General features: G+C 46.5%; 1 non-coding gene across 1 annotated transcript; it reads left to right on the top strand.

Annotated features, from left to right (window-relative positions):
- The first annotated feature begins 70,171 nt into the window (after positions 1 to 70,171).
- On the top strand, positions 70,172 to 70,243 carry Trnak-uuu (transfer RNA lysine (anticodon UUU)). Its single transcript has one exon. It is a non-coding gene; the product is annotated as a tRNA-Lys (tRNA).
- Positions 70,244 to 144,179: the final 73,936 nt, after the last annotated feature.

The raw sequence follows: 144,179 nt of genomic DNA, 5'->3' as shown, positions 1-144,179 counted from the left end.
CGTAAATTACCATAAATAAATAAAATTTCTAATTAATTGTGCTGTAAAATTAATTATCGCAATATTTTTCAGCATTGAAGTTTTAAGATACATAAAACATTTTTTTCTACTTGCAATATATTTTGTACCTTACAGAGAACAAATTTTGCAAGCAAATGCAGTATTGCTTTGCTCAGCATTTTCGGGTTGTCATTTCTGACAATCATGCCGAGTAAAACGACGTAGAAAATTTGGTGTTGATTCGAGTCTTAAGAAGTTTCTGTGTAGAAGTCACAAATTCATAAACAATCTATCTCATTGACGACGCTTGCCTGCCACTTTTGCAGAGGATTGTATGCGTAAGTGATTAAGCAATTCTCCTAGCCCTATTTAGGTCTCCCATACTCCAAAGAAATACAAGGCAAATTCCCGACTTTATCCTTGCGCATTTTCGCACACACACACCCGTACACACAGGCACTAACAAATATATATACAAATATATATATATATATATATATATATATAGATATATATGTAAACATATATATATTTTTATATACATGTAAAAATATATGTATATATATACCTATATATATATGTGTGTGTGTGTGTGTGTTTGTGTGTAAGCAGTTGAGACTTCTGTAGGAGCCTGAAGAAATATCTGAGGAAATGGTTGACTCACAAGGAAAAAAAAAACAAAAAGTGTTTTTGGGTTTATTGTTGAGGCAACCTTTTTCCCAAGTATATATATATATATATATATATATATATATATATATATATATATATATATATATATATATATATATATATATATATATATATGTATATATATATATATTGTGGGATACGCACCAGGATTTTTGGAGGATGTCTTTATTAGGTGAGCCGTGTCCTGCGTGACAGGAAGGGAGCGCCATAGTAAAGTCAAGGTAGGCGTTGATGATGATAGTCAACTGATGACGATGAAGCATTATTGCGGGTGGAAGACCAAGCGTGCGTTGTACAAGTACACTGGCGCATACCTCCCTGCTAGTACTTGACACATTGCGTTTGTGGGCAACTACCGGGAAATGGTCGAGATGCATATTGTTCTGGCGTTGTGGCCCGAACCACCGCCTACAGGATATATATATATATGTTTATGTGTATGTGTGTGTGCGCGCGTGTGTGTGTGTAGGGAATCAGAATGGGAAATCTGAGGCCCGTTGAATTAAGACAGAAATAAGGATTCACAGTCAGGAAAACCTCGGGAAGCAAAGGGGAGAATGTGGTATATCAGAGAAACCGTTGAAGAATTTTTTGAGACAGAAAGAAAGTGGTGAAAACATGCCCGCCCTTGTGGGATCCAAGTAAACAGTCGGATTCACTCCATTGACAGAAATAAACGTTTTCTCACCTAGCAGCAATGAGATTGCGTTCTTCAGATTGCAATACCTTCATATAGCTGCCACAATGATTTGAAAGACAGTTCTGTATAAGGGAGATATAGCACAACGAAAAGACGAAGGATGGAAAGAATTCATAAAAACAAAGCCCCAACTTGCCACTACGGGTTTATTGAACGAAGAACTAATTTATAACTACAAGATACAAAAAACAGGCAGTGTACGTCGTGCAAACCGAAAACAAAAACTTTCAGGGACGTTTACGTGGACGTCCACGGACCTTGTAGTTCTGGGCAGTGTAGCGGACAGCTTGGGTTATTCCCTATACCCTAAATATACTGAAGCATCTTAGTGAATATACTTTGGTTTTTGGTTTCAAATCTGTGTCCAGTCATGTAACGTAAATATAATGTATCCTGGTCTGCAGGAAGAGCATACCGTTTCTGTTTCATGATCTCCAACATAAGCATTTCAAGGTCCTCTTCACCCCGAGTGGTCGGAGGGGCGCGGGCTACCGCCACCTAGCAGAGGAAATAATCGGCTTAACTATATTACCCAGCAAAGTGAAGGCGAGCACAGCCCCGACGGTAGTGTGGTTCTCATCGTACGAGGCACTTAAACTGGAGGAATTGGGTTCGGATCCCACGTGGCGGGCGCAGTTTTTTGTCGCTTTCTGTTTACATTCCAAAAAGTATATCTGTTTCAAAAAGAGTAAACGACTTAACACATTTTTCGCATCGCTTTATAAGCTTTCTTGTCTGCCTACCCTTATTTCTGTCTCAATTCAACGAGGCCCTCATTTTCATTTCAGATTCGCTACCTGCATAGAGAGGGTATCTGTTCTGGCAGTCTTTCGGGTGCAGGCAGCCTAAAAGGATTCAAAGCAGTTCGATGGCTCCCGACATGTTGTAGACACTCGAGTCACGGCCCGGGGATTAAAAAGAAGGTCCTATTTACCACGAGCTGTAGGAGTGGTGCTGTGTACCACTCACTAGCAAGGAAAACAATCACGTGAACGATAATAAACAAGATAGTAGAGGGGAGCCGAGCCCCTCCGTTAGCGTAGTCGTCAAAGCACCATACGGGAAATCTAGAGGTCATGGGTGCAATCCCACCCACAGGGGCATGTTGTCTTCCACTTTCTTTCTATATTGTAAAAAAATATATCTGTTTCAAAAATGTAAATGATGTACGACATTTTCCTCTTTATTTTCTCCAGATTTCATGACTGCTTATCCTGGTATCTGTCTTCATTCAACGAGCCAGTCATTTCCACTTAAGATTCGCAACACGCATAGCAAGGGTCTCTGTTCGGGCAATCTTTCAACAACAGGCAACTTAACAACAGGAAACACCGGTCTATCGCTCCCGACATGTTGTGTAAAGACCCGAGTAAGGGCCCTGGGGTTAAAAAGAACGTTCCCCTGACCCTGAGTGGCTGGTGGAGCACTTTCTACTGGCTCGTAGCAGGGAAATCAATCATCCTACCATTATTATCTCCGAAAAGGCAGTGGAGCACAGCCCTGCCGGAAGTGTAGTCGTCAATCCAGGAGACGCGTGTTCTGGTTGGTGTGCGTTCGAATCCCGCCCGTAGGGCGTCTTTTTCTTCACTTTCTAGATGTATCTTTATTTTTTATATATAAATATATATATGTGTGTATATATATATTTATATATATAAAAATAAAATAAACCTCCCCTTTGCTTTCCGAGGTTTTCTTGACGGCCAACCCTTATTTTCTGTCTCTTTCTCTCTCTCTCTCTCTCTCTCTCTATATATATATATATACATATATTTGTTTGTTTGTGTGTATATATAGATATACATATATAAATATATCGGGAATAAGAAATGGGAAATGAAAGGGTTGGTTAATAAAGACAGAAAAAGGGTTGGCAGTCAAGAAAACCTGCGATAGCAAAGGAGGGAATGCGGTAGGTCATAGAAACAGATGAAGAATTTTTTGAGTGAGAAAGAATGTGGTGAAAACATGCCCGCTGGATGGTATCCGAACCAACGGCACTCAGAATATAGGTATGGTGCGATAACCACAATGATACTGGCGGGTCAGTTCCCCCACCAATTCCTTGGGTTTTTATGTTAAGTTTTTCCCGTGCACTTGGGGGTGGTAGCCAGCGCTATTTGGACTACACGGGATGAAGGGGACTACCTTTTTACTCCCGGGCCGTGCCTCGAGTGTCTACGACGTGTCGAGAGTGGTCGACCAGCGTTTAACCCTCTAAAATTACATTTGGCACCGAGACTGCAAGAACCGAGGCCCTCGCTATGCATGCGGTGCATCGGAAATGGGAAATGAGGGGCTCAGTGAATAAAGACCGAATAAGGGTTGGCAGTTAAAAAAGCCTAGGATAGCAAAGGGGGGAAAGCTGTATGTCATAAAAACAGATGAAGACTTTTTTTTGAGGCGAAAAGGAAGTGGTGAAAAAATGCCCGCCGAGTGGGATCCGAACCCACGACCTCCAGAATACCGGTCTGGTGCGATAACCACTACGCTACCGGCGGGGCTGTTTCCCAGCACTTTCTCGGGTAATTATGTTAAGGTATTTTTGTTTCCTTCACTTGGGGGTGGTAGCCAGCACCACTCCGACTACTCGGGGTGAAGAGGACCTTCTTTTTACCCCCGGGCCATGACTCGAGTGTCTACGACATGTCGAGAGTGGTCGACCAGCGTTGAACCCTCTTAAGCACCCTTTGGAACCAAGACTGCCAAAACAGAGGCCCTGGCTAAACATGTAGCGAAACAGAAAATGGGAAATGAGGGGCTCCGTGAAATAAGACAGAAAACAAGGGTTGGCAGTCGAGAAAACCTCGGAAAGCAAAGGGGAGGTTGTGGTGGGTCATAGAAACAGATGAAGAATATTTTCAGTCAGAAAGAAAGTGGTGAGAAAATGCCCGTCGGGTGGTATCCGAACCACCATACTGCAAAATACGCGGCTGGTGCGATGGTCGCACCAGACTGGTCACACCAGACTGCCAATCCTTACTCTGTCCTAATTCCCCGAGAAGCTCATTTTCCCATTTCTTATTCGCTACATGCATAGCGAGGGCCTCTGTTCTTGCCATCTTGGTGCCCAAGGCAGCTTAAGAGGGTTCAACGCTGGTGGACTACTCTCGTCATGTATGAGACAATTGAGTCACAACTCGGGGGTTGAAAAGAATGTCTCCTTCACACTGAGTTTTCCGAGCGGCACTGGCTACTACCCCAATGTGCAGTATAAAAAATACCTTAACATAAATACCCGAGAAAGTTGTCGGGAAACAGCCCCACCGGTAGCATTGTGGTGATCGCACCAGACCGGTATTCTTGACATTGTGGGTTCGGATCCCACCGGGCGAGCATTTTTTCACCACTTTCTGACTCAAAAAATTCTTAACCTGTTTCTATGACCTACCGTATACCCCCCTTTGCTTTCCGAGGTATTTTGAGTGTCAATCCTTATTCTGTCCGAATTCACCTAGCCCATCATTTGACATATAAGATTTGCTATTTATTGATCATGTATACTTAAATATATATATATATATATATATATATGTATATATATATATATATATATATATATATATATATATATATATATATATAACACAGAAATAAGGGTTGGCAGTCGAGAAAACCTCGGAAAGCAAAGGGGAGGATGTGGTAGATCATTGAAACAGATTAAGAATTTGGAAAGAAAGAAAGAAAGTGAAGAAAAAATGCCCGCCAGGTGGGATCCGAACCCACGACCTCCAGAATACCGGTCTGGTGCGATAACCACTACGCTACCGGCGGGGCGATTTTCCCATTCACTTTCTGGGGTATTTATGTTAGGTATGTTTGTTTCCTGTGCTTGGGGGTGGTAGCAGCGCCATTCGGACTAATCGGGGTGAAGGGGACCTTCTTTTTAACCCCCGGGTCGTGACTCGAGTGTCTACGACATGTCCAGAGTGGTCGACCAGCTTTGAACCCTCTTAAGCTCCCTTTGGCAACAAGACTGCCAGAACAGAGGCCCTCGCTATGCATGTAGCGAATCAGAATAGGAAATGAGGGGCTCGTTGAAAATAACACAGAAATAAGGGTTGGCAGTCGAGAAAACCTCGGAAAGCAAAGGGGAGGATGTGGTAGATCATTGAAACAGATTAAGAATTTGGAAAGAAAGAAAGAAAGTGAAGAAAAAATGCCCGCCAGGTGGGATCCGAACCCACGACCTCCAGAATACCGGTCTGGTGCGATAACCACTACGCTACCGGCGGGGCGATTTTCCCATTCACTTTCTGGGGTATTTATGTTAGGTATGTTTGTTTCCTGTGCTTGGGGGTGGTAGCCAGCGCCATTCGGACTAATCGGGGTGAAGGGGACCTTCTTTTTAACCCCCGGGTCGTGACTCGAGTGTCTACGACATGTCCAGAGTGGTCGACCAGCTTTGAACCCTCTTAAGCTCCCTTTGGCAACAAGACTGCCAGAACAGAGGCCCTCGCTATGCATGTAGCGAATCAGAATAGGAAATGAGGGGCTCGTTGAAAATAACACAGAAATAAGGGTTGGCAGTCGAGAAAACCTCGGAAAGCAAAGGGGAGGATGTGGTAGATCATTGAAACAGATTAAGAATTTGGAAAGAAAGAAAGAAAGTGAAGAAAAAATGCCCGCCAGGTGGGATCCGAACCCACGACCTCCAGAATACCGGTCTGGTGCGATAACCACTACGCTACCGGCGGGGCGATTTTCCCATTCACTTTCTGGGGTATTTATGTTAGGTATGTTTGTTTCCTGTGCTTGGGGGTGGTAGCCAGCGCCATTCGGACTAATCGGGGTGAAGGGGACCTTCTTTTTAACCCCCGGGTCGTGACTCGAGTGTCTACGACATGTCCAGAGTGGTCGACCAGCTTTGAACCCTCTTAAGCTCCCTTTGGCAACAAGACTGCCAGAACAGAGGCCCTCGCTATGCATGTAGCGAATCAGAATAGGAAATGAGGGGCTCGTTGAAAATAACACAGAAATAAGGGTTGGCAGTCGAGAAAACCTCGGAAAGCAAAGGGGAGGATGTGGTAGATCATTGAAACAGATTAAGAATTTGGAAAGAAAGAAAGAAAGTGAAGAAAAAATGCCCGCCAGGTGGGATCCGAACCCACGACCTCCAGAATACCGGTCTGGTGCGATAACCACTACGCTACCGGCGGGGCGATTTTCCCATTCACTTTCTGGGGTATTTATGTTAGGTATGTTTGTTTCCTGTGCTTGGGGGTGGTAGCCAGCGCCATTCGGACTAATCGGGGTGAAGGGGACCTTCTTTTTAACCCCCGGGTCGTGACTCGAGTGTCTACGACATGTCCAGAGTGGTCGACCAGCTTTGAACCCTCTTAAGCTCCCTTTGGCAACAAGACTGCCAGAACAGAGGCCCTCGCTATGCATGTAGCGAATCAGAATAGGAAATGAGGGGCTCGTTGAAAATAACACAGAAATAAGGGTTGGCAGTCGAGAAAACCTCGGAAAGCAAAGGGGAGGATGTGGTAGATCATTGAAACAGATTAAGAATTTGGAAAGAAAGAAAGAAAGTGAAGAAAAAATGCCCGCCAGGTGGGATCCGAACCCACGACCTCCAGAATACCGGTCTGGTGCGATAACCACTACGCTACCGGCGGGGCGATTTTCCCATTCACTTTCTGGGGTATTTATGTTAGGTATGTTTGTTTCCTGTGCTTGGGGGTGGTAGCCAGCGCCATTCGGACTAATCGGGGTGAAGGGGACCTTCTTTTTAACCCCCGGGTCGTGACTCGAGTGTCTACGACATGTCCAGAGTGGTCGACCAGCTTTGAACCCTCTTAAGCTCCCTTTGGCAACAAGACTGCCAGAACAGAGGCCCTCGCTATGCATGTAGCGAATCAGAATAGGAAATGAGGGGCTCGTTGAAAATAACACAGAAATAAGGGTTGGCAGTCGAGAAAACCTCGGAAAGCAAAGGGGAGGATGTGGTAGATCATTGAAACAGATTAAGAATTTGGAAAGAAAGAAAGAAAGTGAAGAAAAAATGCCCGCCAGGTGGGATCCGAACCCACGACCTCCAGAATACCGGTCTGGTGCGATAACCACTACGCTACCGGCGGGGCGATTTTCCCATTCACTTTCTGGGGTATTTATGTTAGGTATGTTTGTTTCCTGTGCTTGGGGGTGGTAGCCAGCGCCATTCGGACTAATCGGGGTGAAGGGGACCTTCTTTTTAACCCCCGGGTCGTGACTCGAGTGTCTACGACATGTCCAGAGTGGTCGACCAGCTTTGAACCCTCTTAAGCTCCCTTTGGCAACAAGACTGCCAGAACAGAGGCCCTCGCTATGCATGTAGCGAATCAGAATAGGAAATGAGGGGCTCGTTGAAAATAACACAGAAATAAGGGTTGGCAGTCGAGAAAACCTCGGAAAGCAAAGGGGAGGATGTGGTAGATCATTGAAACAGATTAAGAATTTGGAAAGAAAGAAAGAAAGTGAAGAAAAAATGCCCGCCAGGTGGGATCCGAACCCACGACCTCCAGAATACCGGTCTGGTGCGATAACCACTACGCTACCGGCGGGGCGATTTTCCCATTCACTTTCTGGGGTATTTATGTTAGGTATGTTTGTTTCCTGTGCTTGGGGGTGGTAGCCAGCGCCATTCGGACTAATCGGGGTGAAGGGGACCTTCTTTTTAACCCCCGGGTCGTGACTCGAGTGTCTACGACATGTCCAGAGTGGTCGACCAGCTTTGAACCCTCTTAAGCTCCCTTTGGCAACAAGACTGCCAGAACAGAGGCCCTCGCTATGCATGTAGCGAATCAGAATAGGAAATGAGGGGCTCGTTGAAAATAACACAGAAATAAGGGTTGGCAGTCGAGAAAACCTCGGAAAGCAAAGGGGAGGATGTGGTAGATCATTGAAACAGATTAAGAATTTGGAAAGAAAGAAAGAAAGTGAAGAAAAAATGCCCGCCAGGTGGGATCCGAACCCACGACCTCCAGAATACCGGTCTGGTGCGATAACCACTACGCTACCGGCGGGGCGATTTTCCCATTCACTTTCTGGGGTATTTATGTTAGGTATGTTTGTTTCCTGTGCTTGGGGGTGGTAGCCAGCGCCATTCGGACTAATCGGGGTGAAGGGGACCTTCTTTTTAACCCCCGGGTCGTGACTCGAGTGTCTACGACATGTCCAGAGTGGTCGACCAGCTTTGAACCCTCTTAAGCTCCCTTTGGCAACAAGACTGCCAGAACAGAGGCCCTCGCTATGCATGTAGCGAATCAGAATAGGAAATGAGGGGCTCGTTGAAAATAACACAGAAATAAGGGTTGGCAGTCGAGAAAACCTCGGAAAGCAAAGGGGAGGATGTGGTAGATCATTGAAACAGATTAAGAATTTGGAAAGAAAGAAAGAAAGTGAAGAAAAAATGCCCGCCAGGTGGGATCCGAACCCACGACCTCCAGAATACCGGTCTGGTGCGATAACCACTACGCTACCGGCGGGGCGATTTTCCCATTCACTTTCTGGGGTATTTATGTTAGGTATGTTTGTTTCCTGTGCTTGGGGGTGGTAGCCAGCGCCATTCGGACTAATCGGGGTGAAGGGGACCTTCTTTTTAACCCCCGGGTCGTGACTCGAGTGTCTACGACATGTCCAGAGTGGTCGACCAGCTTTGAACCCTCTTAAGCTCCCTTTGGCAACAAGACTGCCAGAACAGAGGCCCTCGCTATGCATGTAGCGAATCAGAATAGGAAATGAGGGGCTCGTTGAAAATAACACAGAAATAAGGGTTGGCAGTCGAGAAAACCTCGGAAAGCAAAGGGGAGGATGTGGTAGATCATTGAAACAGATTAAGAATTTGGAAAGAAAGAAAGAAAGTGAAGAAAAAATGCCCGCCAGGTGGGATCCGAACCCACGACCTCCAGAATACCGGTCTGGTGCGATAACCACTACGCTACCGGCGGGGCGATTTTCCCATTCACTTTCTGGGGTATTTATGTTAGGTATGTTTGTTTCCTGTGCTTGGGGGTGGTAGCCAGCGCCATTCGGACTAATCGGGGTGAAGGGGACCTTCTTTTTAACCCCCGGGTCGTGACTCGAGTGTCTACGACATGTCCAGAGTGGTCGACCAGCTTTGAACCCTCTTAAGCTCCCTTTGGCAACAAGACTGCCAGAACAGAGGCCCTCGCTATGCATGTAGCGAATCAGAATAGGAAATGAGGGGCTCGTTGAAAATAACACAGAAATAAGGGTTGGCAGTCGAGAAAACCTCGGAAAGCAAAGGGGAGGATGTGGTAGATCATTGAAACAGATTAAGAATTTGGAAAGAAAGAAAGAAAGTGAAGAAAAAATGCCCGCCAGGTGGGATCCGAACCCACGACCTCCAGAATACCGGACTGGTGCGATAACCACTACGCTACCGGCGGGGCGATTTTCCCATTCACTTTCTGGGGTATTTATGTTAGGTATGTTTGTTTCCTGTGCTTGGGGGTGGTAGCCAGCGCCATTCGGACTAATCGGGGTGAAGGGGACCTTCTTTTTAACCCCCGGGTCGTGACTCGAGTGTCTACGACATGTCCAGAGTGGTCGACCAGCTTTGAACCCTCTTAAGCTCCCTTTGGCAACAAGACTGCCAGAACAGAGGCCCTCGCTATGCATGTAGCGAATCAGAATAGGAAATGAGGGGCTCGTTGAAAATAACACAGAAATAAGGGTTGGCAGTCGAGAAAACCTCGGAAAGCAAAGGGGAGGATGTGGTAGATCATTGAAACAGATTAAGAATTTGGAAAGAAAGAAAGAAAGTGAAGAAAAAATGCCCGCCAGGTGGGATCCGAACCCACGACCTCCAGAATACCGGTCTGGTGCGATAACCACTACGCTACCGGCGGGGCGATTTTCCCATTCACTTTCTGGGGTATTTATGTTAGGTATGTTTGTTTCCTGTGCTTGGGGGTGGTAGCCAGCGCCATTCGGACTAATCGGGGTGAAGGGGACCTTCTTTTTAACCCCCGGGTCGTGACTCGAGTGTCTACGACATGTCCAGAGTGGTCGACCAGCTTTGAACCCTCTTAAGCTCCCTTTGGCAACAAGACTGCCAGAACAGAGGCCCTCGCTATGCATGTAGCGAATCAGAATAGGAAATGAGGGGCTCGTTGAAAATAACACAGAAATAAGGGTTGGCAGTCGAGAAAACCTCGGAAAGCAAAGGGGAGGATGTGGTAGATCATTGAAACAGATTAAGAATTTGGAAAGAAAGAAAGAAAGTGAAGAAAAAATGCCCGCCAGGTGGGATCCGAACCCACGACCTCCAGAATACCGGTCTGGTGCGATAACCACTACGCTACCGGCGGGGCGATTTTCCCATTCACTTTCTGGGGTATTTATGTTAGGTATGTTTGTTTCCTGTGCTTGGGGGTGGTAGCCAGCGCCATTCGGACTAATCGGGGTGAAGGGGACCTTCTTTTTAACCCCCGGGTCGTGACTCGAGTGTCTACGACATGTCCAGAGTGGTCGACCAGCTTTGAACCCTCTTAAGCTCCCTTTGGCAACAAGACTGCCAGAACAGAGGCCCTCGCTATGCATGTAGCGAATCAGAATAGGAAATGAGGGGCTCGTTGAAAATAACACAGAAATAAGGGTTGGCAGTCGAGAAAACCTCGGAAAGCAAAGGGGAGGATGTGGTAGATCATTGAAACAGATTAAGAATTTGGAAAGAAAGAAAGAAAGTGAAGAAAAAATGCCCGCCAGGTGGGATCCGAACCCACGACCTCCAGAATACCGGTCTGGTGCGATAACCACTACGCTACCGGCGGGGCGATTTTCCCATTCACTTTCTGGGGTATTTATGTTAGGTATGTTTGTTTCCTGTGCTTGGGGGTGGTAGCCAGCGCCATTCGGACTAATCGGGGTGAAGGGGACCTTCTTTTTAACCCCCGGGTCGTGACTCGAGTGTCTACGACATGTCCAGAGTGGTCGACCAGCTTTGAACCCTCTTAAGCTCCCTTTGGCAACAAGACTGCCAGAACAGAGGCCCTCGCTATGCATGTAGCGAATCAGAATAGGAAATGAGGGGCTCGTTGAAAATAACACAGAAATAAGGGTTGGCAGTCGAGAAAACCTCGGAAAGCAAAGGGGAGGATGTGGTAGATCATTGAAACAGATTAAGAATTTGGAAAGAAAGAAAGAAAGTGAAGAAAAAATGCCCGCCAGGTGGGATCCGAACCCACGACCTCCATTCTGGAGGTCGTGGGTTCGGATCCCACCTGGCGGGCATTTTTTCTTCACTTTCTTTCTTTCTTTCCAAATTCTTAATCTGTTTCAATGATCTACCACATCCTCCCCTTTGCTTTCCGAGGTTTTCTCGACTGCCAACCCTTATTTCTGTGTTATTTTCAACGAGCCCCTCATTTCCTATTCTGATTCGCTACATGCATAGCGAGGGCCTCTGTTCTGGCAGTCTTGTTGCCAAAGGGAGCTTAAGAGGGTTCAAAGCTGGTCGACCACTCTGGACATGTCGTAGACACTCGAGTCACGACCCGGGGGTTAAAAAGAAGGTCCCCTTCACCCCGATTAGTCCGAATGGCGCTGGCTACCACCCCCAAGCACAGGAAACAAACATACCTAACATAAATACCCCAGAAAGTGAATGGGAAAATCGCCCCGCCGGTAGCGTAGTGGTTATCGCACCAGACCGGTATTCTGGAGGTCGTGGGTTCGGATCCCACCTGGCGGGCATTTTTTCTTCACTTTCTTTCTTTCTTTCCAAATTCTTAATCTGTTTCAATGATCTACCACATCCTCCCCTTTGCTTTCCGAGGTTTTCTCGACTGCCAACCCTTATTTCTGTGTTATTTTCAACGAGCCCCTCATTTCCTATTCTGATTCGCTACATGCATAGCGAGGGCCTCTGTTCTGGCAGTCTTGTTGCCAAAGGGAGCTTAAGAGGGTTCAAAGCTGGTCGACCACTCTGGACATGTCGTAGACACTCGAGTCACGACCCGGGGGTTAAAAAGAAGGTCCCCTTCACCCCGATTAGTCCGAATGGCGCTGGCTACCACCCCCAAGCACAGGAAACAAACATACCTAACATAAATACCCCAGAAAGTGAATGGGAAAATCGCCCCGCCGGTAGCGTAGTGGTTATCGCACCAGACCGGTATTCTGGAGGTCGTGGGTTCGGATCCCACCTGGCGGGCATTTTTTCTTCACTTTCTTTCTTTCTTTCCAAATTCTTAATCTGTTTCAATGATCTACCACATCCTCCCCTTTGCTTTCCGAGGTTTTCTCGACTGCCAACCCTTATTTCTGTGTTATTTTCAACGAGCCCCTCATTTCCTATTCTGATTCGCTACATGCATAGCGAGGGCCTCTGTTCTGGCAGTCTTGTTGCCAAAGGGAGCTTAAGAGGGTTCAAAGCTGGTCGACCACTCTGGACATGTCGTAGACACTCGAGTCACGACCCGGGGGTTAAAAAGAAGGTCCCCTTCACCCCGATTAGTCCGAATGGCGCTGGCTACCACCCCCAAGCACAGGAAACAAACATACCTAACATAAATACCCCAGAAAGTGAATGGGAAAATCGCCCCGCCGGTAGCGTAGTGGTTATCGCACCAGACCGGTATTCTGGAGGTCGTGGGTTCGGATCCCACCTGGCGGGCATTTTTTCTTCACTTTCTTTCTTTCTTTCCAAATTCTTAATCTGTTTCAATGATCTACCACATCCTCCCCTTTGCTTTCCGAGGTTTTCTCGACTGCCAACCCTTATTTCTGTGTTATTTTCAACGAGCCCCTCATTTCCTATTCTGATTCGCTACATATATATATATATATATATATATATACATATCTACACATATATATATAAATCTAGAGAAAGATAAACTCACAAAGCGCGCAGAAGTAGTATAAGTAAAGATTCGGATACACAGCAAGAACAATAACAAACAATGTTTACTTACGTAGCGGCAACCGGACTTGCCTTCATCAGAGTAAAGTTACATGATTTTGCTGTCGCAAACATTTTGAACACATTTCTTATATAGGTTTGCATACAACTGTGAGAAGCAGGGGAAAATGTTTCGGAAAAGGAGAGTGGACATACAGTCAGGCGACGCCTATGTTACAACATCAACAAACAAACAAACAAACAAACAAAAAAGGGGGGGGGGAGCGAGAGAGAGAAAAAGGAGTCGTGTTAACAATGCAGCGTGCCAGGTTGCACCATGACGGGTCAACATATGCCGCGCGGGCTGCAAGTTCAGACAATGGGGGAAACTAGACAAACGCGGCTTGAAAAGAAAGGGAAGAGTATACAGTAAGGTATTCAGTGGCTGGGGAGACTGGTTCGGGGGGAAGCGAAGATGGATGTGCCCCCCGCGGATGTAGAGAATAGATAGGGGGCACAAAAGAGCATTTCACAGAAGCTAGCAATTGAACAGGAAATAGGTAAGGTCACAAAAGGTTAAACATGAATAGATCACAAAGAGTTAAACATTCTTAATTGGTGGTGGGAATCAGGCCTCCTTCCCCAGGACAAATGGCATTGTTGAGCCGCATTATGCTAATAAATCTGCTGTATTAGGAGAGTTTCTGCGAATTCTGATGGCAAACTCGACGGTAGGAATAATGAACATAGTTATAAAAATTATGAAGCCGCTAATTTTAATCGAGGGATAAGCACGTTAGTTTTCCGTAACTTTCATTAATTCCAAGTGTGGCTGACCCAAACTTATAAATGAGATAAGATTCCCGAACCTCGCGGTCGTGGTGCGTTTTGAAGGCGGATTATAAAATCGTTGCTTTAAGATGTTCAAATGCATGCCCGGGACTGTTCACATGTCTTAACAGGGGCAAATAGGGGCAGCTTTTTGCATGAGAGCGGTGATTATTGAACCGTATTCGGAAGGGCGTTTCAGTTTGGCCGATATATTGTTGCCTACAAACAGTGCACTCTAGAAGATATACGACATTAGCGGAGTCACAGTTAAAGTTAGCTTTTATATTTACGTAGTAGTCTGAAGCCGTGCTGGTTGCGCGCTGTGTAGTGGTCATGTGTGGGCATACTTTACATCGGGGTTTATTGCAGGGTATACAGCCAGTAGTTGCCGGTCGGTTGATACGAGAGTAAGTAAGAAAGTCACCTAAATTCTTATTACGCCGGTAGACAACGCGTGGTGGTTCGGGGAATATGCTTTTTAAGCGGTCACTTTGCATTAGAATATTGTGATGTTTTTTTAGCACGGTTGACACTCTTGGAGCGGAGGATGAGTGGGTAAAAACTAAGTTAGTTTGCGGGTTCCCGTTCAGGGCTTTTTTCTTATAGATTTCGTTACGGTCTAATTGGTTGGCTCGCACAATAGCCTCGTCGATAACTTTTTCCGGGTATTATTTATTCAGGAGGGCGGTCTTGAGTTCTCGACAGTTTGAGTCACAGTCGGCTTGGTTTGAGCAAATTCTCCTAAATCGGTGGGCTTGGCTGTAAGATATTGCTGTCTTGCAGCGTCTGACATGGCTACTTCGGAAGTGCAAATACTGCCGCGTGTCTGTCGGTTTTCTATACAGAGTAGTGTGAAGCCGACCTTGGAAGGTAGTAACGGTGACGTCCAGAAAGTTTACACTGTGTTCCGAATAGGAATGAGCAAGGGAAATACTAGGATGGGCTATGTTAAATGCCTCAATGAAGGTGAGGAGCTCCGCCTCACCGTGTTGACAGATCATGAATATGTCATCAATATACCTTTTATAGTACATTGGCTTTAAATTTTGGGTGTCAAGAAAATTTGATTCGAGGTGAGCCATATAGATATTAGCGTAGTTAGGTCCGATTCGATTTCCCATTGACGTTCCGCTGACTTGCACGTAATGAACTCCGTCGAACTCAAAATTGTTAAGTTCAAGAATAAGCCTAAGGAATGTTTGGAGAGCAGAAGAATCGATAGGTTTGTCGCACGATGACTGCTCATACGCAAGGGATACAGCGGCGATGCCATGTTCATGGGGGATGTTAGTATACAGTGACGCAACATCTAGGGTGACTAGAAGGCAGTTATCAGGAATTTAAATTTTTGCGAAGTCTGAGAGAAAGTCATTGATATCCTTAACGAAGGAGGGAAAACTGGGCGGAATGTCGCAAATGAGATTATCCACATAGCGCGAGAGGTTTTCGGTAACAGTGCCAATGCCAGAAACAATGGGGCGCCCTGGGTTGTTCACCTTGTGAATCTTTGGGAGAAGATAGAATTTACCGGCTACTAGGCTTAACGGGATGAGGGAACGAGCCGTGGTTTCATTTATTGTTTTATTTTTAACAAGCTCAGCAACTTTATCTTTGACAATTTGCTTATAATCTTGAGTGGGATCATTGGGTAGGGCTTTATAGAACGTCGATACTGATAGTTGCTTATTGGGCTCGTTAACATAGTCGGTTTTGTCAAGGATTACGATTGCGCCTCCCTTGTCGGCAGGTTTATTAATTATGTCGGGACAGCTTGCGAGTTCCTCTAGGGCTTTCTTTTCGTTGGTAGTCATGTTGAGGTGGAAAGAAATTTGTGTTTGGTATGCTTTTTGCACATCGCGTTGGACAGCTTTGATGTACATGTCGAGGCAACTATCACGCTGTGTGGGAGGGGTCCAGTGCTTATATCTAGGTAGGGTTCTGAGGGCTTCTTCCGTCGATATATATATATATATATATATATATATATATATATATATATATATATCCTTAGCTGTGTAAAAAATTATACGCGAAGTACAACATTTTACACTTTGCTTTCCTTAGCTATCTTCCCTGCCTTGCCTTATTTCTGTCTTCAATCAACGAGCCCCCCATTTCCATTTCTCATTTACTACATGTATGGCGAAGGTCTCTGTTTTGGTAGTCTTGGGGCCACAGGTAGCCTAGAATGGTTTAAAACTGGTTTAACGCTCCCGACATGTGGCTGCTTGAGTCGTGGCCCGAAGTTTAAAAGAAGCTTGCCTCCACCAGGAATGGTCGATGGGGCCATGGCTAGCACCCCTTATCAGTGGAAACACTCACCTTATCATTACAATCCAAGAACGTGGACGTAAGCACAGCCCCACCGGTAGCGTAGCCGTGATCGCTACAGACACATATTCTGGAGGTCGTGGTTTCGTTAGCATCCGGGGGGCATATTTTTCTGCACTTTCTTTCTATATTCCAAAAACAATTGTTTGAGGAATAGTAAATGAACTGTTTCTGGGAAACAGCGAAAATAGCACCGACAAAAAGAACGGACAGGGCGAGCGCTTCTTGTCAGTTCCCTTCATTCACGTCTTTTTTCGTGCTATTTCCCAGAATGACGCCATATACCAACTTGTCCAGCTGACCACTCTGCTACATTAAATGACCTACAACATTTCGACTTTGCTTCCAATAGCTTTCTTGACTGCTGGGGTGACGCGTGGGCGACAGCCACGAAAGGCACCAAGGAAAGAGACGTGCGTTCAGGTTGAAGAGAGAAACAGAGAAAACCAAAAGAACATTTTTTTCCGACTGACGTCGCGTATACACCCTAGGGTTAGCCCCTTGTTGATAGAACTTCAGACATCAAAACCGCCACTGAAACCCCGGATAATACATTGTTCAAGTCATAGAAAGAAGAGAAGAAAACCAGCAAAGGTTATAATAGTCACATATACAAAACAAAGAACTGATGCAATTCACCAGAAAAGGTAGTAACATTAATATGCCCTAAACAAACAAGTAACACAATCTTTGAAGGGACCCAGAAAAGCCATTTATAGAATATGCAAAGGCGCGGAATTTCCGCAGAGCGCCAATATAGCGATGCAATGTCGTTGAAATTGTTGATCTACATAACGTATTAGCTGCGCCAGAAGCAAATAAATGCACCTCTCCCCCCTTGATGATCGATTTCTCCTTCCTCTCTTATTCTTTGAAAGCAGCTGAAAACACAGGGAATAGCCATATCATATCGCGACGCTCGACTCCCGTTTTGTGCTGACTAGATACCTTCGCCTAGGCACGCGTCAATCGCTACTGACCCGCCTTTGCACACTCTGAAATCGCACGTATCAATCAACTGCTCGATCCGGACCACAAACAGGGTCTCCTCGCAATGAGCGCATATATGTTGTTCGACCCGTACAGCCACATCCCGCCTATGAACGTCGACCTGGAGCTTAGTGGCAGCAGAGATTTGTCACCCGATCCAGGTAGCACACGTAGCCCTGGACACAGCAGGAAGCAGGAAGAGCAGCCGGAAGCCAATGGCAGTGACGCTGCCCCGGCTGATCTCACGGCGATTGAGCGAATCAGCGGGCGCCTGGCCGTTGCCTCATTAGCGATCGGCCCACTGGCGAGTCGCGCTCATCGGCTGAGAAAGGCTATCTTCAATAATTGTTTACAAATTATCCGTACAACGCTTGGGGCTCAGACTTGGCTCAGAAATTCGCCGTTATGTTTTCTTCCATCTGAATGTATTTATTTGCAACCTTCGCAAAGCTTTTCTGGGTTCGTTTACCGTGCTAATCTCAATAAATATGTCTCTTAGGCTACTCACACATCCCCACACAAAAGAGAAAGAACAGTTAGTGTTACAACCTTGCAAATGAAACAGGACACTAATGATCTTGTTCACACAGACCTCAATGTGGCACATGACACACAAAGTCTGGTGGGTCGTATACCCAGTGTAGGACCAAGAGTGATACAGGCTACATCTTTAAGGTCGGACCTAAGAAGTTTGACGCGCGATGTCCAGTTCACCCGTTACCAAGTCTAGTGCCGATGGGTAACCCGTTACATAATTGAGGGTGGACCTCACGGAATCCTACGGATACCCATTTCACACTTGCGACACTGCAATTGTCACTGGCGTCGTTTGTGGACAAAACTGTGGCCAAGAAGTGCAAGGAAGTGGGCGAGATTAGTTTACAAGAGTCGCACAAGGTGTTGTATAAGAGCGACATATTTATTGACACGCTGCCAATGAAGGGAAAGCAGCTCAAAGTTTTAGGGGCGAAGCTCCTCTTGCTCGGGCCCTGTTCCGACTGTGCACGGCACACTAATGATGATGGTGGCTAGATCCCCCTAGGGTTTGGTTAACCAAAGATTGTCGGAAGAGGGAAAACGTTCAATGCGTTCATTGCTACCCAACAAGGAGAAGAGAAAGAAGAAGAGGGTGTCGTTCGTCGCCTCCAAGCTCACGACTCTTGCTCGGGCCCTGCCCCATTCCTCTTTGCTGCCATACACGGCGGAATGATGATGATTGTGGCAGAATCCCCCTAGTGTTTTGCTAACCAAAGATTGGCCGAAGAGGTCAAAACGTTCAATGCGTTCGTTGCTACCCAACAAGGAAGAAAGGAAGAAGAGCTTGTCGTTGGTCGCCTGCGAGCTGAAGATACATACGGAGCGACACAAGACGCTCTGCCGAAGGCGACGGCAAAGGTGGGTAAAAGGTCACACACCGAATTTTCAAACTTACCCAAAGAGATTCTCATCGTCCAAATCAAGCCCTCCATAATCATCCCAAACTTCGACGTCGTCGCCGGGCTTGTCAACGAAGCGGTGGAAAGGGTTAAGCGTCGAGTCTTTATAAGATGTGCAGGCAGATGTTTGACGGTTATACAGATAAGCATTTTAGCTTCGCCCCTCTAATCATCATTCACTTCATGGACATGGCGGGCTTTTTTGGCTGCACTATCACCAGGGAGTCTTCCCCCTGTCACAAGACCATGAACAAGACAAGAAGAAAACATGATAAGAACAAATCATGAAAGAAGGTGTTTGTACATTCTTATAATGACTATTTTTGGGGGTCCTTTAAGACAGTTCAATTGCTAAGTGTTCACATGGAGGCTAACATGAGAAAGTGCTTCAACCGGAGGGTACATGTCCAAGGAAAAAAAGGAAAAAAAACTTCAACTTTCACTTCTCCTTCAAGGCACTTCCCCTTCACAGCAGTAACTTTATTGGCAGAGAAAGCACTACTTACGAACAGTCCGTCACATTCATTTTGGCTGCTTGGGGTGTTTCTTGAGTGGTGGCACAGCGTAATTCTGGAGGTGTGCAGGAGCTTTTAGAGTACGGTGCGGGTGGTTGAAGTTGATGCATTATGCTACAATTGTGACTTTTGGTGCTCTGCTTTTGCTTATATTGTGGATAATCGTAGTGATGGCGATCTTGGTGATGTGTTTGGTAAGTCGATATCGCAGTAGCAGGGAAATTGCGGCGCAGAATCCAACCCTTGTTGCTCCAATCTAGCTGAGTTACTTGTGCTGTTTTATTGTTTTGGAGATCTACTATATGAAAAATGATAGTGTTCCGTAAGGTCATGTGAAACTACTTTCATGTGGTCCTGGTTAATTTAGAAACGTCAAAATGGGTTTCCTCGTCCATTTCAAGGGTTTTATCACCAATGTTACAGCGAATGCACGATAGTGACGAGTATTTAGTCTCTATTTTCGATTTAACGTTTATTCTTACTTTGTCCTAGGTGGCAAGTCGACTATCATAGTCTCTCTTCATACGAGCATGTTGTAAACAAGCGTTTTGACGAAGCTCTCAATATTCCTAATAACGATTGGCTTCATCTTCATCGCCGTTGCGTCCGGCCTCTGACCAACGTGAGAGGCCGGGAACAAGGGCGATGAAGAGCGACGGTAGGGCGAAGGAGAGTGACGTCTAGCCAGGCGCGAGTCAGGAGGGAAGTTGGTAGCATCCTGAGGAGGAAAACGTTGGCGCGGAGGTGGGGAGTAGACGCGTTGACGAGGGGCGTAGCCGAAGTGCGTGTCGCGTTCGTATAGTGCGTAACCTCGGCGCTCGTCCAACTGTCGTCGCCGGCAAAAACGAGAAATTTGCCCTCGTATGCCGCAATAGTAGCACACTGGTCGTTCACTCGTTGGCCGGGTTGCTCGCCACGCAGGAAAGGAAGGTGGTGAAGGCACAGGTGCCGAAAAAGCGTACAAGTGGCCATGGTCAGTCGGGGGAGCGATTGGCTCTATAGGCAGGGTTGGTCTTGTAACAGCTTGAGAGTAGGACCGGGCATGTAGCGGAGCAGGACGACCTGGCTGCTCAACGGCGGTCATACATGCCAGCTCCTGCTTGATCAAGTCACGCAGGCCATGAGTGTGGGTGTGGGCGTTCTGGAGGCAGGTTCCGTCACGCTGCTGTAGCTCCTCACGGATGATAGTCCGAATCAAAGTACGGAGCTCTGAATCCGAAAAGGAGCCGGTAGGCAAACAATCTTGTTGAATGCGATTGGACTGCAGGCGGTCCAGGCGCCGACAGATCGTGCGTACGTCAGCAATCGTGGTCGGGTTCTGTACCGCCAGAGCATTAAAGGCAAAAGAGGAGATTCCCTTCATGACGTGATGTACTTTATCGGTTTCCGACATGTCCTTGTCAGCTCGTCGGCAAAGCGCGATGACATCTTCAATTTACGAACAGAATGTCTCGTACGGGTGCTGCACCCTGGCCGCGAGTTTCTTTTTGGCTGCAGCGGAACCAGTCGACGTGCCGAAGATCTTACGGAGCTCTTCTACAAAGGTGGTCCAATCAGGGATATCTGCCTCGTTGTTTAGAAACCAGGTCTTCGCCACTTCATGCAGGGAAACCGAGACATTCCTCCGCTTGAATGTATCGTCCCATCGGTTGAAAGCGCTTACCCGGTTGAATTGATCCAGCCAATCTTCAACATCTTCACCCCGGAGGCCCGAGAACGACGGAGGATTGCGCTGACAGCTGGTGATTATGATGGGAGGCTGGACCGGGGCCGCATCGTTGCTGCCCGATTGGCCGCTCTCGTGCTGCATGGAGCTGGTGGGCAGTAGCAACCGCCGACCTGATCGGAGCTCCAGTGGTGCGAACGCGAGAGGTAGACGGCGGGATCAAAAGCACCCTCCACCACTTGAGAGAGTCGACGGGAACGCTTGAGGTCCGCTTTATTTGCGAGCGCCGAGCACGGACACAAAGGGACAGCAACCGTTCCAGCAGCGGAGATGATGATCAACCGACGAGAAGGAAGATGAACTGAGGTGATCATGAACGCGCACAATGTCTAAACGACAACGAAGCATAAAAGGGATATTGGCCGCTTCCCGTTGCAAACCCTCTTCTTTGCCAATTTCACGCTCACAATATATATATATATATATATATATATATATATATATATATATATATGTTGCAAGGGGGCTTGAGACAAGGGAGGCGAGACAGAAGAGGAACAAGGCTCGGGGTTCGAGAAAGATCGAGAAGCGATCCAGGGCAACCAGCGGAGCGTGTACCCCGAGGTAGCCTGGTGGACCAGCGGCAGTCGACCGACACTGCGGGTACAGCGATCCTGAGAAGACCCTGCGCTCCAGCGGCAGTCACCGGGACTGCGGGGGCACTACCCCAAGCACTGCTCGTGTTCCCGCCGACCAGCTTCTTCGGGCAGACCCATGGTAACGTCGTCATGGCACCGTGACTGCGCTCGGACGCCGGGGCCACGCCGCGTCAACGACAACAACCGGCAGTGGTAGCCGCCTTATATAAGAGCTTCTACTCGCCCCCGCTCCAGCCGCCGTCAAAAACTGTGAGGCCCTTGTGCAATTTCGCGCGGTTTGGACTTGGACCCTTCTGGCAGCAACAGAGTGTTCACGTGCTACGCCGTACTTCGCGACAACTTTATTCATTTTTTATCCTTCCTTTTCTGCTTTTTATTTTTTTTATAAATATTCCCGTTGTGTTCAATACGGGCACCGGCCTCGTCACTTGTGAGCCGCTCCCACTAATGTCCTGAACCTGCCATACCAGCACAATACATATATATATATGCATATAGAAGTGTATATATATATACATATATATATATATATATATATATATATATATATATATATATATATATATATATATATATATATATATATATATATATATATATATATATATATACAGAAAGAAATGCCAGCAGTCTACAACGCCAAAGGTGGCATAGGGGATTGATTCGACTATTTTTTACCGTTAGTGACGTTACATATCTTTTTTTTATTATTATTAATTACGTGAGAAAGAAAGAGAGAAAAACACGCGCCCAGAGTGGGGACCGAACCCACGCCTTTCGATTAGATCTCGAATGCCTTACCAATTCGGCTATTTGGGCGACTGGGTTCTGCTTCACTTTTTGAAGTATTTATATTTACTCCAAGTGTATCTGACGCTTGAGGGTGGTAGCCAGCGCCACTCAGACTGCACGGGGAGAAGGGGACCTTCTTTTCAACCCCCGGGGCGTGACGCGAACGTCTACAGCCTGCATAAGCGGGTAACTGGCGGGAAACCCTCTTATGCTACCTTGGCATCAAGGCTGCCACAACCGAGGCCCACGCTAAGCTTTGGCAGGATAATATGGTTAGGAAATGAGGGGCTCGTTAGGAAATACAGAAAGAAATGCGGGCAGTCTACAACGCCAAAGAAGGCATAGGGGAATGGTTGGTCTATATTTTTTTTACCGTTAGTGAAATTATATTTTTTTCTTATTAATTGAAGCGAGAAAGAAAGAAAGATAGATAAACACGCGCCCAGAACACAGTCTCCCAGATAGCAGAATTGGTAAGGCATTCGAGATCTAATCGAAAGGCGTGGGTTCGGTCCCCACTCTGGGCGCGTGTATATATATATATATATATATATATATATATATATATATATATATATATATATATATATATATATATATATATATATATATATATATATATATATATATATATATATATTTAATTATGTATATATATATATATATATTATTGTCACGATGCCAACGCCGATACAGTTGTTTTCAAGGAAAACAAGTTCATTGGAGCGAACTTGTGCTCTCCTACGAACTCAAAGAACACACAGGCGGCGAAGCAGCAGTCAGCAAAGTGATGTACACAAGCGAGCGTCGGTGATCGGAATACCCTGGCGTCTGCTCTGCAGGCTTTTAGCTTACGGCGCGAGTGTTTATTGACCCGTCGATTTACCTATTGAACATTGTAGGTCAAAGGAGACTATTCGAGTCTAGTGACGTTAGTGCGAAACGCTGTCCTTATCAGAAGGAGATAACCCGTGCGACAAAAAATAAAGAATCGAACACGAGCTTCGTTCGGGACAGAGATAACCGACCCCGCCGTGGCCGGGCAGTAAAAACAAAACATAAATATACAATCCCATACATGCTTCGCGGCCGTATGTAAATATATAAAATACGGGCAGCAAAAAAAGTTTGAAGGTGGTAGAGAACACAAGAAAAGAAAACATCGAACAACGTGGAAAACACGATTGTATGCGACGTTTAAGCAAACCAAGTTGCCTTCGTTAGCGCAGCCCCCCACCTGTTTGGCACCCTTTATATAGGGGTAGGTCCCCAGTGGAGGGAAGAGGGGGAAGTGGAATTGATAAAGCCGATTGGTTTGGAGTATGTAGGGCGATATATTGAGTGGCAAAGAACGCTGTAAAGTTTGAGCGGCGTAGTCGGTAAGGGTGAAGTCCGCCGGTGGTGGATATTTATCTATATTTTAGGCGCAGCCTCTACGTGCACCCGCGGAGTGTGCTTTTAGGAAAGTGAGTGCCCGCCAAACATCGATTGTGGCGTTAGTGCGTCATGTGCCCGTGCGCGCGTGTGCGATGATCAGTGAACCGCAAACAACCCCTGTCGGCCGCATAAAACCGGGAACAAGCGCACAACCAACCAAGTGTCTTAAAATGGCGCTGACAACAGCCGCGGCAGGAATGTGCACCGGGAGACGCGTGATAGCAGCTGCGACCGCGAGTGGCGGCGAGCCACAACCTTTCCTCCAGGACAGGCAGGAGCAACCAGCGACCGCGGCGGACGTCCTGCGCCTGACGTCGCGACAAGTGACGGAACACGTCATCTTGAGTGTACAGCACCATGCTATAACTTTTTGGGCAAGCAGGGCTTACACTGCCAATGTTTCTTTACGCGCTTTGCGCGCTTGCTTGCTGTGCTCTTTTTTTGTAGTGCCTCCCCACTTTCTTTCTGTATGTTTTTACTTGGTATGTTTTCACCAACGCTTTACGCTTGAGGGGGTTTCTTTACTGTCGCCCAACGCGGTTTTTTTCTTTATTTCTTTTCTGTTATCGTCTTAGAACCTTGACTCGCCCAAGAATACACACTGGCGCCTGCATGTGGGAATGCTTGCAGAATGCTTTCCAAGTGTGTATGCTTTGTTCCGGTTGCTTACCTTTTTCACGCAGCAGTTACAGGTGTATTAAATGCACCATATCCGATCGTGCCCACTTTGCGTGCATCACTCAGCCAGCGGATAATGCTTCCATTCCATTCGTCTACCGCAAGCCAACGCTCTACCACAAAGGTTGCGTGGAAGGAGCAGATAAAGCTGCGCATAAAATTCTGACAGTAACTCACCACAAAATCTGCGCTTATGGACAAAGTGTCTCCGCTGATTGACCGTATGTGGCGACTTCGAAGCATTTTGTTTTTTTTGTGCCGGGTTGACAGTATTTTGCAGCTGAAACAATGTCAACGGATCAGAATGCTGTTCTTTCGTTAAGCGAAAATGCCTCCGTACTTTTCTCGGATAGTACTGCACAGAGGTATATAACTTGATGGCCAACTGATTGAATAGAAGGCCGAGTTGGGAAAGCAACTGTTGAAGCTTTGGGTTACCAAGCCTAACGTTGTGGCGTTATTGTGTGATAGGGCACCTGAAGGTAATCAATCCAGCTGTCATTGCATCGCGTCGCTGCAGTTAAACTTATCCGTGCCACCGTACACAGGTTACACCAACAAGAAGTCTGTTTTCGGCTTTATACCTTTTCGAACAACCAACAAGCCATGGTAATTTAAGATAGCGTGCTTATAAGCAACATCTTGCCAGTAGCTTTGTGGTCGGCCGCCAGCGTTTGGGGACGTAACCAAAAGACATTTGGGGACATGACGGACATCAAGGAATGCTTTAGGCTGAAGTATCTGCAACCTGCTAATAAGTACCGAATAAAAGACCAGCTTCGTGCGCGGACACAGGGAGAGGAGGAAAGCTTATGGGGATATGTGCGTTCTATTCAGGACCTGTGAAAACGAGCTGACCGGCAGCACCGGATGCGCAAAATATTTTCCGGGTCATCCGAGAATGCTCCCCGACGTTCCAGCCATACTTGCGGCCCGGAAGTTCTCCGCCTTTGACGTCCTTGCCTTGGAGGCCACTGCCATACAAGATTCGCTTATGGCCCCGGAATACTACCAACCGCCGCCGCCTAAAGAAGCAAAATGACCACTAAGCCCTGTGATGGTTTGACGGCTTCAGAAAGGTCACCTCACACGCTGGATGCTAACCCTGCAGAAGCATAACTACAAAGTGGAATACAACAAAGGCACCAGCAACAAAGTCGCAAACGCCTTGTTTTGTGTGCCCTACCAGCAACCCAGCAACCAGAACCACAGGTCTTCGTGGTTACAATGCCTGCAGAAGGCTGGGTAACCCTGTTAAGTCGCCAGAATATGCTTGAAGCACCGCAGGTTGAAGAACAGTGCCAGGGCATTCGGGAGTCGATTACGGCCGCAGACAACGACGATAATGTGGCGGCACGGGCTCCGGACTACGACTGCTACGTCGAAAGAGAGGACTGTTTGCTACTGCAGTACATTCCAAGCGCAGACACCAAAAATGTTGAGTATTCCTTCCGGGGATTCGTACCAAAGCGCCTAACGTGGTCTTCTTTGGAATATTACAATGACACTATCCTCGAAGGTCATGGTGACTGCCACAAAATGTACAAGAAGCCATGCCGCGTGCGCCACGTGGCGTTGCATGAGAAAGGAGGTAATGAAATACGCCCAGACATGCCCAGTTTGCCAGTCTGCAATTCCAAGAGGAGGTAAAGCACCTGGCCTCGTGAAGTCAGTCGAGAGCGACGTCCCTTGGCAGATTGCTGTGTGTAACGTGATGGGTCTATACCAAAGATCGGTGAAGGGCAATCGCCACATCCTTGTCGTCACCCATCATTTGTAAAAGTGGGTCGAACTCTACGCGTTGCGCAAACGAGATGCAAAGTTTATCTGGGATAAGTTGTTGGATACTTTGATCGGCTTTGGATTTCCGTAGCAACTCATAACAGACAATGCGACATACTTCACCACCAAGAACTTCGGGAACACTTGTTCGGCTCTTGGCGTTGTACATAAGGGACTACTCCATATCGGCCACACGCTAATGTTACGGAACGGGTCAAGACAAACTTGAAGTTGATGCTGCTTGCCTTCACTGAATGCCACATAGACTGGGAAGCTCTAGTCTAGGAAATGACGTTTGCAACTACGACTACGGTCAATCGCTCGACCGCCTTTACAGCGGCAGCCCTGCTGTTGTGCCACGACATGTGTTTTGCAGTTTAAAATTCATTCGGTTTGCAGGTCGAGGTTCCCCCTCACGCTTTTATTAAGTAAGCGGAGGAACTTCGCAGTAGCCTGAACGAGACCCCCCAGGTGGCCAGGCAACACCTGGACATTGCACGGCTGGAACACCGACGGCAGGTGAACAAGGGAAGGTGCCATGTTGAGTTTTCTGTGGGAGACCTGGTACTGTGCCGCTCACACTCATTGAGCTACGCAGCAAAAAGGTTAGCCGTTTCCCTGGCTTACCGATGGGAAGATCCTGGGGAGGGAACAAAGCGCCAATCTCGGGTGACTGATCATTGTGTTTTCTTTTGTTTATTTCCACTCCAAGGAGCAGTGGACTCGGAAATAAAGCTCCAGCAGACTTGACAATGTTCCCGAGCACAACAGATTACGGCAGCATGAATTTACAATAATGCAATCGCAATCCTTCCCGTGTTGCCAAAATAGAATGGTAGACAGAATTATAACAGCGTAGCAAATCATTTACACAATGTAAATAAACAGAACATATTGTATAACATATTAAACTGTGAAAATGTACACACTTATACATAAGCAAAGGACAAAAATGAGCACAACAGGGACAAGCGTGATGGCGGAAATACATGTAATGCAGCGCGTTTTCGAAGGCTAACGTTTAAAAAATGCAACAATTCAATTACACATGCTAGCAATACCAATTCAATAATTCCATTCGATCAGATGCAATATTAAAACCCAAAACAACCACACACAATGAAACAGCGTTCTCGAAAAGTAACAGAAAAAAGGTGAATACGTTTTGTTATGGCTTCAAGGTTAAGCAAAAAGTACTTACGTGTGATAGCGAGCATGAATAATTACCTATTCCAGTTAGGGCTAAGCTGTAAAAGCAAAGGGAGGGTATAACAGAACATTTGAATGCCGTAATTGGTTCTAGGCATCTTTATGTCGACTTTTTATTTTGGCGCAAGATATACCTGGGAGCATGCGGTTTCATCTCAGCTTGCTCACAGAGAAAACATAGGTTATTTTTTATTTCGAGCTTAAACGGCAATGCTAGTCGCAGTTGGTACATACAAATATCTTCGGTACGTTGGCAACGCGAGAGAGTTCTGCTTTTGGGCGATCCCAGGGTAAATTTTCCCTAAAGCATTTTTCTGTAAAATGTGCACTTTGTCGAGATTTGTGTTTGTAGCTGTCCCCCAGACGAGAATACAGTAATGCAATTGCGATATAAATATAAAATAAACCAAAGCAATTTGATACTTTTTGCAAAAACATCGCGGTGATGATACAAAGTGACAACAAAACGTGCAGCTTTAAAACACACTTGAACTACTTGTGTTTCCCTTTGTAATTTGTCAGTGATCCTCACAACTAGTGTTTTGAATGACGGTGTTATTTTAATATGCTCAGAGCCATATATTAAATTCATGGAAATAGAAAAGGTTTTCCCCTTAGGTCAAAAGAACATGGCTTTAGTTTCAAAAACATTTATTTGACACGCATTCTGGCTTGACGAATTTGCGAGTTCAGATAGCGTATTATTTGATTTGAGAGTGTTTGAGAATGTTTAGTGGTTTAAGGTTGCTGAGTATGAACGCAATAGCACCGGTGTTCCGTGAAACCAGAAGTGGGAGAAACTACCTAAGTAACTGGGGATGTTCGCTGGATTACTTTTAGAGATTATTGAAGGGCGGTACGAACTTTTTATATAATCATTTGGCACGCAGTGGCCTCGAAAGCAACCCTGCATCCCCAGGTTCAAATTAAACTTCTCGGTGACCTGCGTTATAGTGAGACTTGCGGTTGTCTTGGCAGGAATCGGTGTTGAAGCTGGCACGGTTCCGACAACCCCCTAGCTGAGAAACAGTTTGTTCGCAGTTGTTGGTTGTAGTATCTAGAGGCCTTCAGAAGGACGCTGCATTGGGAACGAAGGGGCGTTGCGGCTGTAGACGAGGAAAAAACAGAGAAAATCTAGTGGTCCATTACACGGCATATTTGCAACGGAAGTTTAACAGCCCAGTTCTTGTGCTCTGTGTTTATCCTCCTGAGACCCGTGACATGATGAAGTAAAAACAAGCAAATTTTTTTAATCATTTGAATTTACCACACCACGGAGATAATTTTGATGTTATTCTTTATTTTCAATGACGGTTCGTTGAGAAGTTATCAGACGAGGAATATACTGCAAGCTGGACTAAGTTGTCAAAAACCATGTAACGTGATGTCTTACACAGTGTGTGTGTGTGTGTGTGTGTGTGTGTGTGTGTGTGTGTGTGTGTGAGTGCGTGCGTGCTTCTGTATCGTAGAAATTATATCGGGAAGGCTACGATAAAGCTGTTCGATTTGTCATTTTGTCTGCGAATGATAGCTCGACAATGTTCATTATGGGAGTTCCAGCCACTTGAAGAGCTTGCTCAAGGACTGTTTACAGCAAGGTTCGGCCACGGTCACTTCAAAAATACGAGGTGGTCCATGCCCTAGAAGATGGCTCGCACGAAAAAAATCTAATACCTCACAAGCGCAGCATGTACGTTGAGGACCATTTTCTGCACCCCATGTTAGTTCATCGAGTGCGGTCAAAATTAAACAACGACCAGTCGAGGTTACTTTCGAAGGTGCATAGAGGTCGTTGCTGGGAATTTCACATAGTGCACGCGAAGAAGGGAGAGGGTGGATCATACTTGTAGGGCTCAGGTCGGGCGTTCCCAGTCCTGACAGTAAGGGCAGAATGCAACACATTTAGCAACGCTTGTGGAAAGGCTCGTAGGTCGTGTAGAAAGCAAGATAGCCAGATTTGCCGTATACGTGGGAAACTATCAAGATGTAGGTTTTAAGACAACAAGGTACTAAATTACCTCATCCGTCACCAGGCGCTAATTATGGTTGCGGTTAAAAGCTCTACCAATAAAGTAGAGTGGTTTACATGGTTGGCGAGCTGATCGAGGATTAGGTACGAACGATGAACCGCTGGGGAGGTGAAGTTTGCACCGGAAGTAGCGGTAGGCTCCCTCGAGCGAAAGCAGGTTTGCTGGTATATCTGGATCGGCGATATGCAAAGGTGGAACGGGCTGCTCGAGCAAAGTCATAGAAAGCGAATAGGTACCTCGAGACTCTCGCATTGGGCAGCGGGAAAGAACGTTGCCATCGTTGTGCTTTGTCCCCTGACTTGTACGTCACAGTGACGTCATACTGACGTATACGTAGTTCAAAGATCAAGGTGTCTCGATAGTTTTGTGAGAGAGAACAATCAACAAAGGATGGGATGGTATGTTACCATTGAGAAATGGCGGCCGTAAAATTAGGAGCAAAAGTTTGCACCGTCAGGAAATGGCTGGGCACTTTTTCTAAATTATGGTGCAGTTGTTGTCAGCGGGAGTCACACTGCGGCTTGCATAAGCAAAGACTCGCACCGACGATGAATCTGTATGCTGTAGGAGCAGCAAGACCATGTCAACTGGCATCGGTTTAAAAAATAGTGGCTGCCCGACCCCCTCTTGTACCAGAGCACAGGTCCCTAATATAGAGCTTGTTGCAGGATTCGGAAAGCTTTTTCGCAGTATTGAGTCGAGGGGTTTGAAGATCCGGATGTGACAACTTTGGAATGTGGTGAGCCTATTCCTATAATATTTTGGATGAAGTGATGGATACCAAAAACAAATCCCAGAAAACTTCAACATGGTTTCTAACAATGAGGACAGCAAGAACTAAAGAAATACATTGTTCTTCTTCGTATCTAGGTGTATTCGTTCCTTATTTACTATGTGGCCCAATATATTGATTGAGGTACGGCAAAGCGACATTTTCTTGTGACCAGCAATATGAAGACAGGTTAGTACTTTCGGCACAATTTGAAGGTATTCAGTAAAAGTCCACAAAAAATTATGACATAATTAAGGTGACATAAACAGGTCTTCCAATTTAGGCCACGAAGAAGCGTATCCTTTCTGCGCTCAATATTGGCGATAGCGTTGCAGGATCCGAACTGCATCACCTTGAGTGCGTAAAGACCACCTAATCTGGCGAATCCTGCATTTTATCGGCTTCGCTCAGGGAACCTGCCAATACCCTGAACTAATATCAAGACTCCAGCAGTATTTGGTGCTGTGTAAGGTATCAAGTGCTCTGTATATTGGGGTATAGAAAATACGACTTTTGAGTTTTTTTTGTAAGACGAGCTATATTCCTCACAGAAGCACACTGATTTGTGTTTCTTGCAGACCAGAACCATCAGCGATGACCAGAAGCGATTCCAGAGGCGAACATTTTCCCCCTCAAGCATGTCGCGCGCATTTTCTTGAAGGATTTTGCATTCAGCGGGTGAAACGCGCTAGAAACGGCGACAGACGATGTTGGAATCATATTTTTTAACAATGAGTCGCTAAGGGGTGTTCGTTCAAGAGTGATAGAATGGCTGACGAACAACCCTAGTGCTTATTAAGACGGGCAAAGAGTTAGCCTTAATTTTCCCCGTTCAGCTCAGTGCTGATGGTAGATGGAAGGCAAGAAGACATAATCCCTTGCACGCTGCAAAGTGAAATCACGCAAAACGGCGAAGCAATGCGCAAGGACTCCGATTTCATCACTCGGAATGAAAGCAACTTCAGTGTTTTTAGCAAGCCAAACAGACCCAGAGGCAATGTTTATTGCAGCGATAAGTGAGGGTCTCAGTGAAAAACGAATAAAACGGGTAGTTCCCGCTCGTAGTGGCTATACTGTCAAATGCAATAAAAACACCTTTTCTTGTAGGGAGACTCAGCAAAATCTTCGGAACCGACAATCCACGGTACTGCAGCATTTGATAGACACTTTTTCTGTTTCAAAGAGCGGAAGTGTAGACTGGCGGCTCAAAATTTCCACGGACAATGGTGATAAAAAGCCTCAGCTCAATGTGATATGCTAAACACACACGTGTCTGCACCGAAGACTGAATGTGATGCAGAAGCCAGACAATGGTAAGTTCTCTGTAGAGTAACGAGACAGCCGAATCACATCCGCATTTACTGCCACAAATAAATCCACGTGTAAGAAGTTCTCATCTTCCTTCTACGTGAACATAACAATGCACAAATAACTCAAACACTGGCGTTCGTATCAACAAGTGCATCAACACTCAAGCCCTTCACTTTCACTAATAATAGGATCTGTAGAAGTTCGGGAGAATACCTGTATTTTTGAACAAAGCCGTTTCCCCTGCAAAGCGTTCAGGCGGTAGTTAGTTTTGTAAATGGTGGTCGTTGGAAAAGGAAGCAGGACGAAGAGAATACCGCGTTCGGCAGACTGCCGAAGGCAACCGGTGTCATGCTGGAGAATCGCGTGTAGGAAGCTCAGGCGGCTCCCGAGGCTGGGATAGAGATGCAAGTTTTCATGAAAATTTGAGGTGCTTGAAAAAAACAGATGTTTTTCTAGTTTTTTTTCAGAAAATTACGAAAACTTGGAAAAAAAGACTTGTGCGCACACTGTTTTAAATACCCGACACATTTAATTATTAGCACTTTCAAGAATATAATTGTTTCATTACTGCACACAAAAATTCCAGCAGAGCTTTCAGTTTCAAAATCAATGGAGTGATTTCACGTCAATTCCTAAAGTTCCGATCAAAAAGTGCGAACAGTCGTCAATCCGTGTCTGATTCGGTTCCGCTTGCCACGTCGATTCTTTGCTGTGAAGCCGACGAAGCCTTGCGGACATTCAGGTTCGAGTGCACGTACACGAGCTTCTGCACGCGATCGCCTGAAAGCCGGTTGCGTAGCTTGGTGTGCACGTTTCCGAATTCCGACCAGTTCCTTTCGCAAGCCGCAGAAGACGGGGGAATTTGCAGTATTTGACCGGCGATGGGATTTAAGGGTTCATTAAAGCAAAGTCCTTCCCACCACGTGGATGGGTCTAGATGTTTCGCAGACTCCCAAACTCCTTCACTGGACCAAATTCCTTTGCAAGTCCGGTATTGTGCGACGTTAGATAAACTTTTCCCGACGTCTAGCGAGAGCTTCTTTGCATGTTGGGAAATCCAGTCAAACGTGACCACAATTTGCGCGTCAGCTAGGTTCTTGCCCCGATACCTTGGATCCAGGAGATTAGCAGCAATGTGAATGGGTCGCAAACAAAACTCTTCACGCCCCCTGAGCACACGCAATATGTGAGACTTTTCGTCTTCAGTGAAGGAGCTATTTTCTAGCCTCGCTGTGATGTCACTTTTGATGGAGTGAAAAACTTCGACGACGTCTGATAACAAGGCCTGGTCAGACTCAAGCTTTGTAATGTCTCAGGAGACTGGTGTCACCAAGTCTAGGCAGCTGCGAAGGTCTTTCCAAAACACTTCCTCATCCAATATGGCCTGGCGTATCGGCTTCGCCACACCGATATCTTCCACGATAACGGTCTCTTGCAGTGCTTCCTTGTTGTGAGCAGGCTTTGCAATGACAGGGTGACGCCGCCCCATCTTGTTTTGCTAGCCAATTTAAGTGTCGTAAAAGTTCCTTTGCCGTATTTTGGCTCCTGTTTTTGTAGGAGCGCCGCAGCAACTACGTGGGTGTGCTTCACATATTTGATTATTTTTCTTGACGTCTCATAAATTCCTTCTAGAACTTTTAGGCGCATGATATCATTGAGGAGCAGGTTCAGTCCGTGTGCTGCACATCCCATTGTTGCAATGTGTGGAAATTTTTCAACAACTTTCTGGCATGCTGCCTGCATGTTACTAGCATTGTCGGTGACTAGGGCAACTACCTTGTTGGGTTGCAGAGAATCAATGACGTTAGAGATCTCGCTGCTAATGTAGGCGGCACTGTGCCGGTTAGTGCCTGTGTCGACCGATTTGTAGAACACAGGCTTTGGTGTAGTGACTACAAAGTTCACTATAGACTCTCCCCGTATGTTGGTCCACCCATCTGTGAGCACGGTAAGGCAAGTCGCTTTCATCAGAGCATCCTGCACGTCAGTCTTTGCAAGCTCATACTCAGCGTCGAGCAGGCGACCGCTCAAAATGTAACGGCTCGGAGGATTGTATTAAGGCCGAAGCATCTTGAAAGCGGCAAGCCAGTGCTCGTTTTCCGCTAAAGAGAATGGTGTGTTCGTCGCATGCACAGCCCTAGCCAAAGCTTCGTCAATTTTTTGTTGCATTTCAGGTGTAATTATGTCAACAAAAGACGAGAGACTTGCTGATTTTACAACTAAGACACTTGCTGCTGAGATACCGGTGCTTTGGTACTCACTTGACGAGGCCGCCGATGAGATCCTTGGTTGCTTGTTTTCGGATGGAAAGCCGTACCGCTCCTTAACCTCTTGTGGGCACTTTTTGCACGACCACAGATGTTTCGTAAGGCGGGTAGCGTTGAGGAAACCATGGGATGCATCGCAGTACTTGCAGAAGGCTTGCTGCTTCTTCCCCGAGGTAGGCGAGTCGCACACGTTAAAATGTTTCCAAACGTGCGACCGCGGACGTACCATAGCGGAAACTGGGTTATATATTCTACGCTGAAGTACTCATGAATAGCTTGTTGGATTGACTGAAATATTGGCAGGGTAATTGAAAAAAGGTGCTCAAACGCCCATCCGTTCACTTCACTAGCGCAGCACTACTGTGCTGTATTGAATTTGGCGCAGGCGCGATATTGGGCGTTGCCGCCGCGCTAAGCACGCGCGCGCGCTATCTGATACGGCTGCCGTTGTATCGGCGCTAGCCGCTGACGCCGTGGTGCCCTAGCAGAGACTACGCAACTGAACCCGCAGTGGTTTAATGTTCGGTTGTTCGGAAACAGCAAGGCTTGCACCCCCGTTTCCTGGCCATCACTCACGCGAAATAAATGGAGCGGTAAGAAAGAAGCACAAAAATAGTTCAATTACTAAAAGTTAAACAAAAAACTTTCAAGCACGTCAGAAGGAGCTGCATAACAACACAATTCCGCGGAGGAGGGGGGGGGGGTACTGTGTTTTTTTCAATTTTACCTTAGGTGAAAAAAAACGAAAAAAACATGTTTTTTTCCTAATGCTTTTTTGTTTTTTTCAACTGCTCACATCTCTAGGCTGGGAAGAACAACAAGTAGTTTGGTCGTGCACGCTTCGAAGAGTGTCGCTCGAAAACCGGAGGCTATTGCCATCACCAGGAGCGTACCCTCAGCGCTGATCGTGTTGGCTCCAAGAGGAAAGTCGCGAAACGGGGCCCCGCACTTCACAGTAGCAGCGAACCTGACTGTCCCGAGTTAAAGGAATGCGGAGAAACGGGCTTGTGCCTATCACATCTGCATAGACGGAGCGGGAGCGACGGCTGTCAGAAGTTGTTGAGCAGTCAAATGGGGCCAGGGCTTTCTCAGGCAAGTCGTGTTTCGTAGCGGCCTCTACACAGCGACGTCGCCAAAGTGGCAGAAGGTGGCGAGTTTGGGGGTGAATTCGAAATCATAAACGCCCACTCTTCCTTTATTATATTCCGTAGCAGAGATGGGCTATTGGTGTAGCGGTCACGAGGTAGACAAGACGAGCTACCGTTGCCTAGCTCCTCACGAATAATTGTGCGTATCAGAGTAAGCTGTCCATATCCTTGACGAGATGAGCAATCGCTGGTTGCAGTCAACGACACCGCAACTCATCGAGCCATTGGCACGTGCCCAGCGCGTCGCTGACGCTTAATGGATTCTGGAGATCATGGGTGGTAAATGCAAAACCAGCAGTTTCCTTTAATATGTGTGGCATATTCTCGGCCTCTGGCGATTGTTGGTCTACCCCGAGGCAGAGAGCGAACGTTGTCGACGTGAGAAGAATAGTTTTGCATGCGATAATCCAGCTTTTCTTGGAGCCATCGGAATGGGCTGGAGGGGGAGGCTAAAATCTGGCGCTGACGCTCAGTAAAGGTTGTACCGTCTTTGACGGTTTCGTCGTTGTTGAGGCACCATATCTTGGGTATTTGATCCAGAGAAACTCCCAACATTTGCAGCTTGAAAGCATAACCTCCCCAGTTAAATTGTCTTCCATATTGTACCGCTCGTCTTATTCGTACTCGTCTTCGCCGCAAAGAAAAGAAAAGACGGGAAGGTTGCACTGGGGGCATGTGAGTATCCATGCCGGCGCTGTCGAAACACTAGGTTCCCATACACTTCTATGTTGCATCGGCGGCTGTCGTAGTGGGATACGTCACTCAGAAAAGAGCTTCAGGGTTGTAACTAGAGAGGACCGAGGACGGCACCACAGAGCATCTCCTGAACATGAGAGACGATCCCTGTTCCCTGTTCAAGGTATCAGTGTTCATCTCTGGCACACTGTATATGCAGATAGAGTTTGAGCTATAGAAAGAGGGGTGAATCTGGCTGGGGAGACGCTCATGAAAGGGAATCAGAGTGGGTCAACGGTCGAAATAAAGAAACACAATGGGGGAAGAAAAATGGAGATGTGGTTAGTAGCAACGCACTCCTGAAGGTTGAATAAGATTTTAGGAATGCAAAAAGTTCCCTGAAACGGAAATGGGGAAGAAAGAAGGAAAGGGCACCGAAGAACCTAAAAAGAGGCTTCTGCTAACGTCGGGGCAAACTGGGGCGTCGTGCGGGTGGCATTGCGAGATTACTGAACTGCAGGTCAAGTCGAAATCAAAGTAAACAACAATAGCCCGGCTAGTTTGAACAAGAATCCACAGTGGGCACTCCAGTGTCTGAAAAGAATCTAACGGGCATCCGCACGTCCGGTCTACGAGAAGGTCTCAGAAAGGTTTATATGCTTCCTATGTAAAGCAGATACTAAGACAAAAGGCCGAGAGGCGAGAGTGTGAATGCTGTGCGGGATAGTTTCAAAAGTAGAGGACAATCAGTTCTTTAAAATTAGCAGCTTTTTAGCTGGGTAGGTGGGGTTGTTGCGGCGCAAGACACCTAGCATTTGTGAGGCCCTTTTAGTCGGTTGTATTTATATAGCATAAGAATTGAAGGGTAGCTTTCGATGCACAATTTAGAGTAGGGTAAGAGGAATTGTAACTATTTATAAGGTCTGACTCTATTTTCTCTCTTCGAGACCCAAAGTATCAGTGTAAATATAGAGCATATTTTACTCCAAATTGTGGATGGGATTGTGGAAGTGTTGCGTGATTGCTATCGAGGCCCCATTATGAGAGTCTGCCCGTGGTAGCTTCATACGTATGGCTGACTTGTTATGGTCGTCTTCCCGGTGTCTATTCATGCGTAAGTTCACAGGCTGACAGGTTGTTTTATTTTTTTACGACCTATAACAGAACGAACATTTTAGCAAAAAAACAACGTTGGAGGAATTGCACGTTATACGTTAATTACCCTTGCTAGTATATTGGCTTTAAGTGCAATCATCAGTGTATCTTATCTGCAGATTTTTGCAAGATGCTTACAGGAAGCAAGAAAGTAGGACTAGGTGCTTGGAAACTTTACTTTTTGGCATGTGCTTAATTACCCCTAACGTCTTTTTTTGGCAGATTACACTTGGAGCTTCCGAGAGCGTATATTTAAATCGTTAATAACTGGCTATAATAACTAAGCATTTCCTATGAATGTTGTTTATCTTTAGAAGCGCGTTAGATTTTTTTTGTATCAGTACTGGTTGCCAGCCGCTTTTGTTTAAACGTGGTTGCATGATCACTTTGACTCTTTCTAGCTTGTATGCACGTTCGTAAGCCATATCATTGGGCTTACAGGTTTATTCATATTTCCCAAGGTGGAGTTGTTTTTTCACCTGTTTTTCGCGATATTACTAAAAATTCCCCTTAGTTTTGGGAGCCTGTCCAGTACTGATAGCTCGTTAGTAGGGTTGTAGGTGATGGCTAGATTAGACTAGGTACTACTCTCTGTCGACAGTTAGTTATAACGTGCGGTTTTAGGCATTCCGTTGTCAAAAACGATGGTGGTATCTAGGAAGTTCACTTGTTTATCCAAACAAACGCAAGATTATTTATTAATCCTTTTTGAAGAAGAATAAACAACCAACCACATAGTTATATTTTCTTTTCTTAGCATTATTTACTGCATACTCCTATTTCTGTCTTAATCAACCAGCCCATGATTCGCCATTCATATTCGCTATATCTATAGCGAGGGTCTCTGTTCAGGCAGTCTTGTTGCCATAGGTATATTTAAAAGTTTGAGCACTGGACGACAGCTCCTGACATGTCATACCCACTCGGATTACGGCCGGGCGGTTAAAACAATGGTCCTCTTCCACGCGAATACTTGGTGTAGCGCTGTCTGCCACTCCCAGGATTAGGAAACAGCTAACTGAAGAACTACATTCAGGTTGAGTGGACACTTTCGTTCCGGTAGCGGAATGGTCATAGCAACCGGTGCGTATTCTGCTGGTCGAAGGTTCGCATCTCACTTGCAGGCATGTTTCCCTTCAATTTCCTTTATACTGTAAAATTAGTATATGTCTTTTTAGGCGAATAAACAAACTACGAAATCTTCGTTTTCGTTTGGGTCACATTTGTACTGCGTACCTTTATTCGGTCACCGAGCACAGACCTGTCTCCACAGTCGAAGCGAAGGGTTCATTTGATAATTTACGGATCATAATAGCGATGTGTGCACGGATATGACTAACCGGGAAACACACCCCTTGGAGTTCACAGTTCAAGTGGTTATGGTGTTGATGCGTTCGGGCATAATATCCAACAATATATACCTATATATATATGTGTGTATATATGTACATATAAATATATATATAACAGATAAATAAGAGTTTGCAGTCAGGAAAACCTCGGAAAGCAAAGGGGTGGATGTGTTAGGTCATTGCAACAGATAAAAATTTAGAAAGACAGAAAGAATATGGAGAAAAAATGCCTGCCAGGTGGGATCCGAACCCACCACCTCCATTATACCGGCCCCGCCGGTAGCGTAGTGGTTATTGCACCAGACCGGTTATCGCACCAGACTGCGCGAGACCGGCGCTATCCTCGGAATTGGCTTTTTGATCGAGAGCGGCACAATAACTCATCTGCAGACGAAGGCGATAACTTTTTTATTTGGTCACTGGATGACGCTATAATCAAACCCCGAACACCGTGCAGCCGTAAAGATCGCCGATGAATATGTGACCCAGCACCCCCGTGCAAGCTTATTGATCACCATTTATTTATCAGATGCTGCTCCTGACGTCGACGCCATCGTAGAGAGTTACCGAAGTTTGCTTCTCGAGCGCGAACTCCGTCTCCGTCGCAATAGGCATTGCTCATTTTGTACAAAGCAAATATCATATTTTCGCCACTAATTTTACCGAGATGGACCAGCATATAAACAAGGCCTCTGCAATTGCGTTCCCCAAAGAAACGTACAAATCTAGTGAAGTGATCGCGCTCTTGACTTTCGATCCTCAAGCGAAGATGCCGTCATGCTTCCGCATCCCTTTGACGTCAACCCAGCACTACCAAAACGTAAAAAACAATTGGCTTTGCTGCATCGCTACAGGAGTGTTTTTCGTCTAACTCCAAATTACGTCAGACACCTCTAGCGAAGCACATAATTTTAACCGAAGATGGAGCCCGACCTGCCCAACCGCCATCGTAACGTGTCTCTTCAATAGAGCGCGAAGCCATCCGGATACAGTTGGAAGACATGTTGAGTGACGACTATATACAGCCATCGAAAAGTCCCTGGTGCTGCGGTGGTCACACGCATGATGAAAAAGCCGAGTGCGACGAGTGCGACCTCCTGAATACTGGTCTCCTGAAAAGACCACTACGCTAGCGGCGGAACTATTTTCACCACCTCTTTCAGGGGTATTTACGTCAGTAATAGGGTAGTTTTGTTTCCTGTGCTTGGGGGTGGCAGCCAACGGCACTCGGACTACTCGGGGTGAAGGTAACCTTCTTTTTAATCCCCTGGTGGTGACTCGAGTTTCTACGACGTGTCGAGAGTGGTAGACTAGCTTTTAACCCTCTTAAGCTCCCTATGGCACCAAGACTGCCAGAACAGAGGTCCTCGATATGCATGTAGCGAATCAGAATAGGAAATGAGGGGCTCGTTGAAATAAGAAAGAAATTATGGTTGGCAGTCATGAAAGCCTCAGAAAAAGCACCTCGACAACCTCGAAAACCTCCGAGCAAGGTTTTCTTGATTGCCAAGCACTATTTCTGTTTTTCTCAACGGCACCTTCATTTCCTATTCTGATTCGCTATATATATATATATATATATATATATATATATATATATATATATATATATATATATATATATATATATATATATAGATATATATATATATATATATATATGTGTGTGTGTGTGTGTTTGTAGGTTGTTATGTATGGAAATGGGTAGCGAATCAAAATGAAAAATAAGGGGCTCGTTGATGAATAGACATAGCAGGGATCGCAGTAATATATCCCTCATAAATCAAAGGGGACAGTGCGATAGGTCTGTGAAATAGATGTACAATTTTGAAAGACAGAAAAAAAAATGCAGAATAAATGTCACACGGCGTCGAAAACCACGACCTCCAAAATACACGTCTGGTGCTTTGAACACCACCCTACCAGGGGGGGTGTTTCCCTTACACTTTCTAAGGTATTTATGTTACGTTATTTTGGTGTCCTAATCTTGGTTGTGGTAGCCAGCCGCACTCGAATACTCAGGGACAAGAGTACCTTCTTTTTAAGCACCGGCCGGTGGCTGGGGGGTCCACATTTCGAGAGTGGAAAAAATTCAGCATATAAATGCCTTGGCTCTGGCCTGCAGCATCCTTATTTTTGTCGAGTAGATAACATTGGTTTTTATTTGGTTCCAGAATGATGTACAATTTTCATATTTGGCTGAAATTACATTTTGTTACTCATATTAGAATTTTTGTGAGGATACTTTGGTTTTCTTTATTTATTAACAACAACCGAAAACTATAGACGCAAAATACCTTGTAGAAAATTTCAGTTCATTATTTAGACGCGTACTTTGGCTGTGCCAGAAAATATTGCAGCAGGTATTGAATACATACTAAGCATATAATATATGGCTGTGTGCAGAACTGCAGCGCGAGACAAAAAACAAAGACGACAAATAGAGGAATAAAGAAATGGCGAATTGTTTGTCCTCTTGCTATCGCTTGTGTCTTCTCGAACGCGCTGTAGTTCAACATGAAGCACAACTCCCCAAATTTTAATTTTTTGTTACCATGAATTACAAATACTTGGGACACAACATACCCCCGTGTTTGAGAAGTCGTATTGAGTTGTAAAATCTTGGCAGATATCGAAAGAATGCAAGTGAGAGAGGGCCAGTGGTGCTGTTATTATGCAAAAAATAACAATGTCTGCTAAGCTTTCTTAATTTCTTGTTTTATTTCAATAGGATAACCAATCGGTGAGTAATCACACTCCTTACTGTGTGCTTGCGGGAGGGTAACCCACTTGTTGGCCTATGACAGATGGCTGAGCTTTAGCAATATCTGCCCCCGCTCCGCACAATGTCAAAGCAGAAGCCGATGTCGTTTCTCAGGCTTTTGTGAAAATAACACTTTCACCATGTAGCGCCTGTAGTGAACAGTTTTTTGTAGGTTCAAAATGCAGAAAATTTTAGTATGCGTCGGGAGCTCTTGTTTTTTATGCTGCTTTATCATTATATTTAGGTTTCGTAGAAATTCTGCAGCACTTACTTGTATTCCGAATAGTTTTTTTACAAATTCCTCTTTGATAGTTATGGTAACCTGTATATTTGGGTTTTGATACTGTACCGTCCTTCAAAAAACAACCAACTCCTGTAATACCAACAATAAACTGAGGGCCTTTCCAATTTATATTCAACTTTTTTCATGTTTTTGTTTTGCTTGTCCCGAATATTATCCTAAAACGTTAGACGTGCATTTTTGTGTTAGGCAGTTCTACGTTTCGTCCTGGTCACCTTAACTCTATATAATTTACATTCTTTTCCACGTTTTTCGATATTGCTATATCAAAGTTGTGATATTCTTGTCATCCCTTGTGTATTTTAAACTCTTATCACCACTCATGTAAATTCATTTTTATAACTTTGTTTAGGCGTATTTCTTAGCGCTTTGAGTCTTGACCTTCTGGCTTTATTTCTCATGTCTTTTTTCCTTTTTTGTAATGTCACACACTACTCTTTTTACATTACATATGTAATTTCCTATTTTCTACCTTCCCATGTAGGCATTCATGGCTATTAGGAATGACTAAATGAAAATAAATAAAAAATAAACAAATAAAAAACAGTCAAACAGCAGTTTCAGATGATGCCATCTAAAGGGTAATAAATTTGTTCTGTGGGCACAATTTTGTCGCAAATTGGGCTTGAAGCACGGCTGAATACAGCTGCTAACGCTAGTTGTTTAATTTGCGTTCTACTGGACATTTTCTGTGGTTGTTATAGAAGCGAACGAGTGAATGCGTTTTAACTCGCTCATTTTGGGCCTTCTGAAGTTCATCCCTCCTAGAAAATGCCTTAATGATTTATTATCAAATTACTGTTAAATAAACAGCTCCATAACTCACAACAAAATGGAAAACTTCAGATATTTGTGTGGTAGCATTAATTTCCCCTTCGAAGACAGAAAAAAAACAATCAACACTATTACGCCCCGGGAGTATGTGCCACGGCAAGTACTCTAGCCACTGGTAATGGTGCCTTTTCTTCATCTTGCAATGCTCTTTGGACCGCTTAGGACGCAGTTAAAAGAGATCGCAGCGGCATTTGTTTGCAGTCAAGCACCTTCCACTGCATGACGTGAAAGCTTTTTGTGCATTTCGGGTGCATGTGGCTCTGTGCCAGACTCTTCGAAAAAGGATGTTAACGTTATGTCTTTACGCAAAGGCCTGCCTGCTATATCATGAACACGCTTGCTAGAGTTTATTTCAAACTGTTTTAAGTAGTGGTGAAATACAATTAGCGCATTCGACTGAGGGCTATTTAACTGGCGTTCTAGGATCCCCAAATCATGCGGAAAGTGGAAACTTCTTAGAGGTAAAAAAATATTAGATATTAAGAACAAGCTTCTCGTTTTCACTTTCTTGTGTCAAATAAATGGCCATTTCAAGACTCGTGATAAACTGCCTGACCTTCAGTCTGTCAAAAATCCACTCGGTTCCTGTGTTTTTATGATGGCTTGTAACAAGAAGGGATTTGAAAAAATTTGAGAAAAATGGTCTCTTCCTCATTTGGAATCCTTAAACATGTAGACGTTGAAGACTTGCGTATGAAAAACAAGAAATGTGTAGCACGTACGAGATGAGGCGATACAGAAGAGTAACGCATCGTTCTCTATAGATTGGTGCAACGATTGTATATTGGTAAAGGGGGTCGGTAGATACGATTAATGCAGAGTTTGCACGAATCATATCTGCGGCAATTTCGTTTGTCTATTGCGGTGTTTTAAATCTGTCATGAAAGCATTATAAAAGATTTTTGACGGCACTCAGGGCGAAGGTCTTCGCACAGCCGTGATTTTGGCCAGGATGAATAATGGTGACCTTGGATTTTAGGGCAGCCATGGCTGTCAACGGGTTATTCTAACGCCCTTTGTGTGCGCCATAGCTCAATACTCTTTATCAGCACTGCAGTATTACTTATATTGGAGAGATACACTGGTTTATATTAGAGTGGCGTACATCAAACTGGATAATATACTATCTATTGGCTTAGGAATTTATTGGGCGAATTCAATTGGATCCTACGGAGTACGTAGAAAATTCTGAAATGTTCTCTTTCAGTTAACAGGCTGTGGACCAGGGAGATATTGGAACAACCAATAAATGGCGCAAACACAGTGTAAGTTTGGTTGTGAGCTGCCAGATCCTTCGCTGAAGCTTGTCCATTTAAAACATTTTTTTGGTGAAGGTTTACCATTATTAATTGGCTTGAAGAGTTGTTTTGTATGCATGAGCACAGAGTTTCGTAGGGGTCGTAGTGCTGCAAGTTCAGTTTACAAGTTGGCGAGTAGAGAGGACCTAACTCGGGATGTGCTAGACCGGAATTCTCCAGAAGAACGCAGCTGAAGAGAAGGCTGACTGTGAAGCGCACAGCATTCGTTTTATGTCTTGCAGGGCACACTCTTTTACTGTCTTTTGTAATAACTAGCCTGAAGTCAGTTATTCCTAAGGCTCAATCATAAATACCCATGTAGGTTGTAATATGTGACTGGCGTGCTTTATCGGCGCCGTCCAGCTCTGACCCACCCCTTTGTTGGCCCAAATGAGCCATGCCCAAGGCTGACCTGGAGGTGCTGATCGCCGATCTTCGAAGCGGGCGTCATCTGCGAGGCGCCACATTGGCGCCGCCTTCTTTACCAACGAGCGCTGCTGCGCCACTGGACATCGTGAGCCAGTCCGAAGAACCTGGTTTCTTCAGCGGAACCAAGGATGCCAACTTGGAACACTCGATCCCCCTCCACAAGAGAAGAATACTCACAATCGCTGGTATCCCACCCTCATGCTGCTGAAGCTCAAGTTCTACCTCAAAGATACAGCAATGACGTGATGTGACAGGAAGGAAGAGAAACTACTAGCTGCGATAGCTGCAATGCCGAGATGATTACCATTTTGGACCAGTCGACATGTCACCAGATCACAGCGAAAAAAGAGCTTGCGGTAGTACCTTAGGTATCAAATGACATTTACGTCAGCTACATTGTAGTCGTACATGTTCTTCGCCACAAGGTTGATGATCACATGGCTGAGCATGATCAACTCGGCAACAATTTGAAAGGCACAGCTGATGAGGCCCTTAACCTGCTAATCTACAAAAAACACTACCGAAAACAAACTTGTTTTGAGGGAGTGGAAGCGTTTCGAGAGGTCAAAAAGTCGGTGAATTACTTATTGGTTCAATCGCGTTGCGTATACCGCCGCCACTTCGTCGATTACACCTCCACGCCAACCACCCTTGGAGGCAACTGCGGAAACAGGGGTATTCATTGTACGCCGCATGTCACCGGTCCCCGTCCAAGACTCCGCAGTTGATGGCATTCTTCCGGCGATCTCGATGATAAAAGCGGTAGTGCACGACAAAATTCTGAACATACTACTGTAACCAGTCTTCCACCATTTTGATTGCACAAGTCTGCCAACCATTCTGGCACCCAGGCAATCATCAAGTTCCCTTCACCGTGGCTCCATGTACTCACAATGACCTCGTCGAATCGCTCGACGTTCAGCGCGTAGCATCGGCCCCTCATCTTGCAGGAACCAGGCGGAGTGGATGACGGCACACTGCAGGCCTATAGGCTTTAATTGTAGAAGTGTCAGCCATCTTCCGCTGTACTGTTGCAGTGGCTCGTTTCCTTCTGCTGAAAACCCGTAGAACGAGAATACCATTGATCATGGACCGAGTCGTTTTGCATACCCCTACCAGCAGCGCAATGCTAACTGCGCATCATCCACTCGGAGATTTGCCAGCTCGCCACCTCCTACGCGCCGAGAGCCTCGCTCTCTGCAGACTGGCCACTGTTCCTCGCCAAACAACTAAGGAGGTCCCGCAACCGAAAACTAGTGAATGCAGATAATGGAAGTGATGCTGCGTCAGCGACCTCTACGAAAAACACGCTTTTGATCAATTGATACTGGGCCGCATATCTCCAATATGAGTGCAAATTTCTGACGCCACCTAAGAGAGTACTTACGCGTGCTCCGTCATATGTAAGTGCTGACGGCGGTACGCCGGCCATGGCAAGCATGTGTGCATCTCGTGCAAGTATCGCCGGCCACAACACCAGTTATGTCCTCTTTCTTTTCGACAAATGCCCTCACGACATTATCCTTGACCGCTGATTTCTTTTCTGTACATGCCGTGCTCTCCGATGTTCCTCCAAATACGTTCGACTGCCGTGTCAAGCAGCGACCTACGTTCCTTTCACGAATTCAACTGCGATTACTCGTTGTGACTACTTTCCCACTCCCTTCGTAGACGCTCTGCTGATGCGCAGTGTTGCCCTCACAGGCACTGTTGTTAAGACCAAGCCCAACAGTGTCAGCTTGCCTGTCACACAATTTCGCTTTGACCCACAAGTCGTTCTCGAAGGAATTAAAATCGCCACGCTTACTCTTTCTCTGTCCCCGACATTTCTGCTTTAGCTTTGAATCATCTCACAATTCAATGCCCTGTTTTCTACTACCCCACATAAACATTCACCAATGATCATACCAATGCTATCACTCTTACAAGCAAGCCAACTGCGCTGTACCTGACAATTTGCCGACGTCTTTGCCATGGGTGGCAAATTTTTTGGACAAAGTTCGACAGTTACCCACCGAACCGACACATGTGCTGGACAGCCCATTTATCGGCCCCCGCACTGTGTCCCATACTGAACGAAACGTAAACCAAGTGCTCGCAAAGGATATTGTCGGGCCTCCCGTTAGTCCATGGACTCCACCAGTGATTCTGGTAAAGAAGAAAGATGGCACTTGGCGATTCTGTGTAAACTACCGGGACGTAAACTAAATAACTAAAAAGAGCGTTTACCTTCTTACTCGAATATATTGTCTCCGGATTCCGGGAAACTGAACCGAGAAATAACCGCCTTGGTCACCCCAGACCGCTCATGTAAGTTCTATTATGCCTTTCTCTCTATGCAAAGCGCTAGCTATAATTGAATGCATGGTGCAGTCTCTCTTATGGGGTTTGAAATGATGCACATTAATGTGGTACCCTAATGACATCATCATTTTTTATCCTTTGTTCGAGGCCCATCTCCACCACCTGTCAGAAATCATTGATGCTTTCCGTCAGGCGAACTTACAACTCAACTCTGCAAACATTAGATTCGCCAAACATAAACTAACCATCTTGGGGCGCATTGTAGACGGCAATGGTGTGCAGCCTGACCCAGACAAGATCAAGGTGTTAGGGCTATTCCGATGAATGGGTCATAGAATGAATTTCAAAATTTTGTGAGCCGGTCTTCCGATATTTGCAGTTTCATCGAATGCTTCATTGATATTTCCCGTCCTGTCACCGACCCTTCTACGAAATGTTTCGGTCTGTTCGCGGGGCAGTGAGAAAGCTAAAGCTTTCAAAACCTTCATATTTAATAATACAAATTCGCCCATTCGTGCTCACTTCGCTGTGTTCGCTCTCATGCAAGGGGACTGAGGCTAGTGGTTACGGCGTTGGAGCTATCTTGACACAGCGGCAACCAGCCTCGACCACGCTATTGCCTACCACGGCCGCCTTCCGCAACCAGCTCAACAAAAGTTTTGCTCAGCAAGCGGGACTGCCTTGCAGTTGCGTGGTCTTTGGGCAAATTTCGCCCATACATCCACGTCAACCATTTTCAGTCATGACAGATCAGCACGCACTATGCTGGCCGGCGTCTTTACAAAACCCTACTAGATATTTTGGCTGCTTGACTCTGCGGCTGCAGGAGTACGCCTATTCTGTAGTCTACAAGTCAGGTAACCAAGATAATGTCGCGAATATCTATACCTCTACCCAGTGGAGCATCCCGATCCTACAAGTTATGACGCACTTCGCACATCCGTAATGTTTATGTCCTAATTTCAACACCCTAATAATGAGCAGGCCCTTGATAGCTCATTAGCAAAAATCGTCGTCCACTTAACAGATTTTCGTTCCGTCCCTTCACTGTGGTTGTTCCAAATAAAGGATGATGTACTCTGTCGTGACACTCACCGCCCGGATTGTCCCGATTTGTTTCCTGTATTGCCTCAGGAGCTTCGTTCTTATGTCTTCCGGCACCTCCACGACCTTCCAACCGGTGGCCATCTAAGCGTGTCCCGTACTTACGACCCCGTGCGAGAGCGCTTCTTCTTTCTAGGGCTTTAGCACTCGATTCATCTTTATGTCGGCACACTTGAGTTGTGCTAACGCAGGAAAGTGCCAACCACGATACCCGCCGGTCCTCTTCAGCCGCTCAATAAACCCATTGAACCAGTCTTCCTCCTTTCGCTTAGATCTCCTCCGTCGCTGCCCCCGGCCTACAAAAGGCAATGAGAGAATTTCAAAAGCCACCGATTACGAACCACAATACGCAATCATGCGGGCAATTTCGCCAGGTGCTCTACTGTTGTCGCCGATTTTCTCCTGCACGACGTAAAGTTACACCACGGCGCTTCTCACCACCTCCTGGCCGATTGCGGACGGTCGGCCTTTCCACAGTAACCGACGATATTTTCCGCTCTTGGACAACCACTCACAAGGTGACTACCTCGTACCACCCTCAAAACAACGGTCTAGCAGAACGGCTTAACCGGCCTTTAAGAGATATGCTTACTGTGTGCGTTTCTTACGACTATAATGACTGGGAAGTTGCCTTGCCTTACGTAACGTTTGCCTACAGCTCGCGGCGAATTGAGTCTGCCACATACTCTCACTACTGCCTCTCCTTCGCCCGAGAGCCAACATCGCCGCTAAACACTTTACTTCAACAACCCATGCGACCTACCGCATGTGTACAATATACCATCGACCGCGGTGACATTATCAGCAACATAGCTGGCGTGAGGCTCGCTTCTTGCCAGCGCTGGCACTGCCTCCCCTACGTTTCACCTGTAAACCTCATGCTGGCCTGTTGTCTTACACGCCGCGGTTTGGTGTCCTGAAAAGCTTCCAGCCAGGTAGTGCGACCCCTATCGTGTCCTACGCCAAGTGACTGAGGTGAATTACGATATTACCCAGCTAGTTTCGCTGGATACATCCCCCTCGTCAACCAGATGTCTTCCACGTCCCGCATCTTGAGATATATCGCTCCCAACCTACAGCTTTACACTGACAAGCCCAGAGATGGCGGTCCTCCCGAATGGGGGCTCGGTTACGAGGCAATAAGTAAATATCCTGCAAAGAGGACGCTACATGTGAGGTGCTATACGGAAATCGACATAAAAAAGGAAGATAGAGAGAACGCGTGTGTTGAAACGCGTGTCATTCATTGTCTCACTTGCACAGTGCTCTCTTCCACCGTGTTTTGTTGTACTGACTAGCCTCTAAATAAGTGATGCATATACACCTGCGCAACTAGAACTGAACCTTGTATCAATATCTTAGTCAAATTGAAAAAAGAGAAATAGACTTTCGCTAAGCATCGAAAGAGACCATACTACAACCGCTGTTTTGCGGTATTTTTTAGGTCATAGGTCCTTTATTGTATCAAAATATAATAATCTTTTCGTTACGCATACATTGACAAAAATTCTAAACATGAGCTGAAATCGTTGTAGGAGACACAGAGTGGATACAAAGAGATCTGTCGAGAAAAAGAGGAAGGCTAAATTGGATGGAGTGATGATGTATATAAAGTCAATTATTGATGGCGGGCCCGAGTAGCGCAGGACAGAAATGGTTGGAACACATCCCTCCGTCATACAGTTGAGTTCAGTAGGCTCGTGATCATGATGAAAACACCCAGGTAGCCTGATATTTTGGAGCCATACACAGAGGCCACCTCATAGGCAGCGTGTAGCTTTGCGTATCAAGCGATCAAAATTTGTTGGGGAGTCAAGCCAGCGACGCTCCCTAAGTAAGCGCTATACTACCATTGACAGCAGAGCCAAACAAGCCAAATTCAGCTAAACAACCACTTTAACACATAATTGTGTTTTAAACAATATGACTGTGAAGAAAAGAGCAGTATATTCTTGGCATAATATTGAGCCAATGGCATAAAAATTTCCACGATACATTTCACACAGAATACAAAAGCCATAAAAGACAGAGGACAAGGCGTGGGCGGGACCAGTGCTAAATTTTAAGAAATGGTTCATTGCAGAACCAACCCATATAAGAAGAGAAGAGGAAGGAAAGGAAAACATCTAAACGATGGGCGAAAGAAGAAAAACACTGACGGGCCACCTACGACAAGAAATCAAAGCTCAAGGATCCTACGTGTTGCTCCTACGTGTTGCTTGCCACCTATGCTGTGCTTCAAGCTCGTGTGCTCGATGTGTCTTGTACGCATCTCACACAAGCTTCAAAATTTGTTGGATTCGGCAGACCAGTTTGCTACAATGGATTGTAAACCCGTAATTTAGATTTTTAAGAAAAGTGCCCATGCTAGTCTAACTGTCGTTTCTGGCAACGTAAAAGATTTGTTTTAGTCCTTGCCACATGAAGGTTTGCTTTTGAGTGTCAAGGCCACCATTGATGATTTCGGCGCCGTGAAATTTCAGAACACGAGTGGTGTGAGCACGAGTGGATTCATGGATCTATTGTCATTCTATCTTACATTACCGTTTGCTTTATTTGACAGTAGCATTTACCTGCAAAGACAGGCTGTTTGCATAGGGTCATGTATCTCACCTGCTTTAAGGGATTTGTTTTGAGCCCGTTGTGACCATGCCCTCTTTCAGCGGCTGGGTGATCTTAATGTGTTGAAAATTTTAAGATACATTGACGACTTTTAATTATTTCAGACACTTTAAGTTTTCTTCATCTTCCAGCAATCACTTGCATAACGATTCTTTATGTTTGATTGCTCTGTTCTGTCGCGTGTCTTGGTTGTTTTTATGCCGGTTTATGCCGATAACCTTCACGTTTGAATATCCCCAGCAGGACCACAAGAGCTTTTTAGATTTGTGACTGCTTTTTAAAGGTTATGACGTGCTATGATTGTACGAGCCAAGTACCAGAAAGCTGCCTCTGCGTATAGCTCGGCACCCTCTATGTTGGTCAAGAGTAATACTGCGCCGTCCATGTATAGAGCTCTCCGCAAGCCGTGCCAACACGCAGTGGATGAAGCCATGACATTCAAGTGGGGCGCTTTGAATCTGTGCGTTTTTAAAGGTAGGTTATTTTTTCGTCGGTACAGGCCTGTTTGCTTCTTTCCCCCACCGTTTTTACGTTTTAATTTCCTCCCTTCTCTCTTCAACCTAGCCAGACGTGTTGATATGAGCTGGTTCTGCAACAAAGTAATCCTTGAAAGTTGGCACTTGTCCTGTAAATGCCTAGCCCCCTGTTTTTTACTGCGCTTGTTTTCTTTGCGGCTATGAACCAAGACGCCCAATGCTTTTTACTTCAGAAGAAACATTGCATATTTCTGCAGTATACGCATACGCTCCTTGAAATGAATCGACTACGCAATTCTTGGGAGTAATTATTGATAACACCCGTTACTGCAGCGGAGGCTTTCTTGCGTATTCTACGAATTTACAACACAATCAGCAGTTAACCGATTTTGGTGTGAAGAAAAGGGACATTTAGATTTTTCCGGCGCTATATTTGGGGAAGTACTCTAAAATAAAAAAAAATTAGTCGAACAGTTTGTGCACGTTGTTAACATGAAATTTTCTGTCTGTTACTCTTCCAATAGCTTTTGTGATAAACCAGGCTTTTCGATAAGTCAAAGGTCCTTCAACGTTTTTATATTTATACGTAGAGCTTTTTATCGGTTCTGTGCGTATGTTGAAGAATGCGGAAAACGAAATAATTTACCCATTTTTTATAGGCCGCATTGAGGGTTGGCAACTCATAACCTGCGACAACTCCACCAAACAACCGTATGAGGTACATAAAACATTGAAACCACTTTTATATTCTGGAGATTGTCTAAATATATAATTACGTATGCACGAACAAGATTTGCAAAGGTTGTTACTTTAACTTCCTCCATGATCTCAAAATATTGGTAGGAGAATTCAGTACGAATAATTGCAGTAGGTTAGAAACAGTAAAATAATTCACAAATTCAACTTCATGAAACCTAATTGGAATTAATGCGTCTAGGGGCTACTTGGAATCCCTGCGATATTCCCCGGGAATATAGAAATAGGCAATGTCTTGCATATACCTTATCCAAAGACTCTTACCGCTCCCTCTGGTCCTTACCTAGTCAACTAATGTCTTTTTTGTCATTGCTTAGCGTCTAGCTTAATACTCGCCTGCATCCTTCCAACCTTTGCTTTTGGAATTCCATTTTATATATTTTATTTCTCTTATATCTCTTTTTTACTCTGCTTTGTCTCGTGCCCCGTACGTCACTCTAACTTTATCTTTTCGTTTTTGAGTTTCAGGACAGGCCTGTTCCAGGAATGTTGCCGTGGGTAACACGTATCATTTCAGTTGCCCGGTCATTGCGTTTTCTTTTGTGTGTGGTTTGTGTGGTTTCTCTCCCTGCTTTTTTCTCTTTTGTTCTCTTTACCTTGACCTAGTTATTTCCCACCTTCTCTATCCTCTCTTTTGACCTGAGGCTTGCAGATATTTGCTGATAAGGACCACAGTCCCACCACCTTCTTTGCTTTCGGCGGTCCTGAGAACCTTTTCGTGTGCTCCGCGGCGGGTCAACAAGCACCCTCTTCTCCTTTCTCTCAAACATTCACCGAATATCAAACATCGCCAAATTTCCCTGTGACCTACTTCGCGGCGTAAACTATACCACCTTCTTTGCCCCTGAATATCTCCCCCGACATACTCCCAAACAAATTCGCTTTCACAATTTCACTTCCTTCTTTCCTTCTCCCCTCTCACCTTGGGACCTAACCCTATAAAAAGCGTGCCCGCCAGGAGAGAGATTGCCCAATGAAAGCACGTGTCTTTGATGAAACGTTTGCAACCATCGTGCTTTTACCTTGTTCAAAGTTTTGTTTTCGTGTGTTCTCTACCATCTTGAAAAATTCAACTGCTCCATATATATATATATATATATATATATATATATATATATATATATATATATATATATATATATAAATATATATATATATATATATATATATATATATATATATATATATATATATATATATATATATATACATATATATATATATCAGAATAGGAAAATGAGGGGCTCGTCGTAATCCGACAGAAATAAGGGTTAGCAGTCAAGAAAAACTCGGAAAGCAAAGGGGAGGATGGGGTAGGTCATTTAAACAGATAACGAATTTGGAAAGAAAGTGAAGAAAAAATGCCACCAGCTGGGATCCGAACCCACGACCTCCAGCATACCCGTCTTGTGCGATAACCTCTACGCTATCGACGGGGCGATTTTCCCCTCCACTTTCAGGGGTATTTATGTCAATGTGATTTTTTTGTGTGCCAGGGGGTGGTACCCAACGCCACTTCGACTTCTCGGGGTGAAGGGGACCTTCTTTTCTCTCTCTCTCTTTATATTTATATATATTGTTATGAATCGGCCAACGCCACGTGTTTAGCTGTTACGATCGGCCAATGCCACGTCTTTTCCCGCATCGGCCGCCGCGTGTTTCCCGCATCAGCTTCCACGTGCGAAGCCACGACGTTCGCCACACCCTTCAAGCACCTGCGCGTCGGTGAGTCACGCCCCGACATACCCGGCTCAGACGCTTCGCTATCGGCACGATCAACCTTTAGATAGTGCGACCCCGGCACCTTTCAAGAACACTCTCTCCCCTCTCTCGGACGCCACGAGGGGCGAAGCCATGACTCGCGAACAATGGAAAGGTGTGTGTGTTTGTGATGTTCGTGGCGTGTCACTCTTGTGGCGTTTTTTGGGTACAAAAGAAGCAGCACAAACGCTGATATTCATTCCTGCCTGAGCAGCGAATCCATGCGGTCGCTCTGCTCGAGTCCTGTATTGTAACCTCGCCCGTCAGGGCATTGTATGTTTTTTTGGCTTCGGCTCACCTCTCGCTATGAAGTAAACAGTTACGTTATCCTACTGCTTTACGTTACGTTATCCTACTCGTTCCGTGCGTATTCTGTTCCTACTGCGAACGGACTGCGGAAGGCCATCCACCCCTTCAAGGACGCACCTGTTGAAATCTTCTGAACTGGCTTTGGAAGCCACTCGTCTGACAAGAGACAGGAGTTGCGGCTTGTCTAGCTCGGAACGAGTGGTGGACGCACTTAGGAAGGCAGAGTTGAAGCTGGTGACGTCGGAGAAGGAGGAAGGCTTCGCTGTATTGCCATCGCGAGAGTACAACCGCAGAACCCGAGAAGCGATAGAAAGTGTTTTCCGGAAGGACGAGGAAAGGCGGCCAGAGAAGATAAAGAAGACAGCGATCAGCCTGTGTGAAGATGTGGGGCTGGAAAAATTGGCAAAATCGATCAAGGGTTCAAGTGAGCTTAGCCTCGACGCGTTCTTTGCGGCAAAAACTCATAAGGTTGGCTACCCTTTTAGAGTTATCGTATCAGAAAAGCGGTCCTGGCAACACGAAATGGGCAAATTTTTGCAGAAGGGCATGTCCTTGATCCCCATAGAAGACCCCTTCATGGTAACAAAGGCACAGGCGGTGTCCGAATTTTTCGAACAACACGACGGGAAGGACCTGAGTGCCTTTTCAGTGGATATTAAGGATCTCTATTATTCCATGCCACAAGCTCTATTGCTCGAGGTGGTTAGGGATGGTATTGATGAGACCGGAGAAATCGGGTTCCAGAACACCTGCGGCATCAGTGCAACGGCCTTCGTCAGCATGCTGGAATTTTACTTACGGTCCACGATCGTGAAGTTTGAGGATGAGGTGTACATCCAAAAGGATGGGGTATGCATAGGATCATACCTCGCCCTGGCACTCAGCAACCTACTGCTAGCACGTTTCGACAAGAGACTAGCGGAGGCCCTGGAAGTCTCGGGTGTTGTGAAAGTGTTCCGCTTCGTGGACGATCTTTTCGTAGTGTTCGAGCGAGCAGGCGACATGGAAGCACAGGTGGAGAGGATCTTCCAGCTGTTGAATTCAGCACTACAGGTGTTCACCCTAACGAAGGAGCTACCTGAGGAGGGTCGCATTCGATTTCTGGACCTCAGTCTCATTTTTTCGGCAGACCACGTGTGTTGGAGGTACGAGCCACGATCCCGGAAGGGCATCCTCCCATTTTCGTCAGCACACTCTAAAATAGTAAAGCGAGGGATCGCGATGACGGCACTAAGCAGCGCTTTGGTTCGTTCCTGCCACCACCAAGCTTCAGCAAGCTTTGAAGCCCAGGTGAGCCGGCTGACTGCTTCGGGTTTCCCAAACGAATTTCTGGGGGCCGTTGCCGAAAGGTTGGTGGCCGAACTAAGGGGAAAAAGGACAAAAAAGACACGTGACCAGGAGAAGAAGAAAATAGCTGTCATTCCTTATGTGCACGGGGTTTCCCATAGGCTAAAACAGGTGGGAAACCGAGCTGATGTCAGGGTAGTTTTTTCGGCGAGGACCAAGTTGAACGGTATGTGCCGCCGAGTGAATAGTGACGAGCCAAGTGCCCAACCGTGCCGTAAGAAGCATGACAAGCGCTATCGGGAGTGCGACACCGCGGTGGTGTATGACATTCCACTTTCCTGCGGTCGCTCGTAGATTGGACAGACAGGAAGATGCGTAAACGACCGATTAAGAGAACACGCGAATACAGTCAAAAATCGCACAGGAAGCAACCTTGCCACCCACTGCGCATCTTGCAAAGATTGTTGGCCTTTTCTCGAAAGATGCGACCTCATCAAGAAGCACAAGGACCAAATCACGCGGGAAATCGTTGAATCATTCCAAATCGCCGAGAGAGGGGATAAGTGCGTCAGCAAGCCATCGGTCACCTTAACTGCGAAAGAGATGCTGTATTTGAAAGGATGAAGCAGTACCCAGAGAGGTGTGATTAGTTCGGGCGCGGGGAAAAAAATGCTTACGCTGTTTGCATATCTTGTGGTTGTTTTTTGTATCTCTGTTTGTATAGCGTATATATTTGCGTTTGCAATAAACATGCTCAGTTGTTGTCAGCGCTCGTGTGTGTGTTCTCCCTCGTCCTTCGTTTTTTCGCCCTGTTTTGCTTCAGTTCATAATGAACCAACTGGCCCCACTTCAGACATTAATTCAGTTCATTGCAGGCGTGCGGGGCTCTGCTCTAACATGTTTCGTCCTCAATCCTTCCTTTTGTGTTAGTGTACTAATTATTGCAATGTGCCGCGCCAGGCTATACACGTTTGCTATTTATCAAGATTTCATTCCCCCTGAGGTAGTGGCTCTGACAGGACCACTTCCACCGTCCCGAAGACTGGGGCTGAGCGTCTGCCGGGCCTTAAGGTCGGAAGCATGGAGGCAGATCCAGCTGTGCAAGGACAGTCTACGCCTTTTGTGCTATCAGAAAGGACCACCCGGCCGAGGCTATCGGAGGCTCCAGGCTGAGCTCAAGACTGGCGCTCAGGTCTCAGACTACATTTGGGCGAAGATGATGGCTTCCCTGCCGAGGACACGACGACTCCAGACGTCAGGTCAGACCGTTCACCTCGTTGGAAACCCTGAAGTTCCTAGTGAAGCCCTGAAGGTCTTGAAGTTGGGACCCAAGTTTTGCACTCAACCCGAGCTAGACAAGCCGCAACTCCTGTCTCTTGTCAGACGAGTGGCTTCCAAAGCCAGTTCAGAGGACTTCAACAGGTGCGTCCTTGAAGGGGTGGATGGCCTTCCGCAGTCCGTTCGCAGTAGGAACAGAATACGCACGGAACGAGTGGTGGACGCACTTAGGAAGGCAGAGTTGAAGCTGGTGACGTCGGACAAGGAGGGAGGCTTCGCTGTATTGCCATCGCGAGAGTACAACCGCAGAACCCGAGAAGCGATAGAAAGTAATTTCCGGAAGGACGAGGAAAGGCGGCCAGAGAAGATAAAGAAGACAGCGATCAGCCTGTGTGAAGATAGGGGGCTGGAAAAATTGGCAAAATCGATCAAGGGTTCAAGTGAGCTTAGCCTGGATGCGTTCTTTGCGGCAAAAACTCATAAGGTTGGCTGCACTTTTAGGTTTATCGTATCAGAAAAGCGGTCCTGGCAACACGAAATGGGCAAGTGTTTGCAGAAAGGCTTGTCCTTGATCCCCATAGAAGACCCCTTCATGGTAACAAAGGCACAGGCGGTGTCCGAATTTTTCGAACAACACGACGGGAAGGACCTGAGTGCCTTTTCAGTGGATATTAAGGATCTCTAATATTCCATGCCACAAGCGCTATTGCTCGAGGTGGTTAGGGATGGTATTGATGAGACCGGAGCAATCGGGTTCCAGAACTCCTGCGGCATCAGTGCAACTGCCTTTGTCAACATGCTGGAATTTTACTTACGGTCCACGATCGTGAAGTTTGGGGATGAGGTGTACATCCAAAAGGATGGGGTGTGCATAGGATCATGCCTCGCCCCGGCACTCAGCAACCTACTGCTAGCACGTTTCGACAAGAGACTAGCGGAGGCCCTGGAAGTCTCGGGTGTTGTGAAAGTGTTCCGCTTCGTGGACGATTTTTTCGTAGTGTTCGAGCGAGCAGGCGACATGGAAGCACAGGTGGAGAGGATCTTCCAGCTGTTGAATTCAGCACTACAGGTGTTCACCCTAACGAAGGAGCTACCTGAGGAGGGTCGCATTCGATTTCTGGACCTCAGTCTTATTTTTTCGGCAGACCACTTGTGTTGGAGGTACGAGCCACGATCCCGGAAGGGCATCCTCCCATTTTCATCAGCACACTCTAAAATAGTAAAGCGAGGGATCGCGATGACGGCGCTAAGGAGCGCTTTGGTTCGTTCCTGCCACCACCAAGCTTCCGCAAGCTTTGAAGCCCAGGTGAGCCGGCTGACTGCTTCGAGTTTCCCAAACGAATTTCTGGGGGCCGTTGCCGAAAGGTTGGTGGCCGAACTAAGGGGAAAAAGGACAAAAAAGACAAGTGACCAGGAGAAGAAAATAGCTGTCATTCCTTATGTGCACGGGGTTTCCCATAGGCTAAAACAGGTGGGAAACCGAGCTGATGTCAGGGTAGTTTTTTCGGCGTGGACCAGGATGAACGGTATGTGCCGCCGAGTGAATAGTGACGCACCAAGGCCCAACCGTGCCGTAAGAAGCATGCCAAGCGCTATCGGGAGTGCGACACCGCGGTGGTGTATGACATTCCACTTTCCTGCGGTCGCTCGTACATTGGACAGACAGGAAGATGCGTAAACGACCGATTAAGAGAACACGCGAATACAGTCAAAAATCGCACAGGAAGCAACCTTGCCACACACTGCGCATCTTGCAAAGATTGTTGGCCTTTTCTCGAAAGATGCGACCTCATCAAGAAGCACAAGGACCAAATCACGCGGGAAATCGTTGAAGCATTCCAAATCGCCGAGAGAGGGTATAAGTGCGTCAGCAAGCCATCGGTCACCTTAACTGCGAAAGAGATGCTGTATTTGAAAGGATGAAGCAGTACACAGAGAGGTGTGATTAGTTCGGGCGCGGGAAAAAAAATGGTTACGCTGTTTGCATATCTTGTGTTTTTTTTGTATCTCTGTTTGTATAGCGTATATATTTGCGTTTGCAATAAACATGCTGAGTTGTTGTCAGCGCTCGAGTGTGTTCTCCCTCGTCCTTCGTTTTTTCGCGCTGTTTTGCTTCAGTTCATAAGTAAACATTATTATTGTTCTTGCTGTGTATCCGGCTCTTTACTTGTACTATTTCTGCGCGCTTTGTGAGTTTATCTTTCTCTAGATTTATATATATAGAGAGAGAGCAGTTGAACTTTTGAAGATGGTAGAGGACACAAGAAAGAAAACTTTGAACAAGGTAAAAGTACGATTGTTGCCAACGTTTCAGCAAAGAGACTTGCTTTCGTAGGGCAATCTCTCGCCTGGCTGGCACGCTTTTTATAGGGGTAGGTCCCCAGGTGAGAGGGGAGAAGGAAAGAAGGAAGTTAAATTGAGAAAGCAGATTGGTTTGGGAGAATGTAGCTGGAGAAATTCAGGGACAAGAAGGTTGTATAGTTTAAGCTGCGAAGTAGGTCACAGGGAACTCAGCCGGTGGTTGATATTCGGGAAATTTTTGGAGAGAAAGGATGAGAGGGTGTTTGCTGACCCGCCGCGGGGCCTATGGAAAGGTTCTCAGAACTGCCAGAACCAGAGCAGGCGGTGAGAGTGGGGTCCTTATCAGACACTATCTGCAAGCCTCAGGCCAAAAGAAAAGATAGAGAAGGAGGAAATAAGTAGGTCAAGGAAAAAAGAAAGAAAAAAAAAACAGGGAGGGAAACCACACAAACCCACACACAAAAGAAAAAGCAATGACCTGGCAAGTGAAATGGCACGTGTCACCCACGGCAACATCCCTGGAACAGACCTGTCCTGAAACTCAAAAACGAAAAGTAACTGTTAGAATGACGTACAGGGCAAAGGACCACGCGGAGTAAAAAAAGGGAGAAAATAAATAAATAAAATGGAATTCGAAAACAAAAGTTGAATGGATGCGGGCGAGTATTAAGCTAGACGCTAAGGAATAAAAAAAACCAAATTAGGTGACCTGGTAAGGACCAGATAGAGCGGTAATAGTCCTTGGATAAGGTATATGCAAAACATTGCCTATTTCTGTATTCCCGGTGAATATCGCAAAGATCACAAGTTGCCTCTAGACGCATTAATTCCTTTAGGTTCCATGGAGTCGAATTAGTGAAATAAATAGTATTCTCGGTATTCCCTGTCACTATGGCACCTGAAGTTTGACTCAAGTATTAACCACTTAAGGTCATCAAAATTGTGGCTTGGTTGGTTGAAATGCTGAACTACAGCTATGGCGGATATGCTAAGAGTATCGGCCCGGTGACCATTAAGACGTAGGCTCATAGGTTGACTCGTTTCGCCTATATACTGTTTGTGGCACATCGAGCATTCTAACATATACACAACGTTGGATGAAGTGCACGTAAAACTTTAAATATTCTTGTTGACGTAATTACTGGTTGTTCTTTGTACAATGCAGTCGGTCTGCTGTTGCCTGCAAGTCTTGCATCTGAGGCGGGACCAGCTGGCTATGACTGATTGCTTTGAAGGCCCGGTTTTAGCATGCACTAAAATATCTTTTAGATTACTTTTTCTCCGGTAGGTAACCCTTGGGGCTTCCGGAAAATTTTTTTATGTCGGTCGTTACTGGCTAAAATGGGGTAGTATTTGCGCACTATATTGTTTATATTTCGGAGGGCGTTTGAAAATTCAGTAATTAAGGCAGAGCAGGCGGCCTAGGGCTTTCGTTTCCTCGCTGTTTGTTGAGAACGTCGTCCCTTTTGAGATTATATGCACGTTCGTACGCCTGATAAAGCGATCTTTTGGGGTGGTTCCTGTTAATAAGGGTGGACTTCAGTTCATCTAGGTGCTCTAAGTAGTCACTGTCATCACTGCATACTCTTCCAAGTCCGGTGGCTTGCCCTACAAAGATCCCTTGCTTGCAGTGTCTCAGGTAATGGCTTTTATAGTCTAGGTACTGCTGCCTGTCAGTTGGTTTTCTTCAAAGCCTTGTTTTAAGTTTACCGTTGTCCAAAATTACGGTAGTATCTAGGAAGTTCACTTCTATTTAGAATACTGGCAAGAGAATTTATTAGTCGAATGCCAAAAAATGAGATGAGATATAAACGTTTCTAGAGTTGCGCGACCGTGTTCCCAAATCATGAAGATGTCGTCTATGTAGCAGAGGTAAACCTGAGGTTTATGCGGAAACGAGCTTAATAGAGTGGTTACAAGTTGCCCCATGAAAATGTTGGCATAGCTCGGCGCGAATGGAGTACCCGTGCTGGTTCGAAAAGCTGGTAAAAAGTAAGAAGAGTCGAATTAAAATAGTTAAGAGTTAAAACTAGTTTTAACAAAGTTTTGTACACTTCTGGAGCATGTTGGTGTGGGTTCTCTGATACAGCTTTTGAAATAGCTTCAACTCCTTCCACAAAAAGGATGTTTGTATACAATGCGGCAACGTCAAGAGTAACGAGGAGGGTTCCACTGGGTAGGCGCCCACCCTTATTTATCTCTTCTATTATGCGGAGTAAGTGGGGGGTGTCCTGAACGGATGAAGGAAGAAGAGTCGGAATGTCAGATAGGTAATGATTCAGAAACAGAGATAATGCTTCTGTTGGAGTATTGTTAATCGAAACTATGGGTCTGCCAGGAACGTCGGAAGTGAACAATAATTCTGACGAAAGCAAGTCTGTGTGCTGAAACGTTGGCAACAATGGTGCTTTTACATTGTTCAAAGTTTTCTTTTCTTATATATATATAAATATATATATATATATAAATATATATATATATAAGTTAAACGGTTAGGCTAGTGAAGGTTAAATAGTAAAAAGGGGCGCAATAAAAAACATAACAAGTTTACTTAGAAAACATAACTTTACATCGACGTTTCGGACGGGGTCCGTTCTTTATCAAGAGTCCTTGATAAAGGACGGTCCCCGTCCGAAACGTCAATGTAAAGTTATGTTGTCTAAGTAAAATTGTTATGTTTTTTTGCCCCCCATATATATATATATGTATATAAATATCTGTATATATATATATATATATATATATATATATATATATATATATATATATATATATATATATATATATATAGATATATAGATAGATATATATATATATATATAGATATAGATATATAGATATATATATATTTATCTATATTTATATATATATAAAAGTGTATATATAATATATAAATATATATTGTAACGGTAAACCAATTCTGCAACATTGCTTGCAAAGTGGATTGGATCAGCTGTAGAGGATAAAGAGGATGCGGGAGCTGGGCAGGAGAAGAGTAACTAGAAGCTGGACCGCTGCTTGCGTCGTGCTCAACGGTGCCTAATCATCGACGCCTTAATGCTGCTACTAAGAAAGATGTCTTCCCGTTGCCCCAAATCGACGACGCCATTGATTGTCTTCTCTCGGCTTCCTATTTTTCCTCCGTTGACTTGAGATCAGGATATTGGCTAATTCCAATGGTCCCTAGTGATAACGAAAAAACTGCTTTCGTAACGACTTTCGGTTTGTTGAATTCAACGTAATGCCCTTTGGCCTTTGAAATGCTCCGGCCACGTTCGAGCGTTTAATGGACAGCGTTTTGCATGCCCTCAAGTGGGAAATCTGCGTGTGCTACCTCGACGATGTCGTAGTTTTTGGCCGAACGTTCCGTGAGCACAACAATCGGTTGGTTACTGTCTTGGACTGCTTGGGAGGCTGGTTTAGTCCTAAATTCGAAGAAGTGCCGATTCGGAGATCGCCAAACGCTTGTGCTGGGCCTCTTGGTCAATAAGGACGAAGTCAGACCAAACAGCCGCATTCTGTCAAAGAGCTACGAAGCTTTCTTAGCCTCTGCTCCTATTTTCTCCGGTTCATACATCAATTTTCATGCACAGCCTGTCCCTTGACATCATTACTGCAGAAAAATGTTCCATCCACGTGAACTTTTTAATGTGAAACCGCGTTTCGCCAGCTCAAGCTCCTTTTGACATCAGGGCCCATACTTCAACAATTTTACCCCTGGGCTCTAACAGAAAGAGAGAGAGAGAGAGAGAGAGAGAGAATTTTGTTTGACCTTTAGGCTAAGGCCTCCTCATTCCAGGGGGCCACTGGAATTCCTCGTTAGTTGGTCTTCCTGGGGTCTAGCCGGGAAGGCGGGGTGCCTATGGACTTTTGGACAAAGCTTGCCAACGATAGCTGCTGCTCTAGCGTGGCCGGTTAAGTCAGCCACTCCCTGCGGTTACTGCTTCTGTCTACCGTGGGGCATAGCCATAACATGTGCACTTGATTGATCAGTACGTGGCATTCATCACACTGTGGCGGGGAAGTGTTCATACAGCCTTTGTACATGTTTACTTTGTCGGGTGTGAGTGGCGTTTGCGTTTGCGTCAGCCTTATTGTGGTTTGCTGTTGCCTGGACAATTTTTTGTGCGGCTGAGTGAATTTGCGTTTGCTGTCTGCGTATTCTTTAATCTCCAGTTTTGCGGTGTCACAGGCTTTTGGGTTTGACCACAGTTTGCAAGTGCCCGGAGAAGCGCTTCGCGGGCGAGCGGGTTTGCTCTTTCGTTTCCTGCCAAGCCTGTGTGTCCCGGTACCCAGTGTACCCTTATTGTGCCTTTAAGGTGCTTAAGCTCTTCCGAAGCCGGTTTGGGAATGAAGCATTGTGTAAAAGGGTGCAGACTTTCTTGCAGTCAGTGTATATGTTGGTAAGAGTGTGCTGTGTCGCAGTGCAGGCCGCTGCCCAAGCTATTGCCTCGGCTTCTTCAACTGAATAGCCATAGCCTTGGTTTGTCCCTTCCTGGCCTGAAGTGCTCGTGAATGCAATGCCATAGCTATATCCTTGCACTGCCGCGTCGGTGTAAACATGGATCTGATGGGCGTCTTTGGTGGCTTTCTTTGCGTAAATTTTGACCCGGATGAGTCGTATTGCTGGGTTGCGTTCCTTGTCCATATTTCTCGGGATGGGTGCTGTCTGAATGAGGTTCGACAGTTCTGCTGGCAGTATAGCCAGTTCTCCGGTAGGGGTTCGCAAGGGGTTGTAGCCCACAGCGCGGAGAATGTCCTGGACTTGCGGGGATTGTCGCAGTCGATCCAGTTGGTTATGTCTGTGGACTGCCAATACTTCTTGGAGTCTAATGGTGGTGCCTGTGTCGAGTAGAAGCTTGGTACTGGCGCCCAAAGGTACGCCGAGGGCGATTTTCGTGGCCTTCCGCAAAACCGTCTTAAGTTTCTTCTATTCAGTCCTATTGAGATTGACGTACGGTATTTGATATCTTATTTTGGACGTGATGAGAGCATCTCTGAGACGAAGAAGGTCGTCTTCTATGAGTCCTCTGTTTTTGTTAGAGATTCTTCGCAACATGTGCAGAATCTGTTCTCCCTGTCTGATAATGTTATTCACCGCAATGTGTCCTCCTACCTCACCCTGTAGTGGCAGTCCTAGTACCTTGATGTGCTTTCCCGGGACGACGGTGTGCCCGTTCAATAGCAAGCGAAGTTCTGGAGGTTTCCATCGATGACTATGGACTGCCAGAAGCTCTGTTTTTTCCACGGAGCAGTTTAGTCCTATCCTTACGGCGGCAGCTTCTGTGGCGTCGAGAGCTTGTTGTAGCAGGTCTTGTATGTGTCCAGGACTACCTGTGTTGACCCATACGGTAACGTCGTCCGCGTACAGGGTGTGACGGATGTCTGGTAGATTCTAAGGCCCTGTGAACCTTCAGCATAGCCAGGGTAAATGAAGTCGCAGATAGCTCTTACAGAGGTTCATACCGACACCAGCGGTGTATGAATAGGGTCTATGCTAATTCAACGCCGTGGACCTAATGAACGAGTTATGGCCTACTCCAGTCGGGCACTGAGTAAGTCAGAACGGAACTACACAGTTACAGAATAGGAGTGTCTCGCTGTCGTCTTCGCCACGCAGAGATTCCGCTCCTACCTATATCGACACCCGTTTACAATCGTAACAGATCACCATTCGCTATGCTGGCTCGTCAAACTTCGGTATTCTTGCGGCCGCCTTGTACGCTGGGCCCTGCGTCTGCAAGAGTATACCATCACCGTGTCGTACAAGAGCGGCCGTAAGCATGCGGACGCGGACTGCCTTTCTCGCCTGCCACTGTAAACCACGAGCTGTAATGACGACATTTTCGACGACTGCATTGCTTCTTTATCACAACCATTGCCCGATCTTTTGAATTTCAAGATAGAACCGCGCCGGGACAAGAGTCTGCAGCGGTTCTTCAATTGCGCCCGTGCCGACAGGCGTGATACCCGCTTTTGCGTTCGCGACGGGCTACTATACAAAAAGAACTACTCTGCATTTGGTTCCAACCTTTTGCTTGTGGTACCGCAAAGCCTGCGCAACAGCCTTCTAAATTTCGTGCACGCCAATCTTATGTCTGGACATATGGGATTCACCCGTGCAGTTCACCGCGCCAAACAACAATTTACTGGCCAAATATGCACAAAACCACAGAAAAGCATGTTGGCACTTGTATGCAATGCCAGCGGCCCAAGCTACCCACTGCCGCTCCGACAGGAAGGCTTCACCCTCTGAGTCCACCCACTGCCCCTTTCCAAAAGGTCAGCATCGATTTACTCGGCCCATTTCCGCGCTCATCGAAGGGTAATCGTCGGATTATCGGGTGTGTCGACAACCTTTCAGTTACTCTGAGACCACCGCGCTACCATCTGCTACTGTTGCGGAAGTGTTTTTGTTCCTGCTCCGCAAAATACTTCTTCGTCATGGACATCCCCGCGTCATCATAAGTGACCGTGGCCGTCAGTTTACAGTGGATGTCGTTGAAGAGCTGCTTCGCGTCTTTCAAGTGGAGTTCCGGAGCTCTCCCTAATACCATCCTCAAACGAATGGCTTTACCGAGCGAACGAAGCGAACACTGTCCAATATGCTAGCAATGTGTTTAGTCTCCGACCAAAAAAACTGGGACGACAGCTTGACTTTTCTTACGTATGCCTACAACACCGCCAAACTTGAAACCACCGGATACAGACATTTCTTCCTTCTCTATGCACGCCAACCTCACTGCTGCCTGGACAGCATCTTCCCTTTTGCTCAACACGACGAGCTTTCAGTGGCTTAGACGCTTTCCCTTGCCGAAAAGGCCCGTAGGCTTGCGCACCTACGGACGTTAGCCTCCCAAGACCGCTGTAAACAGCGATATGACCATCGTCACGGGGACCTTTCTTACACACCAGGTGATCTAATCTTGCTGTGGACCACGCAGCGCTGACGCGGCCTCTGCGAGAAACTTCCCGCCATAACACTGGTCTCTTTGTTGTTGTGAAACGTGTTGGCACAGTTAATTACATGCTCTCAGGCCTAACCACCACTGGTCGACCGTTGAAGATGACCCAAGTTGTACATGTGGCGCGTCTTAAACGCTACAACTCCCGTATTGCACAGTGACTCGCCAGGAGGGCTTTGTCTGCGACCGGTTAAGTGTAACGGTAAACAAATTCTGCAACATTGGCTTGGCCATGTGGATTGGATCAGCTGAAGAAGAGAAAGAGGATGCGGGAGCTGGGCTCTCTGGAGAAGAGGAAGAAGCCAGACCGCTGCTCGCGTTATGCTCAACGGCGCTAGAGTTTTCCCTGCGTTCGGAGCCTGCGCTCTTGCCTTAATAAATCCCTCCCGGAGGTAACAATATACATATATATATATTAATATAATAGTGAAAGAAGTCGACTGACCCGTTTCCGTTTTTTGGTGCCAACAGTTTGGGAGTTAGAACTCCTTCTTCAGGGCTGTATTTGATTTTTCTCACATTGCGCCTTTATAAAAACTTTGTTTGTTGGCAATGGTCGAATCGAAACAGTCTCCTCATTTAAATATCTGGGTATATTTTTTACTTCCGATCTGAGCTGGAGCACTCACATTGATTACATCACTAACAAGGCCCTTAAAAAACTTGGATTTCTTAAACGCCACCTTTTTCAAGCGAACAGCAATACCAAACTGCATGCGTACATTTCATTAATAAGATCCACATTAGAATATGCTTCTGTTATCTGGCATCCACACCAAGCGTCTTTTATTAACTCCCTTGAAGCTGTGCAGAACAAAGCTGCAAGATTTATCCTGCGTTCCGCCGCTCTAACGCCCGTCCCCGCGTGCTGTACCGCGCAAATTTCGGCGGCACGAGCGGCCCTCTACGCCGCCGTAAAGAAACCTCCACAACTCCGGCTATTTAAATCGCACACCAACACTTTTTGTTTTATTCTGTTCAAGAAATAGTTCGAAAAGCACTGCAGTCAGAAAACCTTGCGTGTGTGGAAGATCTTAAAGCAGACGGGCATGTGAAGTGCCACCCCACATTTCTCACACTCCCACCTGCTCACGCTCTTTTTGCCCTGGGCTTTGCAGACGTGACATTGCCTTGATGGGTTTGACTTGATGGCATTCGGGAGTATTTTCCGAGGGAAGTGAGCCCCCTCACAGGCCTCTAGTCGCATTGGTGAGTCACCGACAGGAAATTTTCGCGTTCGGGGAGACGGAGGAGGACAAACTTTATTTATCCCATTCGTTGTGATTGCGGTCACTCTGGACCTGTGAGGAGTGTACTCAGCGAACTAAAATTTTCTCCCGTTTCTTTTGTTGCAAAGGTGTAGACAGTAATAAAAGCGCTAGTATTCCTTCCTAACGGAGGTCTCGTGGCGAACCCGCTGCCGTGGGGAGAGAAAAAAAAATACCCGAATATGAATATTCCGTAATTTATTCCGATACGCCTATTAGATGTTCTGCTTACCCCTCCCCCCATCCCATCCCTGCCCAAAGGAATTTCTTGGGATAGCCTTCTCGTGAAGAGCTGTTTTTTTTTCGGGGTGTGTTGACATGTATGCAACTAGCGTACTGTGCTACAACTGGAAGCCAAAAAGTTTCTCGGCGAAGCGGGTACGAGAGAAAATTTTAGTTCGCTGAGTACACTCCTCACAGGTCCAGAGTGACCGCAATCACAACGAATGGGATAAATAAAGTTTGTCCTCCTCCCCCTCCCCGAATGCGAAGGAGCGGCGAACGCGCACTTTCATACGGCCTGCGCACCCAACAAGGAAACGATACAGCAGATTCTTGACAGAGTGAGGGCACTTCGAACCAACCCTCTACCCTCCCAACTCGGAGAGAACTTCTGTGTCGTCCCCAGAGTCGCTTTCTTCTTCACTTTGAAACACCAGCTCGAGAATGTCGTCGCACGTAAGGCTTTTTTTCTTTCGCGACGCCATGCTTCAAGCGGCGAGCAACTCGAAAGAGAAACGGGAGCCAAAATACCCGCCAAATTTTTTTTCGACAACCAAGGTCGACTTTACTGGACAGCTATGTCCATCTGGCGTGAATAGGACAAAACAACCAGACAGAGTGCAGAGGGTAGCGCCTTCTACCGCGGTGTTTTAAAAGCAATGGTTTTTCTGGGGGCCGGCGAACCGCCGGCTTATCCCAGTTTGGCCTTCACGAACGCGGCCGGCGGATCGCCGGCTTTGGAAGCGAATGGGTTAATCTTCTGATGCAAGCGTATCTGCTTTGAAACGTTCTCTAGATCTGCCTAATCTCGATATCCGAAGGAAATTTTCGCGCTTGTCGTTTTTTCACTCCCTTTACTACTCTGAGTCATCTTTCAGGTCATCTAATATTTTGCCGGCTCATCACATTTCCCCCCGAACTGATCATGCGCACAAAGTACAGCCGATTTTCGCTAGAACCAAAAAATACCAGAACTCTCCCCTTGCTTTATCAATACAGGAACGGAATTTGCTCCCGGCAAGTCTTGTTCATCTGACAGAATCATCTTCCTTTCAAACCGCGTTGCATTTATTTATCACCCAATATAGTGACCAGTAAGCCTTACTCACTGTTTTGTTGAAAAAGTGTTTTAAAATGTGCGTTTGTTTGCAGTTGAAGTTGTCTATATAGTGTAATCCTGTAACGTGCACAGTTTGGAAATGTTTGATTTTATTGTATGTATGCTTTTCTATTTGACTATGGTCGATTTTGATCTTACGGGTTGCTCTTGCTAGCACCTCATACATAACCCTGTTGCAGTACTAACTTATTTGCGTTCATACATGCCCTGTTAAAAAAAAAGGACAAGAGGAAGAACGATTAATGATGGATGTACTCTGTATATCACGTCTCGTTCAACGGTGATAGAGTGTTGTGTTTGTTTTTAGCCCCTTCCTCCCCTATGTAATGGCCATCACGGGCCCTTAGGGTACTAAAATAAATAAATAAAAAAAAAAAAAAACTTCTGTAAGGGAGGGACACTTCCCTCATCCCTGCAGAAGAGGTCGCGGGTGAGGGTTGTTTCAAACAGTTTGGGCAAGGGAGGCATTCCGATTGGCTAGAAAGGTGGAAGGTGAGGGAAGGGGAAAGAGCACGGACGAAAAGGCAGCACGAAAACACGTAACAAGAGGCACAGAAGCAAATACAAGATCAAAAACAAGAGTGAGTCCTGTGCGCTCCGCAAATGGTGTAACAGTAGTCAGCGGGAATGGAAAAGTGTAAAACAAATGGGGGCAATGAAGGGAGACGGACATATAACGGCGGCACACGCATAGATCTTCGATTCGGTCAAACTGCAAGGCCGCATGCATGCAGGGCCCGCCCACTCGACACATGGTGCCGCGCCATACTAGGAATTTCCTGTCACATTTTCGCTTTTGTTTTACTGCTGGTTAAACCTACAGCAGCTCTCGTCTTGGCGCCGCTTCGACGAAACGGAGTGCTGCAGCAAAGCTTTGTTACGCAGCCAGCGATCCGTGGAACAAGTAACACTGGGATTTCGTTTCGTTTGCAGCGCATTATTGGGCCGTTTGTCTAAGAGTGGGGCGGCGTTCATAATTCAGGCCGCTGTGCGTCGGCGGGCCAGCTGGGCGCCCTCACAGCTGTTCAAGGTCAGTGATGAGACGGTGGCGGTTGCCGAACGTGCGGGGAAGAGGGGGGGGGGGGCGTTCTACCCGTTTGTTTTGCTTGACTTGGTCAATAAAGTGGGGTTTCCTTTTTTCCTTCTTGCTTTCTTTTTAAGTTGTATGCACGGTCCCAGTTCCGCGCTCACCCCCTCCATTGCCCGCAAGGTCCCGATATTTTCATCTAAGGCGCAGCTTTTTGTCGAACGAATGAGAGGCGGCCCGGGTCCTTATTGATGCCATGGGTGAATGCCTTGAATTTATGTATAAAATAGGAATCCCTCTGCTCGCATTCGAGGGAAGAGCGGAAGCCGGACTGCAAAAGAGTGATTCTGACCTTCTTTTCAACCCCGGGGCGTGACGTTCGCGTCACGCCCCGGGGGTTGAAAAGAAGGTCCCCTTCTCCCCGTGTAGTCTGAGTGGCGCTGGCTACCACCCTCAAGCGTCAGATACAGTTGTAGTAAATATAAATACCCCAGAAAGTGAAGGAGAACACAGTCGCCCAGATAGCCGAGTTGGTAAGGCATTCGAGATCTAATCGAAAGGCGCGGGTTCGGTCCCCACTCTGGGCGCGTGTTTTTCTTTCTTTCTTACGTAATTAATAAAAAAAAGAATGTAACGCCACTAACGGTAAAAAAAGAGTCTAACCATTCCCCTATGCCTTCTTTGGAGTTGTAGACTGCCGGCATTTCTTTCTGTATTTCCTAACGAGCCCCTCATTTCCAAACCATATTATCGTGCGAAAGCCTAGCGAGGGCCTCGGTTCTGGCAGCCTTGATGCCAAGGTAGTATGAGAGGGTTTCCTGCCAGTTACCCACTTATGATAGGCTGTAGACGTTCGCGTCAGGCCCCGGGGGTTGAAAAGAAGGTCCCCTTCTCCCCGTGTAGTCTGAGTGGCGCTGGCTACCACCCTCAAGCGTGAGATACAGTTGTAGTCAATATAAATACCCCAGAAAGTGAAGGAGAACACAGTCGCCCAGATAGCCGAATTGGTAAGGCATTCGAGATCTAATCGAAAGGCGTGGGTTCGGTCCCCACTCTGGGCGCGTGTTTTTCTTTCTTTCTTAAGTAATTAATAATAATAAAAAAATAATGTAACGCCACTAACGGTAAAAAAAGAGTCTAACCATTCCCCTATGCCTTCTTTGGCGTTGTACACTGCCGGCATTTCTTTCTGTATTTCCTAACGAGCCCCTCATTTCCAAACCATATTATCGTGCGAAAGCTCAGCGAAGGCCTCGGTTCTGGCAGCCTTGATGCCAAGGTAGCATGAGAGGGTTTCCTGCCAGTTACCCACTTATGACAGGCTGTAGACGTTCGCGTCACGCCCCGGGGGTTGAAAACAAGGTCCCCTTCTCCCCGTGTAGTCTGAGTGGCGCTGGCTACCACCCTCAAGCGTCAGATACAGTTGTAAATATAAATACCCCAGAAAGTGAAGGAGAACACAGTTGCCCAGATAGCCGAATTGGTAAGGCATTCGAGATTTAATCGAAAGGCGTGGGTTCGGTCCCCACTCTGGGCCCAGATGTGTCCTCGGTTGCATGCCCACCTGCAGCTCTAACCTCGCCTGCAGCAAAACAAACTGCTGTTCCCACTCCCAGAGAGACTCCTAATACCGGTCTTGCAAAATCTCCACATCGTGCATGCGTTAGAGAAGGTCGGTCAGAAAACTCCAATCACCAAGGTTTGGGCAAACTCAGCTCCTTAATTCTCTTTATGACGCAGACCATGCGTACATTCCTGGCCTCGTTTTCCTCACCAGAAACTGAAGCCCTCATCACCCTCATAGACTTTGCAGCTCGTTTCCTAACTCAGTGGCTGTAGGTGTTATGTCTCCAGCCAGTACTCCTACAATGCAACAAATTCGCAACGCAGCCACAATTTTTCAGTGGAATGCGGGTGGGCTGCAGTCTCGACTACCAGATTTCCGGAGATTTGTAAACAAGCACCGTTTCCCTGTGATCGCAATTTCGGAATCACGTCTATCTGAAGACGTACGCCTATCAGGATACACATTACTGCGTTCCAAAACTGGTGTGCCTTCAACAAGAGCACTTTTAGCTCTCAGAAATGACCTCACCATTGTACACCATGATTTGACGCCAAGTGCAGAAAACGAATACGTAGCAGCCACGGTGCAAATCGAAGGTCTGTCTTTCACCGTCATTGCCGCCTACATTCCACCTCGAAAGGCGTTAGATAGAGACCGTTTGGAGAGTATCCTTCGTGCTACGCCGCCTCCGCATATACTCACTGGCGATTTTAATGCGCATCATCCGTCATGGGGAAGCCGCAGAACAACAATTAAAGCGCAGCACTTGCTAGATATTGCTTATCAGCACAACATGACTGTACTTAATACCGGAGAACCAACTTTTTTCCGTAAAGGCGTTTCAAGCGCTCTTGACGTCACCCTCGTTTCCTCTACGCTGCTTTCCAGATTAAGCTGGTCTGTGGATATTGAATCCCACGGCAGCGACCACCTCCCTACTTACATAACACTGGACGGTGCTCCGGGCAGTTAGAGAAAACATGAGGTCCGATTCACAAACTGGGAGGTATTTACCACAGCAGTACAAGAGGGCCTGAGTTCAGTGTTATCCTACGACGACTTTGTAAGCACGATGGCTATTGCGCGCAAAACGAGCACGACGGCTTTTATATTACCCAAGTTATTTTCTGTCGCCGACGCAGAGTTTGAAAGGCTTCGTGCCATACGCCGGCGAGCAGAAAGAAGAGCACGTAAAACACTGGCACCTGAAGACATTCGAGAATCCAGACGAGTGCAGAAGCGCATTCAACGGCACGTGGGCAAATTGGCTAAACGTGAATGGACATCTTTCTGCTCAAAGTTGGACCCCAGGAAACCACTCACTAGAATATGGAGCCTCGTCAGAAGTATTCGCACACCACCGACATGTCTCCACCCATTTAACGCGGTTTCATTACGTACCAATTCCACATTCTTAGACGTCGCTGAGATGTTCTGTGCAAAAATTGCGGCCACATCAACGCCACCTCCGTCACTTCCATTTTCGGATAACGGACGCCTATCACATCACACGCCCCTTACGGATGCCCCGTTTACAATACCGGAACTCGTCAAGGCTTTATCTGCAGTTAACAAGTCCGCCTCCCCTGGTCCAGACGGCATAACTTATACTGCTCTGACCCATCTTGGAGAAGAGGGGAAGAGATTTCTCCTGGACATTTTCAACCAATCCTGGAGGACCGGTCGTCTGCAGCCCAGCTGGAAGACTGCTCGCATTGTGCCTATACTGAAGCCAGGAAAAGATCCCTCAGACATTCAATCGTATCGACCCATTGCGCTTTTGAGCTGCGTAGGTAAGCTGATGGAGAAAATGGTGCTGCTTCGGCTAGATTGGGATCTAAGTACTAGAAATATTTACCCGCCACAAATGTCCGGTTTCCGCAAAGGCAGGAGCAGTATCGACAATGTAATCGCCCTCTCTAATTGCGTCAAGCGCGAAAAAGCACTCCGTAACACCGTTATAGCGGTGTTTTTGGACATCAAGGCTGCGTATGACTCTGTCACGCATGACGCTATCCGCTTTCAAATGCACTCATTGGGTATTGGTGGTCGAATGTACGATTGGCTGTCCAATTACCTTACCGACAGAAGCATCTTCATGACCACCTCTGATGGCGACACATCGAAGCACACCGTAACTCGTGGTGTTCCACAAGGAGGAGTACTCAGCCCAGCGCTTTTTAATATTTCCCTCATCGGCATTGAAAAATGTTTGCCACCTCATATCGCGATTTCCTTATATGCCGATGATATTTGCATATGGTGCTCCGGCCGAAATAGGCGTGTGCTTCGTGCGAGGCTTCAGCGGGGAATAAATGCTATCTCAGAATTCCTCGCAGTGCGTGGACTCCAAATCTCGGAAACAAAATCAGCAGCCATCGCTTTTATGAAACGTGATGTCACACGGTACGAGCTCACGGCAATGGGGACACCAATACCTTATGTCACAAATCATAAATTTCTCGGCGTCACATTCGATAGATTGTTGACATGGACACCCCACATTCGTAGTTTGAAAGAAACGTTCTCGTCATTTTTCAACATCTTCAGAATGCTTTCCAGCAACAGGGGTGGCTGCACAGTTTACTCGCTTCTTCGTCTCTACGACGCTCTCTGCGAAGGGCTTTTACGCTACAGCCTTCCTGCGTTGTTTCCCCTCTCAGCTGGAAATCTCAAGGCTTTGGAAAGCATGCAGGCGCGCATACTCCGAGTGTGTATTGGCGTCCCAAAAACAACATCAACCCTGGGAACGTTCACTGAATGTAGACGATTGACGCCGGTAGCGCTGCGCAAACAGGAACTGCTTCGGGCATGTTTGCGTTTTGTCACAAGGCAATGTCACCATTCATTGGCTGAGACTTCTGCTTCAGATCTGCAAGACCTTTTACCGCAACATTACGAGTTCCCATCTCTGCCTTCGTACCCGCTGTGGTTGCTCCCACCCATAAGCATTCACACAGCTGTTCCAGGAGTGACGCGAAGAGCAAATGTTCCCGCTCCAGCTCTTAAGTTTTACACACTACAACTTCTAGACAGCAAATACATCGGCCATAAACATATATACACTGATGGCTCAGTGACAGAAGGATCTTCCACGATTGGTGTTTGGATACCTGCGTCGGGCACTACGATAACCAAAAAACTCAGTCACAGGACGTCATCAACAGTAACTGAGCTCGCCGCCATCCGTGCTGCTATTGAATATATCACCACGCAGTCACCCAGCCAATGGGCTATCTTTACGGATTCCCGCGCGGCCCTTCAATGCCTCCAATCTTTCCCTTCTGACCAGCTAGTCGGGGACATTCGGTTTCTACATCACCAAGCCGTGAATGCTTGCCATTTCGACGAACTACAGTGGATACCGGCACATTGCGGGGTATCGGGTAATTCAACAGCAGACGCTGCAGCTTCCCAAGCTCACAACTGCCAAGTGCCTACTGCGGCAATACCGTTCTCTAGGAAGGATGCGGCCGCACTTGCGTGTCGTGTTGCGCGGCAGGTACAGCTTTCAATATGGGTGGATCCTTCACGTCGTTATACCCCGCTTTATTCTGTCGACCCAGAATGTACTTTCAAGTTACCCTCTAATCTCACGAAACACGACGCAGCCGTATTACATCGTATACGCCTGAACGTCGCCTACACTCGCCTTTTTCGTTTCAAGCTTCAGCAGACCAGCTCACCCTTCTGTCCGGACTGTTACTGTACCGAAGATATTTACCATGTCGTATGCGTGTGTAAACGATATGACGAACCAAGACGCTCCTTGACAGTGACTTTGGGCAGGCTACCCACATCGTGCCTTACGTTGAATGATGTGCTTGGCCCCTGGTCATGCGCAAAGATGGCTTCACGTGCGACGAGGGCCTTCCTAAGCTTCCTTCGCAGTTCAGGCCTAGTTCACAGACTTTAACAGTGCCGAGCATTGACTCGACATGTGCTACAGAACCGTGACCGTCACCTTTGCGCTCTCAAGCTCTTAGTGGTGTCCCAGTGAACATTTCGGGGCTGTGATCACCGTGACTACTAGGTTGGCGGTCAAAGTGTTATGATTGCCCGTGGTCGCTCCGCAGTTTTCTGAACTGTGCTTAAATTCAAAGTGAACCTTCAGCCATTGCGTGTTTACCCCGTGATTTATTTTTAACCTGACCTAGTGATCTCATGACCCCGTGTTGTCGCTCCGCGGTTGCCTGAACTCTGCTAAATTTGAAAGCGAACATTTCCTCAGTGCGCTAGAACAATTCTCTAGTGTGTTTTAGCACTTCTTTTACTTTTACTTCGTACTACTGAACTCTGTATACAGACCACTTGTCGTTTTTTCTTTCTTTCTTTTTTTTTTTCATTTGTGTCATTATTCACCTGACGTAGCATGTTAGGCTATCTGCTGGACAGACCTCGTCAGTACCATTAAACTGCGTTCTCTCTCTCTCTCTCTCCACTCTGGGCGCGTGTTTTTCTTTCTTTCTTACGTAATAATAAAAAAAAGAATGTAACGCCACAAACGGTAAAAAAAAAGAGTCTAACCATTCCCCTATGCCTTCTTTGGCGTTGTAGACTGCCGGCATTTCTTTCAGTATTTCCTAACGAGCCCCTCATTTCCAAACTATATATATATATATATATATATATATTGTAACGAGGGTAATGAACATATGCAATAGCCGCAACATGCCATCAAGACATCGGGGTATGTGCCTCACCAGCATAGCCCATATAGGATTACGACCAATTCACACACGGGGATATGCGCCAAAGAGGTGTCAAGGAAGACGATGAACCACAGGACGTGCATGCGCCAGAAACTAGCTTGGTGAACGCAACGCTCAGACCGTCGTTATCCATCGGCTTCGCTCCTGCAATTAAACAACGTCAACCGGCTACCGGCGTGTCGGCTGTCTTCTTAACAAGTGGTGGAGGTCAGGAGTTTCGATCCCGCACTGGAGCTTCGTTCCCGGACGCTACCACCCCCAATGTCCAGAGAAACCACTCAGCCTGTGATCTGCCGCGGCTCCATCCGCAAGAGGGAACCGGCCAAGTTCAGCGGTGCAGACGACAGCGACGCAGAGGACTGGCTTGCTTCCTTCGAACGCGTGAGTGCGTATAATAAGTGGGACGACAATGCCAAGCTTAGCAACGTCGCCTTCTCTCTAACGAAAGTCGCGGAAACATGGTCCAACAGTGCTTACGTGCACGCGGACAGAAGGCTGGCGAGACGTTCACCAGCTATATCGAAGACGTCATTGATTTATGCAAACGCGTCGACCCCTTCATGACGGAAGCGGACAAGGTCCGGAACATTTTAAAAGGCGTTGACGACGATGCTTTCCAGATGCTCTTCGCTAGAGACCCCAAAACTGTTGCGGATGTCGTCCGCTTGTGTCAGAGTTTTGACGATCTACGCAAGCAGCGAGCGCTGACTCGACAAGCCTGTGCTCGCGGGGAGTCCGTGGCGAGCGTGGCGGCTACGTACGACGAGGATTCCGCTCTGTTTTCCCGCATCAAAGACTTTATACGAGAAGAGGTGGCCCGCCAAGTTTCCCTGCACCGTAGAGCCGCCTTCTCCACTAGCGCCTACACTCCGGAATATGATACGGGACCAGGTAGCTAACGCATTGCCACCAGCCGAACACACTGCACCAGTCGCTGCCCCTACGCCCCTCTCCCCTCTCACCTACGCCCCTCTCACCTACGCTGGAGCGACAGCCAGGCCGCCACCACCGCCTGCTCCATTCTTCCAGTCCCCAGTGCCGCAACCAGCCGTGTCGTTCCAGCCGGCGGTGCGCATTGCGCCGACTCACGTACCATCACGACCACTTCCAACCCCCATCACCAGTCCTTACGATGCGAATGCTTGGCGCACACCGGACAATCGGCCCATCTGTTTCGCGTGTCGGACACCCGGACATGTCGCCCGCTACTGTCGTCGTCGTGTGCTGCAGCCCGCCAACATTTTTCAAGCACCTTTTTACGCAAGCCCCCACATCCCGTCTTATGTTCCGCCGCAAACTCCGCAGAATTTGCCCACCGAGTCTTCTGAACAGCCGCCGTTCGCCAGCCGCCGCTCGTCCTCCCCACGTCGCCGCTCAGTTTCCCCATGCGTCGCCGCCCGACCAGTGACGGGGAGGAAAACTAACAGCCGCAGTTCCTGAGGCAAGAGCTGCGTCACCGTCGAACTGCACAAGTCCTCAATTTTAACCGAAAAATGTTATTGACGTGATTGTAGAAGGTGCCCCTACTGTTGCGCTAATCGATACAGGAGCCGCAGTTTCTGTTATCCATGCCCGTCTCTGCCGCTCTTTACGAAAAGTGATGACGCCACTTTGTGGACTTTCATTACGAGCCGCCAATTCGCAATCCATTAAGCCGCTTGCTGCCTGCACTGCACGGGTCGTCATCAAGAACATCTCTTATATCGTTGAGTTCATCATCCTGCCATCCTGCTCCCATGACGTAATCCTGGGTTGGGACTTTCTTTCCCGCCACGACGCTATTATTGACTGTGCTCGGGCTGAAGTTGAATTTTCCACTGACGTCTTAGAGGAATCCGGTGATGCCCCTACTACCAAGCTACTAATTGCTGAAGACACTGACGTTCCGCCAGGCTCCTCTGTCCTCGTTCCATTATGTTGCACCACTGTCCCAGATGCAACTGTTCTCTTTACGCCCTCAGCCATTTTCCTACGTCGGAAATGTGTTCCTTTGCCCTGTGCCATTTTAACAACTCGTGATGGCGCAAGCACTATGTTAGTCACGAATTCGTCGGCACTCCGTGTTCCCTTTTTAGCGGAGAAACACTTGGGTTTATCGAGATTGTGGATGCCCGGCTAGTCGTCGATGTACCTGACCATTTGCACCATGTTTAGATTGACGGACTGAGTGTTAGTTCTGGCGTACCAGAACAATTGCCATCTGCTGTATTCACCAGTGCATGGACGAAGACCTTGACGCAACCCAACGATCACGACTTGCTGCATTGCTTCAGAAGTTCTGTTCGTCGTTTGATCACGCGCAAAGCTCACTGGGTCGCACGTCCGTTGTCACGCACTCCATTGATACTGGTTCGCACGCCCCGCTTCGACAGCGCCCCTATCGAGTGTCACCGACTGAGCGCCAAATTATTGAAGACAACGTGACGGATATGCTCAAGCGAGGTGTTATTCGCCCTTCCAAGAGTCCCTGGGCTTCGCCTGTGGTGCTTGTTCGGAAGAAAGATGGCTCCATTAGGTTTTGCGTAGATTATCGCCGCTTGAACACCATTACACGCAAACACGTATACCCGCTCCCTCGCATCGATGATGCGCTTGATTGTTTGCAAGGAGCCGAATTTTTCTCATCCCTCGACTTACGATCCGGGTACTGGCAGGTCCCAATGGCGGAGGCTGATCGCGTAAAGACGGCATTCGTCACCCCTGATGGCCTCTACGAATTTAAAGTTATGCCGTTCGGGCTATGCAATGCCCCAGCCACGTTTGAAAGAAGGATGGACAGTCTTTTGCGCGGCCTCAAATGGAAGACGTGCCTTTGCTACTTGGATGATGTAGTCGTTTTCGCTCCAGATTTTGAGACGCACCTGGTTCGCCTAGAGCAAGTTTTGACGTGTCTCGCCGCGGCGGGACTGCAGCTCAATCTGAAGAAGTTTCACTTTGCCGCGCGCAAACTGACCATCCTGGGTCATGTCGTTTGCAAGGAGGGCGTTCGTCCGGACGAGACCAAGCTTCGTGCCGTCGCGGAGTTCCCAAAACCGACCACCCTAAAGGCACTTAGGAGCTTTATCGGGCTGTGTTCATATTTTCGGCGGTTTATTCGCAACTTTGCGTCCATCATTTCACCACTAACAAAGCTTCTCAGCAGCGACAACGGCATTCCGGCTTGGTCAGCATCCTGTGACGAGGCGTTTGCGACACTCCGTCGTCTGCTCACATCGCCGCCTATACTTCGACATTTTGACCCGTCTTCTCCAACGGAAGTCCACACAGATGCTAGTGGTATTGGCCTTGGTGCCGTGCTGGCGCAGCGGAAATCTGGCTTTCCGGAGCACGTCGTTGCATACGCGAGCCGGACGCTGACAAAGGCTGAGTCCAACTACTCAGTCACTGAAAAAGAGTGTTTGGCCATAATATGGGCATTGGGGAAGTTTCGCCCATACTTGTATGGCCGCCGATTTGACGTCGTCACCGACCACCACGCACTGTGCTGACTGGCCTCCCTCAGAGATCCTTGTGGACGCCTTGGTCGATGGGCTCTTCGGCTCCAAGAGTACGATATCAACGTCGTCTACCGTTCAGGCCGGAAGCACTCAGACGCGGATGCCCTTTTGCGCTCTCCGCTGCCGGCTGACGTGTCTCACCTCGCCACTACCGACTGCAGCTTGTCGTCTCTCAGTGCTACTAACATGTGCGCTGAGCAGCAAAAGGACCCATGGATAGCTTCCATGATCAGCTTCCTCTCCGGTGCGTCACCTGCCCGTGTATCAAGGGCCCTGCGACGGCAAGCTTCTCACTTTCAACTGCGCGACGAGCTGCTTTACCGCCGAAATTATTTCTCGGACGGTCGCAAGTGGCTGCTGGTTATTCCACGCCATTTGCGCGCAGATATATGCGCTTCATTTCATGACGACCCCACCTGCGCCCATGCTGGCGTCATCAAGACATACGAGCGACTCCGCCTCCGTTATTATTGGCGTGGAATGTACAACTTCGTACAGAAGTACGTTCGCTCGTGCCCGGAATGCCAACGCCGCAAGTCGCCACCTGCTCGCTCGCCCGCTCCACTGCAACCACTACCCTGCCCAGAAAAAGCCTTTGACCGCGTTGGGATCGACCCATACGGACCACTGCCTTCTACAGCTTCCGGTAACAGGTGGATAATTGTTGCCGTTGACCACCTGACGAGGTATGCTGAAATTGCTGCACTGCCCGCGTCCACGGCTCGTGACGTCGCCACTTTCCTACTACGTCATTTTATACTTCGCCACGTGGCGCCTCGGGAGCTCCTGAGTGATCAAGGACGGGTATTCTTGTCGGAAGTCGTGAAAGCGCTACTCGCCGAATGTCACATAGTTCATCAGACAAGCTCATCATACCACCCACAGACGAATGGGCTCACGGAGCGATTTAACCGCACCCTGGGCGACATGCTTTCAATGTATTTGTCATCGGACCACTCCAATTGGGACCTCGTGCTCCCATTTATAACGTACGCCTACAACACGGCCACACAGGCGACGACGGGATTTTCCCCGTTTTTCTTGCTTTACGGACGTGAGCCGACATGCACCCCGGATACCATAATCCCTTACAACCGCGATGCCACAGAATACACACCGGTATCACAAATGGCGCAGCACGCCGAAGAATGTCGACAACTAGCCCGTTCCTTTACAACTGCTGACCAACAGCGCCAGAAGCATCGTCGTGACGACTCCACCGGTCGCTACAGTATAGATGACGGGTTTCTGTCCAGAGTCGACGAGAACAAAGACCTCGGACTGCTCTTCGACAGCGCCTTAACTTTCTCGCCTCATGTCACTCAACTGACTCGGCGGGCGCTCCGCTCGCTTGGTGCTGTACGCTGGTTTTCGCGAGAATTCCAGTCTCCTCATTCATTCCTAAAACGTTTTATGGCACTTTTTATTCCTCAACTCTAATATATCTCTGTCATTTGGAATGGAACCTGCATATCTAACTGCCCACGTGTAGAGCGCGTACCGACCAAATTTTAGAGCGCGTACCGACCAAGAACAGACCTTCTTTTCTTATACAAACTACTTCATGGTACAGTTTCATACCCGGAACTGCTTGCAGCAATCTGTTTCGTGCCCCTAAAAAGCAACAAGTCTTAACCACCCTTTCCACACAGCTGCGCATCTTGGCAGATGTTCTCTTGCTAGACTGCAAAGCCTATATAACCTTTACTCCTGGGAACTCGATTTTTTCGCGGTCCCCTTCTAGGGTTTTTGGCCGGGCTATTAGCCGTGGCGCACTAACTTCATTTCGACAGTACTCGTGTTCTTCATTTATTTTCCTCAAGTGTGTGTTGTTTTGACGTACTCATTTGTTCGTATATGTTGTTGGTGCTGCCGGCGTAATCGTTGTATGTACTATGATACACTTCTGTTGTGAACACTTCAATCATAATTTTAGGTTGCCCCGGCAGGGCACAGTAACTAATGTTTCTAAAACTTATCACTTTCTGTGAATAGTTACAACTATTTCCTGTAGTTTCTTTCCTATCGTTTTATGTTTTTTATGCTTCATCTACTGCTATGGTCATTGTACGATGTGTTTTTGCAATGCACCATAATTTACAGTCTCTGTTAGTCGTGTAATATAGTTTGGATAAAGCTTTTAACTTTATTCTGTGTAGTATTTCCAGTTTTTTATTGTTCTTCGCTCACCCACCTTATTTTCTGGCTCTTTGGGTGTCAGCGGCTGATGTATTTAAATACGGAATGTTTCTTTTTTTCCCTCTACGTGCGCCACCACGAAGGCTTCGGCTGTTCGTGGGCACTTTAATAAAGGTTGTTTATTATTATTATTCTAAGGAACTTTGACGTTCGCCTAAACTTAAGGACAGCGCCCACAAAAAGGCCAAGCGTTCTGGGCTTGACAAGTGGAAAGCGGAGTATAGTCGGTATCGCTCACTTTGTAAAAGCCTCTACCGGCGTGACCACCAGCTTTATATAAAATCGTTAGAGGCTGCTGCGTCTCAGAAACCGGCTGAATTCTGGAGGTATGTACGCGGCCGTTCTAAGGCGTTTAAAGAACACGTTAGCCTGCTTAATTCCGAATGATGAAGAGGTTGAGGATGTTGCCACCAATTTTGCTCAGTACTTTCATACTGTCTTTTAACTGCCAGATGGCAACGACTAACGTCTACCGTTTAATAACTCTAATTTTAACACACGTATGTTCGATGAAAAATTGTCAATGATAGCCTTCAACGGATGGAACCATCATTTTCCTGTGGTGCAGATGAAATTCCAGCAGCCCCTATGAAGGCTTACGGCAACATTTTTGTGCCTGTCTTATTCTTCCATTTAAAATAACTGCTTACTTTTCGGTAACTTTCCTCGTGCATGGAAGATCGCTCGAATTTTTCCAATATTTAGGTCTGGTGATAAGTTAGCCGTTTCTAACTATCGCCCGATCTCACTCCTTTGTGTCGCCTCAAAACTATTTGAGTCAGCTCTGCACAAAGTTCTTGCTGCCTGCGTCAAGAACGTTGTGATACCAAATCAGCACGGCTTTTTCTCGGGTCGATCGACGGTCACAAATTTTGCAAGCTTTATGACACAGGCGTCGGCTGCAGTTTGTGAAAAGGGCCAGTTGGACGTTATTTATTTTGACCTCAGTAAGGCGTTTGATGTGTTCAAGCATCAGTTATTAATTTAAAATCTTGCTAAGTCCGGTGTAAACGCAAGCCTTGTTGCCTCGTTGTCCAACTATCTCCTGGACCGGTCCTTTTATTTAGATGTAACTGCAAAAAGTCTAGTGTTTACCCTGCAACAAGTGGTGTACGTCATGGTTCCGTGCGGGGTCCAATATTGTTTTCTATCTTTATCAATGATGTGTGAACAGTGTTAGAAACTCTTCATTTTTTCTCTATGCTGATGATGTCAAACTATTTAGGCACATTAGCGGTGTTCAGGACTGCTGCGCCTTGCAGAGGGATGTGTCGGAATTATCGGTCTGGTGCAGGAAAAACTGCCTAATTTTAAACCCCTCTAAAACATAGGTTGTCACCTACAACCGGAAAACCCACCTTCTGCTGTTTTTCTACAGTATTGAGGAAGCTCCTCTGCAAAGGGTTGAGGAGATTAGTGACCTAGGGGTGCTTTTCGACAGTACCCTCTTTTTTCTCCTCATATTAGGCTCATCACCCAGCGAGCGCTCCGAAGTCTTGGAAATGTGTGTCGGATTACACAGAAATTCTCTTCTCTGGATCCATTTTAATGCTGTACAATGCAGTAGGTATACCAAAGTTAGAATATGCTTATGTTGCCTGGAACGGCATCTCAACTCTAGTAGTGAAATAATAGAACGTGTGCAGAAGAAGTTTTCATCCATATTTAGCATCGTCATCACAATCACAGTTTTCATCCTGATTCCGACACACCCATAGTCCCTTCCAACCCTTCCTTGAACTGCAGACGTATGCGTACAGACCTTACATTTCTTAACAAAGTTGGTCATGGTGACCTTTCTTGCGCAGACCTGCTTAACTGTTGAGAGTTTAGTGTACCCCAAAGGCCCACCTGGACGCATCGCGCGATCTTGACCGCTGCGCGCAACTCCAATCATTCTCTTGTGCGCAGAATACGGAATTGTTACAACCGCTTCTTTGAACGTCTTGACATCTTTCAGAAATCCTTTACAATTTATCGTACAGCACTGTTGAATACAGTACGTTAAACAACTATGATATGTCTGGCGTTCTTTTTTTCTGGAATTTGGTTTCTCTGTGGTTTTGTCTATCCAACTGATAGTTGCCTATTTTTGAAACTGTTTACTGTCATTTATTCGTCTTATCATTTGTCTCAACACTTTCGCCGTTGTTTGTGTTGTATTTGTCAAACTTTGTTGCTCGGCCTGTAGTGTGGCCTTTACGATAGGCAGAGAAACATAGGCATCTGATTTTTTTATTTTTACCTGTACCCAGGCTCCACCTGTGCTTTATTTCTGTCATTTTCACTACTTGAATTTGTGTGTATCTTGTCGCTTGTTTGTTTCTTGCTATATGTTTCTTGTATTTTGTTTTCATGTAACTATCCGTGCGCCAGCATTCACGCCTCTGTCTGTTCCTGGGCACGTAAAGAAATATGATTGATTGATTGATTGAATAATATCTTTATTACTATAATTATAATATTCAATCAATCAATCAATCATGTTTATTTACGTGCCCAGGAACAGCCAGGAACTGAGTGCTGGCGCACGGGTAGGTACATGAAAACAAAATACAAGAAACATATAGCAAGAAACAAACAAGCGACAAGACACGCACAAATTGAAGTAGAAAGATGACAGGAATAAAACACAAGTGGAGGCTGGGTGCAGGTAAGAAATAAAAAAAGAAGATGCCTATGTTGCTGTGCCTGTCGTAAAGGCCACACGAAAGGCAGAGCAACAAAGTTTGACAGTAATACAACAAAAACAACTGCAAGAGTGTAGAGACAAATGATAGGACGAACAAATGACAGTAAACAGTTTGAAAAATAGGCAACTATCAGTTGGATAGACACAACCGCAGAGAAACCAAATTCCAGGAAAAAAAACGACGGACATATCATAGGTGTTTAACATACTGTATTCAACACCGCTGTACGGTAAATTGTAAAGAATTTCTGAAAGATGTCAAGGCGTTCAAAGAAGCGGTTGTAACAATTCTGTATTCTGCGCACAGGAGAATGATTGGAGTTGCGCGCAGCGGTCAAGAACGGGCTATGCGACCTGGTGGGCCTTTGTGGTACACTAAACTCTAAACAGTTAAGCAGGTCTGCGCAAGAAAGGTCCCCATGAACAATTTTGTGAAGAAATGTAAGGTCTGCACGCATACGTCTGCAGTTCAAGGAGTCAGAATCAGGATGAAAACTGCGATTGTGATGACGGTGCTTAAATATAGATAAAAACTTCTTCACACGTTCTATTAATTCACTACTAGATTTGAAGATGCCGTTCCAGGCAACAGAAGCATATTCTAATTGTGGTATACATATAGCATTGTATTGCATCAGAAATGGATTCGAAGAAGAGAATTTCTTTGTAATCCGACACACATTTCCAAGTTTTCGGAGTGCTCGCCGGGTGATGAGCCTAATATGAGGAGAAAAAGAAACGGCACTGTCGAAAAGCACGCCTAGGTCCCTAATCTTCCCAACCCTTTGCAGAGGAGCTCCCTCAATACTGTAGGAAAACAGCAGACGGTGGGTTTTCCGGTTGTAGGTGACAACCTTTGTTTTAGTGGGGTTTAAAATTAGGTAGTTTTTCCTGCACCAGACCAATAATTCCGACACATCCATCTGCAAGGCACAGCAGTCCTGAACACCGCTAATGTGCCTAAATAGTTTGACATCATCAGCATACAGAAGAAAACAAGAGTTTGTTAACACTGTTGACACATCATTGGTAAATACAAAAAACAATAATGAACCCAGCACGGACCCCTGGGGTACACCACTTGTTGCAGGGTAAACACTAGACCTTTTGTAGTTAACATCTACATAAAAGGACCGTTCAATGAGATAGTTGGACAACAAGGCAACAAGGCTTGCGTCTAGTGATAATCAATCAATCAATCTCAATCAATCAGTCAATCAATCAATCAACCTTTATTATAGTGCCCAGGAACAGCCGAAGCCTTGGTGCTGGCGCACTGAGAGAAAAAAAGAAAAAATACCGCATTGAAATACATCAGCGGCTGACACTTAAAACCAGAAAAAAATGTGGGTGAATGAAAAACAATAAACTGGAATACCACAGAGAAAAAATTAAAAGTGGTATCCAAACTACATTATACGAAGTTATGGTACATTGCACAAACAGCGTACAATGACCATAGCAATCGGCTGAAGCATCCATTACACAAAAACGCATGAAACAAAGTACAGGAAATGTTTGTAGTTATTCACATAAACTGATAAGTTATAGAAACATTTGTTTCTATAACATTTGCTTCACCCGGGCCACCTAAACATATGTATGAAGAGTTGACTACAGAAGTGTAGCATAGCACATACAACGATTAAGCCCGCAGCACTAACAACATATATGAACAAATGAGAACAGACTTTGTGAAAACAACATACACATGCGGAAAATAACTGAAGAACACGAGAACTGTCGAAATGAAGTTAGTGCGCCACGGCTAACAGCCCGGACAAAAGCCCCCCAAGGGAACGGCAAAAAATATCAAGTTTCCCTGAGTGAAGGTTATATAGGCGTTGCAGTCTATCAAGAGGAGAACATCTGCTAAGTTGAGCAGCTGTGTGGAAAGGGTGGTTAAGCCTTGTTGCTTTTTTCGGAACAGGAAACCCGATTGCTGCAAGCAATTCTGGGCATTAAATTGTACCATGAAGCAGTTTATATAAGAAAACAAGATCTGAACGGGTTCGCGGGTAACGTAAAGGGACAGTTATCGGGAGAGGCTCAGAGGGTGAAACGATGCATAAATATGGACAAAACTTTGGTCTGTACACGCTCTACACGTTGACAATTAGAAGTGCAGGTTCCATTTCAAATGACAGAGGCATATTCAAGTTGACGAATACAAAGTGCCATAAAAAATTTTAGAAACGAATGAGGACACTGGAATGCTTTTGAAAACCAACATACAACACCAAGCGAGCGGAGCGCCCGCCGAGTCAGTTGAGTGACATGAGGCGAGAAAGTTAAGGCGCTGTCGAAGAGCAGTCCGAGGTCTTTGATCTCGTCGACTCTAGACAGAAAACCGTCATCAATACTGTAGCGAAAGAAAATGGGGTTCGTTTTCCGGGTATAAGATATGACCTTTGTTTTCGCTCTGTTAAGATTTAGTCTGTTATCTGAGCACCAGTTAGCAAAGGAGAATATATCTTGCTGCAGGGCATCACAGTCTTCTATGGACTTTACACGTCTGAAAATTTGGATGTCGTCAGCATAGAGAAGAAAAGAAGACTTTCTAATTGCGACTGACACATCATTCACAAAAATGGAGAACAAGAGAGGGCCAAACACGGATCCTTGGGGCACACCGCTTGTTGATCTATACATAGAGGACGTCTGCCCATTAACACTAACGAAACTGAACCAATTGCTTAGATAGCTACCCAGCAACGCCACGAGTGGTGTATCAATGCCGGACTGAAAAAGCTTATCCACTAACAACGCGTGGCAAACAACACGAAATGCTTTGCTCAGGCCATAGTAGACGACGTCCAACTGGTCTCGCTCAGAAAGTGCAGCGGAGGCCTGCTCCATGAAGCAGGCGAGATTAGTCGATGTCGACCTTCCTGACATAAAACCATGCTGTTTACTTGTAAGAAACTGCTGTACAGAACGTGACAATACCTTGTGCAGCGCTGTCTCAAAAAGCTTGGAGGCAGCACAAAGTAGAGAAACTGCTCTATAGTTTTTTCCACCAGATTTGGTGCCCGATTTGAAGATGGGGCGCACTCGAGAAATTTTCCACTTACAAGGACATGTGTTTGTGTTCAGACAGTGATTGAATACCGCAGTTAAAACAGGAACAAAAATTCTGCGGAATGTTTTTAAAATAGCGGGAGGTATTCCGTCAGGGTCACACGACAGCGACGGTTTCATGCGCCTTAGACCCTGGAGCACCAACCGCCGCGCCCTGGTGCCGCGCCATACTAGGAATTTCCTGTCCCATTTTCGCTTTTGTTTTACTGCTGGTTAAACCTACAGCAGCTCTCGTCTTGGCGCCGCTTCGACGAAACGGAGTGCTGCAGCAAAGCTTTGTTACGCGGCCAGCGATCCGTGGAACAAGTAACACTGGGATTTGGTTTCATTTGCAGCGCATTCTTGGGCCGTTTGTCTATGAGTGGGGCGGCGTTCATAATTCAGGCCGCTGTGCGTCGGCGGGCCAGCTGGGCGCGCTCACAGCTGTTCAAGGTCAGTGATGAGACGGTGGCGGTTGCCGAACGTGCGGGGAAGAGGGGGGGGGGGGGGCGTTGTACCCGTTTGTTTTGCTTGACTTGGTCCCTAAAGTGGGGTTTCCTTTATTCCTTCTTGCTTTCTTTTTAAGTTGTATGCACGGTCCCAGTTCCGCGCTCACCCCCTCCATTGCCCGCAAGGTCCCGATATTTTCATCTAAGGCGCAGCTTTTTGTGGAACGAATGAGAGGCGGCCCGGGTCCTCATTGATGCCATGGGTGAATGCCTGGAATTTATGTATAAAATAGGAATCCCTCTGCTCGCATTCGAGGGAAGAGCGGAAGCCGGACTGCAGAAGAGTGATTCTGACCTTCTTTTCAACCCCCGGGGCGTGACCCCTTCTCCCCGTGTAGTCAGAGTGGCGCTGGCTACCACCCTCAAGCGTCAGATACAGTTGGAGTAAATATAAATACCCCAGAAAGTGAAGGAGAACACACTGCCCAGATAGCCGAATTGGTAAGGCATTCGAGATCTAATCGAAAGGCGCGGGTTCTGTCCCCACTCTGGGCGCGTGTTTTTCTTTCTTTCTTACGTAATTAATATTAATAAAAAAATAATGTAACGCCACTAACGGTAAAAAAAAGAGTCTAACCATTCCCCTATACCTTCTTTGGCGTTGTAGACTGCCGGCATTTCTTTCTGTATTTCCTAACGAGCCCCTCATTTCCAAACCATATTATCGTGCGAAAGCTCAGCGAGGGCCTCGGTTCTGGCAGCCTTGATGCCAAGGTAGCATGAGAGGGTTTCCTGCCAGTTACCCACTTATGACAGGCTGTAGACGTTCGCGTCACGCCCCGGGGGTTGAAAAGAAGGTCTCCTTCTCCCCGTGTAGTCTGAGTGGCGCTGGCTACCACCCTCAAGCGTCAGATACAGTTGTAGTATATATAAATACCCCAGAAAGTGAAGGAGAACACAGTCGCCCAGATAGCCGAATTGGTAAGGCATTCGAGATCTAATCGAAAGGCGGGGGTTCGATCCCCACTCTGGGCGCGTGTTTTTCTTTCTTTCTTACGTATCAATAAAAAAAAAGAATGTAACGCCACAAACGGTAAAAAAAGAGTCTAACCATTCCCCTATGCCTTCTTTGGCATTGTAGCCGGCATTTCTTTCTGTATTTCCTAACGAGCCCCTCATTTCCAAACTATATATATATATATATATATATATATATATTGTAACGAGGGTAATGAACATATGCAATAGCCGCAACATGCCATCAAGACATCGGGGTATGTGCCTCACCAGCATAGCCCATATAGGATTACGACCAATTCACACACGGGGATATGCGCCAAAGAGGTGTCAAGGAAGACGATGAACCACAGGACGTGCATGCGCCAGAAACTAGCTTGGTGAACGCAACGCTCAGACCTGCGTTATCCATCGGCTTCGCTCCTGCAATTAAACAACGTCAACCGGCTACCGGCGTGTCGGCTGTCTTCTTAACAAGTGGTAGAGGTCAGGAGTTTCGATCCCGCCCTGGAGCTTCGTTCCCGGACGCTACCACCCCCAATGTCCAGAGAAACCACTCAGCCTGTGATCTGCCGCGGCTCCATGCGCAAGCGGGAACCGGCCAAGTTCAGCGGTGCAGACGACAGCGACGCAGAGGACTGGCTTGCTTCCTTCGAACGCGTGAGTGCGTATAATAAGTGGGACGACAATGCCAAGCTTAGCAACGTCGCCTTCTCTCTAACGAAAGTCGCGGAAACATCGTCCAACAGTGCTTACGTGCACGCGGACAGAAGGCTGGCGAGACGTTCACCAGCTATATCGAAGACGTCATTGATTTATGCAAACGCGTCGACCCCTCCATGACGGAAGCGGACAAGGTCCGGAACATTTTAAAAGGCGTTGACGACGACGCTTTCCAGATGCTCTTGGCTAGAGACCCCAAAACTGTTGCGGATTTCGTCCGCTTGTGTCAGAGTTTTGACGATCTACGCAAGCAGCGAGCTCTGACTCGACAAGCCTGTGCTCGCGGGGAGTCCGTGGCGAGCGTGGCGGCTACGTACGACGAGGATTCCGCTCTGTTTTCCCGCATCAAAGACTTTATACGAGAAGAGGTGGCCCGCCAAGTTTCCCTGCTCCCCTGCACCGTAGAGCCGCCTTCTCCACTAGCGCCTACACTCCGGAATATGATACGGGACCAGGTAGCTAACGCATTGCCACCAGCCGAACACACTGCACCAGTCGCTGCCCCTACGCCCTTCTCCCCCCTCACCTACGCCTCTCTCACCTACGCTGGAGCGACAGCCAGGCCGCCAGCACCGCCTGCTCCATTCTTCCAGTCCCCAGTGCCGCAACCAGCCGTGTCGTTCCAGCCGGCGGTGCGCATTGCGCCGACTCACGTACCATCACGACCACTTCCAACCCCCATCACCAGTCCTTACGATGGGAATGCGTGGCGCACACCGGACAATCGGCCCATCTGTTTCGCGTGTCGGACACCCGGACATGTCTCCCGCTACTGTCGTCGTCGTGTGCTGCAGCCCGCCAACATTTTTCAAGCACCTTTTTACGCAAGCCCCCACATCCCGTCTTATGTTCCGCCGCAAACTCCGCAGAATTTGCCCACCGAGTCTTCTGAACAGCCGCCGTTCGCCAGCCGCCGCTCGTCCTCCCCACGTCGCCGCTCAGTTTCCCCCATGCGTCGCCGCCCGACCAGTGACGGGGAGGAAAACTAACAGCCGCAGTTCCTGAGGCAAGAGCTGCGTCACCGTCGAACTGCACAAGTCCTCAATTTTCACCGAAAAATGTTATTGACGTGATTGTAGAAGGTGCCCCTACTGTTGCGCTAATCGATACAGGAGCCGCTGTTTCTGTTATCCATGCCCGTCTCTGCCGCTCTTTACGAAAAGTGATGACGCCACTTTCTGGACTTTCATTACGAGCCGCCAATTCGCAATCCATTAAGCCGCTTGCTGCCTGCACTGCACGGGTCGTCATCAAGAACATCTCTTATATCGTTGAGTTCATCGTCCTGCCATCCTGCTCCCATGACGTAATCCTGGGTTGGGACTTTCTTTCCCGCCACGACGCTATTATTGACTGTGCTCGGGCTGAAGTTGAATTTTCCACTGACGTCTTAGATGATTCCGGTGATGCCCCTACTACCAAGCTACTAATTGCTGAAGACACTGACGTTCCGCCAGGCTCCTCTGTCCTCGTTCCATTATGTTGCACCACTGTCCCAGATGCAACTGTTCTCTTTACGCCCTCAGCCATTTTCCTACGTCGGAAATGTCTTCCTTTGCCCTGTGCCATTTTAACAACTCGTGATGGCGCAAGCACTATGTTAGTCACGAATCCGTCGGCACTCCGTGTTCCCTTTTTAGCGGAGAAACACTTGGGTTTATCGAGATTGTGGATGCCCGGCTAGTCGTCCATGCACCTGACCATTTGCACCATGTTCAGATTGACGGACTGAGTGTTAGTTCCGGTGTACCAGAACAATTGCCATCTGCTGCTTTCCAATAGTGCATGGACGAAGACCTTGACGCAACCCAACGATCACGACTTGCTGCATTGCTTCGGAAGTTCTGTTCGTCGTTTGATCACGCGCAAAGCTCACTGGGTCGCACGTCCGTTGTCACGCACTCCATTGATACTGGTTCGCACGCCCCGCTTCGACAGCGCCCCTATCGAGTGTCACCGACTGAGCGCCAAACTATTGAAGACAACGTGACGGATATGCTCAAGCAAGGTGTTTTTCGCCCTTGCAAGAGTCCCTGGGCTTTGCCTGTGGTGCTTGTTCGGAAGAAAGATGGCTCCATTAGGTTTTGCGTAGATCGCCGCTTGAACACCATTACACGCAAAGACGTATACCCGCTCCCTCGCATCGATGATGCGCTTGATTGTTTGCAAGGAGCCGAATTTTTCTCATCCCTCGACTTACGATCCGGGTACTGGCAGGTCCCAATGGCGGAGGCTGATCGCGCAAAGACGGCATTCGTCACCCCTGATGGCCTCTACGAATTTAAAGTTATGCCGTTCGGGCTATGCAATGCCCCAGCCACGTTTGAAAGAATGATGGACAGTCTTTTGCGCGGCCTCAAATGGAAGACGTGCCTTTGCTACTTGGATGATGTAGTCGTTTTCGCTCCAGATTTTGAGACGCACCTGGTTCGCCTAGAGCAAGTTTTGACGTGTCTCGCCGCGGCGGGACTGCAGCTCAATCTGAAGAAGTGTCACTTTGCCGCGCGCAAACTGACCATCCTGGGTCATGTCGTTTGCAAGGAGGGCGTTCGTCCGGACGAGACCAAGCTTCGTGCCGTCGCGGAGTTCCCAAAACCGACCACCCTAAAGGCACTTAGGAGCTTTATCGGGCTGTGTTCATATTTTCGGCGGTTTATTCGCAACTTTGCGTCCATCATTTCACCACTAACAAAGCTTCTCAGCAGCGACAACGGCATTTCGGCTTGGTCAGCATCCTGTGACGAGGCGTTTGCGACACTCCGTCGTCTGCTCACATCGCCGCCTATACTTCGACATTTTGACCCGTCTTCTCCAACGGAAGTCCACACAGATGCTAGTGGTATTGGCCTTGGTGCCGTGCTGGCGCAGCGGAAATCTGGCTTTGCGGAGCACATCGTTGCATACGCGAGCCGGACGCTGACAAAGGCTGAGTCCAACTACTCAGTCACTGAAAAAGAGTGTTTGGCCATAATATGGGCATTGGGGAAGTTTCGCCCATACTTGTATGGCCGCCGATTTGACGTCGTCACCGACCACCACGCACTGTGCTGGCTGGCCTCCCTCAGAGATCCTTGTGGTCGCCTTGGTCGATGGGCTCTTCGGCTCCAAGAGTACGATATCAACGTCGTCTACCGTTCAGGCCGGAAGCACTCAGACGCGAATGCCCTCTCGCGCTCTCCGCTGCCGGCTGACGTGTCTCACCTCGCCACTACCGACTGCAGCTTGTCGTCTCTCAGTGCTACTAACATGTGCGCTGAGCAGCAAAACGACCCATGGATAGCTTCCATGATCAGCTTCCTCTCCGGTGCGTCACCTGCCCCTGTATCAAGGGCCCTGCGACGGCAAGCTTCTCACTTTCAACTGCGCGACGAGCTGCTTTACCGCCGAAATTATTTCTCAGACGGTCGCAAGTGGCTGCTGGTTATTCCACGCCATTTGCGCGCAGATATATGCGCTTCATTTCATGACGACCCGACCTGCGCCCATGCTGGCGTCATCAATACATACGAGCGACTCCGCCTCCGTTATTATTGGCGTGGAATGTACAACTTCGTACAGAAGTGCGTTCGCTCGTGCCCGGAATGCCAACGCCGCAAGTCGCCACCTGCTCGCTCGCCCGCTCCACTGCAACCACTACCCTGCCCGGAAAAACCCTTTGACCGCGTTGGGATCGACCTATACGGACCACTGCCTTCTACAGCTTCCGGTAACAGGTGGATAATTGTTGCCGTTGACCACCTGACGAGGTATGCTGAAACTGCTGCACTGCCCGCGTCCACGGCTCGTGACGTCGCCACTTTCCTACTACGTCATTTTATACTTCGCCACGTGGCGCCTCGGGAGCTCCTGAGTGATCAAGGACGGGTCTTCTTGTCGGAAGTCGTGAAAGCGCTACTCGCCGAATGTCGCATAGTTCATCGGACAAGCTCATCATACCACCCACAGACGAATGGGCTCACGGAGCGATTCAACCGCACCCTGGGCGACATGCTTTCAATGTATTTTTTCATCGGATCACTCCAATTGGGACCTCGTGCTCCCATTTATAACGTACGCCTACAACACGGCCACACAGGCGACGACGGGATTTTCCCCGTTTTTCTTGCTTTACGGACGTGAGCCGACATGCGCCCCGGATACCATAATCCCTTACAACCGCGATGCCACAGAATACACACCGGTATCACAAATGGCGCAGCACGCCGAAGAATGTCGACAACTAGCCCGTTCCTTTACAACTGCTGACCAACAGCGCCAGAAGCATCGTCGTGACGACTCCACCAGTCCTACGACGTTTGATCCTGGTTCGCATGTGTGGCTTTGGGTGCCCTGCCCAACACCCGGTCTCTCCCAAAAATTGGTGGCCAAATATCACGGTCCATACAAGGTCATTGCCCGCACTTCGCCAGTGAACTACCTTGTTGAGCCCGTTACTCCGTCCGCGGATCTTCGCCGCCGTGGCGTGAAACAGTCCACGTTGATAGGCTCAAGCCTTACTACGACCCGCTCGTGTCTACATCACCCTAAGTCGCCAGGTTGGCTCCTTCTGCACCGGGGGGTGATTGTAACGAGGGTAATGAACATATGCAATAGACGCAACATGCCATCAAGACATCGGGGTATGTGCCTCACCAGCATAGCCCATATAGGATTACGACCAATTCACACACGGGGATATGCGCCAAAGAGGTGTCAAGGAAGACGATGAACCACAGGACGTGCATGCACCAGAAACTAGCTTGGTGAACGCAACGCTCAGATCTGCGTTATCCATCGGCTTCGCTCCTGCAATTAAACACCGTCAACCGGCTACCGGCGTGTCGGCTGTCTTGTTAACAATATATATATATATTACGAACGAAAGTGTATTATGGACGTTTCGGCTGGAGGACCAGTCTTCATCTTGAGTTTATATATATATATATATATATATATATATATATATATATATATATATATATATATATATATATATATATAGACGAGAGCTATCAGCTCAACCTCCAGCGAAATGGAAGACCGAGCTGGGCCGGGTCCCTGATGGGCGAGTTCGTGTATATAGCGTATATACACCGCTCGGTTTTTCCATTGTTCCTTTCCTGTGTCCTGCCGCCGCGTGACATTTTTTGGTGGAGGTTGCGGAGTGTCCTCCCCATCCTGCCCCTAGCTCCGCTTCGTCTTGGCTGCTGAACATCGCTCAAAGGCTCTTCAATCGCGTCGCCCGTCCCAAGGCCCGGTTAGCCATTAACGCATTCTGCAGAAGCCCCGTATCCTCAGCCTGTGACTTGCCGAGACCTAACGACGTGGCCGGCCACGACCTGAACGGAAGATGATACCGTTTCCAAGCCCTTAACTCAGGCACCCCTCCGAGGCCTTTGGACGTTGCCGCACTTCGCTGGCGGACATTGCTGTTTTTTGGCCAGTTCTCACCTCAACAAATCATCTTCATCCGTGGCGGTGAAGGCTCCCTTTTTCCTATCAACGCGCATCGTCACGGCCTTTACAAAATCCTCGACTGGTACGGTCGCTTTCGATGGGGCCGGTGTGTCACGGGAAGAAGAAGACGACAGCTATCAGCCCAACCTCCGGAGAAGAACTAGAATGCCCAGCTGGGAGCACTCCCTCGCGGACCGACATCGTGTATATAGTGTAAATACATCGCTCGCTTATTACATTGTTAATTTCCGCTCAGCCTTATCCATGTTTTGGCCGTCTCACGAATAACCTACGTGACCCCATACGTCATCCCGAGTAGACCGGAACAGGATAAGATCGACGTGCTCATACGCAAGTCACCAAAGCAAGCACTTGGATTACCCACTAGCGCATCCACAGACAATTTACTATGTATGGGGCTGCACAATACTGTATCGAAACCCATTGAGGGCCACTTGTTATGTGAAAGTCACGGGTCGCTCGTACACGAACGGGCCGCAGTTTACTGACCAAACTTCAGTGGATTCCTCAATAACAGCCCCAGTTGCAGGTGATCCCGGAATCGTTGCGTAAATCTATATTAGTCCACCCGATACCTAGAAACATGCACCCGAACTACATTAAGGTCGCAGAGAAGCACACGCAAAAATGCTGAATCAGAGTTCCTCCCGAGTCCCGACGACGACCTACACCCATTAAAACCACTACAATGGTAAAAGAGCCATGGTGGCCGTGTTGACAGACGGGTGTAAGCATTTGACCAGTGCATCCATTCCAAGAACCACATCCAAAGAAACTGCAGAACCTGCCATCGCTCTAGCCCTCACGCAAACCAACTCCACGACCGTCGTCACAGACTCACAAGAGGCATGCCGCAGCTCCATGTCGGGATGGGTGTCCCCCGTGACGCTAGGCATACTGAAAAGCAAGACGCCGGACAGGAAGGTGGCAATTGTGTGGACACCGGCCCACTCCTTCATGAGGGGCAACGAACATGCCCATCTCATGGCCCGAAATCTCGCCCACCTGGCTGTGGAGGAGACAACGGAACCCACGTCGCTCAGAACCTTCCACGAAATTACCAAGCACTACAGGCTCAGTAGAAGAACATTCTCGGCAAAGCATACAGAGCTCTCAAGGATTCAAGAAACCACACTCAGACAAGTACAAACACGTTTCCATATCCAGTCAGGATGCCTCTGTTATTTCCTACACAATTTGACGCACAATGTAAATTCTGTACTAGACAAGGCACTCTACGGAACGTATTATGTGAGTGTGTCAAGAGCCCAGACCTACCAGCCCCATTTCCCTCCCCTACCCTGGAGCTGTGGGAGATAATATTGTCCAACTCACGCCCTCTAGATGAACTTCTGCTGGTAGAGAGGGCCAGTGGAGCAGGGACGGCACCTGGTTACCGGAAATGGGGAACCACCCCACCTAAGCTGAATAAAAAAGTTTTGTCTCTCTCTCTCCGGTGTCCTGGCCGCATGTAACAGAATATTACTATATGCATATATATGCATATATATATATATATATATATATATACATAATTAAAAATCCTGCAAAAGATCTGTCTCAGGTCGAAAAGTTGAGATAGTCTCTGAAGAGTGTACTTTTAATGTGTTGGTAAATTAATTTATTTATATATAAATTATAAGTATATATTCATAGAAGGAGGTTCACCAGAGAAATGGGTGTCCACTACAACTGTTTAATCGGAGGCTCCAGCGAGGGTCGAGCGAGTGCACACCATGATAATGAGTATTTTCTGAGGTAAGGACGACGTGCAAAAGCACGTTTGCAAATAATGATGGTAAGGTACAGATGAAGACGAAGCACTGACGCAGTCCGAAGATCAAACACCAGCAGTGATTGTGGCAAGAGGTACCGGTCGATTGAATACGGATGCTCACACTTTCTGGTACCGGTAGATTGCCCAAGAATGCCCAGCCTTCTCTTCCCCTTGCTGAGTCGACCACCGGGCCGCGAGTCACTCTGGTGTCCGGTGGCTGTAGGGATTGAGACGATATATATGGAATATTTTGTAGCCACAGCGACGACGGTCTACTGTGGGCCAATATGTGCTATGCGGTATTTATCTAGACAAGTCTCTACCAGGATGACATATCGGGTACGATGATGCTGAAGGAACTTCTGAGAAGGCCGGGCTTCTGTTCGGGGGTCCAGAGGAACACTTCATCACCAGGGTGAAAACGAACTGAGAAATGTTTCGAGTCTATGTCGAGTGTGAACCTATTGCATAGCTATCTTCGTGACAGATCATGTTATGTTGCCGTCAATGGCCAAACGTGCTCCTTTTATAAACTGACCATTAGTGTACCTCAGGGTTCGGTATTAGGCCCACTCCTCTTTTTATTGTATGTTAATAACGTTTTTTCTGCCATTCGCAATTCTTTTTTCCTTTTGTATGCGGAGGATATAAAAATATTTAGGAAAATTCATGTATTTAACGACTGTCGTTTGTTGCAGTCTGATTTGTGTTCTTTTTCAGATTGGTGCAAAAACAATAACCTTTCTCTCAATATTTCAAAGACCAAGTTCACGAGTTTCACTCCAAATCATCTAGCATGTGTTTTTTATACTGTGTCTATTCAGTGTCTTTATTTAGGGTTTGTGAGATCAATGATCTCGACAGTCTCTTTGATAGCACCTTGAATTTCTCAGCTCATACCAAGCTCGTTGCTATCCGGGGTTTTCGTTCTCTCGGCTGTGCTTGTAGAATATCGAGAGAATTCAATTTTCCTATGCCCCTCCACAAATTGTACACCGCATTATGTCCTCCTCAACTTGAGTATACAGGAGTGATCTCGAATGGCATCTCTCATTTCTTAAGTAACGTAATTGAGCGTGTCCATAAAAAAAAATATAAGCCACACAACCACCGCTTCGCTAAAAATGACTCTGGCTCGTGTTCTAACATCGCTGAACTGTTGTCACTGCGTTCACTTCACTGCGGAGAAATCGCGCTGATTTCTTCTTTCTTTTCAAGGTCGTTCGCGGTGCTATATCCTGTCCTATACTACTCAAAAGTCATAATTTTGGGATTCCGCGGAAGCTAACAAGAGAGAGAGGGCCGTTCCTTGTAACTACCCGCCTCTGTAAGCACTCAACCCTAAATGGGTTACAAAGTCTTTATAATTTTTATTTTCTTGACCTTGATGTTTTGGGTGTGTAACACTTATCGTTTTCCTCCAAGATTTATACCGTTATAAGATAACTTGACATGTACAGTGTGTTCCATCCTTTTCTTTTAGTTTATCTGGCGCATTTTTGTATGTATGTATGTATGTATGTATATATATATTGCCGCGAACCATACATTGGGTTTGTTTATTTGTGTTTTGCTTTTACCGCCCGGCTGCGCCGGCCTGTGTTATCTCTGCGCCAAGGGAAGCGCGTGTTCCATTCTTTCTTTCTGTGCCGCATGTGTTATCTGTTGTGATAGGGAGAGCATTCCGATCTAACGTGAACAGCCCAGAATAATCTTCTTGGATCTACTATGTTCTCGATGCGAATCGACGTTTCGAGAACCACGCGTGCCAAAAGATAAAAAGCCTGCAGTACGGACGCCGGGGCATTCGATTCTGCGACGCTCGCTGACGCAGGTCACTTTGTTGACCGCTGCTTCGCCGCCTCTGTATTCTTTTGAGTTGTTAGGGGAGCACAAGTTCGCTCCAATAAACTTGTTTCTCCTGCAAGACAACTGCGTCGTCCTTGGCTTCGTGACATCTGGTGGAGGTGCTGGGTACGCACCCTTCATGCCCACTGCAACCTCGGGAAGCCGCCAAGCCAGTCCAACAAGAGCCAGCCTCCGCCTGCAAGATTTTCCACCCGAGTTCGGTTTGATGCCAGAAGGGCCCAAGAGAAGGAACGCTGCAACCAACACCATGGTACAAGAAACAACGTCGCCAATCATGCTGCAGCAGCCCCGGGAACCGCCATCGTTCCGGGGAGCCCCCGCTGAAGATCCAGAGGAATGGTTGGAGAAGCTGGAGCGCGTGCGGATCTTCAACAGGTGGGACGATGAAGAAACCTTCCGGCATGTTTTCTTTTGCTTGGAGGATGCAGCCCGAACTTGGTTTGAAAACCACGAGAGCGCATTGACCGACTGGACGCAATTCAAAAGCGAGTTCCTTAAGACCTTCACGACCGTGGTGAGAAAAGAACGAGCTGCGATTTTACTGGAAACTCGAACGCAACACCCGAACGAAGGAGTCGTAACCTTCGTCGAGGAAATGAAGCGACTTTTCCGCCATGCGCACCCAGGAATGACGGAAGAAAAGAAACTACGGTTTCTGATGCGAGGTGTAAAGCAAGAGCTCTTCGCGTGCCTTGTTCGCAACCCCCCCAAGACCGTGTCCGAATTGGCGTCTGAGGCCGCCGCGATGGAGAAGACGCTCGAAATCCGAACGAGGCAGTACGACCGCCCAATCAATGCGCTGGTTTCGGAGACGCTTGGTGCCAGCGCTATCAACTCCGACTCACTACGCGACACTATCCGCGAAATAGTGAGGGAGGAGCTGCGGAAACTGCTCCCGACGCCGCCGCAACCACAAGTCGGTTCTCTTACCGACGTCATTAGAGAAGAAGTGCAGCAAGCGCTGGGAACTTCAACGACGCCAGTAGCACCTCGTGAGCCGCAAGCCATGACCTACGCGGCTGCTGTACATCGCCCTCGCCCACCTGCACCCTATCGTCACGAGGCTCCGTACCGTCGTCCCCTCTCGCCGGCCCGACCACCTGCGGCGCAACCCCCTGCCCCAAGGAAGACCGACGTGTGGCGAACGTCCGACTATCGTCCGCTGTGCTACCACTGCGGAGAGGCCGACCACGTCTACCGTCGCTGTCCCTACAGGAGGCTCGGTTTGCGAGGGTTCTCCGTCGACGCACCCCGCCCCCGAACTGGCCAGCGCCCATCGGAGATCGAAGAGTACCTGTCCAACACCAGCCGTCGACCAGCCCGTTTCAACCGTTCGCCGTCACCCTACCCATACCAGTCGCCGAACCGCCGTAGCAATGCTGAGTTCTCACGTGGAAGGTACCCCAGCCCACGCGGGGGAAACTAAAAGCAGCAACTTCTGGAGGTAAAGTTGCACGATCATGGAAAAATGAAAACCCTCCAACGACGCAACGACTCGCGGAAGACAGTGACTCACAACATGCCCTCATCCCGACGACCCGACCCAGACCTGACGAGACTCCCGTACACGACAACAGCTATACACCGCGACACGTACCCGACCTGACCGAGACGTCCGTTGAGAAGACGACGAAAACCACGATGCACAGTGCGCGACCATCAACACGTACAAGCAGAGATACGACGCCCCGACGAACCCGGAACTCGAGGACGACTGCATCTGACGTCAAGGTTTCCATCGACGGCTTTGACGTAGTCGCCCTCGTAGACACGGGAGCTGACTATTCGGTAATGAGCGGACCATTTGCGTCTAAACTGAAGAAAGTTATGACCAGATGGGACGGTCCGCACATACGCACAGCAGGAGGCCACCTCGTGACGCCAAGTGGAACGTGCACATCGCGCGTCACCATAGACGGCACAACGTACCCTGCGGCGTTCGTCGTTCTGCCTAACTGCTCCCGCGACTTGATTCTCGGAATGGACTTTTTGACGGACAACGGCGCAATAATTGATCTGCAGACCAAGTCGATAACATTTTCCTCCAATCACTCCACGACGCCGCAGCCGAACCCCGATCACCGTGCTGCTGTCAGGATCGCCGACGATCACATCACCCTGCCACCCCGCGCAAGCTTGATGATCGCCGTCTACTGTGAGGATGCTGCTTCTGACATCGACGCTATCGTAGAGAGTGATCGAAGGTTGCTTCTTGACCGCGGTGTCTCCGTCGCAAGAGGCATTGCGCACTTTAAGCAAGGCCAATCTCACGTTTTGGTCACTAATTTCACCGAAGAGTACCAGCATTTAAACAAGGGAGCTGCAATTGCGTTCCTCGAAGAAACGCAAGAAGCAAGTGATGTGATCGCAGTCGCCGACTTTGAACGCACACCCGTAGAAACATTCAAGCTCCCGCAGCCATTCGACGTGAATCCGGCGCTACCGCAAGAACAACGGAAAAAATTATTGGCTTTGCTGCGTCGCTATAGCGAATGTTTTTCGTCGAGCGAAAAACTACGTCAGACCCCTCTAGCGAAGCACCGAATAATAACAGAAGATGGAGCCCGACCTACCCGACAGTCACCTTACGCGTCTCTTCACACGAACGGGAAGCCATCCGGACTCAAGTCGACGACATGCTGAGCGATGACATTATACAGCCATCGAAAAGCCCCTGGGCTGCGCCCGTCGTACTCGTAAAGAAAAAAGACGGCACATTAAGGTTTTGCGTTGACTACCGGCGACTGAACAAAATCACGAAAAAGGACGTGTACCCCCTCCCCCCAATCGACGACGCCCTCGACCACCTCTGCCACGCGAAGTACTTCTCATCGATGGACCTGAATACCGGCTACTGGCAAATTGAAGTGGACGAGATAGACCGAGAGAAGACTGCATGTATAACCCCAGACGGCCTATACGAGTTTAAGGTGATGCCGTTTGGGCTGTGCACAGCACCAGCGACGTTTCAAAGAGTCATGGACACTGTGGTAGCTGGCCTTAAGTGGCACACCTGCCTCGTATACCTCGACGACGTAGTGGTATTCGCCCGGACTTTCGACGAACACCTAGCAAGGTTGGAGTCTGTACTCGAGGCTATTCGTACGTCGGGGTTGACGCTGAAGCCTGAAAAGTGCCGTTTCGCATACGGGGAACTCAAGTTCTCGGGCCACGTCGTCAACGCCGCGGGAGTCCTACCTGACCCGGCAAAAACTTCAGCCATTGCGAACTTCCCAAGGCCGAAAGACAAGAAGGGCGTGCGGAGATTTCTCGGGCTGTGCGCATACTACCGGCGCTTCGTCGCAAACTTCGCACGCATTGCAGAGCCACTCACGCGCTTGACGAAAGATAGCACCCCTTTCAGCTGGGAAAACGACCAAGAAAAAGCATTCGGCGAGCTGCAAAAACGCCTGCAAAGCCCGCCCGTGCTCGCTCATTTCGACGGAAATGCCGACACGGAAATGCATACGGACGCCAGCGATATAGGCTTGGGTGCCGTCCTTGTCCAAAAGCAAAGCGGCTGCGAAAGGGTAATCGCCTATGCTAGCCGTGGTCTGTCGAAGGAGGAGAAAAACTATTCTGCCTCTGAGAAAGAGTGCCTAGCTATTATATGGGCGATTTCAAAATTTCGCCCATACGTGTATGGAAGGCCATTCAAGGTTGTAACAGACCACCATGCGCTGTGTTGGCTCGCCAATTTGAAGGACCCCTCTGGCCGTCTTGGGCGGTGGAGCTTGCGAAAGCAGGAGTTCGACATTACAGTCGTTTATAAATCCGGCAGGAAACACTCCGACGCCGACTGCCTGTCCCGCGCCCCCGTCGACCCACCACCACAAGACTCTGATGAAGACAGCGCGTTCTTCGGGATCGTGACGGAGAGCGACCTTTTCCGCCCAGCAGCGTGCCGACCCCGACTTACGCGTCATAATCGAGTACCTCGAGGGATGCAACGTTGCCGTTCCTAGGAGCTTCAAACGCAGCTTACCAGCATTCAGCCTGAGAAACTCCGTCCTTGTGAAGAAGAATTTCAGCCCCGGAACAAGAGCGAATTACCTTCTCGTCATCCCCGCGAACCTTCGTGACGAAATTTCGGAAGCGTGCCACGACGACCCGTCTTCCGGACATCTGGGCACAGCCCGCACTATTGAAAAAATCAAGGCGAGGTACTACTGGCCCGGCCTTACCTCTGACGTCACCCACTACGTCCGGAGCTGCCGTGACTGCCAGCGACGAAAACCGCCGCCGACAAGACCCGCCGGACTTCTGCAACCAATCGCCGTCCCATCGAGACCATTTCAACAGATTGGAATGGACCTTTTAGGCCCGTTCCCTACGTCACGATCACAGAACAAGTGGATTGTCGTAGCGACAGACTACATGACGCGCTACGCAGAGACCGCCGCTCTTCCGAGGGGGACTGCACAAGAAGTGGCGAAGTTCTTTATAAGCCAAGTTGTGCTGCGACATGGAGCCCCGGAAGTCCTAATCACAGACCGCGGAACGGCATTTACTGCGGAGCTGATGCAAGGAGTATTACGCTACAGCAACACGGATCACCGAAGAACGACGGCGTACAACCCCCAAACGAACGGACTAACAGAACGTCTGAACAAGACAATCGCAGATATGCTGTCAATGTACGTTGACGTTGAACATAAGACTTGGGACGAAGTGCTCCCGTATGTCACGTTTGCGTACAACACGGCTATCCAGGAGACGACACAGCCGACGCCGTTCGAGCTTGTCTACGGTAGAAGGCCGACTACGATGCTCGACGCCATGCTTCCGCACGTAGAAGACGACGACCTCAACGCCGACGTCCACGGATATCTTCAACGTGCGGAGGAGGCCCGCCAGCTCGCTCGAGTTCGTATAACGAACCAGCAGCTGGTGGATGCGGGCCGCTACAACCTCCGACGCCGAGACGCCGAGTACCAACCAAGGGATCGTGTGTGGGTTTGGACTCCCATCCGACGACGCGGACTCAGTGAGAAGCTCCTGGGACGGTATTTCGGACCCTACCAGATTCTACGACGTGTTGGCCAACTTACCTACGAATTGATCCCCGATGGTGACTCCGGCACATCACGACGACGCACGCGGCCTGAAGTCGTCCACGTGGTTCGCTTAAAACCTTTGTACGGACGATGACGAACTTTTATTCGGACTGTCGCTTATGTTAGCATCGGGTCGATGCACTCTTAGTGGGGGGGTAATGCCGCGAACCATACATTGGGTTTGTTTATTTGTGTTTTGCTTTTTCCGCCCGGCTGCGCCGGCCTGTGTTATCTCTGCGCCAAAGGAAGCGCGTGTTCCATTCTTTCTTTCTGTGCCGCATGTGTTATCTGTTGTGATAGGGAGAGCATTCCTATCTAACGTGAACAGCCCAGAATAATCTTCTTGTATCTACTATGTTCTCGATGCGAATCGACGTTTCGAGAACCACGCGCGCCAAAAGATAAAAAGCCTGCAGGGCGGACGCCGGGGCATTCGATTCTGCGACGCTCGCTGACGCAGGTCACTTTGTTGACCGCTGCTTCGCCGCCTCTATCCAGCGGCTCGAGGCTGCTCTCGCAGGCAGAAGCGCAGGGAAGCGTCGTCGGGGGGTCGGCGGGTCAACACCCGAACACCCACCACGCACCGACCGCGCCGACGCCCGCGAGGCACTGCTTCGGGGACGACCTAGTACTCGTCTAGGAAGGGCAGGCCCTGCGTGGCCGAGGTCCCTACCCTCCGCAGGAACCTTCAATAAAGTAATTTTCTCTCTCTCTCTCTCGCCGCCTCTGTATTCTTTTGAGTTGTTAGGGGAGCACAAGTTCGCTCCAATAAACTTGTTTCTCCTGCAAGACAACTGCGTCGTCCTTGGCTTCGTGACAATATATATATATATATATATTGTATATATATATATATATATATATATATATATATATATATATATATATATATATATATATATATACTATATATATATATATATATATATATATATATCGCACCAGACCGGTTTCTGGAGGTCGTGGGTTCGGATCCCACCTGGCGGGCATTTTTTCTTCACTTTCTTTCTTTCTTTCCAAATTCTTAATCTGTTTCTATGATCTACCACATCCTCCCCTTTGCTTTCCGAGGTTTTCTGGACTGCCAACCCTTATTTCTGTGTTATATATAAATATATATATATATATATATATATATATATATATATATGTATATATATATATATTTATATATATATATATATATATATATATATATATATATATATATATATATATATATATAAATATATATATATATATATATATATATATATATTATATGTATATATTATCTGACTTTTCGTCATTTTTCAAACTTTGTTAATCTACTTTTGTCCTGCCGCCCTAATATTTTTGTACTCATCGTTTATAGCTTTCCTCTGAACACTGTCATGTTATTCTATTGTGTGATTATTTTTTGTGGGCCAGCTTCAGGACTTCTCGGTTGTTCATGGGAACGGTAAATAAGTAAACATTTGATTCATTGATTGATTATTAGAGTTCCGCTCTTACCATAAAATGTGTAAAAGTGTTATTGAGCGGGACCAGCACTCTTATCTCGGTTCTGTGGAGAGCAGCGTTAATCCCCTGCCTGCAAAGTTTTCGAAATATATTCGATCCCGTAACAATAACTCACATGACCAAATCCGTCTTGTCAATTCCTCTGGGGAAGAAGATCGTGATGTTGAAAACCATTTTGCTCCGCAATTTTAGACTACATACGGCCAGCCCTATGACGGCGATATAAACGTAATGATAAATTATGTACACGGTTCTCGCTTAGTATAATTCGACGAGCAGTTGGTGTTTCTGAGTATAATTCGCATGAAACCGTCGCTCTCGTGTGGCTCAGACGGAATAACTCCCACTATTTTAAAACACCTAACAGCATTTTTGTTCCTGTTTTAACTGCGATATTCAATCACTGTCTAAAAACAAACACATTTCCTTGTAACTGGAAATTTTTTTGAGTGCGCCCGATTTAAAAAACAGGCACCAAATCTTATGCAAAAAACTATAGAGCAGTTTTTCACCTTTGTGATGCCTCTGCGCTTTTTGAGCTAGCGCTGCACAAGGTATTGTCAAGTTTCGTACAGCAGTTTCTTACAAGTAAACACCATGGTTTTATATCAAGAAGGTCGACAACAACTAATCTCGCCTGCTTCATGGAAGAGGCCTCCGCCGCACTTTCCGAGCGAGGCCAGTTGGACGTTGTCTACTGTCACCTGAGCAAAGCATTTGATGCTGTCTGCCACGCATTGTTAGTTGATAAGCTTATTTCAGTCGGGCATTGATACACCGCTCGTGGCTTTTCTGGGTAGCTGTCTAAGCAATCAGTTCACTTTCATTAACTTTCACGAGCAGACGTCCGGTATGTAGAGATCAATAAGAGGAGTGCCCGAAGGCTCCGTTTGGGCCCTCTCTTGTTCTACATTTCTGTTAATGTGTTTGTCGCAATTCAAAAGTCTTCGTTTCTTTTCTATGCTGGTGACATCAAAATATTCAGACGTATACAGTCCATCGCTGATTGTGATGCCCTGAAGCCAGGTATATTCTCCTTTGCTAACTGTTGCTTGGATAACAGACTAAATCTTATTCCGGCGAAAACAAAGGTCATCTTTTATACCCGCAAAACAAACCACATTTATTTTCGCTACAGTATAGATGACGGGTTTCTGTCCAGAGTCGACGAGAACAAAGACCTCGGACTGCTCTTCGACAGCGCCTTAACTTTCTCGCCTCATGTCACTCAACTGACTCGGCGGGCGCTCCGCTCGCTTGGTGCTGTACGCTGGTTTTCACGAGAATTCCAGTCTCCTCATTCATTCCTAAAACGTTTTATGGCACTTTGTATTCCTCAACTCTAATATATCTCTGTCATTTGGAATGGAACCTGCATATCTAACTGCCCACGTGTAGAGCGCGTACCGACCAAATTTTAGAGCGCGTACCGACCAAGAACAGCCCTTCTTTTCTTATACAAACTACTTCATGGTACAGTTTCATACCCGGAACTGCTTGCAGCAATCTGTTTCGTGCCCCTAAAAAGCAACAAGTCTTAACCACCCTTTCCACACAGCTGCGCATCTTGGCAGATGTTCTCTTGCTAGACTGCAAAGCCTATATAACCTTTACTCCTGGGAACTTGATTTTTTCGCGGTCCCCTTCAAGGGTTTTTGGCCGGGCTATTAGCCGTGGCGCACTAACTTCATTTCGACAGTACTCGTGTTCTTCATTTATTTTCCTCAAGTGTGTGTTGTTTTCACGTACTCATTTGTTCGTATATGTTGTTGGTGCTGCCGGCGTAATCGTTGTATGTACTATGATACACTTCTGTTGTGAACACTTCAATCATAATTTTAGGTGGCCCCGGCAGGGCACAGTAACAAATGTTTCTAAAACTTATCACTTTCTGTGAATAGTTACAACTATTTCCTGTAGTTTCTTTCATATCGTTTTATGTTTTTTATGCTTCATCTACTGCTATGGTCATTGTACGATGTGTTTTTGCAATGCACCATATTTTACAGTCTCTGTTAGTCGTGTAATATAGTTTGGATAAAGCTTTTAAGTTTATTCTCTGTAGTATTTCCAGTTTTTTTATTGTTCTTCGCTCACCCACCTTATTTTCTGGCTCTTTGGGTGTCAGCCGCTGATGTATTTAAATACGGCATGTTTCTTTTTTTCCCTCTACGTGCGCCACCACGAAGGCTTCGGCTGTTCGTTGGCACTTTAATAAAGGTTGTTTGATTAATTGATTGATTTATTATGATAATAATAATATTATTATTATTATTATTATTATTCTAAGGAACTTTGACGTTCGCCTAAACTTAAGGACAGCGCCCACAAAAAGGCCAAGCGTTCTGGGCTTGACAAGTGGAAAGCGGAGTTTAGTCGGTATCGCTCACTTTGTAAAAGCCTCTACCGGCGTGACCACCAGCTTTATATAAAATCGTTAGAGGCTGCTGCATCTCAGAAACCGGCTGAATTCTGGAGGTATGTACGCGGCCGTTCTAAGGCGTCTAAAGAACACGTTAGCCTGCTTAATTCCGAATGATGAAGAGGTTGAGGATGTTGCCTCCAGTTTTGCTCAGTACTTTCATTCTGTCTTTTAACTGCCAGATGGCAACGACTAACGCCTACCATTTAATAACTCTAATTTTAACACACGTATGTTCGATGAAAAATTGTCAATGATAGCCTTCAACGGATGAAACAATCATTTTGCTGTGGTGCAGATGAAATTCCAGCAGCCCCTATGAAGGCTTACGGCAACATTTTTGTGCCTGTCTTATTCTTCCATTTAAAATAACTGCTTACTTTTCGGTAACTTTCCTCGTGCATGGAAGATCGCTCGAATTTTTCCAATATTTAGGTCTGATGATAAGTTAGCCGTTTCTAACTATCGCCCGATCTCACTCCTTTGTGTCGCCTCAAAACTCTTTGAGTCAGCTCTGCACAAAGTTCTTGCTGCCTGCGTCAAGAACGTTGTGATACCAAATCAGCACGGCTTTTTCTCGGGTCGATCGACGGTCACAAATTTTGCAAGCTTTATGACACAGGCGTCGGCTGCAGTTTGTGAAAAGGGCCAGTTCGACGTTATTTATTTTGACCTCAGTAAGGCGTTTGATGTGTTCAAGCATCAGTTATTAATTAAAAATCTTGCTAAGTCCGGTGTAAACGCAAGCCTTGTTGCCTCGTTGTCCAACTATCTCCTGGACCGGTCCTTTTATTTAGATGTAACTGCAAAAAGTCTAGTGTTTACCCTGCAACAAGTGGTGTACGTCATGGTTCAGTGCGGGGTCCAATATTGTTTTCTATCTTTATCAATGATGTGTGAACAGTGTTAGAAACTCTTCATTTCTTCTCTATGCTGATGATGTCAAACTATTTAGGCACATTAGCGGTGTTCAGGACTGCTGCGCCTTGCAGAGGGATGTGTCGGAATTATCGGTCTGGTGCAGGAAAAACTGCCTAATTTTAAACCCCGCTAAAACATAGGTTGTCACCTACAACCGGAAAACCCACCTTCTGCTGTTTTTCTACAGTATTAAGGGAGCTCCTCTGCAAAGGGTTGTGGAGATTAGTGACCTAGGGGTGCTTTTCGACAGTACCCCCTTTTGTCTCCTCATATTAGGCTCATCACCCAGCGAGCGCTCCGAAGTCTTTGAAATGTGTGTCGGATTACACAGGAATTCTCTTCTCCGGATCCATTTTTAATGCTGTACAATGCAGTAGGTATACCAAAGTTAGAATATGCTTATGTTGCCTGGAACGGCATCTCAACTCTAGTAGTAAAATAATAGAACGTGTGCAGAAGAAGTTTTTATCCATATTTAGCATTGTCATCACAATCACAGTTTTCATCCTGATTCTGACACACCCATAGTCCCTTCCAACCCTTCCCTGAACTGCAGACGTATGCGTGCAGACCTTACATTTCTTAACAAAATTGGTCATGGAGACCTTTCTTGCGCAGACCTGCTTAACTGTTGAGAGTTTAGTGTACCACAAAGGCCCACCTGGACGCATCGCGCGATCTTGACCACTGCGCGCAACTCCAATCATTCTCTTGTGCGCAGAATACAGAATTGTTACAACCGCTTCTTTGAACGTCTTGACATCTTTCAGAAATCCTTTACAATTTATCGTACAGCACTGTTGAATACAGTACGTTAAACAACTATGATATGTCTGGCGTTCTTTTTTTCTGGAATTTGGTTTCTCTGTGGTTTTGCCTATCCAACGGATAGTTGCCTATTTTTGAAACTGTTTACTGTCATTTATTCGTCTTATCACTTGTCTCAACACTTTCGCCGTTGTTTGTGTTGTATTTGTCAAACTTTGTTGCTCGGCCTGTAGTGTGGCCTTTACGATAGGCAGAGCAACATAGGCATCTGATTTTTTTTTTTTTTACCTGTACCCAGCCTCCACCTGTGCTTTATTTCTGTCATTTTCACTACTTGAATTTGTGTGCATCTTGTCGCTTCTTAGTTTCTTGCTATATGTTTCTTGTATTTTGTTTTCATGTAACTATCCGTGCGCCAGCATTCACGCCTCTGGCTGTTCCTGGGCACGTAAATAAAGATGATTGATTGATTGATTGAATAATATTTTTATTACTATAATTATAATATTCAATCAATCAATCAATCACGTTTATTTACGTGCCCAGGAACAGCCAGGAACTGAGTGCTGGCGCACGGGTAGTTACATGAAAACAAAATACAAGAAACATATAGCAAGAAACAAACAAGCGACAAGACACGCACAAATTGAAGTAGAAAGATGACAGAAATAAAACACAGGTGGAGGCTGGGTACAGGTAAGAAATAAAAAAAGAAGAAGCCTATGTTGCTGTGCCTGTCGTAAAGGCCACACGAAAGGCAGAGCAACAAAGTTTGACAGTAATACAACAAAAACAACTGCAAGAGTGTAGAGACAAATGAGAGGACGAACAAATGACAGTAAACAGTTTGAAAAATAGGCTACTATCAGTTGGATAGACACAACCGCAGAGAAACCGAATTCCAGGAAAAAAAACGACAGACGTATCACAGGTGTTTAACATACTGTATTCAACACCGCTGTACGGTAAATTGTAAAGAATTTCTGAAAGATGTCAAGGCGTTCAAAGAAGCGGTTGTAACAATTCTGTATTCTGCGCACAGGAGAATGATTGGAGTTGCGCGCAGCGGTCAAGAACGGGCGATGCGACCTGGTGGGCCTTTGTGGTACACTAAACTCTAAACAGTTAAGCAGGTCTGCGCAAGAAAGGTCCCCATGAACAATTTTGTGAAGAAATGTAAGGTCTGCACGCATACGTCTGCAGTTCAAGGAGTCAGAATCAGGATGAAAACTGCGATTGTGATGACGGTGCTTAAATATAGATAAAAACTTCTTCTTCACACGTTCTATTAAGTCACTACTAGATTTGGAGATGCCGTTCCAGGCAACAGAAGCATATTCTAATTGTGGTATACATATAGCATTGTATTGCATCAGAAATGGATTCGAAGAAGAGAATTTCTTTGTAATCCGACACACATTTTAAGGCTTCGGAGTGCTCGCCGGGTGATGAGCCTAATATGAGGAGAAAAAGAGACGGCACTGTCGAAAAGCACGCCAAGGTCCCTAATCTTCCCAACCCTTTGCAGAGGAGCTCCCTCAATACTGTAGGAAAACAGCAGACGGTGGGTTTTCCGGTTGTAGGTGACAACCTTTGTTTTAGTGGGGTTTAAAATTAGGCAGTTTTTCCTGCACCAGACCAATAATTCCGACACATCCATCTGCAAGGCACAGCAGTCCTGAACACCGCTAATGTGCCTAAATAGTTTGACATCATCAGCATAGAGAAGAAAACAAGAGTTTGTTAACACTGTTGACACATCATTGGTAAAGACAAAAAACAATAATGAACCCAGCACGGACCCCTGGGGTACACCACTTGTTGCAGGGTAAACACTAGACCTTTTGTAGTTAACATCTACATAAAAGGACCGTTCAAGGAGATAGTTGGACAACAAGGCAACAAGGCTTGCGTCTACTAATAATCAATCAATCAATCTCAATCAATCAATCAATCAATTAATCAACCTTTATTATAGTGCCCAGGAACAGCCGAAGCCTTGGTGCTGGCGCACTGAGAGAAAAAAAGAAAAAATGCCGCATTGAAATACATCAGCGGCTGACACATAAAACCAGAAAAAAATGTGGGTGAATGAAAAACAATAAACTGGAATACCACAGAGAAAAAATTAAAAGTGGTATCCAAACTACATTATACGAAGTTATGGTACATTGCACAAACAGCGTACAATGACCATAGCAATCGGCTGAAGCATCCATTACACAAAAACGCATGAAACAAAGTACAGGAAATGTTTGTAGTTATTCACATAAACTGATAAGTTATAGAAACATTTGTTTCTATAACATTTGCTTCACCCGGGCCACCTAAACATATGTATGAAGAGTTGACTACAGAAGTGTAGCATAGCACATACAACGATTAAGCCCGCAGCACTAACAACATATATGAACAAATGAGAACAGACTTTGTGAAAACAACATACACATGCGGAAAATAACTGAAGAACACGAGAACTGTCGAAATGAAGTTAGTGCGCCACGGCTAACAGCCCGGACAAAAGCCCCCCAAGGGAACGGCAAAAAATATCAAGTTTCCCTGAGTGAAGGTTATATAGGCGTTGCAGTCTATCAAGAGGAGAACATCTGCTAAGTTGAGCAGCTGTGTGGAAAGGGTGGTTAAGCCTTGTTGCTTTTTTCGGAACAGGAAACCCGATTGCTGCAAGCAATTCTGGGCATTAAATTGTACCATGAAGCAGTTTATATAAGAAAACAAGATCTGAACGGGTTCGCGGGTAACGTAAAGAGACAGTTATCGGGAGAGGCTCAGAGGGTGAAACAATGCATAAATATGGACAAAACTTTGGTCTGTACACGCTCTACACGTTGACAATTAGAAGTGCAGGTTCCATTTCAAATGACAGAGGCATATTCAAGTTGACGAATACAAAGTGCCATAAAAAATTTTAGGAACGAATGAGGACACTGGAAGTCTTTGAAAACCAACATACAACACCAAGCGAGCGGAGCGCCAGCCAAGTCAGTTGACTGACATGAGGCGAGAAAGTTAAGGCGCTGTCGAAGAGCAGTCCGAGGTATTTGATCTCGTCGACTCTAGACAGAAAAGCGTCATCAATACTGTAGCGAAAGAAAATGGGGTTCGTTTTCCGGGTATAAGATATGACCTTTGTTTTCGCTCTGTTAAGATTTAGTCTGTTATCTGAGCACCAGTTAGCAAAGGAGAATATATCTTGCTGCAGGGCATCACAGTCTTCTATGGACTTTTTACGTCTGAAAATTTTGATGTCGTCAGCATAGAGAAGAAAAGAAGACTTTCTAATTGCGACTGACACATCATTCACAAAAATGGAGAACAAGAGAGGGCCAAACACGGATCCTTGGGGCACACCGCTTGTTGATCTATACATAGAGGACGTCTGCCCATTAACACTAACGAAACTGAACCGATTGCTTAGATAGCTACCCAGCAACGCCACGAGTGGTGTATCAATGCCGGACTGAAAAAGCTTATCCACTAACAACGCGTGGCAAACAACATGAAATGCTTTGCTCAGGTCATAGTAGACGACGTCCAACTGGTCTCGCTCAGAAAGTGCAGCGGAGGCCTGCTCCATGAAGCAGGCGAGATTAGTCATTGTCGACCTTCCTGACATAAACCCATGCTGTTTACTTGTAAGAAACTGCTGTACAGAACGTGACAATACCTTGTGCAGCGCTGTCTCAAAAAGCTTGGAGGCAGCACAAAGTAGAGAAACTGCTCTATAGTTTTTTCCAACAGATTTGGTGCCCGATTTGAAGATGGGGCGCACTCGAGAAATTTCCACTTACGAGGACATGTGTTTGTGTTCAGACAGTGATTGAATACCGCAGTTAAAACAGGAACAAAAATTCTGCGGAATGTTTTTAAAATAGCGGGAGGTATTCCGTCAGGGCCACACGACAGCGACGGTTTCATGCGCCTTAGACCCTGGAGCACCAACTGCTCGTCCAATTGTACTAAGCTAGGACCCTGTACATTATTTAACATTAGGTTTATTTCGCTGTCATCGCGCTGGCCATATGTAGTACTAAATTGCTGAGCAAAATGGTTGGCAACATCACCATCTTCTTCCCCAGAGGAATCAACAAGACGGATTGGCTCATGAGAGTTATTTTTACGGGATCGAATATATTTCCAGAATGTTGCAGGCTGTGAATTAATGCTGCTCTCTACAGAATCGAGATAAGAGCGCTGGTCCCGCTCATAAAGGCTTTTACAGGTTTTACGGTAGGAGCGGAAGTCCTCTTTCCATTCATTAAGCTCGGTTTTCTTATATTTTCTGTGGCTGCGGTCTTTGGACTTAAGGGAGGTACGAAGTTCATTAGAGAACCAAAAGGGGTGTTTGGAACGGCATGGTTTACACTTTGGTATAAACTGATTCGTGCCACCTTTGACTATTTCAGTGAACCGCTCAACTTGCGCATCGCAATCTGGGAGTTCTTGAATTTTCAACCAATCGAACGAAGAAAAAAAGTTATACAAACCAATGTAATCACCACGAGCATAACAGTAGGGAGCGAAGTCATTATTCTTCAGTGTAGCACTGCAGCGCTGAATAGAGACGTGAGCAGACACTAGAAAAGGAGGATGATGCTTGTCTGGCTTGACAAAAGAGATGTCAGACAACGATACACGCGCGCTTTGAATGTCTGAAAAGCAAAGATCTAAGATATGTTGAAACCTGTTTTCGATAATATTAAGTTGCACCAAGGATGTGAAATCCAAGAAGTCTAAAATTATGCTGGATTTTTGCTGTACGTAATAATTGTAGTGTTGATGGGTAAGATGTTCCCATTGTACACCCGGTATATTGAAGCCGCCCAGAATGATATGCTGGTGATTCGGGTGTGATGAGCAGACGTCTTCTACAGATGTAAGGAGCTTTTTAAACGGCAATATAGGAACATCAGGTGGAATGTAAAACGCCCCTAATAATCAATCAATGAATCAATGAATCAATCAATCAATCAATCAATCAATCAATCAATCAATCAATCAATCAGTTATTTGCTTTCAAATACCAAATAAAATACAAAATACAAAAAAACAAAAGGATAGCTTATGTTGAAGTTACGGAATGAAAGTCATTTAGGAGCATAAACTCAAGGATAAAAGACAAATGCAGAATAGAAAAAGTTGGCAGTTACGCCAATACAAACTCACAGACATGTTTGCGAAACAGAGTAGGGCAACCATTAAATATATCAAGGTAATCCGAGTACCGATTGTACGTGCATTGCAGTCGGAACACAGGGCACAAGACACGCAGACAATTGGGGTTGCAAAAGGTATCATGTTTCCTGGTCCACTTTTGCGGCACATAAAGACGAACATGCTGTAGCAGCTCACCACAAGACACTATGCCGTGCATAATTTTAAAGAGGAAGAGAATATCAGCCTTGTTCCGCCTGGAAGTTAAGCAAGATAGCGTCAACAAAGAGGGCGATCGAGGGTTATAATTACTACTATCGCCAAAGCGATGGTGGAAGATAGATATGAACTTATTTTAGACCCTTTCTACAAGCTTACGGTTTGTTTTGCTCGTGCTGTTCCAGACAATAGATGCATATTCAAGCTGAGGACGACATATAGTTGTGTAGAGCTTCAGAAGAGATATCGGCTCCTTGAACTCCTTGGACACGCCACCGACAACGCCAAGCGATCGAAGAGCTCTACGAGTAATTACCTGAATATGTGGAGAGAAGCTCAGTTTACTGTCGAAAGTGACGCCTAGGTCATTAACCTGTACCACACGTGGGAGTAATTCACCGTTGATGTTATAGGGAAACAAGATGTTGTTAGTCTTTCTTGTGTATTGCATTACCTTAGTTTTAGATGTATTAATGAGGAGTTTGTTGCATGAGCACCAATGCGAGAAGGACGAGATTGCTCTCTGGAGAGCGGAACAGCTGGCAGAGTTGGAAACAGATTTAAATATTTTTACATCATCGGCATATAAAAGAAAATTACAATCATTAAATATTGTCGCGACATCATTTACAAAGATTGAGAAGAGAAGTAGCCCGAGAACTGAGCCCTGAGGGACACCACTGGTGACCTCATAGGAAAGAGAAGACTGTCCATTTACATGCACGAAACATGACCTATCACATAGATAATTGCATATAAGAGATATCAGGGATGGTTGTATATCAAGCTCAGATAGTTTTTTGGCTAAGAGCTCGTGGCAGACGACATCCAAAGCCTTGCTTAAATCAAAGTAGACTACATAAAGTTGACCTCTCCCTTGCACAGCTTCCGAAGCATGCAGCATGAAGTTGACGAGATTAGTGGTGGTCGATCTCCCAGCGAGAAAGCCGTGTTGCTGAGGTAATAATATAGTTTTTACGCTGAAAGAGAGTAGTGTATGTAGTACTGTCTCAAAGAGTTTTGAAGCGGCGCAGAGAATAGAAATCGGGCGATAGTTTGTGGGGTCTAACTTTGACCCTGACTTAAATATAGGAACAACACGCGCACTCTTCCAACGAGTAGGGAACTTACCGGTATTGAGTGACGTTCGAAATATTCGCGCCAAGACCGGAACAAGAAGATCCCCAAACGCCTTCAGTACTGCCGAAGGAATGCCATCAGGGCCGCACGAAAATGAGGGCTTAACTCGCTTTAGAGGTCTTGATACAAGACTTTCCGAAATAAAACATTCTGAGCTTTTATCATACCCCGGAAACACCTGAGAGGGGCAGGCTGCACTTTTCTTGCCGAATACTGAACTGAATGGTTGAGCAAAAGCATTAGGAACGTCAGGAATGCTGTCACCCCTCTTGTCAGTGAGGTTAATATCTCCAGGGTTGTTTTTGGAAGTTTGTGCACGGACATGACCCAAGAAAGCTTTAGCATTGCGCGGCGCATCGGCTTCAACCGCGGCAATATAACTGGACCTATCGCGCTTAAGCAGATTTTTACAATGCGACCTGAGTTGACAAAACTCGCTCTGCCACCTCTCTTGGCCAGTTTTGTTTGCTTGTTTGTGAGCTCGATTCTTTCTACCAAGGGCCTTTCTTAGTTCAGATGAAAACCAGTGCGGGTAATTGTTACTTTTTTAGTTTTTTTGGGTACAAATCTGCTTAAGCCATCGTGAAGTACTTCGGTGAAAAAATCAGTCATTTCGTCTGCGTCATTGAGAGTGTCCAATGGTGACCAATCCGTCTCAGCAAGGAAGTGAAACAAGCCAATATAGTCCCCACGAGCGAAGTTGCAACCACGGACGGCTGGTGGGTTGACGGGAGGACTGTGGTGGGCAAGGGATACGATATAAATTGAAATGAGTAAGGGGGGTGAAACCTGTCTGGTTTTGCGAGGTCAATATAACTACGCGACACCTCAACGTGTTCCATGTTAGTAAAAGACAAGTCCAAAACGTTTCCACACCGATTCCGAATGAAGTTGCATTGCTGTAACGAAGTGAAAGAAATAAAATCTAGCAAAATTTCACACTTATGTGATATCGGATGGGACGCCCGATCAACCAACTGAGTTTCCCATGCAATGCCGGGTGCATTAAAGTCACCAGTTATTAGAAAATCGTGATCACTGTGAGAGGTTACAACATTTTCTATTGCATTTAGGGTATGTTTGAAGTCAGCTGCGTTTGTCTTGGGTGGTATGTAGTAAGTACATAGTAAGAGGCGTTTGCCCCGAGAGCAAAGCACCTCTAACCAGATAGACTCAGTTTCCAATTCAAGGTCCATGCGCCGTTTACATTTAATCGAATCGTGTAGGGCAACCAAAACACCACCTCCCCGTTGTTTGCCGCACGAAGGGTCACGGTCATGCCGAAAGACTTGGTAGTTTGGGGTAAAGAAGGAATTAGAGCTAATTTCGGGCACAGCCAGGTTTCTGTAAGAATTATTACTGGAAAGCAAGAAGAAACCACATTAGAAAAAAATTCGGCAGATTTAGTACGTAGCCCACGCACATTTTGGTAGAAAAAATCAAAACTGCAGTTACTCGGCATCGAAACGGTGTTCCTCGACATAGATCATTTGTTCACACAACTCACTGCGGAAGGGTTTAAACAGGCAGTGCCTCGGCCAACGCGCAGGGTCTCTCAGTTTCTCGAAACACACGTCGTCCACGGCGACGTAGAAGGAAGCGTACGAGTCATGCCTCGTTTTCAGTCGCTTGCACATGATCGGCACAGCACCCACAGAGCACAAGTGCTTGGCTACTTGCGCCGATGCTGTAGAAGGACGCAGCTTGGTGAGAAACATAGCTTTAGGGGGCCTGGGACGGCCGACTGCTGCAAGTGCAGTCTCGTCAGAAACGCCAACTGCCAGCGGACGCGGGTTGTGCCTTGCGCGGCGTGGCTGCTGCTGCGTCGGTGGTGACACGTTCTGGAGAGGCCGAGAAGCCGAATTCACCGGTGTCGGGCTTGGAGGGGCAGAGGCAGGCAGCACGGGATTCTGCGAAGAGCCGGGCGTCCGCGGGGTAGGGGGTTTTGTTTCCGCGACCGTCCTGGTTGGCAGCGGCGGGAAATCGGCCAGCCGGGGCGCACCCCTCAGCCGGGCCAAATGGCTGCGCAGGGAATGTACTTCTTGGCGCAGCGATCTCACGGCATCGGCGTGAGCCTCAGCCTTTGTTGCGCCCTCACGGCGGAGCTGCTCGTTGTCCTCCCCCAGCTTAACAACCTGGTCGGAGAGAAAAGAGATTCCCTCCAGGGTGTCCTCGAGAAGGGCACGGAGGGAAACCAGCTCGGCGGCGAGGTCAACGGGGTGCGTGGTGGCGGCTGCGAGGGAAGGGCTGGACGAAAGAGCCGGAAACGCTGCCGCTTGCGAAGAAATGCCGTGGTCGATGTTGCACGGATTGCAGACGAAGCGCCTCGCACCTGAATTAAGTAACTCGAGGTCGTCGTCCGGCAACGTGATACACTTCGCGTGAGTGCGTTTGTTGCACTCGCCGCAACGTAGAAATTTCTGTTTTCCGAAGAAAGCTCAGGAACAAAGTAGGCAAGCGTCCTTGCTTGGCGCCATCTAATAATAACAATAATATAATAATAAAATAATAATAATAATAATAATAATAATAATTAAAATCAATCAATCAATCAATAGTTCATTAACGTGCCCAGGAACAGACGGAGGGCCTTTGTGCTGGCGCACGAAGAGAAAAGAAAGAAAGAACTGGCAATGTAAGATAGATGCCCACACCACACAGGTAATGCAATTAAAGAACAGCGATACTGACACACACACACAAAAATTACGCACAGTCGTACACCAGAATACACATGCACCCACAGAAAACGCAAACACACACATACACACAAAAGCAAGTACAGTGCCTTGCAGTAAGGCATGTGACATCACGCCAGTGGTCGTCATACATAGATAATTTCAAAAATATACATAAATGTTAAAGTTTGGTTGCACGGAAACGAAGTGAATCAAGATAGCTTATATGTAAGAAAAGGAGCATGGAAGGAATGTACATGTAAAGAAAACCAGACATGGAATAACGGGTATATATAAAAAAGAAAGTCTTGGGTTGTCATCACATCATGCTCAAATGACCGCGTGTGAACAGAGGATAAAAAAGGTCACTTACATGGCAAGCTCACAGACGTGTTTGGGGAACTGTGCGGAGGAATTATTAAATATGTCTAAATATTCGTTGTACTGATTGTACGTACACTGGAGGCGAAACAAGGGGCACAAGCCACGCAGACAGCTCGGATTAAAGAATGTGTCGTGTCTTCTGGTGGATTTTTGCGGCACATGGAGTGCAACATGTTGCAGCATTTCACCACAAGACACTGTGCCGTGAATGATTTTGTATAGAAAAAAAGATCAGCCTTAATACGTCTCGAGTGCGCGCACTCTCGTATCGGTACAGAGAATGACGCAAAATTGTTATGGCTAGCGAAGCGATGATTCAAGATAGAGATAAACTTTTTCTGGACACTTTCAATATGCATATAGAGTGTTTTGCATGCGCTATTCCATACCACAGAAGCATACTCGAGGTGCGGACGACAAATAGTCGTGTACAGCTTGAGAAAAGAGCCCGGCTCCTTGAACTCCTTTGATAAGCGACATATAACGCCAAGATATCGGAGGGCCAACCGAGTGACCTCCCGGATGTGCGGGGAGAAGCTCAATTTACTGTCGAGATTAATACCAAGATCCTTAACCTCCCCAACACGTGGTAGTGCTTCACCGTTAATGTTATAGGAAAAAAATACACTGTCAGTTTTCCTAGTGTAGGTGTTTACCTTATTTTTTTATGTATTGATAAGGCGTTTGTTGCGTGAGCACCAATCTGAAAAAGACGTAATCGCTCGCTGGAGAGCGGAACAGCTTGCGGTGTTTGAAACAGCCTTACATATTTTGACATCATCAGCATATAGGAGAAAGTGACAATCATGAATTACTGAGGAAACATCATTTATTAAAATTGAAAAAAGAAGTGGTCCCAGAACAGATCCCTTAGGGACACCACTTGTGGCCTCGTAGGAGAGGGCCCCGCACGGGGCACCTTGAGCAATATTGGTGACGGTACTGGCGATAGCGCGGACCCCGAGCCCCCAAACATAAGCTGGATCCAACCGTGGCGATGTGTTTATGGGTGGAGGGTTAGAAACCACGAACGGTGGCCGTCGGAGCGCAGGTCAAGCTCCGGCGGATGGGCTCCCTGTCTGTTCACCAGGCAGGGAGCTCCGGGACCTCTTTGACTACCAGGGTAAGGTCAAAGAAGAAAGTATCCCCGTCTCCCTGCTTTCCAATGTATCATATGGCATTTTCCAAACCCCCCCCCAAACGTGATCGGCCCCCGAAAAGGGGCCGCACCGAAGCTTCATACCCATCATTGCCAACAATGGCATCCCCAAAGGCGGATAACTATCCGCGCTTCTTGATTGTTGAATCTCTTGACAAGTCAAATCCTATCTCCTCCCAGTCAGTGTTCCTTATCACCAAATTCCTTGAAGGCATCCTTGGCAAGTCTTTCCAAGCCAAAAAACTGAGAACCGGCGAAGTTCTGGTCGAAGTGAACTCTCACCAGCAAGCCACAAGCCTCCTTACCCAGAATCGCATGGCAGATCTGGACATCAGAGTCACACCCCATCGTAGCCTCAATAGCTCTCAGGGTGTGATTTCTGAGCCAGATCTGATAAATGAGACGGAAGCTGATCTGCTCGAAGGTCTGAAAGGCGAGGGCGTCACTACAGTGAGGCGCATCACCATGCGGCGAGATGATAAGCAAATCATGACAAAGCATATAATCTTGACATTTGATCGTTCCACACTCCCCGAATCCATCAAAGCGGGTTTCATGCATTGTTCTGTCCGGCCTTACATACCGAAACCGCGGCGCTGTTTCAAGTGCCAACGGTTCGGGCATGGCACCACCTCCTGTCGTGGCAAAACAACGTGTGCAAAATGTTCATCTCAAGATCATGATACAGATAACTACCAGGCTCAACAATTACTGTGCAGCAACTGTCATGGACCTCATGCTGCGTACTCCCGCACGTGTGAAAGGTTCCAGATGGAAAAGAAAATAATCAACCTCAAAATCACTGAAAACATCACATTCCCAGAGGCGCGGAAGAGGTTCGCCTCCTTCCCTCTGGGCAGGTACGCCGACGCAGCTCGCCGGGGGGCGGAGCGGCGTCTTGTTTTGGCGCGGACCCAGTACCGAGAGTCGGACTTGGTCCCGCCCTCACCCCCCCCCCCCTGGGTTGCCTCTTGCAGCCCAACCCGCCTCCGCACCGCAGGCTGGGCCAGTGGTGGTTGTGGTGGCAACCTCTTCCGTCGGGACCGGTGCCGCTCCAGTCCCTGCCTCCCCATCGTCCAGTGCGTTGGAGGGTGCCATGGACACCTCGGGCCCCGCACCGGCTCCCACTGCCACTGCACCGCCCGTGCCACTTCTGGTGCCTCCGATACCTGCGGCGGTGGCAGGTCAAACGAAGGGCCCTCGAAGGGGAGCCAAGTCCGGGGGTCCCGGTTCGACAGGCACACCCAGGACATCGGACGACGAGATGGACGTCGTGCCATTCTTGCCAGCAACGCAGCGCAAGGATCGGCTTCCTACGTCCAAGCCGACAGAAAGGCCCAGAAAGCCCAATCCAAGAGTCACAGCCCCGAAAGACGACACATAAACATATACACTCCAGTAGCTCTCACACTAAATAATGGGAAGAGAAAATATTGTTCAATGGAACTGCAGAGGCCTTCTGAGTAATCTTGACGACGTGTAAGAGATTCTGCATACCAATCAGCCAAGTGTAATGTGTGTTCAGGAAACACATTTGAATTCTAAACACACAAATTTCTTGAATAGTTAACTCGTATACAGGAAAGACAGGGATGGCTGCACACACTCTTCTGGCGGTGTGGCCATCATCGCCCGAAAATCCTTAGCATGCCACCCTGTCACCTTGAATACCGTCCTTGAGGCTGTAGCAATACGCTTAATAATATTTAATAGGTTGATAACGGTATGCTCCATATACATTCCTCCCGATGTTACACTTTTGAGCTCTGACTTCGAGGCGCTGGTTGACCAGCTGCCCGAACCGTACATTCTAACAGGCGACCTTAATGCTCACAATTCTCTTTGGGGCTCTTCTCGTACGGATGTCCGAGGTCGCCTGATAGAGAAATTTCTTACATCATCTGGAGCATGCCTTTTCAACAATAAACAGCGTACATACGATAACATAGGTCACAACACATACTCATGTCTTGACCTGGCTATTGGTTCTGCAATTCTCTTTCCATGTCTTGAGTGGGGTATGGGCATGGACCAATATGGTAGTGACCATTTCCCCACTTCATTAACGTATATAGGTACAGGCCCGAGCACTCCATCTTCCCATAAAAGGTTTAATGAAGCAAGAGCTAACTGGATTACATTTACAGAGACATCCAAACTACACCACATATTCATATGACACCTACACGTTGAAGAAGCGACCCAACAGCTCACGGCGCACATCCTCGACGCCGAAGAAAAGTCCATTCCCCACGCCTCTGGTGCCCCGCGCAACCAGCGGAGGCCGTGGTGGAAGGAGGACTGTAGGCGGGCGCGAGAGGCCCAGAACAAGGCGTGGGGTGTCCTTCGTCGGTACCCCACGTCGGGTAACCTCATTTTGTTCAAACGGGCCAAGGCGTTAGGAAAACGTGTGCGCCGTGAGGCAAAACGAGAGAGTTGGCGTTCCTTCATAACATCAATAAACGCCTACACAGACACAGAAAGTATGGACAAGAATACGCAAACTCAAAGGAAAACAAACACACAGCCTGCCTATGGTAAGCACAACAGGGGACACACTCGAAGACCAGGCTGACACCCTCGCACAACACTTCCAACACGTGTCCAGTTCCGCACACTACACAAACACTTTCATGAAACACAAACAAACGGCCGAAAAGAAGCCTATACTAGATAACAATAGGTCAACATCTTCTTATAACTCAGAGTTTTCACTGCATGAGCTGAGGGCTGCTTTGAGCACGTGTAAACCCTCAGCTTCAGGCCCAGACAACATCACATAGACAATGATACAACACCTGCACGCAGACACTCTTCTAACACTCTTACACCTATATAACAAGATATGGCTTTCGGGGCACATTTCAAACTCCTGGAAGGAGGCTATAGTTGTAGCTTTCCTGAAAGAGAGAAAGGACCCGTCGTCCACCTCAAGCTACCGTCCTATAGCCCTGACGAGCTGCCTGTGCAAGCTCTTCGAGAAGATGGTAAATCGCAGGCTCGTGTACTTCCTCGAGTACAACGGTCTTCTCGAGAGCTGTCAGGCAGGCTTTAGGGTGGGGCGATCGACGAACGATCAACTGGTAGCTCTTGACTCGTATATCAAGGATGCCTTCGCGCATAAGCAGTATTGTTTAACTGTCTTTTTCGACCTTCAAAAGGCATACGACACCGCTTGGCGTTATGGGATCCTTAGTGACCTCAATTCATTCGGTGTTTCGGATAACATGTTGAACACTCTTGTTAGTTACTTGTCACAAAGAACGTTTCGAGTAAGAGTTGGTTGTGCACTCTCAAACGTTTACGTGCAAGAAAATGGCGTGCCATAGGATGGCGTGTTGAGCTGCACTCTCTTGATAGTAAAAATGAACTCTCTTGGTTAGGCACTGCCACCTACAATCTCTTATTCCATGTATGTAGATGACGTGCAGATATCCTATAAATCATGCAATATGTCAATCTGCGAACGTCAAGTCCAGCTTGGTGTAAAGAAACTTGCCGGCTGGGCAGACAAGAACGGTTTTAAATTAAATCCTGTAAAAAGCTCTTGCGTTGTGTTCTCCAGGAAGCGCAGGGTCCATATGGACCCAGACATTACTCTTAATGGCTTGTCGCTTCCTGTGAACAAGGAACACAAGTTCTTAGGTGTTGTGTCTGACCAGAAACTTACATTCATTCCACACATCAAGGAACTTAAACATAAATGTCTGAAAACAATGAATATACTTAAGGTTCTCTCCCATCAATCTTATGGTTTCGACAAAGAACTCCTACTACGGCTCTATACTGCTTTGGTTGGGTCTCGTTTAGACTATGGCAGTGTGGCTTATGGGTCGGCGACTAAAACAGCGTTGCGAATGCTTGACCCAGTGCTACACTTGGGGCTTCCTCTCGCATCGGGTGCTTTTCGAACTAGCCCTGTCGAGAGTCTGTATGTCGAGTGTGATAAGTGGAGCCTTGAGAACCGTCGAACGTACATGGACTTGCTATATGCTTTTAAAATTTCATCACTGAATAATCGTCCTTTTTATCCTGTCTTTAACGATACATCAACATCTCTGCTCTTTGCGAATCGCCCACCCGTTCCTCTGCCCTTTTCACTTAGAGTGAGAGAGCGAGCCTCGGATCTGAGCGCTTCGTTTTTAGATGTGTACAGGTCATCCTTTCTAAAAGTTTACCGCCTTGGCAAGTTCGCCCTGTGTCGTGCGACCTCTCTTTTATGAGACTTGACAAAAATCGTGTACCACGAGCTGCAATACTGCAGCACTTTCTGTCTTTGCAGTTTAAATACACCTGTGCAGAATTTTATAGTGACGCTTCTAAAACCAACAGTATGGTGTCGTGCGCTGCTCATGGTCCTAATTTTAATGCAGCCAGAACAATGAGCGTGCACACATCATTTTTTTCAGCAGAAGCGTATGGAATTTTACTGATTGTAGGACACATTCTTGAAACTTAAAATCCCAATTCCATCATCTATACGGATTCTTTGACTGTTGTTTGCGCACTGTCATCGCACAAGCCCCCCAAAAACCACATAATTAATCTTGTATTCAACACTATCATGTCCGTGTATGCACAAAAGCATGAGCTGGTCCTCTGCTGGGTCCCAGGACACGCAGGGATCGCTGGGAATGAGTTGGCAGACGAGAGGGCCGGTGCTGCTGCACTCAGGAACACTGTGGACATTACAACGGTACCCTACACAGACCTCAAGCCACACATAAGACAACACCTGCGCAGAACATGACAAACACACTGGGACGAACAGACAGACAACAAACTACATGTAATAAAGCCACACTTGGGACGGTACACATCTGACTCACACAAAAGACACACGGAAGTCACCTTGGGTAGGCTGCGGATAGGGCACACCCATGCGACGCACTCGTATCTGCTGACGGGATCTTCTAGACCCCAGTGCAGCAGGTGCGGAGAGGCCCTATCCGTAGTGCACATACTAATCACATGCAAGGCACTTCACACAACACGACACAAACACTTCAGAGAACTTTACAGACAACATATCTCCCTACATCCATCTCTGTTTCTGGGTGGCGATGCCATGTTTTCCGTTAAACGTGTGTTTGAGTACTTGTCAGATGTGAATTTTTTAAACCTCATTTCCTATCACGCATAATCAAATCTGGCCCTATACACCAGCCATCACCATTGCGGTTAATTGATTTTATTGTTTTGGCTTTAGTAGGCACTTTTTTATTTTAGATAATTTTGTTTGGCGCTCTTTGCCCCAGCTGGCCTCGCGCCAAAAAACTCTAACCATCATCATCATCGTAGCAGAGGGAAGACTGCCCGTTTGCATGCACCAAGCATGACCTATCCAATAAGTAATTAAATAAAAGGGATGTGATGGATGGTTGTATATCGAGGTGACACAGCTTTCTAAAAAATAAATCATGGCAGACGACATCAAAGGCCTTGCTCAAATCGAAGTAGACGACATCGAGTTGTCATTTTCCCTGCACAGCTTCCGAAGCATGCAGAATAAAATTTACAAGATTAGCGGTGGTCGATCTCCCAGCGAGAAAGCCGTGTTGCTGAGGTAATAATATAGTTTTTACCCTGAACGAGAGTAGTGTATGTAGTACAGTCTCAAAGAGTTTTGAAGCGGCGCAGAGAATAGAAATCGGGTGGTAGTTTGTGGGGTCTAACTTTGACCCTGACTTAAATATAGGAACAGCCCGCGCAGTCTTCCAACGAGTAGGGAACTTACCGGTATTGAGTGACGTTCGAAATATTCGCGCCAAGACCGGAACAAGAAGATCCCCAAACACCTTCAGTACTGCCGGAAGAATGCCATCAGGGCCGCACGAAAATGAGGGCTTAGCTCGCTTTAGAGCTCTTGATACAAGACTTTCCGAAATAGAACATTCTGAGCTTTTATCATACCCCGGAAACACTTGAGGGGGGCAGGCTGCACTTTTCTTGCCGAATACTGAACTGAATTGTTGAGCAAAAGCATTAGGAACGTCAGGAATGCTGTCACCCCTCTTGTCAATGAGGTTAATATGTCCAGGGTTGTTTTTGGAAGTTTTTGCACGTACATGACCCCAGAAAGTTTTGCATTGCGCGGCGCATCGGCTTCAACCGCGGCAATATAACTGGACCTATCGCGCTTAAGCAGATTTTTACAATGCGACCTGAGTTGACGAAACTCGCTCTGCTACCTCTCTTGGCCAGTATTTTTTGCTTGTTTGTGAGCTCGATTCTTTCTACGTAGGGCCTTTCTTAGTTCAGATGAAAACCAGTACGGATAATTGCAACTTTTTTTTAGTTTTTTTGGGTGCAAATCTGCTTAAGCCATCGTGAAGTACTTCGGTGAAAAAATCAGTCATTTCGTCTGCGTCATTGAGAGTGTCCAATGGTGACCAATCCGTCTCAGCAAGGAAGTGAAACAAGCCGATATAGTCCCCACGAGCGAAGTTGTAACCACGGACGCCTGGTGGGTTGACGGGAGGACTGTGGTGGGCAAGGGATACGATAGAAATTGAAATGAGTAAGGGGGGGTGAAACCTGTCTGGTTTTACGAGGTCAATATAACTACGCGACACGTCAACGTGTTCCATGTTAGTAAAAGACAAGTCCAAAACGTTTCCACACCGATTCCTAATGAAGTTGCATTGCTGTAAAGAAGTGAAAGAAATAAAATCTACAAAATTTCACACTTCTGTGATATCGGATGGGACGCCCGATCAACCAACTGAGTTTCCCATGCAATGCCGGGTGCGTTAAAGTCACCAGTTATTAGAAAATTGGGATCACCGTGAGAGGTTAAAACATTTTCTTTTGAATTTAGGGTATGTTTGAAGTCAGTGGCATTTGTTTTGGGTGGTATGTAGTAAGTGCATAGTAAGAGGCGTTTCCCCGAGAGCAAAGCACCTCTAACCAGATGGACTCAGTTTTCAATTCAAGGTCCAGGCACCGTTTACATTTAATCGAATCGTGTAGGGCAACCAAAACACCACCTCCTCGTTGTTTGCCGCACGAAGGGTCACAGTCATGCCGAAAGACTTGGTAGTTTAGGGGAAACAAGGAATTAGAGCTAATTTCCGGGCACAGCCAGGTTTCTGTAAGAAATATTACTGGAAAGCAAGAAGAAACTACATTAGAAAAAAATTCGGCAGATTTAGTACGTAGCCCACGGACATTTTGGTAGAAAAAATCAAAACTTCAGTTACTCGCCATCGAAACGGTGTTCCTCGACATAGATCATTTGTTCACACAAATCACCGCGGAAAGGTTTAAACGGGCAGTGCCGCGACCAATAATAATACAATCAATCAATCAATCAATCAATCAATCAATCAATCAATCAATCAGTCAATGTCTATTATAGTTCCCAGGAACAGGGGAGGCCTTCGTGCTGGAGCACTCAGAGGGAAAAATGCAGCACTGCAGTACATCAACAATTTGCTAATAAACACTCAGTGAGCAAAAAAAAAAAGAAAGAAAGACACAAAAAACTGCAAAGAAGATTAGATATAAAATAGTGCGATCCAACCGACTTTACACAATCAAGTCGTGCTGACGCACAGAAAAGGTATAAGGCAGCAATGAAATGCATCAACAGCTGGCAAAAGAACAGTGAGTGAGCAAAAAATAAGAAGAAACTAGAACTTCAAAGAAGAATAAAAATACCATAGTGTAATTTTAGGCAACATTATACAATCAATAGAGGCTGTAATGTCAGGTCAATTGCAGAAGACATCTTACAATAAGCGTAACTATACGGAAGGGTGAGTGAAAAGAAGAAAGTTTTAATAATAATAATAATATTAATAATTATAATAATGATATTAATAATAATCATTCAATCAATCAATGTTTAATATAGTTCCCAGGTACAGCATAGGCCTTCATGCTGGAGCACTCAGAGGCGAAAATGCCGCACTGTACTACATCAACAATTTGCTAATAAACACTCAGTGAGCACAAAAAAAGAAAGAAAGACCTACAAAAACAGCAAAGAAGAATAGAAATAAAATCGTGCAATCCAACCGACTTTACACAATCAATTCGTGCTGGCGCACAGAAAAGGTATAAGACAGCAATGAAATGCATCAACAGCTGGCAAATGAACAGTGAGTGAGCAAAAAATAGGAAGAAACTACAACTTCAAAGACGAATAAAAAATACCATAGTGCAATTTTACGCAACAATACAGAATCAATAGAAACTGTAATGTCTGGTCAATTGCAAGAAGACATCTTACAATTAGCGTAACTATACGGAAGGGCGAGTGAAAAGAAGAATGTTTTTACAAGATTCGGGAAGCGTACATTTTTAGTTTCAAGTGGACGCATGAAGTGAATATGGCAACTTTTAATGATAAAAACGCCAGAAAAAGAAAACTTCTCCGATAATTACAGTCGCTGTATCAGCACAATACACGAATAACCAGGAACAAGAACAAGCTCGGTGAAGTCAATGCACACATCAGGACGATAAGTGAAGAAAAAGAGCACTGCCAAGATGAGCCTAGTGTGTCAGAGCTGACAACCCGGCCAAAAACTCCCGAAGAGGACGCTGAAAGATATCGAGCTTCTCGGAGTGAACATTATGCAGATGCTGCATTCTTTGAAGAGGAGGACGTGTGCTGAGAGCTCCAGCTGCGTTAAAAGTGTGGGCGAGCCTTGTAGCTTTTGTGGAACGCGAAAACTGATTGATTCAAGTAGTTCCGGGCATAAAATAATACCATAAAAGAATGTGTACATGAAAAGAAGGTCTGAGTGGGTCCGCCGGGAGCTTAGAGAAACAGTTATAGGGATAGGCTCCGAAAGAAAACGATGTCTAAATATTGATGAAAATTTGGTTTGTACACGCTCTATACGTTGACAGTTAGAACTACAGGTTTCATTCCAAACGACAGAAGCATATTCTAATTGCGGAATACAAAGCGTTCTGAATAGTTTTAGGAATGAAGAACGAAACCGGAATTCTCAAGAAAACCTGCATACAGCCCCAAGAGAGCGGAGCGCCCGCCTAGTAAGTTGGGGGACATGAGGTGAGAAAGTCAATTCAGTGTCGGAAAGCACGCCGAGGTCTCTGATCTCTTCAACTCTAGACAAGTAACCGCCGTTAATACTGTAGCAAAATAAAGTGCGTTTCATTTTTATGCTATGAGACATGACCTTTGTTTTTGTAGAGTTAGGATTTAATCTATTGTCCTAGCACCACTTAGAAAATGAGGATATATCTTGCTCCAGAGCAATGCAGTCAATAATGGACTCAATCCTTCTGAATATTTTATGTCGTCAGCGTAAAGAAGCAAAGAAGACATCTTAATTGCGGCTGACACATAATTAACAAAAATGGAGAACAAGAGAGGCCCCAACATGGAGCCTTGAGACACACCGCTTTTGATCTTTACAGAGCAGACGTCTGCCCGTTAACGCTAACGAAACTGAACCGGTTATCTAGATAACTACCCAAGAATGCCAGGAGTGGTGTATCAATTTCTACCTGCAAAAGCTTTTTAAGTAGCAGCGTGTGGCAGACAACGTCAAATGCTTTGCTCAGATCACAGTAGACAGCGTCGAGCTGGCCCCTCTCAGAAATGGCTGCCGAGGCCTGCTCCATGAAGCAGGATAGATTAGCTATTGTCGACCTTCCTGATATAAAGCCGTGCTGTTTGCTTACAAGGCGATTCGGTACAGAACTTGACAGTTACTTGTACAGCGCTGTCTCAAACAGCTTAGAACCAGCACAAAGGACAGAAACTGCTCTGTAGTTTGTTGCATCCGATTTGGAGCCTGACTTGAAAAAAGGACGCACTCGAGAAATTTTCCACGCGAGAGGGAACACGTTTGTTTTTAAACACTGGTAAAATATCACAGTCAAAACAGGTACAAAAATGCTGCCGTATGTTTTGAGAATAGCTGGAGGTATTCCGTCAGCTCCACACGACAATGACGGTTTCATGCGCTTTAGGCTCTCCAAAACCAACTGCTCGTCCAAAAGCACTAAGCTAGAGCCTTGTACGCGATTTAAAAATATGTTCATTTTAGAGACGTCACGCTGGCCGCATGTGGCACTGAAGTGCTGAGCAAAAAGGTTGGCGTCGTTATGAACTTGTTCCCCAGAGGAATCTACAAGATTGATAAGATCATGTGAGTTGTTCTTACGGGACCGGATGTATCTCCAAAATGTTCCAGGCTGAGAATTCACACTACTCTCTACAGAATCGAGATAGGAGCGCTGGTCCCGCTCATAAAGGTTTTTACATAATTTACGGTAAGAGCGGAAGTTCTGTTTACATTCGTAACTCCCAGTTTTCTTATACTTTCTGTGGCAGCGGTCTTTTAATTTAGGAGTCGTACGAAGTTCTTTCGAAAACCAATAAAGGTGCTTGGAGTGGTTTGATTTATACTTGGGAATAAATTGGTCCATGCCGCTTTTGACAATTTAGGTGAACCGTTCGACCTGTGCATTGTAATCAGGGAGTTCTTGAATTTCCGACCAATCAAACGAAGAAAAAAAGCTATATAAGCGAATGTAATCCCGACGTGCATAACAGAAGGGAGAGAGTTCATTATACTTTAGTGAGGCACCACAATGCCGAATCGAAACGGGAGCAGAAACTGAAAATGGAGGATAAAGCTTGTCGGGTTTTACAAGAGATATATTCACCAATAATACTCGCGCGTTCTGAATGTTTGAGAAGCAGAGGTCTAAGATATTTTCGGAGCAGTTTTTGATGTTATTCAGTTGTGCCATGGATTTAAAATCAAGGAAATCTAAAACAATGCGAGATTTTTGCTGTACGTAATAATTGTAATGCTGGTTAGTTAGACTGTCTCATTGTACACCAGGTACATTGAAATCCCCCAGAATGATAAAATGGTGATTTGGGTGTGAAGCGCGAACTTCTTTTACAGAAGTAAGTAGCTCATTAAACGAAGAAATAGGAACATCGGGGGGAATATAAAGCGCCCCTATTAAGAGCCTCTCGCCCCCAGTCAGTCTGATGTCCAGCCAGACACACTCATTGTCGCCCTCAAGGTCTTGACGCCTCTTACACTGAAGACCACAATCGACCGCAACTAATACGCCCCCTCCCTTTTCTTTACCCCCAGTAAAATTCCTATCTGTGCGGAAAACTATCATTTCAGCTAATGTCGCTACAGAGCCAAGATTCAGAAATTACAATAATTGGAAAATTTGAGGAAAGTACATTAGCAAAAAATTCGGATGCTTTAGTGCGAAGGCCGCGCGCATGTTGATAGTATATGTCCAACCTATTGTTAGTTTTTTTCATCGTGTGGGACATCAGTGGGACAGAACATTTCGGCATGCAGCTTTCCGCGGAAAGGTTTAAAAAGGCAGCCCTTCGGCCAGAACAAAGGACCGCTCAAATGCTCGAAGGAGTCCTCATCGACCGTAACGCAGAAGGAAGAATATGAACTGTACTTATTCTTCAGCCGCTGACAAGCCAGAGGTATGAAATGTATCGTCGAAACATGCTCCGTCAGTTGGGCTGAAGTGGTGCACGGTGACAGTTTAGACACGAAGATGTGTCTCGGAAGCTTAGATGGACGAACGACGGGGATGCTACACGCATCTGACGCACCCACACACACTGCCCTCCCTCTGCGTTTGTTTGACTGGGCCGAGTCCTTGGAAGGTGGCTTGCCGGATGCATCATTTAACAAAAGGCAAGCCTCGGAAGGGGCTGGGGTTAGCTGCTCCTTCGCTGAAAACGTAGACGCTGCGTTTATCTTCGCCACAACAGTGGCAAAGGATGAAAGGTCCACTCGCTGTGTGGAAGGGGTCGAAGGGGGGGCCGGTGTCGAAGGGGGGGCAGGCAGCTCGGGAGGAAAGGGACCGGCCCGCGGTCACCGCTGGAGCCGCTCTCCTTGAAGGCTGCGAACCTCCGCCCGCAGTGAAGCAATTATGCCTGACTGCTGGGCGAAAGCACGTGCGTTCTCCCTGATCAAGCGGTAGTTCGCCTCTCGTAGCTTTGCCACCTCGTTCGTCAGGAATGAAAGGACCTCGAGAGCGTGGAGCAGCATTTCGCGCATGTCGGTCGCGTCCCCTCCAAGGTCGCCTGGTCGAGGAGCGCTGTTCTGAGGATCGGGTGTCTGCGTGCCCGGCAGGCTCTCTTGTACGGAATCGTCCCTAGGCCTACTCACCACCTCCGACGCCGAACACAAGCACAGATTACACTGGAAGGGCCTCTCACCAGTCTTCACAGCTTGCAGCTCCATGTCGGGCAGCTGAATACATTTGGAGTGCGCACGTTCTTTGCACGATGTGCATCCGAAATACTCCTGTCTGCCGTAAAAAACAGCGGAGCACAGCACGCAGACATCTGTGCTGGGCGCCATATCATCATCATTAAAATTATTATTATTGTATTATTATTATTATTATCTGCCTTTTCGTCATTATCATTAGCTATTTCTAACACTGTGTTAATCTACTTTTGTCCTGTCGTCCTAATATTTCTGTACTCATTGTGTCTCTTATAGTTTTCTTCTGAACAGTCATCTTGTTCTATTGTGTTATTCTCAGTTTTTTTGTTTCGTTTTCTTTTGTGCGCCAGCATCAAGACCTCTCGGTTGTTACTGGGCACGTTAAATAAATGATTGATGGATTGAATAATTGATTATACTGGGCGCCGCATGATGGCGCCCAGTAAGGACAAGTGCCTCCTCTGCTGCCTCGCTTTGTTTGGCAGGCAGGAGTTTTTTCGATGTTAGGCGTGTAAACGCCGTGCGCACGGAAAGTGTATTGTTCTTCCGAACGAGGAACTGCAGCGTTTGATCTCGGGTGAGCAGTCGTTCGTCTGCAATCTGTGTGTGGCTGCCGCGTCTCCCGCTAGGCCTAGCGACCCCGGTGACCAAGCCAGCGAAGACGGTGAGCCAGCCAACATCCCGGCGAAACGAGTGGCGTCCCCTGTCGGAGCAAGCTTCAACCGTTCGGCGGACCTACGCGCTGAGAGAGCTGCGTTGAAGAATCTCCTGTCCGAAGCCTGCGCCACCCTCTCTTTTCTCGGGGAAGTTGTCACCGAGCTGCGCGAGGAGAACCGGCTTCTGCGACGGGACAATGTGGCTGGGCTTGCCCATCAGGTTGCAATCGTCGCTTCCCTGTGTGAGGATGTTCGCTGCCTGCGAGGGGAGCTAGCGCGTCCCCAGCCTTCTGCGCCTGCTTCCCCGCAGCCTGCTAATCCTTTCATGCCGCCGGTGGCGTCACCGCAGTCTGGTATCCCTGCGAGGGCGTCGTTCGCCGAAGCCGCCGCCAGTGCAGCTGGTGAAGGTGTCCCCTTTCTGTCCTCTACCACCGCTTCGCCGTTCGTTGACCGCCCCAGCAGTCAACCTGCTACGGCCTTGAGCACTTTGGTTTCCCCTTCGGTCCACCCTCTGCCCCCGCCTCCTAGGTTGGACACTGCGTTTAATGGCCCGCCGACGAACTTGCAGAAGAAAAGGAGCCCTCCCCGTGTGGGGGCGTCGGAAGCTTCTCAGTTGGTTGTGGTACACCGACCACCGAGCTCCAGGGCCATCTTTGTTTCAAAACTTTCGGCTAACACCACATCGGCTCAACTGTTGGCCCACTTGTCAACTGTGCAAGTTACGCCATTGTCGTGCAAACGGCTTAGACCAAGTACGACTCCTATTCTTCTTTTGCGTATCTGTTAAAGAGGAGTGTTTTAGGCGCCTGAGCGACCCGTCTGTGGCCAAAAGGCTGCTTTTCAAGCCGTTCCAAGGCAAGGTCCACCATGCTATGCTGCACAGCTGTGAAATAACTAAAAAATGATCAGTAAGTACGAGAGTCTCGACATATACTATCAAAACACTCGAGGTCTACGAACTAAGTCCTCTGAATTTATTAGAAATACTGTATGCTCTAAATTTTCTGCTATTGTCATTAGTGAAACCTGGCTTTCCGATGATATCTCGTCTTCAGACTATTTCCCTTCTAGCTATCAAATCTTTAGAAGCGACAGAAAATTAACTGGACATAAACAAAAAGGTGGCGGGTTCTCATTGCCGTTGATCATTCAGGGCAGTGCATTCGGAGTGCTGACCTCGAGACCCTACCTGAATCAGTCTGGCTTGAGGTAGGCCTCACGAGGGGCGAGAGGCTACACATCGGTGCATTCTATATATCCCCGGATGTATTACCTTCTGAATTTATTCGAACACTCACATCCACAGAAAATGTCTCAAATGCACACTCCAAACATAAGCTCATTATACTTGGGGACTTTAAACCCCAGGTATTTGCTGGAACAGTCTTTTCTTTGAGCACAAAAACCATTATGCAGCGCATAAATGCAGTATGCTATTAGATTTTCAATCGTTCACCTCCACGCAGCAGTTTTGCCGCATAGAAAAACTCTTGTGGTAATGTTCTAGATGTGTGCTTTTCAAACTTAAAAAACGTACAAGTGTGTGCCTCCAAAATATCCCTTGTGCACCCCGACAAGTTTCACCCCCCTCTTAGTGTCTCTGTCTCGGTGCGACCCAGCATCGCTCTGGCGGTGTTGACAATTGTGCAGTCCCGCGATATGCTTTCAAGCGTGGAGATTATTATGGGCTGTATCACTTTTATTCATCTTCTGAATGGTCTAGTGTTTTGGATGTCAATGATGCTGACGAACAGGTTCGACGTTTTACCGAAATCGTCAGAAGTGGCATGGAAAAGTACATTCCTTGTTATAAGCCTGTTCCTTCCAAATTTCACCACTGGTTTTGTAAAGAACTTCGAAGTTCGCCTAAACATAGGCACAGCGCCCACAAAAGGCCAAGAGTTCTGGGCTTGACAAGTGCAAAGCGGAGTTTAGTCGGTATCGCTCACTTTGTAAAAGCCTCTACCGGCGTGACCACCAGCTCTATGTATAATCGTTAGAGGCTGCTGCATCTCAGAAACCGGCTGAATTCTGGAGGTATGTACGCGACCGTTCTAGGGCATCTAAAGAACGCGTTAGCCTGCTTAATTCCGATGGTGAAGAGGTTGAGGATGTTCCCACCTGTTTTGCTCAGAACATTCTTCTGTCTTTCAACTGCAAGATGGCAACGACGATCGCTTATCGTTTAATAACTCTAATTTTAACACACGTATGTTCGATGAAATGATTGTCAATGATATCCTTCAACGGATGAAACCATCATTTTCCTGTGGTGCAGATGGAATTCCAGCAGCCCTCATGAAGGCTTACGGCAACATTTTTGTGCCTGTCTTAACTTCCATTTATATTAACTGCTTACTTTTCGACAAATTTCCTTGTGGAAGGCAGATCGCTCGAATTTGTCTAATATTTAAGTCTGATGATAATTCAGCAGTATCTAACTATCGCCCGATCTCACTACTTTGTGTCGCCTCAAAACTCGTTGAGTCAGCTCTGCACAAAGTTCTTGGTGCCTGCGTCAACAACGTTGTGATACCAAATCAGCACGGCTTTTTCTCAGTTCGATTGACGGTCACAAATCTTGCAAGCTTTATGACAAAGGCTTCGGCTGCAGTTTGTGAAAACGGCCAGTGTTACGTTATTTATTTTAACCTCAGTAAGGCGTTTGATGTGGTGAACCATCAGTTATAAATTAACAAGCTTGCTAAGTCCGATGTAGACGCAAGCCTTGTTGCCTTGTTGTCCAACTAGCTCCTTGACCGGAGCTTTTATGTATATGTTAAGTACAAAAAGTCTAGTGTTGACCCTGCAACAAGTGGTGTACCCCAGGGTTCGGTGCTGGGTCCATTATTGTTTTCTGTCTTTATCAATGATGTGTCAACAGTGTTAACAAACTCTTCTTTTCTTCTCTATGTTGAAGATATCAAACTATTTAGGCACATTAGTGGTGTTCAGGACTGCTGTGCCTTGCAGAGGGATGTATTGGAATAATCGGTCTGATGCAGGAAAAACAGCCTAATTTTAAACCACTAAAATAAAGGTTGTCACCTACAACCGAAAACCCACCATATGCTGTTTTCCTACAGTATTGAGGGAGCTCCTCTACAAAGGGTTGAGGAGATTATGGATCTAGGGGTGCGTTTTGACAGTACCCTCTCTTTTTCTCCTCATATAAGGCTCATCACCCGCCGAGCAGTTTGAAGTCTTCAAAATGTGTGTCGGATTACAAAGAAATTCTCTTCTCCAGATCCATTTTTAATTCTATACAATGCAATATTGTATACCACAGTTATAATATGCTTATGTTGCCTGGAACGGCATCTCCAAATCTAGTAGTGAAATTATAGAACGTGTGCAGAAGAAATTTTTATCCACATTTAAGCACCGTCATCACAATCACAGTTTTCATCCTGATTCTGGCTTGCGCATAGTCCACACTATATAGTCCACATTGCCCAAACTATATCACGGTGCTTCCTATCCTTTTATTGCAGCGCACTGCGGTAGTAAAGGAGTGCCGCCCTGATCACCAACAGTCACGCTCGACAATGGGCGATTTTTACCTACTCGCGGCCTGCCTTGCAAGCACTTATGAAGCCATCCCACGGCTTAAACCAACTTGTGCGTAAAATAAACGCATTGAACACACTAGGGGAACGAGACGGGCACCGCATGTCGCTTCAATAGCTGCCAGGTCATTCGGGCATCAAGGGGACGTCATCTCTAACGCAGCAGCGAAAGAGATGCACAATCTGCATGTGTCTTGGAATCCCGTTTTCCAGACAAGACGGAAGTATGGCCGTGATTGCACTTGGACAAAACTGCAGTTACGAGCTTCGCAGAACGCTCTTAGGATACCCTTGCCGCTGCACACGATTGACCCTCACTGCAATTTCCAGTTTCCTGGAGGTTTACAAAAGCAAACTGAGGGTGTCCTCAACCGTCTACGCCTGAACGTTACCGTGACTGGCAGTTTTTTGTTTAAGATAGGCTGCGCGGACTCGCCATTGTGCTCTGTGTGCTCTGTAAGATATGACATTCAGCATTCGTTGGGTTACTGCCCGCAGTATACAACTCAACGCGAAACAGCTAAAATATTTCTAGTGCGACTGCTACGAGGACACTCTTTAAAGCTGCGTCTCTTCTTGGTCCGTGGCAAAATCACGCTTCCGCGGCACGAGGGACCAAGGCTCTCGTAACTTTTTTGTCTGACACGGGACTAACCAATGTTCTGTAACTTTGGGAACCTCAGTATATTTCTTCTAGGGCTGTAATTTTTTTCTATTTTCCGAAGTGATTTTATTTTCTTCTCCCTATAATTCACTGCTGCACACTTCTTCCCATTTTCTTTTCTTTTTTTCACCTCACTGTGTTCACCCCCATCTGAAGTAGCAAGCCCCACCGTTTGTAAAGCTAACGTATTCAAACTATTCTTGAAAGTTATCTCTCTCTCTCTTTCTCTCTCTGTGGTAGTGAAATGCATTCGCTTTGTGGCGATGACTTTATCGACACCAATTCATACACAAACGCTGCGAGACGAAAATATGATTGGCTGACACTGCGCGCAGCAGCCACTCAATGAGTCATGACAGTGAACAGTATCAGTGCCATATGGCGTCAGACGTCCAGTCAAATCGTAACCCCCTTATCAACACGTAACCAGGAAATTGATTTCATGCTGCCCCATAACAGGAGATAGCAGTTACATCTTCCCGGAGGTAACGGCAGTCGCTCCGTTCAATTACCACAGCCAGAGGCCCTTGCGACAAATGACAACAGCGAGTGGTGGTCACCACTGTAAGCTGCGCACATCGCGCAAGAAGCGAGAGTGCACTCGCCACTTATAAGTGGTGGTGAGCGGGGCTCGCGATGAGCGGAACACGCACTAGCGAGTGCTGAGCGAGGCTCACCTTGAGGGGCGCTCGCAATCGCGAGTGCGGAGCGGGAGTCGGAGCCCACCTTGGCTGGCGGTCAACCTCACTCGCACTCGTACTCACCAGGCCAAAACGATGGTGAGGCTCACTCACCCCTCACACCCACTCGTGCGTGGTGGGGGCGGGAAGGTGTGAGAGTGCACTCATGAGTTAGTGTGCCTCCTATGCCTTTTGGTCTGGGTATTGTTTGTTTGGTTTATAAATATTAGTCTGCTCAAAAACGATTCTTGAACATTTCTTGAATTGCGTTATAACATTATGCAATTTTGTGATTTATTGTGTAAAATCAACCTTAATTCTATTTAACCCCCCGCCGCGGTGGCTCAGTGGCTAAGGCGTTGCGCTGCTGAGCACGAGGTCGCGGGTTCGATTCCCGGCCGCGGCGGCCGCTTTTCTGATGGAGGCGAAAAGCAAAAACGCCCGTGTGTACGAGATTTCGGCGCACGTTAAAGATCCCCAGGTGGTCAAAATTAATCCGGAGCCCTCCACTACGGCGCGCCTCATCGCCTGCGTTGCGTCGGCGCGTTAAACCCCACAATCAATCAATCAATGCCCATAGTCCCTTCCATCCCTTCCTTGAACTGCAGACGTATGCGTGCAGACATTACATTTCTTCACAAAATTGTTCATGGTGACCTTTCTTGTGAAGACCTGCTTAACTGTTCAGAGTTTAGCGTACCACAAAGGCCCACCGGGGCGCATCGCCCGTTCTTGACCGCTGCGCGACACTCCAATCATTCTCCTGTGCGCAGGATACAGAATTGTTACAACCGCTTATTTGAACGCCTTGACATCTTTCAGAAATCTTTCACAATTTACCGTACAGCGCCGTTGAATACAGTATGTTAAACACCTATGAAATGTCTGTCGTTTTTTGTTTCTGGAATTTGGTTTCTCTGCGGTTGTGTCTATCCAACTGATAGTTGCCTATTTTTGAAACTGTTTACTGCCATTTGATCGTCTTATCATTTGTCTCTACACTCTTGCGGTTGTTTTTGTTGTATTACTGTCAAACGTTGTTGCTCTGCCTGTCATGTGGCCTTTACGAGAGGCAGAGCAACATAGGCATCTTTTTTTTATTTTTTACCCGTACCCAGGCTCCGCCTGTGCTTTATTTCTGTTAATTTCACTTCTTCAATTTATGTGTGTCTTGTCGCTTGTTTGTTTCTTGCTATATGTTTCCTGTGTTTTGTTTTCATGTAACTGCCCGTGCGCCAGCACTCAGGCCTCTGGCTGTTCCTGGGCAAGTAAATAAACATGATTGATTGATTGATTATTATTAGACGACGCTCGTCCATCTGCACAATACAATGTGCATATAACGAATATTCCGATCGTCTTGGTATATTCCAGAGCTCCTTTCTTTGTTCTCAAATGAATTAAAAAGTGCTGTAGCTTAAGCTCCTTTATGTCATTCAAAATTTATGTGCAGTATTTATTTTATGCAAAGCATCTTTTTGCTTATTTGTTTTTCACTTTTCCTGGTTTTGTGTTGCTTGAATTTCTCTAGGTTTGAGTGTCAGTGCACGTAACGCTGAACTTCATTTTTCCATTTTGAAACTTCCTAACATTTTGTTACAAAACCTTCGTTTTATGTGTATAATCCATCTCCGTCATGTTCATTGAGTATTTGATTGTGTATTTTCAATTTTTTACGTGCCTTCAACCTGTTGCTCGCCTGTGTCATGGCTTCTAACAGTAGGCTTCATTTTTTTGCTGTTTAGCTTTCTGGGGTCTCTGTAATTTTTTTGCTTTATTTTTTCTGTCATACATATGGTTTTCTGTGTTGTGTTGTCTTCGTTTTAGTTGGTTTTTATGAATGTTTGAATATAGTGTACCAGTACCATACCCAAGGGTTTTTCCTGGGCACGGAAAATAAAGGTTGGTAGATTGAATAATAATAATATCGTTATTGGGCGACTACATGGAGTCATTTCCTGCCGAGAGATTCTGTTCCAGCTTCTGCTCCGAGTTCCCATTCCAAACTGGTGGAACTAGTAGCCGTCACTCATCTATCCACCAACTGCGAAGCCTGTATAATTTTATTTGCAACAAACTGGATGTTTAATGGCTCCCTGGGCCAGTTCCGTACAGAGCTGAGTAGTGCTGCTTGTAGCCTATGGTATATGTCTTACTCCGTACACATTATCTTCCTATGGCCCCTTCCATTGCTTTTTACTGCTATTTATGCAACTTCTCGTTTGTATAGGTTTGTTACTTACGTTTCTATATTTCTGTTCTCTGTGTTTTCACTATGCTAGTACATTATTTGTGGCTAACTCTCCCATCCTTATAGTGATACATTGTTATTACCGTTCTTCGTACTTTTATTAGTGTAGCGTACTCTTAGTGATCCGTGTTGTATGTATAGTGTCCTTTTGTTTGTTTTTATGTTTGCCTGCCCTAAGACATATTCCTCGTTCCTGGGCACTGGAAATAAATTGATTGATTAAATATTATTGTAATATTAGTTTAAATCTTAATATACCATTTTACTATTATCATTATTAATAATATATTCTGGTGTATCCTCAAACATGCTAGGGCGACTTCATGGACGACTAGTGTAAGTGATCGTTTTTATAGACCCTGATGTATAAAAAAAACAAAAGCCATTTGAGTTCACGCCAGCTATCCCATGGCTTTTCATTTTTATTTGGTGGTTGTATAAAAGTAAATTTTCTCTCGGTGTCTGAATAGTTTTCCCAAAATGTGGGCCCTGACTTTTGGCACTTTTAGTTCAAACATCCTACCTAATGTAATAATTTGCGGAGGAAGACGGTTTCCCCAGAAAGAGTAATAGAACCTCAACATAAACACACAGAGAGTACTTTGCGCCCACTATAGTATTTGTATACAAGTTAAAACGTAAACAATAGCCATTTACGAGGCGTTTCATCGAATAGTGCCCTTCGGTCGCTGTGCTTTTTTGACGTTCTGCTGTTTTGTCGACGTGCTTATCTGTAGCCTGCGCTTTTGACACCGTGCTCTTCTGTCGTTTGCGATTTTGTGGCGTGCCCTTTTGATGACGTGCTGTTATATCGGTGCTCTTCTGTTACGGGCGTTTTGTCGTTGGCTGTTTGACCCCGCCCCATTTCTATTACGCACATACGCTCAAGAACTCGTGGTTCGTTCCATGACGCGTATTTTTGCGAATGCTTGATGAATTTTTTCAACGTGCACAATTCCACGTCTGCAGAAGGTTTAAGAGCAACGAAAGGTCAGCCGTCAAGCTACGCGAAGTCATTAGAATCTCGGAGACGCACAACGTGTTATGATGCATTGATAAAACGCTGAGTACAAATCCTATTTTCCGGACTCACAAATCAGCGAATTGGTGTGGCGTTCAGTAAACGTTTTGGTTTTCCCCTTCTCCAGGTTCCTGGTGCATGACTTGAACAATGTCCCGTGGTCTCATGGCATTCGATACTTGAAGCTGCTTTGGTGACTTCAATATCTGGTTAGTTTACTGCTGTGGTATTTTCGTTGCCATTTCTCTGCACTTGTACAGCAATAGCTGAGTTTTTGTGGAAGTGTGAATTTCTAACGTTTTGAATAAATGTAAGTGCTTTATTATGAATTGTTGATCGGCATCGCCAGACGCCCATCACACTCATTTTACTCCTGACAAACCAACCTGAACATCCCGCTTCCCCTTTCTTACAGTTCATTTACTCGTTCTCAGGAGGGTGGGAAAAAAATAATTTATAGGGTCTTCTTCCTTCACAGACATAACAAACGTATATTATATGTAGATGCTGCTAGAATGTACATGCTGATTTCTGGGATTCCGTGTTCGACACGTTTTTGCAATTCACAATGGTTATGGCAAAATAAAAGTATTTGAAACAGTTATGTTAATTGATAGTAATAATACAGGCGTTTGTCGGTATTTTCTATCGTAACCGGTTGAAGAGGTAACAGTACTTGAGGCGTCAATATCACACGATCTTGTGACTATCTGAAAAAAGTTATGATTCGTAAAATTTGATTTGTTTCAGCGATCTGTGGTAAGTTGCTCTTACCAAGACTTGCAGGTATGAATGTGCCCATGAGAATTGTATGCAATCCAGACAAACTTGTTTGAATGTCTTCTAGTTGTTTAGAATAGTTTTGGTGTAATGAGTTTAAGAGATTTGAATATATACGACATTCGTAGTATAGGACAAAAGATTGAATTGTAATCTAGGAGGCATAAATACGGGTTCAAAAGCTATAAAGCCCGTTTTTAGAAGAACAGGGTTTGAACTGAATGCCACGAGACATTTGCGGCATGCTAAGATAAGTTAGAAATATTTAATATATTTACGCCATGTACTTCTAGTGGTTCACTGCTATCAGTGTAATGAGCGCAGAACTACGCATGCGTGAGAATGAGTTAAGGTGGGTGGTTTTTCAAGCGCTTTCTCAAAAGTAGTTCCAATTGCCACTCCTCACAAAAATCTTCATATTTTAGTTTCTATTTTTACCTTTAAATAATTATTGGTAGCCACTAGCTTGTTTAACCACATGCCAACGCCAGCTTACTTGATACTAAGTGAGAGTCCTGCCAAAATACTATGTAAAAATACTAAAAATAAACAAATGCCGAGAACCAGTGCCAGGGGAACTGCATTGTCGTTATGGCGATAATTGCGTGACGCCCAATTGAGGCACCCGATTTGTTGGTTGTTAAAGAGGTGTGCTCTATTCATCGAAACGATTTTTCGTTTTAATATGCTATCTAAGTTGTGCAGTAGTCCACTATAAAAACCTGTGTAAAACTATTTCCAAAGTTTTGAGATAGCACATTTCATATTTCAAATTTTATTTCTTTAGAAGTTCATAGAGGTAGGCCAGGGTTGAAGGCTACAAGGCCTGCAGAGGTTCCGCCACCTTTGGTGCGGTACAATCAAGAAGGAAAATGTGACAAGTTGGAAAATATAATGTTTTAATTAGACATATACAAGCAAGATGTAGAGCACAAGACAATAAAGAATAATATGGTAAAAGTACAGTAAAGTGCAATAAAACACAAAAAAATTATGTAAAACAAACAAGTGGACAATCAGATTAGAACTATGATAGCGTTTTAAAGAAAGACACAACTAGAACGCGTGCACATTAAACAAATCTAAACACCGACTACAGTTCTAGCCATTGAAGCGCATATTCTGATCTGGGAGAGATTCTTTCACCTGCGTTTTAAATTTGTTTTTAGTGCATTTAAAATCAATGTGGTTTCAAACTTGCTTGAATATGGTGGTGCGCTGAAACAGAAAAGACTACCTGCTGTAGTTATTTGACTAATTCGGTTTATTTATTTTGGCACACTTCAAGGAGCCCAAACTGCTAGTGTGATTTTTGTACAAATCACACTAGCAGTTTGATTTTTGTACAAATTGTAAAAGATTCCTATAATAAATTTGGTCAGGCTAAGCATACAGTACTGAATAAATAGTGGACACAACCTCAAGTCGCCATAGCGTTCGTGAAAATTGGCAAATACATGGAGAACACTTTTTTGTACCACAATAAGCTGTTTGTATTTTTTTTTGTTTTTTCCTCATGCTAATATTTCGTAGCGAAGCCTAGAATAGACAGCAGTGTTATGAAGCTGTATTTTCAACCAAAGCGGTAATAAACCTCTTAACATGTATAGAACGCCAATATTTTTTTGTGAACATTTATACCCTATGTGTTGTATATTAGGATGCTAACATAATTTTTTATGATACCACACTGCTAAGAACTTCTGCTCTCTGACTTGGCTGATCTCATTGCCCCTACCTTTAGTATGAATGCTTTCATCTATCTTCCTAATAAATGGTTTCAAAATAATATAGGTAGTCTTCAAACCGTTAGCTGCAAGGTATTTCCGTGCAACCACTTTGACAACTTTTCTAAATATCTATTCACTTCATACTGGAGTTTTCTTACACTGCAATCGGAGAAAAATGTGCTCCTGTCATCTGAATTACATGGCTATCTGGGGTGAACGAGGTGTGTTTGGAATATCAGTCACATATATTATCAACAACCGTCCCAGCCTTGATGCTGGCGGAACACTCAGTTCTATTTCCAATAATTCCGATGGAGCACCACTAAATTAATTAAATGGTCCTATTACGTAAATTATTCCTTAAAAGTTTAGCCACTACTCTATGTATTTCTAGTGTGTTTTTTTAGCCACGTTTCATGATTTATAGAGTCAAATCTTTTTGTAGGCCCAAGAATAACCCGAGTGGAATATTTTCTATGTATATTTTTAATGTACTGTTCCTAATATTGTTATGAACCAGAGGACAATTGCCGATGTCCCACCATCGACGACGACGAAGGAGTGGCTGACGCGCAGCCGGTGCGAGCTCGGCGGTAGCCGCTATGTAAATAGTGTAATACACATCGTCGGCATCTCATGGTTCATGTCCTGCGCCACGTAACATATTTGGTGGAGTGTAGGGGTATCTCCCCGTCCTCGCCCCATTATGGCTACGTCTCGGAACCGGCGCCAAGATCGCGAGTCCTCGGGCGGTGTCGGGCAGCCGCAGCTCCGCCGTGATCACCCCATGACGATGCCCAAGCCCCGTGTCGCAAGCCCGTAAGAAGCCGATCAATAACCGAGACCAGACGAATTGTGACTAGCCAAGACGTGTCGCTCATGCCGTGTCCGCAGCCTTTTCATCCGCGCGGTTACCAGCACCCTCATCGGTTCGTAGTGGCCTTGTGGGCGTCGATCTTCGGGGACAAGTCGACATCGAATACCATCGTCGTCATTCGGCGTAGAAAGGACTTCAGTGTTTAGAGGCATCGCATATCATTCTCACTGCACTCATCCATTCACGGTTGCTGAGCACGACCGCGACGGTCGTCCTTGGCCGTGGGGGTGATGTTACAAGCAATTGGACAATTCCCGATGTCTCACCATCCACAACGACGAAGGAGTGCCTGACGAGCAGCCGGTGTTAGCTCGGTGATAGCCGCCGCAAAAATAGTGTAATATACATCGTCTGCATCTGCTTGTTTATGTCCTGAAGAACGTAACAAAATAAAGTAGGCCTTGCTGTGTTCAGTTGTTTTTTTACTGCCATACTGATACGGTGAAATACCTGTGTGCGTGTTGAAGAAATATGTATTATGTCTCAAATATTTTTAAAAAGACAACACATAAATTGGCCTGTAATTGGACAACTGATCATCGTCACCAACTTTGTGCATTACCCTAGTTTGCGCAACATTCAATT

This window comes from Haemaphysalis longicornis, unplaced genomic scaffold, assembly GCF_048455015.1.
Source record: "Haemaphysalis longicornis isolate Haplotype H1 unplaced genomic scaffold, Haemaphysalis longicornis Haplotype H1 scaffold_11, whole genome shotgun sequence".
NCBI classification, from domain to species: domain Eukaryota; kingdom Metazoa; phylum Arthropoda; class Arachnida; order Ixodida; family Ixodidae; genus Haemaphysalis; species Haemaphysalis longicornis.
Note: the sequence above shows the minus strand (reverse complement) of the source record. Positions and strands in the feature narration are given on the sequence as shown.